The sequence below is a fragment of the Liolophura sinensis genome, chromosome 1 (genome assembly GCF_032854445.1).
Source record: "Liolophura sinensis isolate JHLJ2023 chromosome 1, CUHK_Ljap_v2, whole genome shotgun sequence".
In the NCBI taxonomy this organism is placed as follows: Eukaryota; Metazoa; Mollusca; class Polyplacophora; order Chitonida; family Chitonidae; genus Liolophura; species Liolophura sinensis.
The window spans coordinates 65903841-66011803 of record NC_088295.1 but is presented as its reverse complement, the minus strand read 5'-3'; the positions used below and the strand labels follow the sequence as shown (position 1 = coordinate 66011803).

The following is a 107963-nucleotide window of genomic DNA, read 5'->3' as shown; positions in this document are numbered from 1 at the left end:
CTAGGTTTATCAAATATTACCTATCCTGACGACAAACGTTAAAACTCAGCTTTGTCACCGATTTTCCTGCATTTATTTTGGTCTTTTAATGGAACCGCCGAACCATTTGATTAAATAGAAAAAACATGCAAAACACACCTTAAAATCCTTTAACTAAATACAGGTCAATTTATAAAACCAACGTATGAACTTTTCTGATTAGAAAGAAAAATTCTTCGGTTAATTTAATGCATTATGTGCCTCTCAAAGTAAAAATCGAAACCATACCTGACTAAAGAAATTCGAACCAGAGTTGTGTAATCTGCTGTTCATTCCTGCCTTAATTTGTGATAACACTTTATTAGCACACTAGTTATTACGTAGGCCTACATACATAGTACTGGTGCATTACAACAGAACAAAGGTCAGTACAGCTTGGACCCGAGTCGCCATTGCGCGGGAAAGGTACACTGCCAGAAGGATTTGGTTGCTCTGATCAAATAAATATTGGTCGCCCACTGACTGATCAAGAAAAAAACGGCCAAACGAAAAAAAGCTGATCACACCACCTTTGACCATAATTGTCGACCCAGAAAACGTTGGCTATTTTTCTGACCAAACATTTCTTGGTCAGCAAAATCAGGAGAATTTAAGCCTGTGAAAGATATTTCTGCACGAGTATGTACTCATATGTATGCGTGTCTTAATGCTAGGCACGCTGTTTTGTATAGGATTATGTAACCATGCACACTATCGTCAGCATGATATAGTATATGCGAGGTCAGTTTTTGCAACTAAAGGTTTAAGATCTGCGTGAATCTTCATGGAGATTAAGAGCTAAACATCCATGAAACGTTTACGAAATGCATCCGAGTATTACATTTGTACACAAATATGCTTCAAGCATATATGCCTAAAATTAATTTGTATAATCTGTAATGTTTATTGCTGTGTTCGTTATTTATACTCTCAAAATATCATCAGTATATACATAGTGAATGTATAGCCTGTGTATATACAGCTTCACGGGCTCTACATTACAGCATCCACTGTAATGTGCATTACAACTTACACTTTACTGAGCATTACAGCTTACACTGTGATGTGCATTACAGCTTACACTGTACTGTATATGTAATGTATGCTTCCTCGCTATTTCTGAAAGTTAAGCTGGAACCTTAATGAAACAACTCTCAGATCTTGTGTACATGTATAGTATAGGCATAGTGACAATAGATTCAAGGTCGTCTCGCCATGCTCACAGTTTGCTCCCACGTGCGTTATTTCTAAATGTTAAGTTGCTGAATTTGTAAAACACATATCTCAAATGTACATGTAATATAGCCATATTGTAAAGACATAGTCGATTGGCGATCGGTAATTGTAAGTTTGTAATTAATCAATAATGGTCGATTGAAATACAATTATATAGCGAAAGCTGATTCACAAGTCTGGTGGCTGATTACCATACAAAGTGTAATCAGCAAAAGCATCTGTCTGCTTGTTCAATTAAACGTCTGCCCAAGCACCCTGTAAAATCAGACGTGTTAATTTACATTTGTCCATCGTGATTACTGTTGGAAGATTCACAGACGTGCTTGGCTTTATATGCAGTAAATGAAGTCTATACGTATACATAGGCTTGGTTACACATGCAGTTCTTACGCATATGTATACACAATCTATCTAGTGTTTCTGCCATTGGTATCTCTTGTAAATTTGAACTGACGATTGTACGTGTATAAGTGATCAGTTTCCACGCATGCAATACAGCTGTAGCTCGTTCAGTATGCAATATTGTGTGAGTTTCTTTTTTTTTACTTTATAAGTGTTCATGTGTATAATTAAAGTCAAAAATCAAGATCTGTATCATGATATTAAATATGCAGTATTTACTTGATTTGAAATTGTGTATAGTATTATGTTATATACAGGCATACCTACAGAAATGAATTGCATATATACACGCATATATAAATACAGGCTGAAGTAATTCTTTATGCATGGTGCCTGCAAGTTGAAATACTGGTCAGTATACAGTATATTTATATGTTTTTAATTGGAAAGAATTGCACTAGAATAAATGTGACATGATGCATATCCGCTCCTCATTTAGTATTACTGGACCATATAACTTAAATTAGTTAATAAGTGTTTTTTAAAAATTGCAGTTCCTCGCGTATCAGAACATGAAATTTTGAGACTGTTCGTTATACTTGAATTAATCATAAAACAAACACGACATACATCAAAACAGTCGGTTTAACTGCATCTATGTACCCAGTGAATCCTTTCTAAATCTTGCTTTCTTCCTGAAGTGAATACATAATTAATCTATACATGTACAATGATTAAAACATGATGAATTTTCAAAGAGGCAGTCTGTCAGAATTTTGGATTAACACTAGATCCACACGCGTGACAAAAGGTGTGTGTAGTGTGAGATGTCAGAAAGTATGACTGAGTCTTTAATTTACAGAATAAGCCCATGGTTTCCTTCCCTCTAATTGCACGCTGTTTGTACAAATGACATTCAGTTCCAGTTATAAAACGTCACATGGGGCAAACTGCATGAAATCACACCTGATGTCATCGCAGTTCTCAAGGTGTACATAAGGCTTCTGTTGGCAGGTCCTTTAAGTACATAATAGCAGTATGGGATGTGCATGAGTGTATGTGTATACATAATATTATATGCAAGCTGATTGGATTATATACGCATGTAATGTATTAGCATGAAAATATGCAGGAGGTTCTTTCATGTACACTGAATTTTGACTTTCATAGTGATTACACTTGCAAAAGCTATAACGGCTTATGTGTTCCTTTTTCTCAATTATGTGTACAATGTAAAATATTGTATGTAAAATACAATCAATGTCGACATGTATACAAGTAAGGATTGTGCTTATAGGCCTATACATTGTCTATAGCCTACATGGTTGAATTTATTCGCATATATCCGCTCAATGATTATTACTTTGTATCTGTTCAAATGTCATCTGTATCTACAAGTCTTTAAAATTTGTTTTCGATTACGGTATAAAATATATATGTATTATATAAATTGGTTTTTTTTCTTTCTCTTTTACACTAGTTAAGTATATAATATAGGAGAACTTATTCTTCTGTTTGAATATAGAGTTGAAATTTAATTGACTGCTGTTATACGATCAATAGAGCAAATGCCGCAACGTGTCTTAGTGACAGTTATAAGGTTTGTGTACAAGTACACTCGTAGGCCAAAATAGCCTATATGCAAGTGGGCTTATCTATATGCGTAATGCCATGTGTCATGCGTTTTCAATCCGGTCAGTTTCTGATTAGCCAAAGTCATAATTGTGCTTACATGTAGACCTATGTGGCGATCCGCTTTAGCACCCTCACTTAATTTCGTTGGAGACCAATTGTAATAATATTTACGTCCACCAGACAATGTAGCATGCAAGTCAATCTGTACAGTTACTTGCCGAAGGTTGATAGATTACCCCAGACACTTTGTCTTTTTTTTGTCGGTGGATCGTGCATAGGCCCTATACATATCGATAGATATGTGTTTAAGTGAAATTTATTTTTAAAGCACACTCAAATAAACAAATTAAACGCCTTCGTGTTAATGACGGTTGTTTTTGTTTTAGGCATTAGAAAACAAATTTTTACAGACGTTTCAGGCTACATGTATATGCAGTGTAGGCCTATCGCTTTCAGATGCGCGTACATGTACAGTCTATGCAAGTTTCGCCGTGTTTTCAGCAATGGTTGAAGAGGAAACAAGAGGAAAATGTGTCTACCATCGAAGCTGCCGGTCTTTTGTTTGTAATGAGTAACCGGAAACTCCTGACTGTGGAATGTACGATAGCAGAAGCAAGGCTTCCTCACTGCCGCACCTCAAATCAAGCCGGATTTGGTGCAGTCAACCGCGACCTCTGCCCTATGACCCTTTGGCATTTAGATATTCGTACGCCAGTTACTCACGGTAAAGAGTTCTCTATACTATGACACCTTGCAGGCAAATATAGACATGATTGGGGTTTGTGTTTTGGGTTTTGCCCATTTAATGCTTGTGTTATACATTTTTATACTTTTTCCTCGTTTATGCGAAACTATAGAATGGTAGCGTAGTCGAATTCCCGCCATTTTGTTTTCATTCATAGGGTTCACGGGCGTTGTGCCGTGGGTGTGAGAAATGGGTCTCGCGTTGATAGATGGCCGTGTATGCAACACTTGGATTTAGGTAGGTGAAAAGTTAGGGGGAATATGAAACAAAAGAACATATTTGTGTATGTATTGACGAAGTCTTCGTTGCATACAGCGATCTCAAACATCACCGATTCGATGTAGACGACTGTGGGATTGCCTAGTTTCTAAAAATAGCGCCGACGCCAGCTGGTAACAAATGGCGGAATTCCGACTGACCACGAGGCAATGTTTACAGTCGACGGGCAAGTCCGGACACGAACAGGGCGGATGACCGTCTGCTGCCTGAAAACCAGACCCCCTCCCCCTCCCCCTTCCTCCCCCAACAATGAAAATTGGGTGTGAATTGCTTCCTCAAACTTATTTTGAATACAATCAGCTCTACCCAGCATGTGCTCGTCCAATTTGTCTGAAAATAAAAACGAGGCGGATATGGTGCCTTCATCAGACGTGGCTCGTCCACCTGTCCTGGAAAAACAGAGCAATATTTGTCACAGTTATATATCACTGCAGCAGGACCTCTAGACCATCAATCGCTCGCCGACCGGCTTATGAGGTGGAGAGGCCATATGTTGTTGCGGCATATCTATATTTGCCCATTGACCTAATCAGTTATTGTATGGGCACAGACTTGAATGTGCTGATCGCAGGTCGAGCACATGGTAGGCTAGGGATAGAAATTGATCGAACTTGGAACACAGCCCAGCGTTTTCTGTAGGTGTCGCGACTTGCTCCTGATCGAACTGCTGGTTTGATATTTTCGCTCTCGCGATGTCTGTGCACGTTGGACTGAGATATTTCTAACAACATACGTAGTTTCCTCAGAAGTACTGCTGGTGGCATACGGAATCACTGTCGAATTTGATGTGGTCAGAAATCGCATCCACAATCGTTTTGACAGCCTGTGGAATGCAAGCAAGTTGTCAGTGATACATATTATTTAAAAGGTTTTTTTTTTTCAAAATTATCGTCCAAAAATTATTTTGGTAAATCCTCATCATTGCAAGATGAAGTTGCAAGGTAAGGGAATTATTTTTTATTCTAACTATTGTGTTTCATTTTATTTAGGAGCAGTAGCATTTTATTGATGCTGTGTATTTCTTTTCATTTTATTTTTTTCTCAAAAACCCTTAATTATGGGTTTAATTCATATTTGTTTGAGTAAGATATTCTTTCCATATATATATTTATATACGTATTCCTTGGCATTTACTTCCTTTGCATTTCCTTATGGGAGAATATTGTTTCCTTTTGTCTTATATGTTTAAAATACCCTTTTTCAAACTGATCAAAGTTGGTAGAAACAGTGTCTTGAGCATGCATTATGCTTACCATGGCTTTAGGTTAAGTGCCATAGTCAGTTTATATGGCAATCATGAAAGAAATTGCTTTTTGCAGTTTTGTTTAAAAAATTCATTTCACAGGGGAAATGCATTGAATATATGTTTTTGCCTTTTTAATGGGTCAGATTGAAATTCAAGAGCTGTTAGGAGCAGAATAGCTCGATTGCATCAACATTTAAAATAAGTCTTATGCCTTGCTTAAATTCCCGCCCTTTCCTTTTGTAGGGTACATGTATTTATTGAAGAATTCGTTCGATTCTCCAATCAGAAAGTCGTATCTGTGTAAATGTAATCTAAAAAAGTATTTGGTTGCATCTTTAGACTGAGGTTGTTAACTTTTTCAAAGTTTAACCGTCATTTCTGAAGCATTTGAACCCAATCACTCCAGGGGAATCACTGTATAATGCAGAGTGCTAAACTTTGCATTTATTGTCCTGCAACACGGCAGTGCTAGTAATTTCCTAAGCACAGTGCTGTTAGATGTTTCTTGTTTGATTGGAGTTGAACGTCACTTTCAAAAATATTTTGAGCAGATCACAGGAGAACAAGATAATAATTATCGTGTGTTTCTCCGATAAATGCAGTGTGACCGAGTACTGCAACTGAGTAGAGGTTTGTTTAATGCCTTGTTGAAACACCCTGAACACAATTTTCTTTAAGACTTAGGTTTAATAATTCTCCTACAGCTTTCTCAGAGAACATTGCAATGATGTTGGTTGCATTTTGAGACACCAGTAGGCTGAGAGTAAATGTTTGGGACCAAAAAAACAAGATTTCTTATTGTTTTCTTTGATATCTGAAAACTAGCTCATAGGTCTGAAGTTTTTCATTCAGTTGTTGAGTGGGTTCATTATACAAGTTACAGAACTGACTTCAGAAAGCAGCATTCATGAAGGAGTGTGACAGTGTTAGGTGGCCAGTTTTATGCCTGACCTGTATTGGTCTGCTATAGTTTATGACCCTGTTCTCTATAGACTTGGTAAGTAACCCTCCTTGTTTTCTCTCTCCCCAGGCTGGTATACCTGTCCTGTTATGTCAGGAGAGCACCCAGAGGATGCAAGTCGATTCCCCAGGTTAAAGACTGACCCCCGCTCATGCGTGTCTCAGGTAATTATCATCATTTCATCACACGTTTGATTTTTTTTTTTTTCACATCAAAGTCAAGTGTGCTTCTTTCAGGTCAGGGTTTACAGTAATATGACTTCTCCCCTATCAAGACGTAGGAGATGATTGGATTTAAACCTGCAGTGAAAGTGATGTATTACATTCATAAAACAGTGTAAAAGTATTGCATGGGAATTGTGAAATATAAACATAACTGTCGCGTGTTACGCATTTATTTAAATAGGCTATATTAGACATTTTTTGCAAAAAGTCATTCTGTGCAAATTCAGTCAAATTTTGGAGGTTATTTTGGAATGCCCCATATAATTACATTTCACAAAATATCAGCCACGATCATCTGCTCAAGTATTGCCATTCAAAATTGGTAATTAAGTTTCTAAAATTTATAAAGCAGGTAGCATTAAAATGTTTTCAAACTTTAGAGCCATTTTAATACTATAAATAGTGCAGGAAAGAATTGGATATTTAGTGAAAGGCAGTAATTTTAGATACTTTCAGTACATACAGAAATATTTGATATGAATTTTGTTTTTCAAAAAAATAGCCTCTTTAATGTTAAATTATTTAAAATTGAGGAGAAATGAATTTTGGAAAGTTAAAAGTTTTTTTTTAGTTTCCATAATTGGTGATTTGGAATCGATCTCTAATACATGTGATGCTAGCACACATTGAAAGTTTGTAATTATTTAAGAGATTGTGTTTTTTTTAGGATCAATTTCAGTATAAATGGAAAAGAAAGAGAATTGAGCACAATGGTTATGGATCGAGGCTGGCTTCTTGTTAGCCTGAAAAGTTTCTGCACCACTTTCTTGTGGGGAGATATTAAAAATCTTTTTGATTATTATCCTGCACAGTAGTTTCTTTAGAATATAGTATATCTTAAATGTTTAATCTGGTGGTACATGTATTATTGTTTCAGTGTTGGTCTTGACTCTCCAGATTTTCACTTAGAAACACCCAGTGTTTCGATACTTTTTTTACATTTCTCATTAACTCTTTATCATTTTATGGCACCTTAAAAGGCTCAGTGCACCGCTCATTGGCAGATGTTTTATGTATTGCTGTAGCTTACAGGGTTGTAATGGAATAATCAATTCTAACAGAGAGTCTCAGCTAGTATTTTGGATACCAAACTGTAAACAGACTCAATGTTGCCCAGACTTGCCGGCACTACAGACCTTATGTAAATTTATAGTTCACTTGGCCAAGTCGAAGACAATGCCGTGCCCACCTTTTATTTCTAAAATATTCATCATTTACTAGTTCAGACAGGATTCAGCATTGATTTTTTTTTTCTCACAATGTCATCTCTGGTGAAACTGCTGGAACAAAGACCTTTCTACATGTAGCTACATCATCAGATCTCCACAGTTTTCCCTCCAGAGATATACATATGCTATATATTACTTTGCTACGAAACAGAAGTCCAGTTATCCATTTTCATTTTGTGTTGTCTTGATTTTTGTTTTTCTTGGTTCGGTAATTAGCTGTTACTTGATACTGTGTACACATGTATATATTTATGGCAATCATAAATGCATGGAGAACACACATAAATGTTTCCATATAAAGCTATGTACGAGATGTGGTTAGAACTGGCTTTATTGTAAAGCTTGTCATAAATATTAAATGCATTGGTGTGTAGAAAGTCCTGGCTGTGCAAGGGTGAAGGGGGACAGGCCTAGCCTGTGTCATAACTTGTCTCAGACATGATCCGTATAAATGATTGTCCATTGAATATCTTCTCTTACTCTCCGCTGAAATCTGGCCAAATCGCTAACACTGGACTCAGACATGTCGAGTACAACGTTTAATCTTTCTTAATTATCTTTAAACATGTACATAGTTGCGTGGATTCAATACACAGAATTTCAGATTAGAATCAAAATAATTTTTGCACTTTTAATAGTGTATGGAAAATATTCGTGAATAATAAATATTAATGAATAGTATTGTGTTAAATAATAAATTTTAATATTTACAGTAAGTTACAAAAAAAATGTAGGTGAAAAGAATTTCTGTTCATTGCCAGCTAGGACATATTTACAAACATTATTTCCAACAAACTCCCTTATTCAAGCTTATAGGATTGGGCATAGTAAACATGCTTCACACTAATGCATTTGTGAAGAGATGTCCTGTCCGTTCATTTTAGCATAATTACATTCAAGTTAACTCACTTAAAGTCAAGAAATATAAGACAGACGTAAAACAAGTTAATCTTGTAACATTTAGGCAAAACCTCCTAACGAGTCCATCTCAAAATGCAGATTTTACACTTCAAAATTAATGTACTTCTTGATTTACAACGTCTGACGAATTTCTCTCCTGCTCCAATTAGCTACATGTTCTGGTGAAAAATGACATGGCTATGTTTATAGCTTGACCTCTTTGATTGACAGCTTTATTGAAGTGAAGTCAAATCTCCATGTGTAACAAATTATTTATAGGTTAAATCTAAGGACTAATATACCCTGTTATTTACAGTTAATCATTTAATATATTTACCTATGATTTTAGTATGTCATTTAACTGTGTTCTTTATGTGACATGCCAAATAATGCAGGTTACATTATCTGACATGTCAAATAATGCAGGTTACATTATCTGACATGTCAAATAATGCAGATTACATTATCTGACATGTCAAAAAATGCAGGTTGCATACTTACTTCAATCGGTGATTATTTTCAGAAATGTGAAGATAATGTTGTAACGACAACAACTGACACCGTGCCAAATGCTGCTGTACCACAACTGAGCCAGTCTACTGTTGTACAAGAATACACAGTCAATGTGCCTTTGGTAAGTGGAAACATTTCATCATGCAAGCTTTTGTTACAACATAAATTAATAAGTTTAGAGTAGCATATCCATCTGCTGAAAAGCTACCTGACCAAAGAAAATTAGTTTAAGGATTAAATCTGCTCTTAGGCAGAGACTCTTCAGTAAATTGCCTCCAGACTAAGTTTAACATGCAATACCCTTAGAATCCATTCTTCAGAAGAAAAAGAAAATAAAATATAAAAAAGAAAAAAACTTATCCTATCCACTCAAAATTAAAAAACTGATCTTGTTACATCGAACAAACAACTTGTTTAGTGTGGCCTGACATGTATACACATGTTGTTACTGTGGTAAATGTAGGGACTGGAACACTACCTCTCTCATTTGGGCTTGACTATTATTTCTAATAATACTACTTTGTTGAGATTTTTTTTCTTTGAGATTTTTTTTTAATTTAGATTTAAATCTAAATTTAAATTCCACAGTTCTATGACAAATACACCAATCAAATAAATAAAGAAATATAACCACAGTCCCACATTGAAAGTAACAGACTTGTTCAGAATAACTCCATCTTGTTTAACAGTTCACATGCACACTTATTTGGACAGAGCTGAACTAAAATTTCATGTCATTGAGTGTTGAGTTGTAAGTTTGAACCGCATATTAGGTTTGGATATTTCTGAGCATGCAGTACAGACACTGGCATTCCTCTGAAATAGACTTTTTATTACTTATTGTAATGATTTTTTTTCTCTCACTGGCCCTCTTTCATAGTCTTTTGGACTTTGAAAATTTCAAACACAAGAATGTTTTTCAATAATAATACATGTACAAAGGTACACTGCTCACAAAGAACTGGGCTTTTTGCCATATTGATAACTCAAATGTAGTTTATTTCTAGTCCTGTAAAATATAGTAATATCTGACAGTAGGTCATTATCTAGATAGTGTGTAGGCCCTCTGTCTGTTACATTGTAAATATTGTAGTCAGGGTTTTCGTGGAGAGGGTTTGTACACAAACATCGGAGCTGGCAGATTTCCCAAGGGCAGCTAACTCTGGTACACGTCAGTACTTGCCTGTATCATGTCTTGACAGCGTCACTTGAAGGCGTCAGTCCTACCCACGTAGTTGAACCCAACATGCGCGAGTGTAATTTTATGGATCTGAATTTTCGTGTTCAAACAATGAAAGTATTTTAATTGGCTAGATTTATTTGTACCATGCTAAAGTGTGTTTGTTTTCCATATAGCTTAGCCTTTAATGGGAGTTTGGCAACAAAATTGGCTGGTTTCCATTTTGATTTTGACATCGAGAGTAAAGTATGTTTCACTCAAAATTTCATGTCATTTTGATGCTTAATATCATGTTTAAATTTATTTATTTTTGCATGCCAAATATGTTACTCTAAATTAAGGTACACAAACATTACGGAAACATTTGTTTGTAAAATTATCATGTTCTGCAGGATACAGCTACATGTGAACAAAAAAAAAAAGACAACAAAATTAATGCAGTTCTTTTGAAGTTGTGTGTAGTGAGGATTTAAATAACATGTAAATTTGAAACCTTTGCTGCAAGAAAGGCTTGAGTATGAAAAGGGTTAAGTAAGTAAATACTGTGTATGTGCCAGCAGCTATCTTGTACATAACCTCTTCAAAATATCTCAGTATTCATATTTATGGGACCGTCCTAATGACACACATATCACAGGTTGTGCTGAACCAGGTGATACATCACAGAAAACTTGTGTGGGCCTGTGAGCTTTTGTTGAAGGCATGTGAAGTGTTTCTAAGATAAAGGATTTCAGGTGATGAATGTTTTGTTTAAACTCAATAAACTTTTGCACCTTTTATCACCATTACTACATCTATGTTATTGAAAGGTTAATTTCAGTGGCTCTGTAGACTTTTGTGTTTGAGACTTCACAGTGGACACATCATGTTCATTTTACAGATATACACATACATGTATAAAATTATGTCATGTTCTTTATCTACAGTATAACATTCATATTTTTTCTTTTCAAGGTCAAGCAATTTCATTAAAGTACATTCTTTTCTTTATGTCCTCTAGGTTCGGCCAAAACCTGAGTTCCTGAGAATTTTGCAGATTGTAGGCGCTAAGGGCGAGGTCTTCACCAAAAAAGAGGTAGGTTATTATATAACTGAGTCACATGTGAAAAAAAAAAAGGCATAGTGTATAGTTAGAATATTACAGATGTCAACGGGACAGCCATTGTTTGCTTTACCAGTGCATTCGTGATATATTCATGGTGTTATTAATTGAGATAAGCAGTTAAGCCCAGCTTGGTGTTGTCCCTGGGTTTTTATCAGCTGGAAGTGACATTGACATGATGTTATTATCACACCTCAGGTAGACTCAGATAGAGTCAGTGATAAGTGATAAACCAGCTGGCCTGACTCCCAGTATAGTGGAGCAGGTAGTGCTTCACTAGTCAGTTGCATCATGGCTGAAAATACCCCCCACCCCAACCTTCATTATTGTGCTATCCTGTTATGGTCAGAGCAACAAAGGAAGTATGCCCTAGCTCTCTCATTGACACTAATTAATGAATGGTCCTTCCATTCATGTGCATTTAACAACCGGTTGAGACTCAAGCTGTGATTTCTTCAAACTCTGCCCTTCAAACTAAAAAAGTGGATTAATTCTCCCACCTGGCTTAAACATACATGAAGATAACAGCTCTGTAATAAAATATATGCTTAGGTAGTTAATTGTCAACTTTATCTGCTTAACAAACCATGTATTGCAGAGTAGGTAGGGTGTTCCTGTGTTTTATTCACATTGATATGGGACTGTATAAATACACGGTCGTTTCTGAAGTCAAACATCATATTTATTCAGATGTGTTTGTAGAGGTTAACTTAAAGCTTATGTTATCAACTGAAAACAAATGAATTGGCTTTCTACCTACTACTTGAATTTTACACATCAATTTTAGTCAATTGTATGACAATTGTACTGGTGTTGTGTGGGCGGTTGAGTGTTAACTATTGTGAGATGTTTCACTCTTTAATTCAAGTCACACTAGTTCAGTATGATCTGATACTGCATTTAATCAGATTATGCCTTCAATGAAAACATGATACATACCATCACCCTGTCCAGAATTAAAGTAGTTTGCGCCTTTCTCGCTAACCCAAGGTGTAAAGGCATCTTATTTTCTCTCTTCTCCACCCCACTCTCCCCCCCCCCCTTCCCGGCCTTCCCTTCCGCATTTTACAACCCACACAGAGTGTTAGTTGGTGGGAGGGGGCACTGGACAGTTCTATGTTCATCCGTAGGGGTCCCAAGAATACCTTTCTCCGCCTTACCTGTAGTAATCCCGTAGGAGAGTGTCTCTACATAAATAAAGATAAGCATCCTAGTGGACACTCTGTGAGGTCAGCATTGTGAAATTCAACACCTCTTCAGAGAACTAATCACAGGTATTAACCGGTGGGTGAGAACTTCCTCCGGCTCCAGCAGACAGGGTTTAAGAACATAAACATTTAAATATGTACATGCCATTGTACTAATTTGATGCAGGCACAGGTTCCCACTGTCTCATGAGAAGTTTGGCAGCTACACATACACTTTGTTTATATTATCTGTCACTAAAGCAGATTAATGCATGCTGAGATCAAGTAGATGGGGGCAATGTTGATACACATTGTAGTAATGTGTGAGGAATGGTGTTTGAAAAAAAAAAAGAGCAACAATAAAATGCATATTTAATGATCACATATATGTAGATAAGATATAAGACTCAGAAATAGTATAAAAGTGTAGATTATTGATAGAAAAATTTTGAGAAAAAAGAATATGATGCATCATGTTTTATGCTCATATGATATGTTCATGTAGGCCATGTAGTGGATAATGAAGGATGTTAAAGCCAAATTTGGAGATTGCTGCTTGAATCTTGTAAGCTTATTATAGCAAAATGTTGTTCATTATATTTGCAAGGAAGAAATTTTCATTTGTTATTCTCACACTGTTCACACATGAACAAGTAAGTCTCAATATGCATTACTGTTTATGTGTTTAACTTAACTTTTGCCTCCTTTTGTTCTCCTCTTTCCTTTTCTGCAAAATGTTAAAGGTTAATGTAAATTCTTGCAATTCGTGCAACAGTCAAGATATTGTTCAAATATGAGTAACCTTGTGGTCAAGTGGTGTAGACATAACCTCAGCCATGTTGAGGTGACTTTTATCCAAATCGAACAGCACTTTTCATAAGCCATAGGAGTCTAATTAGCCTGAAATGTTTGTCTCGCTAACTATTTGAGGTTGGACTGAGCCCGAGGCTTTTGACAAGCCCCCACCCCCTTCCCCACCACTATAACCACCAACATGCCTTTCTTATACAAGTTTGGTCATGCAACGGGACAGTTTGGAAATGACCCAAGAAAATGGAAATTGACCCGAATATGAAAACTGCGAGCAGTGTTTGGACATTGTCCCGATTGTTTCTGTCCCCCCTGGGTCATGGAGAAGCCAATCAGGGGTGTCTTGTTTAGACCTGTATTACCTGGACAGCTATACTTCACCTTTGGCTGAACCTTCACTTTGCCTCTCCAACATAAACCCTCATTCTCACCTGACGTCTAACCTCAGATATATATTTAGATACACCACGAACAAAAGCTGATTGTCACCAGCATGTATTGATGAACTACATGTTTGAAAGTTAAAAGCATTTCTGGCGCAGGATAATTTGGGGTGAATAGAAAAAAGTATTAGAAAAGTAGGTTTTGTATGGATTATTAAATGTAGGCACATGTTCATTAATGTCAAAAAATCAATACAGCAACATGCACATGCATGCATCGACAGGCAGAGCAGAATATGCGCTAGTGGACAAATCAGTCTAGTAGGGTTCTTCCTTTTTTTTTCTTTTTTGGGGTTTGGTTGGGTTTTTTTTTTTTTAACAGAACTCATTTTATTAATATAGAAGATGCCATTTTATTTATCTAGAAAATTCATAATTATGCACATTTTGACATAGTTGTTTTAATCAATAAATATGTACTGCCCCTCTTATCATGTCAGTATGTTTAAGTTCTCAAAACATGGTATGTGTCATGAATCAAAATGTACTGAGGGCCTAATGGATGCCCCTGCCTTATGACCACTTGAGTACAGCAGGGCATTGTTAGGACTGTTATACTTCATGAAGAGAGCATGTCCAGTCAGTGGCCTTGACAATACAGGCAGGTGATGGTAGAGGGAACTTTAGCCGTCAGCTGAATATACGTCTTGACAATAGATTAGCAGCCTCAGAGCGTTTACCATTATTTGACGCTGTTCATTTAAAGGACACAACAATTAGACTGTGGTATATAATTATGTTCAAGATGAAGTGACCTGGTAGTAATATGCCTTGTCAGTTTATGAATGTATGACTTAAAGTGAATGTTCATGAGTTTGTAAAAGATCATGAAGTGCATGTGACAGTATGAGTTGTCTAAACTAGTTATTGTTTTGTGCACACACATAAAGTTCGAAAAAAGCAAAGATAACTGTATTTTGCCCTAAAGCCTCTCCCCCCCCCCCCCCCCCCCGCCAAGTGTATTTTTATTAGCAAGTAACATTTTTCATTGGAATATCATCCTAATTGCACCTTTAAGGTAAACCTAAAACATCTTCCTAAGATCAGTCTCAGCATCAAGAAAAATGAGTAACTTGATGGACAAAATTTCAGTCAAATAGAGTACTTTAGCCTTACCTAGTTTTTAATTGCTGTGTAAATTTAATATATTAAAATGTATTTTTTTTTTGTAGTGTATTTTTTTTTATGTAGTTTTTAATGTAGTGTGTATTAATTATTTTTCATTTTGTTTTCAGATCTGTTTTTACCTAAAAGAGTACATTGGTTCACGCCTCCTGTATGATCCAAACGACCCCCGCATTGTGCACTGCCAGAACGATCCATTAGGCCAGGTGTTTGAACTCGACAGCTTTACCATCAATGATGTTTTGTAAGTACCAGTCAAATATTGAGTCGTGTACATTAGCTCTTTGTCAGGTAGTTTTTCAACTCTCTGTGATTTTGAGGTAAGATGATGATTTAGAGGAACAGTGACTGGATGGATGGTGATGCTCGTTCTTTCATGAAGCCATTTTCTGTTTGCTTGAATTAAAGTTTCTTGTTATTGAGTTAAAATTTCGCATCATTTGGGAATTTATAGTTTATAGGTCTTTGGCATTAAGAGCTTGACTAGTATTCACAGGCTCATATGCAAATAATGATTGTTCAAGTGTACATTTTGTGTTATAAAACTTACAGACATTTTATTTAGTGTAAAAGCGATAACTGTACACCCACATTTGTGAGCTGGAGATATCTCACAGCTGCTAAAACAGTTTAAAATTAAAACACATGTGAAGCAATTCATACTGTGAACAGTCCATAATAAAATAGGCCACCCTAAAAAGTTTGTCTTCAGTTGACAGATAATATACTAACCGAAATTAAGAAATTTACGGTACTCAGGAACTGCAAACATCATTGATCAAAGGGTCCATTTGGAAATGCTTAGTGCTCTGCACAATGAAACTACTCTATAGGCTGTATGACTAGTGTGAATAGTGTACAGTATCAAGGAGATTCTTCAATAGCTTTCCGTTTTTTCTTTTTTGCAAGTAAAGCCTCTGGTACATAGCCACAAAATATTCATTCCTATACTTACCTTTAATATTGTACACTCTATTCATGATGTACAGATATGTAGTTGTATGGTATGAGAACTATGTAGCCTCTGCTTGTACTGAAATGGACCGGTGCAATTTAATCTCGTGGCAGAGACCCATAAAGAACAGAACATTCAGTCGTATTTTAGGAGTATATGGCTATTTTTATTTTCACATTTTCTCTGTAATGCCAATGCATACTGATCCATGTTCAGTGAGATCAGATCAGTGCAATATTACATACCTCCACATTGTCTTATAAATTTGTTAAACATTACTTTCTAATATCAAAAGTGCTTTTTACCAAATCAGCATGACATAGTTATGGACATGTTTTGTGTGAAAAATATTACATTTCTGCTTCTATGTGCCTAGGAGAATGAGATATGTATCGTATTTTAAAGGTCATTTGCTGTGAAGAGCAGACATAATTATATTTCACTAGATGGCATGAGGTCACATCGTATTTATATCTACATCAAGTTTTCCCATGTTGTCGTTGTTGTGGTTTGCAATGGTACTGATACTTCAAAATTTAATATCAGATGTTCATGCTTGAATACTAGAATTTGTATTTGTTTGTTTGTTTGTAGCGGGTTGTTAGCTAAACACTGCACGGCCATGCCAGACTCGTGTATCAAGCGTAGACGCCATGTCCTTTCCCCAGCCACACAGCATCAGAACCGTCAGCTGCTCTTCAGAGCTCAGCAAGGAACTGCGGTAAGCATGGGAGACACATCTATTCAAGATAGAGCCTTGTTTAGTGCTACTCCCCCTTCAGTGGTTACAACACTGTGATTTGAATTATTTCAAGAAGATTTGTTTTTACACAAGGAGACTTTTTTAGTGGGGTGGTTCTGTTTTACCCTAATTCCTCAGCCTCTTTGCATATGAATTTAATATTAATATTTTTGCATATTTAATTTGATTTTGGAGACAAAACTACATTGGTTGGGTTGGCCAATATCAGGGCTTCACAAATAGGATAATGTTATCAGTGTACACAGAACAATGGCTTCAGAATGTGCTTGAATAAACACCTTGCAAACATGCAAAACTTTGAAGAATTACAGTAATTTTACTTTAATGATTAAAATGTTCTCAATTAAATCCATTTTAAGCGAACATTGAGGTTTATGTATGAAGTTATGGTCAGTTATTTTTCTTCTTCAGTGAACATACATGTAATGTATACATTACATAAAAATGTTACGTTATTGTTGTGATATCCATTGAAGTGAAGCTGTATTTTAATAACTGATAACATTCCTGTTGTAGTTCAAAGTTTTGAGAACAGCCTCTTGAAGTATGATAATTAAGACACAAAGTTTTTTCAGATCCATCCTGTGTTTTCTGATATACTTTAGTATTTTAGAGCAAAGATACATCAACAACAGAGTTTTCATTCGTATTACATTTGACTTTATTTTACCTCACAGTCTGAGAGTTACCTCTCTGGTCCAGCCACGGGCGTGGCACTCAGTATCTCTGTACGATCTCAATCTCCTATCAGCAGTACAACAACAACAACAGAGGCAGTGCCAAGTTCTGCTGCACCAAACTCCAGTGCTGCGTCATCAACACCCAATGTGTCTCGCACATCTGCAACTGGTGCAGAACGCACGTCCAGGAAGCGGTCTCGTGGTAAGATTCATATTTATTTAGTTCAGATGTATTTTGCTTACGTTTTAGTGTCATTTAAGGCCTGGTCATGGGATTCCCCATGGCTCTACCCAGTTTCCCCCCAACATAATGTTGACTGCCATTAGATAAGTGAAATATTCTTGAGTACGACATAAAACTCCAGTTAAATAAATAAATAAATAATATAAATAGTTCAGGTTATTTGTATGAAATGAAATCCTAATTAATCCAAATTATCTTCTTGTGTTTTGTTGACTTGTTTCGAGTTTGAATAATTATCATTGGCCAGGTGTCAAAAATCTGACAATTAAGGCAAACTGATAACTGATGGCAGGGTTTCTGTAATTGAAGACAGCGTTGTCTGTAAGCAGACAAAGTTGATATATTTGCTGGTTTTCTGTTTGTTTTTTGTGTGTATATTGGATATAACTTATTTATTTTGTCTTATTGAAGGATATTACATTCCATGTTTTTACTGTTTCTCCATTCCTCCATTTTACTGCTTTAATCATGTACATTGTATATGCAAAACAGTTATTGTGGGCTATTCATGGGAGAGGTGGGGGTAGAAGATACATACAGGTAGATTGTGTCAGATATACATCATACATTGATGGATTTTTTTAGCTGTCATGAACCTAGTATGAGTAGGTTTACATTTCTGAACCAGGGCATGTCAAGAAGTATACGTGTTCACATAGCTCTGACTCAGTACCAACTCTGAGGGAAAAGCCCATATATCTGGCTGAGTGCCAATTCAGTATTGATAAGTGTCAAATGCTTGGAAATCTGGAATGTGATATATGTGAAAATCGGCCGGTGAAATCCCATCAATTAATCAATAAGCAGACTCTACCTTTCAGGAAGAGTGTAAATGTACAGAACCTTGGGATGTTTCAAATTTTCAAATACGGGGAAAAAAATGCAAGTTACTGGCCATGTGCCAACAATATTGATGTGTTGTATTGGAAATCAGAACCATGTCGAGACAAGTCTGAGAAACTTGAAAATGATTTATCGGAGGCAGGGGGTAAGTTCGAGGTAATCAAGATGGTAATTATCTCTGGCAGTGTCTTTGATGGTGAGCGGAACTCGGCCTGCATTTTTATGTGTCATGGGTCATTACCAGAGCCTGCTAGGAATATAATGCAGGGTTTTATAGGGATAATATGAAAGTTCCCTGTGTGTTGCTCTCACCTTGCTCTTGGATACTGTTGGCAACTTTGCCCAACAAGTTCCAACTTGTTCCCTTTCCCAGACCTGATCTCAACCGAAACTGTGTTCTCGAATGATTCAACATCCTGAACAGATTTGTTGTCATGGACGGTTGTCGTGGTAACAGAAAAACAGCCTCTAAACATGTCTCTCTTTTTGTTTTGTTTTTTTCTGGATCACGAATCTGCTGTTGTCATCCTTGGGTGTAATCCACTCCCCTCTCTATCCCCTACCCTGCCCAAGACATGATAACTATGAGGCAGACACGCTGTGTCAATGTTTTACCACAATCCACTTTTTTTCTTTTTTTTCTTTTTTTTTTTGCTTTTGATGCACAAGATGTCTACGAAAAGATAGAATCAAAAATAACCGCTATTATACCCTGTGCAAACATTCAGCCAGCATGGATCAGGGTGGCTGGGATATTATGCTAGGAGTTATACATTTATTAGCTGAATGTTCAAGTCATGCCCAATCTTGAATGCTTCAACATGTCCCTCTTTGTGCATCAATGTATGGGCATTAAATGTTGATCATTTGATTTAGGCTAGCTAGGATATTAATATTTAAGAGACCAATCTATGTCTTTAGGTAAATTAATTTTGTTAGTGAGAACAGATAAGATTTTGAGAAAATTTAGACAACTTAGAGAAAAAACAACTCTATATACAGGTATGTATCGAAGCGGTGGAAGTTTAATTAATGTATTGTTGTTGTTGTTTTTTTAAATTATTTTGTGGTAGATAAACAGGCTTGGAAACGTGGAGGCAATCTTTCTGTTTCGGTACAGATTTCATAGTACATTATATTATAATGCTTTCCTAATTCCCAGTTTCCTAATGCTTCGCATATTATGTGGAAAATATTTGTGACGGGAGTAAAATTCAACAAACAACCTTGAATAAGGATTAGATACTGTAGCCCAAGTAAAGTTTGAAACATTTCTGAATTGATGATTCTTAATAGATCCTTGGATCACCCTTCTCGCCCTGCTGTGGCCTTCTTCCTCCATTATTTATGGTCAGCTTGGAGTCTGTGAGAGGCTCTAAGGTCATTGGCATGTGTAACAGGAAAAATGTCTCAGAGAGATTTTTGTAAACGCTAATTCAGTACCCTTTAGACAGACTGTTGGCAGCATTGAGATTGCTTCCAACTCCTTTAATGTCAAAGGTGGCTTAGCTGAATGGTGTGATTTGTCTCATCAGTGCTGCTAATGAGGCCTGTGCGCAGAGATGGCGTGCAATCACGAGTGCCATGGATCCAGGCAGTGAGCGCACCGCGGAGTGCTGGGCAGATCACAGCATTCCCTCTATCATCACTGCCCATTGATTAACCCCAGCCCACCCTTAAATGTTGCATGACTATCAATGGGAGACGCCTATTGAATCCATCCCTGATCCAAGTCAGGGCAAAGGAAAACTTGTTGGTACTTGTCTGGTATTAATTGGTAGCAAACAAAATGGAGTTTTGCTGTCGTCTGTGATTACAATCTGGCCTACTAGAGCTTCGCTACTTTTTTTTTTTACCTTCCCTTTGGACACAATCAATACTTTACAATAGTAACACCCAACACCTGGCATTTTCTGTTTTATGATATTATTATCTCAACCTTTAGGATTTTAATAATGCATAACAAATAATATTTTTAATATCCTTCAGATATTTTTTGAGGAAAAGTGGAGGTCCTAGGTTGCAGAGTGTTTTTGAGGAAGATTTTCAAGCAGAAGGTGTGCATATGTGATCATTTGTTTTATGATTCACATCACCTTTGGCTGTTGATATAAATGTTCTGTTCACAAGAAGTATACATTGAGTACATTTGTTTCCTTCCATTTTAAATACAGCATGCTTCTTAGCACCAAAAGTGGCCCTGTTTGGTCCAGGAAAGTCAATTCAGCTCGCATTCTTGTCATAATGCTGTTGAGTGTGTTATTTTGGGCTGTTATGGAAGTGGTGCCTATTTAGATTAAACAGTTGCGATTAGGATGTGTGTGTGTGCGTCGGAAAAATTGTATTGATTTAGTTGAGTAACGTTATGTTATATACGTGGTGATGTGTGATGTACCTGATAAAAAGTTGTCAATTAGTGGCCAAGACACATAACACTTTGCTGCATCAATGTGGCTGGCTGTTTGTTTGGGCGTGCAGCATTTGTGAAAGTCAATATTGCGTGAATTAAGCCAAGCGATAACATTAATATTGTGAAATAAGATGGTGGTAAATGTGACATCCTGAACACGAACCATGTTGACTTGGCCATTTACTTCAGTACTCGTCAGTTTGAGATCCGCTTGGAATGAACATGGTGGCATAGCCGCTTTCAGATTTTAGTTACCAAGGCAACCCGTTAGACTCTTCAGTCCATTGCTTATATGGAGCATAATAAGAATCATTAGTTTGTGCACACAGACTCTCCTGGTTTCTTTGACAACATGCATTTAACTGATCAGTTGCAGCATTAATGAGTGAGGAAAGCATAAAGCAGAAGCAAACAAAGGAGATTTACTTGACGGATTAGTGGTTTTTGTACCAGGCCCTTGAGTATTGAAAAATTGCCGAAATGAAATATTTCTATGACGCGAGAGGACACTTGACCTAAGCTGGAAGTTTTTTTTTTTTTTTTGCCATGATTTATCTCTTTACAATAGGACTCTGATTAAAGGTAGTGATTGTGTGGAGAGCACTATCATGTTTCTGCTTGCCCGTCTCTTGTTTTCTGCCTCAGTTTGCGCTGTTACCAGGGGATCAGCGGCTGTGTTAACCCCAGGCAGTTCACTACCATTTGAATTATGCAAACACAAAGGGTTTCACCTGATCCCGCAGACTGTAAGGTGTGCTGACTTGCCTGTACAAGTTTCCACACCCCTAGTGTAATGATAGCACAACTCATTAAACTAGCCTGCTTTTGATTAGTCCATAACTGTCGATACTGACTCATGCCTCAATTCATGCAACATTCACAACTTTGACCAGGAGATTGGTTTTAATAAATGTTGAAATGAATTCACAAGATTTGTAGATTTGTATTTTAACCCAATGCATATCTTGCACACGTTGGCTGTCATAAATGTTAAAATCAATTCTCCATGAGGAAGATTAGTATTTGAACCATATGGGTGTTTACACTGTATTCATTCAATCAAGATGCTTACATGGTAAGGGCTTCAAGAAAACGTTCTGTACCTCTAATTTATTGGCATGCGGTGTAGTGAAAATATTACACGACATTACACAACAAGTAATGAAATCCAAGAAATACTGTTTGAAAATGAAAGATTAGTATCATATCATTTGGGAAACAGCATAAAGTATGACCTTAATTACAGGAAACTTAATTGCTGCCATCTTCATGTAACAGGTAACAGTGGTACAATGACCCAGGAGCATATTCCCAGAGCAGTAGCTGTGAGATCAAGTCCAGCTCATGCTAGCTTCCTCTGCGGTTGTATGTGGGAAGGTCTGTCAGCACTTTACAGATGATCATGGGTTCCCCCCACCCTACCCCACCCCACACCCTACCCCCCCCACCCTACCCCCCCACACCCACACCCTACCCCACCCTACCCCACCCCCCACCGGACCAATTTATGACGCAGGTATTCCCAATGGCTGTTATCAACCACTATAAATGTGTAAATGTAAAGATGGCCATGCTTTATTTAGCCTTAACCCTCTTGCATTACAGGGAAATCTTCGAGCGAGTCAGAAGGGAGACAATCCAAACGGAGGGCATCCTTGACCATCCAGAATGACACAGAGTCGTCCGGCTACCCATGGTACTTCACTGTCAAAATGGAGACTTCAGATGACAGTGAAGTTCTGAGTGTACAGGTTGGTTGCGTTTATGTGTATTGTATATTATATTTGCAAAAACCTTTCTGTAACCAGTGCAATAGATTTCTTGCTATGCAGGATTTATACTAAAGATGCATTTTGTGTTTGAAATAAACCTACTTTTTCTTTACTTTTTTATGATATTAATAAAGATTGAGATAAGTCAATTATTAAGGTAGCAGTATTTTATACACTTAGCTCTTGTGATGTTTTCTGTTGATATATATATATATATATATATATATATATCAGTCAGCTCTTGTGATGTTTTTTGTTGATTGATATATATATATATACATGTATATATCGATTTTTCGATTGGTGTTTTTTCCCCACTTTTGCAAAACTTTTCTTTAATAAATTTACTCTTGAATCTTTATGTTCATGAATGACATTATAATACAGGCACTGGCATTCATGAGACAGGTCAACTTACTGACGTTATGTTTCTCTTCTTTTTGCCATACAGGGTAAGGAGACAGTTCGTGTGAAGGACTCCTCGGATGATCTCTGGTTTGTGGAGGAAGATCAGATCTCTGTCCACATAGATACAGACGATACTTTCTCTGTAGAGTATGAGGTTGAGTCTGACAGGGAGAGTGATTTCATTACTGAGCTCAGCGAGGGCAGCTCAGATGGGTCTGAGGTCAGTATTGATAACCCCAAAATTTATTTTTCATATTTTCCACCATATCCCGTTCAGCATCTTTTTTAGATTACTGCCATCTCCCAATAAATAAATATTAATATTGACTGTTTACATAAATTCTATTAATATTTTTTTGTCGCAGAAATTCGTAATTTGAGATTCATTCCTGGTTCTTATATATTCTCATCTTAACAAAATATTAAAATACAGTATGATGACGTGTTTGTGTAAAGCTGTAATCATTCATTTAGAATTTGGGCACATTTAAGAGGGATGAATTGACAAATCTGTTCTTTTTCCCATTTCCAGGATGTGCTGGTTGTATGTGAGGACAGTGACGTTGAATTCTGGGCTGATTCTAGTGCGTCCAGCTCATCAGATTCTGATGAGGAGTTGAGCGAAGCCGACAAGTGGAGGTGTGGAGAGTGTGACAATGTCAACACCCCTGTTCAGAGATTCTGCGACCGATGCTGGAAGTTACGGCCAGGATGGCTTCCAGAGTTTCGGAACCAGAGTTATTTTAAGCGATCTCTCTCCGCCCCAAGTGGCCTGTCCTCTTCGGATAGTGAACGGGCGCGAAAGCGACGACGTGTGCGCCAGAAGACCTCACGAGGCGTCAGGCCATCACCAGGAGCATCTAGAGATGTTTCACGTCCGTCCAATTCTCTTCACTCACCTATATCATCATCATCATCCTCTTCTTCATCCCATAATCCAGCCTCGGTGAGATTATCCCCTCCGCAGTCATCTTCCCCTGCTCGTCCGTCCACTGCAGCCTCCCCAAAACTAGGGAATGCCTGGACGCCCACAAAACTGTCACGTTATGACTCTGGGATAGGAATGGGGCCAGCCACATCTAGTCAGGGCAGTCAGAAGTCCATGAGTTCCAGGAGCCCCTTACAGAGCCCCACGAAGAAAACAACCCCCAATTGCAAGAGCAAACATGCCAAAGAAGACGGCATGGAAGTCAGAACGACTTTGTCTAACTACCAGTCATCCCTTAGTGAACAGTTCAAGGACTTATGTATGATTTGTCTTTCAAAGCCAAAAAATTCTTGCATAATACATGGGAAAACTTCGCACCAGGTTTGCTGTTATGGCTGCGCCAAAACACTGAAGAAGCGTGGACGCTCCTGCCCCGTGTGTCGTCGTCCCATCTCTCACGTGACGAAGAACTATCTCATGTAATTTTGCACACTCCTGTTTGTATTTTAACAGAAGAGCCCCACTTGTGATATTTTATTGAAGATACTTTTGAAGTTGTCTCATCATGTTTATAGCAGTACTTGAAGCTTTGAACTACAGCAAAACAAAATGGATGTGCTAATATGGATGCTCTGAGTTTATATAGTGCCAGGTGTTTTAAATACCATGACAGGAAGAACTATGTTAATTAGAATGTTTAAAACTGTTTGTTGAGAAATGATTCATTAGTTGTGCTACATTCTTTTATTTTTTTTTAAATGATAAAAACAATGTTTATTGTATGAATTGTTCAGTTTTTGATTTAATCATGGATTGTTAAAAATGTTTCCCAGTCACTTGCATTTTGTGGAAGGGATTTCTGATACGCTTTAGGTTAACAACTGCCCAAAGGGCTTTTTCTCGAGGTTGTGTATGTATGATGTTTAGCAGTATTAACTCTTGTTTTGTTAGAGGCAGCATTTAGCTTATCATTATGTGAAGAGATGTTCCATGTATTTATGTGAGCTGGCATTTGAAAATAATATTCTGATGTGTAAAGCTTTCTACATTACAAAAGGAGAGCATGCTTGTTCACGTATACATAACCATCAGAAATGTTACTAAAAAACACTAATGCCGAATAAAGAATTGACAAAGCCTAATTCGGTCTGACTGTCATGGTTTCCGGTGAAGCGTCACAAACATCAGTGCTATGGCCTGCAGTGTAAAGCATTCCCCTGTCTGCAGGCCTGGAACAGGGGAGATAACTAGGGACTCGCAACTGGACAATCGCGTGTCCAGTTGTCGTTCTTATTTATTTATTTATTTTCTTTTCTTCAAAGAAAAATTTTCCTCCCTATTACCTCAGTAGTTATCATAATCATCACCATTGTGATGGTGTTGATAATTATGAAACTAATCATTCATGGGAAGTTCTGCCAGCAACCCGCGAATCCACCCGGTTTCATGCACAATATAATGTCTGCCGTGGTGTGAGTGAATTATTCTTGAGTTCGAGGTAAAAGTCTTCTTGTTTTTTGTTTTCTTTTTTGTATACTGTAGTGGTAAGCTTTGGTGCTCTGCAAAAATGATAACCACGCCCTGGTCCCTTTGCATTGTTTTAATGTGATTGTATGCTAAATTTGATGACAACAGGGCATTTTTAGTAATTCTAGACCTGTGACGTCTAATAAATCACAATTAACATCATGGCCATTTTTTGTACCTAATTTTGCTTAAGCCATGGTGATATTGGGAGTGTAAATTTCTGCTATTTATGCATTTACATGAACACATAGAAAAAAACCCTGACTGAGGTAAACTGACCAGAGGCCGTATTTCACGGGTTACGTGTGACCATTCGCCAGCGTTTTACTCTTTATGCAGCACGTCTTTAATTATGTTATATATGTAGCCTCTGATGGGTTGTATTTCCACCATCTTTATGTATGTACTGCAGTGGTAAACCTTTGTCCTCACTGATGAACTTTACACTATTTGACTCTAATAGTAAACCCTGTCGTTGTCTTACAGTGTTCCTCAGCTGTTTAGCACTCGCTGAAAGAAGTTTGCAGCTATCAGTTGTATAATAAAACCCAAAGCTGCGTGCCACCCGGGAGGAACATGGAGCTGTGGTCCTGTCAATCACGTCCGTCACAGAAACCGCGCATTTCTTCCAAAACATTAGCGAAATCCTGCCACTTCCTGCTGAAACTCCTCGTCGCCATTTTCAACTTCGTTCTGAAGTTTCCCAAAAAAGTGCGTATATATCCTGTAAATAGATATCGCCCATTTGGAGTGTTTGTATGCCAGATCGTCGCGGGAGAGCACTGGCGAGTCGTTTTCTTCTTTGTGGATAATATCCCCAAACGACCAGTACAATATCCTATTCATCGTGATCAGCGACTCGTCTATCCACTCCAGGATCAAGACAGCCGCGAATTCTCTCCCTATCCAAGAGCAAAGTGATGCTACTGACCCTTCATCTTGCAGCAGCGATCAGTTATGACCGAAGCTAACCACGACGGGGTTGTTGGTAAAAGAAAACCTTGCCGATGGCGGCTAGTAACTCTCTGGGTCGGACAGGTATTCTATCACTTTCTTGTCCCCAGGCAAGCCTTTGAGGGTGTGAGTGCAATTGTTATGCAAGTGATGCCTCAGTAGAGCGATATTCGCTCAGTTACTCAGAAGGCAGTGGCAGTTGTCGATGGGATCGTAAATCACCGGGATGGCTTTAAGGCAATAGATGGGTGAGACGTCTTCATGAAAATGTGACCCTGTTTTGTCTTACATCTGTTCTTTGTCAGAGTTAGGTAAGAGGACATTGACGTGGTGCTGGATAGCTAATCGACAGTTACCGTCTCACCCATTCCTGGCACTGAGAGAGAAAATACGTTAGTAACGTCGGGCTACGGTTATGTTCCCCGTGCAATCTTATCATTTGTACTTAATCATGTGATCAGAAAAGAGCTTAAGTGTCTGTAAAATCTCTATGAAATCATTTTCTGGGCCCATATTTATCAAGCGCCTTAAGACTGAGTCAGGATTTTTAAACACTTGTAATTTATGGAGCACACGATTTGACATACACTGAATTTAACGTTTGTGGGCAGAACTATGCGAACTATGAACAACGGCCATGCAATAACAATTAGTACGCATTTTTAAGACAGTAGCATATTTCTTTAATTGGACGTTAGTTGTACTGATACTGTTGATAAAAAGCTGGCGGCAGTTCCCCCTAGGATTGGAACAAGAGACCTCAGTGTCAAACATCTAGTTTCCAGTATGAAATGTGAACTGTGGGTCCCCCCCAGGGACTGTTGCCGCTGTCGTATAAGTGAAATATTCTAGAGTAGGCCTACCAGGGTAAAACAGCAAATAATAAGTCAATACATGAACAAATGTTAACCGTATAACCTTTTTCCTACCACATAGTATATAATTATGCTACCAGTGTAGTATGTTGAAAACCTGCGGATTTTCGTGCGTTTTTCCCCAGGCTCTGCTCGGTTTCCTCCCACCATAATGCTGGCCGCCGTCGTATAAGTGAAATATTCTAGGGTACATCGTAAAACATCAGTCAAACATAAATAAATACATTGTATATTGAACACATATATTTATGTCAGAGGTATTCTGTCCCTCTTTCACCTTAATACGCCATTGTGTGGCTCTTAAATCAGCTCATATTTACTCGTATTGATTACAACAGCGCAAGAATTTCTATCATTAACAAATAGTGTGGTACATCTAAGCACTAATGCCTGAAATATATAAATCGTTACGGGAGCTACTTTGATAAATTTACGCACTCTATTAGCTCTAGGACTTGTAGCCATGAAATAACGACACCATACAACCATCGTAAAATGTACAATGGAATCAGCCATTGACCGTAGGCCCAGTTTTTAATGTTTAGCAGCTGTACAGCTTACTAGTTCTCCCGAGTCATAATATTCCTCCAGAAAGCACAAATCGATTCCTCATACTGTCAGTGCAGCTGACACAGGGTAAACTTTAACCAGCAGTGGCCCGAGGACATTATACTACCGCTGGCAAACATGAAGAAATTCCGATTAGTTTTCATCTGGGTATGTAATATAACATGTTTTGCGATCAAGGAGTGCTAATGTGCATTTCTTGCACTCCATGTCACTTACAACAACACAAGCAAGTTGATGTTGGCTGTGATAAGTGCTGCGTGTGGACGAATTTAAATAATGTTCCATGCTATTTATTACACCACTTGACAAGAGGTAAGCTTAAGAATTTTGCCCGGCTACAGCTCTAACCTCACAACACTGGTCACAGTGGAAGACATAGTTCTTGTAGGCATATTTTAGTGCAAATATTGATATAGCTTACGAGTGGTATAAAGCACTAAAGATTCAAAAATTACGCCTACAACGTCGACATTTTGTCATCAAGATTTTGGCTCGGTTTTGTTCGCATCTGTAAAACTCTGAATACTCTGACAATTCCTTTATTTTACTATCTGTGCGAGATCCTGACTCAAAGCTCACAGTAATTGCTCTAACTAAACAAATGTTTAGTTTGCAGTCTACATGAGATCGTAACCTTAAGCTCACAGTTAAGTGTTCTTACAGTTTGCTGACTTGGCAGTCCGCATGAGATCCTGACCCAAAGCTCATAGTTTCATTTTGTTTATTTATTTTGCCGTCGGTTTTAGATGCTGACCCACAGCTCACAGATAAATGTTCTTACAATTTGTTCATTTTGCAGTCTACGTAAGATTCTGACCCAAAGTTCACAGTTAAGTGTTCTTGAAAATCGTTTACTTTGCAGTCTGCGTAAGATCCTGACCCACAGCTCACAGTTAAGTGTTCTTACAAATCGTTCATTTTGCAGTCTGCATGAGATCCTGACCCAAAGCTTCTAGTTAAGTGCTGTTACAAATCGTTCATTTTGCAGTCTGCATGAGATCCTGATCCAAAACTTATAGTTAAGTGTTCTTACAAATCGTTCATTTTGCAGTCTGCATGAGATCCTGACCCAAAGCTTCTAGTTAAGTGCTGTTACAAATCGTTCATTTTGCAGTCTGCATGAGATCCTGATCCAAAACTTATAGTTAAGTGCTGTTACAAATCGTTTACTTTGCAGTCTGCGTAAGATCCTGACCCACAGCTCACAGTTAAGTGTTCTTGAAAATCGTTTACTTTGCAGTCTGCGTAAGATCCTGACCCACAGCTCACAGTTAAGTGCTGTTACAAATCGTTCATTTTGCAGTCTGCATGAGATCCTGACCCAAAGCTTCTAGTTAAGTGCTGTTACAAATCGTTCATTTTGCAGTCTGCATGAGATCCTGATCCAAAACTTATAGTTAAGTGCTGTTACAAATCGTTTACTTTGCAGTCTGCGTAAGATCCTGACCCACAGCTCACAGTTAAGTGTTCTTGAAAATCGTTTACTTTGCAGTCTGCGTAAGATCCTGACCCACAGCTCACAGTTAAGTGCTGTTACAAATCGTTCATTTTGCAGTCTGCATGAGATCCTGACCCAAAGCTTATAGTTAAGTGCTGTTACAAATCGTTCATTTTGCAGTCTGCATGAGATCCTGATCCAAAACTTATAGTTAAGTGTTCTTGCAAATCGTTCATTTTGCCGTCTGCGTAAGATCCTGACCCACAGCTCACAGTTAAATGTTCTTACAAATCGTTCATTTTGCAGTCTGCATGAGATCTTGATCCAAAGCTCATAGTTAAGTGTTCTTACTTCTTTTTTAGCATGGACGATATCATTGCCCTTCATGAGAAATTTCCACCTGGCACAGAATAATGTTCTGACGCTACATAATGAAGCACGGTATTCGGTGAGACATCCTAGTGCTGTACATGTGCACATCTTTAATAAAACTTCAGTGTCATATTAAAACCTTGCATAATCCGCTCGTGTATTTGTTTCTTTCATCGTGAAGAATCAAATTTTCACCCTAACCGTCGAATAAAATACATCATTTTAGTATTGTTTAATAATTTTGTTGGCAATTTTCGATGCATTAAAGTTTTCGTGTTTCAGAATAGACAAGTGTCCGTGTTGTACAAAATACCATAATATCAATACTCAGACAATACATTTGATCTAAGTTAAGTTACAAACTTAACCAAACTTAATCCACTGATGACATCGTAAGTTCAAACCCAGTTCTCGTTCCAGTTCTTTGGCTGCTGCATTAGGTCAGGAGATTTATCATGATCTTCGTGAGCTAAAGGAAATGTCCTTGCTAAAAGCGCAAAACACCAATCAAATAGATAAACAATAAAGTTGTGTGCCTTCCGTTGAAAGCTGCAGTATGTGTGAATCAAAAGACCTGATGCGGTAAAGCGGGGAATCGGCCCCAGAGAGGTACGATAAGAAATTTCTAAATCCCACCACGATTCTGTAAATTTCCAAATCAGAAATATAAAGATATATCAGAAGATATATGGCCATATGACAGATGGTTGCTCAGTAACAACCCTCCAAAAATGCTCTCTCGATCAAAAACACCAATTTTTCGTTCAAACAAAAACGAAAACCAAATGTTTTTAATTTGCAGTTTAAAGATTAATATTAACCAGCAAAATATCTTTATTGAAACTTTCATATGTCTATTTCTTCGTGCTTATGAAGATTCGTTTTGGTGAACTTTTTTCTTCAATTGTAGAACATAAACTTTATAATGTGATCAGCTTTGTCATATTTTGTCAAATGAAAAACCCGTGTTTCTGTCAAAGTATCTCAGGCACCCTCCATAGTACAGTGGGCTGACGAAGTCCGTGTTGAGAACATGTTGCACCCCGGGAGGACTTCCAATTTTTGCTCCTCTTTCTTTTTATTTGAAAAAAAAATACTTTTGCGTGAGTAAAGATACAGACCGTCTCCCATGAAATAAATATTATCATGAATTACAATGGATAAGCTATGGTATTACGTAACATTTGGTAACTATAGCGACATCCTACGTGAATCCTTGTTGAGAGCACATGTGGTTCTCTAGCTGTCATTAACATTATAATGCACAACACTACAGTGTCTAATGCAAAAAAAAACAACCTATATATCGCTTAAGTGTATGTTTGGAGATTTAAAAGCCGCATCCTTACCATATAACAGAAGAGTAAAACAGAACTGAGAAAAATGCCTTACGACTGTGTCAAAAGCTGCCACTCACAGCTATAGTCTGTTTAGCTGCTGGAGGTGCTTGGTTCTTGCATCAGGTCGTTTCCAAGTCTATTCCGATTCTTCTGCAAATGTATCTATTTATTTGAGTATCTGAATGTTTCTTAACGCCGTTCTCTAGAAATGTTCACTAATACGATGGCAGTCAATTTATGGGTAGAGGAAACTATAGTGCCCGATCACTTAACGCCATCAAGGTCCCTCAAGTAGGGAGAGCGCGACAAATTTACGAAAGGCGGGTTTAAACCAATACCTCGTGTGTTTCAGCGATTGAACGAATAAAGGAATGAATGCTTGGGGTTTAACATCTTACTTAATTTCTCCGGTCGCTGTGAGCCCATGCTGGCTTTCTCTCCGGTCGTATTTGGGATGCTCTCAGCAACCTGCGGATGGTCGTGGGATTCCCCGGGCCCTTGCCCGGTTTCCACCCACCATAATGCTGGCCGCCGTCGTAAAGTGAAATATTCATGAAATAAATAAATAAATAATTTTCAGTTATATGACGACGAGGAATCATTAGGCGTGTGTACACAAAGTGTAACTTCTTGTGGCAGGATGAGGCCATGCCGCCAAAATGATGCCTCACTGAAGTATCATGCCGAAGACACCAGACATGATACCCCCACCTAGTTACATTATACTGACACCGGGCCAACCAGTCCTGTTTCCTTGCTCTCAATGCTGAGCGCAATTCTCAGCGAATGAAAGTCTACTTAAGCCAATAAACCACATAAATGTACATGCATGTATCCCTCCAGATATGTATAATTCAACTATAACTCAAAAACGATTCCATCAGTACAAAATGACAGACTGAGATTGACGAAAACGGTGCTTACTTTGTAATTAACGTAATTATGACACTGTAAAATTTGTCATCATACGCAAAATTTATACAAATGACATTAAACATGGACAGGAATGCGTGTGAGAACTGAATCATTATATTTACTAAGCATATTCCAAATAAACAAGTTCCATTGATAAACCTCAAAGTATGTGCACGATGGAGTAATCAATGGGTGGTGGTATCAGCGGTCAGTGTAATACCGTGTGACAGACGCTCTATGGCGCATAAATTCTGGGGTACTTCGCTGTATTCAAAATTACAAATTTAAGACGTTCAACTTAATGTTATTTGATTGTAATTTCGATCGCTTGCACAGAGGTGAAAGAGTCTGTTACGAATAACTTCACAGACATTTAAAACGAGTCGAGGAAGACAATCTTTTTTAATGTGAAATAGCGGTTTGCTAATCAACGGAGACAAGTCATTATTTCTATAAATTATGTATTGCGCTATACCTACATTATTACTGCACCTACCCGACATCATACTTGGTACATTAATGACACCTAATACCGGCTATCACGTGATGCCAATAATTTCCGATTCTGACACCAGGGGACGCTTCTGTGGATAGCAGTCTGGCCCATATATCCATTATTACTGCACCTACCGATATCATTCCTGGTACATTAATGACACATAATGCGGGTTATCACGTGATGCCAATAATTCCCGATTCTGACACCAGGGGGCGTTTCTTTGAATAGCAGTCTGGAAGTTTCCATTTCGCATGCGTTGTTTAGAGTCTGCCTGTGTGGATAAAGCAAAGCTTTCAGATATGTAAATATAGTTTTACACATTCAGGCATATGCAAAAGAAGTGGACATGCGTACTATCCATTTGTACCTATGTTAAATTTAGACAATAAATTCCGAACAGGCTAGTCTTATAGATTCGCCATATTTCAAAACGTGACTCCTGTCAGTTGTCAAACATTGCAGTGCATATAGACGCATAAAAAAGAGGGGTTACACTGCTGGTGGTTAAGGTCAACACTGATTGCTAAATGTCTTTTTACATGAATTTTTCATTCAAGTTTCATCCCTTGTCTTTTTCTGATAATATTCCGTAAATCTATGGCACTTGTGAATAAAAGCGTGCAGTTCTCAGACGTGTAGGTAAATGGATCATAGAAAGCGCCACCTGGTAGGTTTATATAGCTGCCAGCCTCGCGCCCAGAGCTGTCACAAAATGTATGAATGTCTTTTAGAACTGATTTGAATTCTGACACTTCTAACTGAAAGTCTTTTCCTCCATTTTCAATATAATTTTGCAATTTTTTCACAAAGTGGTTATATATCTTATAGTCTGCCACAGCCCATTTCTCGTGTTTTTCTTGAACGCTCTTGTCCAGTAAAATCTGGGGTTTTGCCCTGTTAACATTTTCCACTGTGTATATGATGTCCTCAAACCTCCAGCATAGTGTCCTCTTCATCATGATCAAAGATTCATCCATTCTTTCCAAAATTAACACAGCGGTAAAATCCTTCTCAGCTCTTGCAAGCACAGCTGCGATGGATACAGGATTATGCAGTGACCTCTTGTCTAGGCCAAAATAGAAGGCATATGGGTTGTTCGTTAATGATATACCGAAATTCCATTTGCTTTCATACTTCATCGGGTTCAGCAGATATTCTTTAACTTTGTCGCTTTGCGACAGCCTCTGGAGATAGTCGTGGCCGTGGTAGTGGATGACCGACGATAGATGTTTCAAAGGGTGTCTTAACTGAGCAATGTACGCCGTGTCATTAGGCAAGAACCGAGCAAAGTTTACTGGGTTGTAAATCAGCTGATTGGCCACAATCTCGTACGGTGGAGAATTGACCTCGTGGAGGTTGGGTTCAATTCCAGAGTAGGTTTCTTCCTTATCGGGCTTTGGTAACAGCACCGAGACATTGTGACGAATGGCATAACGCCAGAAAATGAAAGTACTTGTGCTGGTGCCCGTTTTGGGTACGCGTAAAAAGAACACGTGGGTTTTGGGTTTCCCACAAAGGTCCACTTGTCGCGTCGAGCTCAGTGTAACCCTGGTGACGAGTAAGATTGTTCCAAACGTACCAAGGAAAATAATCGTACAAAAATAATGCTCCAGTTTTATCCATCTCCTGGGAAAACAAAACAAATCTTTGATGTGATGAACTGTCAACATCGATAATATAATTAAGATGTACACCATACAAAGAAAACCCAGAGCGGCGATTACAGTTTGGTCAAATGCTGACAAATGGTCACAGCACAGTGAAAATACAGCACTTGTCCATTCTGTCAATATCTTACCACTGCTCTCCAAAGGGGTCTCTCACTACACATTCCTCTCATCAGACGTATTTCTAGTTTCACACTGGCCTCACCAGACGTATCTCTCAGTACGCACTCTCACCAAATGTATCACTCACTACGCACTATCTCTAACATCAAACGCCTCTCAACAGACGTATACTTTACTTCACATTCCTCTCAACAGGCTTATCCCTTTTACTTAACACTCCTCTCACCAGACGTATCTCTTACTACGCACTACTCTCATCAGGCGTATCACTCACTTCACTCTTCTCACCAGACGTATCTCTCACTTCACACACCTCTCACCAGATGTATCTCTCACTTTACACTCCTCTCACAGACGTATCATTCACTTCACACTCCTCTCACCAGACACATCTTTCGCTACACACACCGCTCACAAGACGTATCTCTAACTTCACACTCCTCAAACCACACGTATCCCTTACTTCACTCTCCTTCCACCAGACGTATCCCTTACTCCACACACCTTCCACCAGGCGTATCCCTTACTTCACAGTCCTCCCACCATACGTATCCCTTACTTCACACTCCTCCCACAAGACATATCCCTTATTTTACATTCCTCTCACCAGGCTTATCCCTTGCTCCACACTCCTTCCACCAGACGTATCACTCACTTCACACTACTTTCACAAGGGATATCCCTCATTACACACTGCTCTCAACAGATATATTTCTAACTTCATACTCCTCCCACCAGAAGCATCCCTTACATCAAACTCCTCTCACCAAACATCCCTTACTTCACACTCCTCCTACCAGATGTAATCCTCACTTCACACTCCTCTCACCAGACGTATCTCTCACTTCATGTTCCTCTCACCAGACGTATTCCTCACTAAACACACCTCTCACTAGACGTATCCCTCATTTCCCACCCCTGTTACCAGATGTATTTTTCACTTCACACTCCTCTCACCAGGCGTATTTCTCACTAAACACTCCTCTCACCAGATGTATCTCTCATTAGACACACCTCACAGCAGATGTATCTCTCATTAAACACACCCCTCACCAGACCCCTTACTTCACACTCCTCTGACTAGAGGTACTCCTCACTTCACACTCCTCTCACCAGACGCATCTCTCACTACACATACCTCTCACCCAGAAGTATTTCTCACTTCACACACCTCTCACCAGAGGCATCCCTTACTTCACACACCTCTTACCAGGCCTATCCCTTACTTCATCCTCCTCCTACCAGACGTATCTTTTACTTCACACTTCTCTCACCAGACAGATCATTCACTTCACACTCCTCCCACCAGACGTATACCTTACTTCACACTCCTCTTACGAGGCTTATCCCTTATTTCACACTCCTCCCACCAGATGTATTTCACATTTCACACATCTCCCACCGGGCGTATCCCTTACATCCCACTCCTCTCACCAGACGTGTATATCACTTCACACGCCTCTCATAAGACATAACCTTTAATTCACACTCCTCTCATCAAACTTATCCCTTACTTCACACTCCTCTCACCAGACGTGTATATCACTTCACACGCCTCTCATAAGACATAACCTTTAATTCACACTCCTCTCATCAAACTTATCCCTTACTTCACACTCCTCTCACCAGACGTGTATATCACTTCACACACCTCTCTCCAGACGCATCCCTCACATCACACACCTCTAAACAGACGTATCCCTTACTTCACACTCCTCTCACCAGGCTCTTCCCTTACCACACACTCCTCCACGTATTCCTCACTGCACATATGAAGTAGAGTAGCATTTGTCATTACAATTCCCAATTATTCATTTCAGTACTCTGTTTGCATAAGTGACGTCATAGAGGAATCTGGACTACTATAGCATATATATGACCTGTATATGGGCTTACTTCCTTCTCTGCTGTTCTTCCCATAAAGTCCATGAGTTTTCAGTGTGTTTTAAAGGAAACCAGTAACCATTGGCAAGCAAGTGTCAAATTTCCCCAGATGTAATGAACAGAATTCCGTGAAGTTCCGTGAATTTCATTGATCCCATCAATTAGACATACGAGAAGCAGGTTTAAATCTGACCTTGGACTGATGATTCCCCTTCTCTTACTTTTCTTGTGACTTTGGTGTCAAAAAGCGGCGACCATGGTGATTGTGGTAGTCTAACGTTCTTCGAAGATCATGTGTCTACCACCGACATGGTGTACATATCTGTGCACCATCGTGTGGCAGAGCAATTCTTAATCAATGATCAAATAAAATACATAAGTATAATATATTTCTTACCCAATGGCCATTATGCTATGTGACTTTGACACTCAGTCAGCAGGCCTACATCTGTGCTTTAAATTGTCCAACATCTAACGGTGCCTGGTGTTACCTGTACAATATGAAAACCTGTTGTATTCACATCATCTTCAACATTTATTTATTTATTTATTTATTTATTTATTTATTTGGAGTTTTATCGCGTACTCAAGAATATTTCACTTACCGGTACATATATATGACTGCGGTCGACATTATTGTGGGAGAGAACCATGCAGAGCCAGGGGGAAACCTATGACAATCCGCAGGTTGCCGTGAGACCTTTCCACATAGGAGCGGAAAAAAGCCAGCATGATCAGGGCTTGAACTCACGAGGACGATACCATCGTCAGCTGTGTAGCACTGCAGCGAGATGAAATTAACGACAGGCGAGTAGAAATGCTGCACCCGAAATACACCTGTATCAAAATCCGCCCATAATATACATGTTAATAGGGACGGTGAATGGTGAAAAATGTTCAGATTTTCAATCGTCTATGTCATTCCTCCACTCTAAATTACATTGTATGTACTGTTTTCAAACGCCATGTTATAGTGAATGTAATCAAAAATAGTTGCCCAACATTTTTGACAGGTCACATGACACAGCGTGAACTGTCAGCGTATTGTCACTTAGGCCCCACAGAATGTTAGAACGGGGGAAACAGAGCAAATTCCTTGGTCACGGCTGAAAGATTTCAACTGACTATGATTAACTTTTATTATTATTATTATTTATTTATTTAATTGATGTTTTACGCCGCAGACTATACGACGGCGGAAAGCATTATGGTGGGGGAAACCGGACAGAGCCCGGGGAAAACCCACAACCATCTGCAGGTTGTTGGAAGACCCTCCCAACCACGGCCGGAGAGGAAGCCATCATGAACTGGACTTGAACTCACAGCAGACTATGTTTAAATATATTTAACTAAATATGTTAGTTTGCTAAAGGGTATATACATGTGGCTTTAGGCTGCCTTACCTGAGTATCATGTAATTACAGGATAGCAGCGTTATCTCCCGCGGTAGCGTCCGTGTACTGACTAGAATCTTGTGATACTAATGCACCTGTTACCTGAGTTATTGCTACCATATTGGGTGCATCGCAAAGTAGGGTTGTGCACTCAGTGGGCTAGTGTACAGAAACTCTGCTCAAATCCTATCTGCGCAGGTAACGTGGACCTTGAGTTCGACATGGGCAATCCGCGCTTTGTATCTTGTCAGTGTTACAGCTATCGACGTTAGATGGACGGTCTATAACATCAAATCGATATAAGCACATGTCTCCCATATCAAATGTTATTGATATTTATTCATAACACGTGTCCACCACTAGAATCTGTATGGCTGCAGACAGACCTAATGTCCGATCTATATCGCAGGCTTTCTAGAATTGTTGGCAGTTATTTTAAGAACAGGAATAGATTATTAGCGCTTAACGCCACGCTAGCAATATCTTAGATATACAGAGACGATTTAAAGGGTGTGGATAAGCTTAGGTGCATGAAGAGTCGCGGTACGACAATCGCAAATTTATTAATATTAATATTCTTGGCACAAACAGATATAATGGTACGTTCAATAATTCATTTATTTATTTATTTGATTGGTGTTTTACGCCTTACTCAAGAATATTTCACTTATACGACGGTGGCCAGCATTATGGTTTGAGGACACCGCGCAGAGTCCGAAGGAAACCCACGACCATCCTCAGGTTCGTATCTACCTTCCAGTCTTACCATATCTGATTTGCCCATATCATTTCCACATATGCAATTTAATGATTTGGAACTGGACATTTCATCAGATGCAGAGGCGAATTTCTTACGCCTAGACAGAGACAGAAACTCTAGTGGTGAATATATTCATTAACCCCACAAGGTCGATTTGTTTAGGGTCATAGGGTCTTGTGTGTAGTGGTCTAACAGAATTGCAACATATATTTAGTGCTGCCTCACTGGGTCACCATTCTGGGAACACTAAACTCAACAGCTATTTTGCTTTGGGTTTCTTGAAGACAGTACATTTCTGTCGGATGAAAACAGCATATTCGTCGCTCGTGACTGGTCTATATCTTAGCCATTAGGGCGTCAAATATGCATATATAAATATAGGCATATATAGTTTTGTAAAGACGCCCAGTGGCAAGTTTCATGTCACTTTGTTAAGTAAACCCTTAATTATACCATGGCAACTGACAGACGCCTTTATAATGATCGATTAGTATAGCCCGAAATACGGCCAGGTTGTTCGGCTCTATCACCCACCTTACGTACAGCTTAGTGCTCCCCCCCCCCCCCCCCCCCCATACCACCAGCTGTCATACCCATAGTAAATGAAGTCTGACCACAGGTTGAGCAGCCAAGCGAGTCCACGTGTTCCCTGCCTGACAAAGAAACATTCGTTAGAATTTACACCACCTGTTGCCTTTCTCGCGTATTTTCAAAACTTTCGACCTAAATTCTACCCACACAATAGCTATACTTATTCTGTCTGGTTTCAAAGGAAAGAAAAATATTGGCCGAAGTCACAAGACTGTTACGCTACACGGTTGTCGTTATATACACAATGCTTACCTCAAATCATGTTGATATACTTAAAGTGCTACATTAGTCCTAAGAGAAGCTACGCGGAAATAATAAAATGATACTGAAGGATACCTCAGGGAACAGAGCTGACACCAGGGTTCAAAAAGATTTACGACGAATAGCACTAATTAACTCGTATGAAAGAAGAGTCCTCATAAAAAAATCTTCGACAGTTTCCTCACAATTTTCCTGATGTGACGGGATAATGTTCCTTATGACGATTAGTCAAGTAGATGTGGCGTCGAGTCAGGCAGTTATGCTGGAACGACGTTTGAAAGTGCGACGTCATTTGTTGCTAAACGTCAGGGATGGATGATGCCAAGTGATCTTCAGACGTCAGACCAGGCAGAAAGCTTTTGTTTCCGTACTATCCTCTGAAACTAGTGACAGCGGTTTTAATACATTGCTATTTTTTAACTATTTAGGAGAGCAATTCAGACTATCTCAATCCTTATCATTTAACCTCCTTTTAAGACATCCAGGTCTTCACACTGCATGTAGTAGCTCTTTAATATACAGAACATTGTTACATATATATGCTATTTAACACGACCACCTAATACGTTGTGATTATTCCTCTTCAATAATTAGGCTAGTTAATTGAGTTTATATTCAAACATCTAATACTGAGTATTAAGATACCCACGATTGCATCGATATGTCTGAAGCACTGTCAATGTGGCACTTAACTGTAACCATTCATTCATTTGTAAGAGCTTACTCAAAGTTAAACACTCCCATAATCACCTTACTCTACTATGTTTTACATTATGACGTTGACAGCATTCATTTCGTGTACACGTGTATATGAAGAATAACAGGTTATTTCTAACCTGGCCTATATAGATAAGGCGACAATGTCCGTACCTGTATGACGTTTGTCAGCCCATCTGGTTACACGTATTTAGTTATACGAGTTTAAGGGCAAATATTCAGAATTTTAGTTGCTAATTAGAAAATGATCAATTGTCAGAACATAGACATGAGGCCATGGACGACATACAGATATTGCATGAAATTCTAGGCGTGTACTGACTTAAGGGTATTTCGTTATGCACCTAGCGTTTTACATTTCGTTAATCGCTGTACATGTATGTGTAAAAGGGAAATCTGCTGTTTGATGGTTTATTTGCATTTTTTACCTGCCGGGAGGATGGGCTCTTTAGTAAAAATTACTGATGCTGGCTTTGGTATTGCGCATGCTAACAAACCATGTCTCCACAGCCTTCCTTTATCGACAATATATTTACCTATTTACACTGGTTCACAGTTCGTTAAGCACAAGGCAAATATATACATATTATTGTATAAGTCTGTATGTATAAAAGTACGATTTTTTTCATGTGGAGAAATGGTATAATAAAGTACAAATGTGCTTTTTCAACTTTTTCTACATCTTTTTATTCCGACTGCAGTTTCGAACATCTTCTTCTGAAGTATAAAAAAAACTTCCAAACTTAAAATTAAAATTCTACTTGCCAACAGGCAGTGGCTTAATCTGGGCACTCCAGTGTTCATTCACAATAAACCTGATCGCCATTATAGAAGTGCATTATTCTTGTGTATACAGCGTCACAAAACACCCATCACATTTAATTAAACAAATACAGAAATGATTACACAAACCTCTGCATGCTGCGACTCCAGTGACGACAGTCCCCTGAAGGATTACGTTCACAACTCAGCTTAATGCATCTTTCAATCCTAGTCCTTCTTGTATATGCGTGTATATCAGATTGCCAAGCTTACGTCCTATACCTATACAGTCGACCTTTCATTTTAACAGATGATATGTATTATACAGATTTAACTTGACACCTGGGGGCCAGTGGAGGCAATAGCCTCCGGAGGGTGAGAATTTTTAGGTAGGCAGAGATAAAATGATAGGCTTGAAGAAGCAGAGAAAGCATACTTAAAAAACGCTGTGAGTATCATTTAGCTCAGACAAATACCCACGCAGGCTTGACATATGTCACATATGAGTTTCGCACAATCATTAAAAACCTAACTTAATGTCATGCGTGAATGTATTCTAATTTCGGATGATTTATTCATGAACAGATAGTTAATATATAGGCTACGCAATTCTTTCATTATGTGGCTAGAAAAAATCCAGGTAAAAAAAATTCAGGCGCATGTACCTGAAAAATATAAGATTAAAAACTATGATAACCTCTTGGGCGAAGACCTTGTATGAATTTTTGCATGAATGCAACTTCCATTCGACTGTCGTAGTGAAGACATCGTATCGGTATAAGTTTATCCATTCCAAAGACAACGAACTGTAGGAATAATTTTTTAAAAAATTATTTGGCATAAAAGGTGTTCCACAAACACCTGTCATCCAGTTAATGGTTAGCTAGAGTATATGTACAACAATTTAACGTATAGCAAATACAACAGGGTGGTATATAGTTGTAGCACCGTCTCAGGTACGTTACAGGACAGACAAGTGCTCTGGTGGAGCACGGGGCTCTGCTGACCTGACATAAAGTGTCCCAAAGAACACGGGGCTCTGACAGAGCAGATATAAAGGTGTCCCTAGGAAACACGAGGCTCTCAGATGGAACAGACAAAGACGAGCTCACGGTGGAGCAGACAAATTGACAAACAAGTGGCCTAAATGTATATGCTAAGATTTGAAGTTATAGAATGAAAGCATTATTTTCACAATTGGAAAAGAGAAGTTGGATACTAACTTAACTTAATGCAGTATAAGGTATAAAGAATAAGCGTATATGTAGAATGTAGTGCTATCCCGTTTCCCGATGATCCCGTATACCTGATTGTGCGGCTGAAGTGGCTGCTCCTATACGAAATAAATGCCCAGAGTATAGTTCATTACGAAGACCAATGCGGCCTAAAATTAGTTTAAGATGACTCAAAAATGCATCTCGAGACAAAACATAGCCTTCTTCGTTCATAAACAATGGGGTGTTAGATAATTCCGTCTCTACACTGCGATTTCTGATGGCTACATTAGGGAAGTAACAGGACAGACATATGCATACGTTCTACATAAAGTAGTGTGAGTACCTTCTCGTTTGGGGTCTATTTTTGGACACTTTAATGTTAAAACAAAACAATCATTGTTTGATGATCACATAACATCAGAATAACACAAGTGAACAGGTGGATTAAATGAGCTTTGTACAGTAAATTCGCCACATCTTAAAAACCCAAAGAACGCTACTGTACAGACAGCCTGCAGTAGTGTAGCCTGTAAACACACAAGTTTGTTGGACACTGTGAATGCGGCTTAAGATGGAATAAGTAATAGGTAACCTTTGCGTAGATGTACTGAGTTACTTAGAGATAGCGTTACGAATCAACTGTCAGCGCTCAAAACCGGATGAGATGGGATCCCCAAAACCAGCAGTAATGTACCAGTATCTAATCCCTGCCAAATATGAGATGATATATGTGTCCTTTAAACCCAGGTTGTGATAGCAGTGAGTGACAAATAACATGAGCCTCTTAACTGATAAGGTAGTCAAATTGATTGGTGACCATGTGACACCATTCACAGCAAGAAAACTGATAAGAGTATTTAGCCCAGACTGGTAGTCTTAAAGTGTTCGGTTTAACAGCATGACCGAGTAGATGCTGGAGAGTGTTGTTTAGTTCAGTATCACTTCTGAGTGGGGTGGCACAATGTTGCGATCGACTGGGCCCCTTGTGCTAACAATCTAAAACTCTTCATCTAAAAACGAGACAAAGAGTGTGCAATATCATTCTCACACCCTGCATACAATACAAAATTATTCACTATCTGACGCCATGTGAGACGTCTCATTAAGCTTATAATTACTGGCGATTTATATCTTTCTCTCTCTATGATGTGAACTGCAGCCATGTTATCACAGTGGAATAATAAAGGTTTTCGTACCCACGTTTGTCCCCAAAGCACGGCAGCTACCACGACGGGATAAAACCATCGACAGAAACCTGTTCCAAATGGTAACAACCTCTTTTTGGCCCCACTTTGACTGAAACCAGTTTCTTTGATAATAGCCAGCAAATCCTACTTTCGATGCGGCGTCTGTAAATAACTCAGGATTAGCTATAGTTTTGTTCTCAAAAACATACTTTTACCGTTCCATTGCTTAAGAAGCACCAACCACATTGCCATATCTTTCGGAGCGACTGCTGTTAAATTCACACAGTAATGAAGTTCATGCACCTTGGACACCAGATCTAGTAGATAAGAAATAAACGATCTATTGGCAGGAATGATTCTGCTGGCAAAATCCAGATGTCATAGTAAGCATAACATGTCTAGTTTTGTGACAACTCGTTCAGATATAAAACTCTCTATGACACTTTGTCTAATGGGAACCTTGATTGCATTTGCACCATGTAAAGTTCGATACCAATGTATTCCAGGACATTGCTGGGGCCGAATGTTTTGTGTGTAGCTGTAGATATGCTTTATGCGTTGAATAACAGTGATAACAGTACCCGGGTGCGTTCTGCTGTATTATCTGGTATGTCGACGATTAAAAAATAATGTAAAAGATGAAAAAAAACATTCAGTATTGTATTTATTACTAGCTATCCTATAACATAGCGCCTGGGATAGTGTTCCGAAAGTTTTGGGACTCGATCTAGATCCAAAGGGAAGACGAACGAAGTGATAATACTGGCTTTCCCATTTATAACAATAAAGATACCAAATAGGCGGATCTGTTGGAATCAGTTTAAATGCATCTGTTACGTCTGCTTTGCACAACCAAGCACCAACACCTCGTTCTATAATGGCTGCGATAGCTTCATCTATCTTGACACATTTCAGAGGAAATTCGTTTTTATTAATGAGACTGTTAATGCTATCATATCCAGTGTTGTTATGAGGTGATGATAAATCAACTATTAGCCTTTTCTTCCCTGAATATTTACCTACAGCTTTACCTACTGGACTGACTCTATAGTTTATGAAAGGCGGTGTACAGAATGGTCCCAATAAATAACCTTTCTTTACTTCTTCATTTCACAGTGAGGTTCTGTCTTGATCTTGCCTAGCAGATTGCAAATGGTTACACTCAAAAGACTTCCAGGGTGGGTCATGGACGCCAGTGTCAAAACCACATCTTAATCCTTACTAACTCTTGATCGGGATAGTCAATAAGATCTTCCTCTAAACGCACTACGTTTATTGGTGTTGTAGCTACCGGGGAAACTGATTGTCACGTTCTTCTTGTGTTTGACTTATTGTTCTCTATAATTTTTTCTGTTGCATTGTGCCTCATTGTAGGACTGACGTTAGCTGAATGAGGCCCTGTACACTTCCTACAAACATGGGCTAACTTACAGTCTGGCCTTGTGCAACCCCTATCGTTAAAATTATTGCAAATTTCCACCCCCTGGAACCATATTCTTCCCTGTCGTGCTCATCGGTGGTAGATTTATCCCTGATGTGTATATTTTGAGGATTCATCCCAGATTCAGTTGTAATTTGCGGACAAAAATGGGACATCCCTTTGCATGTATCGCATGCATTAATTTCCAGACCAGCAAATAATGTTGTGAACAACTTGTCTCTTACTGACCAATCAACGTTAATATTACAACATAGCAGTGAGGCAGCATTAGCTGAAAATGCTTAATGATACTCGTGAAAAGTAGTATACCGACAAACTTCGTGACCATTTCGATAATAAGACGTAAATACAAACCTGGTTCGTTCATTCTGAATGGATAAGCTTCACACACAATACTTTTGTAGATTGCGAAAGCCTGAATAAATTCTCCTAATGACAAGTTACGTTGTAGTCTACGGTCATTTTTCATCGGAAAGATTCATCGTTGCTAGTTACCATCACGCGACGTTGGTCAAGTCCGGACATAAGTAGTGAGGCCAAGTTGATATCTTTCTTTAGTACAATGTTCTTTCTTAGCACCAAAGACATCTTTATCATATCAGGCATACTATCCGAAGGAACACCACGATAGTCCATGGACTTACCAGTTGTCTGGCTGGATTGGAAATGATTGAATCTTATTTTACTGTCCGATGAATGAAACGTCATAGAGTCATCGGTTCCTCTGCCAGGATATAAATGACTTGCATATACCGATTCTAATACTCTCTCTGTCGCTCGGACTCCATCAAACTATGGCACAAAGACATATGTACAATCCACAGGGCTCTGCACGTATCGGCTCTGATATCCACAAATAGTGCTCCGTAACTCCCGTAACTCCTTCACAACATCCGCCACATGACACTTTCTCTCAACGCTGGTGCGCCCAAAACCCTTTCGAGCCAAGAGTGCTCTGTGACATCGTGGTGAGGCCCTACTCAGAAGTCGCCTCTACCCAAACTTGTGGTGCATGCGCTGTTGTTGGACTCCGCTGCCCTCGTTTCGACGACGGGCGTCTACTGGGCGGGCGGGCAAGTCGAACCTCTTCGGTTTGCTTTAAAGAAAGCCACAAACTAGGTTTTGCTAAATCCCGAGTGTGGAATGGTGAAACCCAGTTGTTTCAGAGTCCATTTGGCAGGATCTGCTCTTTCGCCTCTGTCATCAGTAATGGTGTTTAGTACGCCATGGTCAGGTTCGGTTGACACCACGTCATGCCTGTAATGGAGTTGAGTAGACCAGCTGCTGCTCGAACGATTAAATGGTCATGATACATAATAGGTTGATTGCCAAATGAAAATTTGCACACAAAAGTTGAAATACAACTTCAGCACTGTTACCTCGTTGCAGGTTAAGTTCCAACTGAATCAACCTCGTCGCTAACAAACAGAGTTATATTAGTTTGCTGTTGAATGGTAGAATTTGGCGGTAAACCGTTAACACGCGCTGTGACGTGTACAGTGTGCGTGAAGATGCCCTGCATTTTGGATTGTACAAACTACACTCAAGCAACCGATTGAGTTTCTGTGAAATATTCTTGAGTACGGCGTAAAACACCAATCAAATAAAATGAAGAAATATATTTTAACTAAGTACAAAATAACATAACAGACATTGATGGTGTGTCAACGATGATGTCTGTGTGGCAGTATTATCCAATCAGAGCTTCTTAACTCTTCACTTCGGAGGCAAATCGTGTGCCAGACACCTTACAGCGGTTGTGTCGCTTTCTACATGAATTACCCCCGAGTTTCCTCCCACCATAATAATGACCGCCTTCGTATAACTCTTGAAAAATATTCTTGAGTACGGCGTAAAACACCAATCACAGCAAAAATCAAAATATGTTTTGTTAATCAAGTTTTCGTAGCAATCACGTTTCGTAGGTTTAAGCTCACCAGTCACGTGGCCTGAGTTTAAGCGAATGAGTTTATCAATTCCGTGTCCAGGCTATAGGTGTGAACCCAAAGGTTCTGTGTCCCAGCGACTGAAAACGAGCTTTTGAGAACCAATGACCCAACCGCTCCTCACCAATGCGGTCGCTTCGAGTTCAAGTCCAATTCGTGCTGGCTTCCTCTTCCGCCGTACGTGGGAAGATCTGTCTGCAACCTGCGGATGACCGTGGGACTCTCCCTGGTTTCCACCCAAAATAATGCTGGCCTCTGTCATATAAGTGAAATATTCTTGAGTAAGGCGTAAAACACCAATCAAATAAATAAATAATCTGTGTATTTTCTTCTGATAATAATGTGAAATAAACGTGGGCTGTTTCCTTGCATTTCATTATATGATTTACCACAGGATATTTCATGAAAGTTGTAGATGTTTGGAGTACATATAAAACTGGGTATGTTATCCATGGGAGCCACCCATGCCCATATTGCAAGGACCTTCGGCTGCTCTCGTGTAACTAAGTCAAACTTAATGCAACGTTACAGACAGACAGGGAAGACATCGGACAGGCCAAAAACAGGCAGGCCTAGGGCAACTACGCCAGAGAAGGCGGGTACCTGCACACCTTAAACCTGAGAGACCGCTTCCCGACAGTGACGTCATCGTCAATCAATGCCTTAGGTCACCGGGTCATTCGGCAGACCGTGTCCAGAAGACTCATGGCTCACGGAATTAGGGCCTATCGACCATTCATAGGGCAGTTGTTCGACACTTCGAGTTTACCGTCGAAGAGGCGAACGAACGGCTGTATCATGCGTCCAGGAGGTGGTACCGTTTGGTGGTGGCAGGGTGATGGTGTGGGGTGAGATTTGTGGAAAGGAACGGACACCACTAGTCATCAGCTACGGGAACCTAACAGCTCAACGGTACGTGGATGAAATTCTACGTCCTGTTCTTCTACCATTCTTTCAACAGCAGCCACGTGGTGTCCTACCAGCATGAAAACGCCAGACCCCATACAGCTCGAGTTGTGCAGAATGTCCTGGACGCCAAAGACGTCAGCGTCTTGCCGTAGCCCACACTTTCCCCAGATATGTCCCCCATAGAACACCTTTGGGAAACCATGGGAATCCCACGTCATCTCATCACACGTCTGACTTTTTCTATGCGTCGGAGAGTTGTGCATGCATTGAAGCAAGGGGTGGCCACACGCAATATTGATTGGTTTTGACACTGACTGATTTTAAAAATAGTCAACTTTTTATATACTCTGCCCATTGTTAATTAACATGGAATGACTATTTTTCAACCCCTGTTCTGTTTGTTCACTTGTAAAATGATTTGAGGGCTGCTTTGTCCGTTCTTACTCAAGACTTTCAATATCTAAAGTCACTGGTCTTTTCAATATATTAAACTTGAGTCATCCTTTCTTTTGCTTTGGCAAAATAAATTGATTTGAGCTCTTTGTAAAGTTTATTTTGCCCGTCAGTTTACATGCATGTTAATTATAATTGTTTATGTTTGTGTTAAGAAATGGTGTGTCGTACAAACAGATCTATAAAATTAAAGGGCGGTATCCCTTTGATCTACGTTACCGTGTTATGTAGATAAACATATTAATGTAAACCAGTTGAAATGAATAAGTTTTGTAAATACTTAAACCGATCCATCAAGTTTTTTGGTAAGGCGTTTGTTGATATTCTCAGAAATTGCTTTTCTCAAGAATTGTGGATCTGATCCGAAAGTGTAATGTTGACTCATATCGGGAGAGTACTGGCTAGCAGCTGGGGATTTCCCTAACACCTCTGCCACGACCCGAATGTAATGAGAGGCATTGCCGCAACACAGGCCAACATATTGGATGCCGATCTCCTGTGCAGCCCTCGCGAACTCTGCCACTTCCCGTCGGCTGCATGCCAGAGCAGGCAAGTCTATTGGAAACACCTTGGAGCCTGAAAGCAGACGATAAGTAGAAAATGACCTCTTGACTATGAGCTCTGCCATCAATCAAGGCCCAGTTGATCAAAACTGTTTTAACACTTAATACCATATTTAAATTTAAGGTAAGTCTTTAATTTAGAACTTAGCTCAAAAATAATTGCATAAGAGTATGTTATATATGAATCATTAGTCTGCTGCTCTTATACTTTGACTTTGGACAACTGAATTAGTCCCTGAATTTGGCTATAATTTAAATATAAAAAAGTTACTTAATACAAGTATTAGTTAATAACACTTTCGAACAAATCCGATCTAGTTTGTACATCAATTTTCTTCCTAGGCGAACTAATCTCTCGTGATTTCTATAGGCATATGTACCCATAACTTTCACTTCCAGATCAGCTACGTTTTGTCTGTTGACTTGCACCTTGACAGTAATAACTCTCTGACATCTTGAACTCATTTAATCGAAATGGTTTTAATACCTGAGCAAGGTGCAAGAACAAGGAAACTCGTGTTGGATAAATTCCTTTTCAATTGTCTTGGACACAAAATGTCGGGAGCTGAATACTTGCAGAAACGTCATTAGAGGAAGAAGAAGCCGAACATCCCCAAAACTGGGCTCCTCGGTTCAAAGAAGGCAGTAGAGATTTTTCTACATTACGGATGTCCTTATTTTTCTTATCTGTTCAAAAACCGAACACTATAATATTATTGCCAAACCATCTAAATTTATCTCAAACACCATATTCACGGTATACTGGTGTGTAAATGATCGTTGAAAAATAGAAATCCAAATTTGAAAAACTGGGGCACCGATCCGTTATATGAAAATATTTATGGTAACATCAGGCTTTGTTGCATCAGCTTTCTTTATACACTACGTGTGCATTGATTCGCAATATATTAATCTGCGGTAAACTGACTCAAAGACTTGTCTGCTCAGCTGGGCTTGGCCAAACATTTTACTTTAAGATTGGATAAGCTCTTCATCACGTTTTCATCTCTTGCTGGGCAGTCAGTCTGTCCTCGGAGACCAGGGATCAGAGACTCATCGTGGACTAATAACGTCATCATTAGCCATTCCACTGCAAATTATTATTCACGTTGAATCTGTTGATTTGAAGGCTTGAAGCATTAACGCGCATTTGACAGTCTGACTGTTTCTTACAGTTGTGAGTTTAATCCTTACGAGATAAAGAGCCAAACCACGCTTATAAAATAAGAGATACTGACCCCAGATACTCCTATAAGATATGAAGCCTAGCTACTTCTACAAGATATATACAGCCAAGTTAATTCTATTACAAAGAGCCACGCTACTCCCATGAGTTGCTAAGTTATACGGCAAAGTTACTCATATGAGATATACAGCCAATTAGCTAAGATATACAGCCAATAGCTAAGTATACGGCTGTAAGATAGAACCAAACTACTTACATGAGATATAGAGCCCATTACTCCAGTGAAATTTAAATCCAAACTAACCCTATGGAACATATAACGTACCATGTAATTTGTGTTTTGAACTGATTTCGACTAGCATGCACATTACCATTGGCATTAACGTGATACCACAATAATTCTGTACCACTATACATGTGTATACTAACCAGTGTCTGGATCGACCAGTGACTGCATGGTAGGGTGACTGGGGCGAGTACGGTAAACGACCGGTAGGGCAGCAATCGGACCCTAAGAAAGAGAGCAGAAACGATGTTTTTCTGTACATCGTACATAACGACCGTTGGATGTATGGGTGGAGGAACCCGAGTGCCCTCAGTAAGTAACTGTCCATCGCCAGTTATACTTAATAAAACTCCTGGCTGAAGGTCGCAGATGATACAGCCATGGCTAGATTCGAACACGCGATGTCAAGGGCCTGATAATCGTGGCGCGTCAGTGCCTCTGAGCCAGCGAGGCATCGGGTTATGTCCCTTGTGGGACGGAGATAGGGTATAGGCGTTGAAGGACAAACAGCAAAACCTGGCAAAGACTTATAAATAATTAAACGGCTTTTCAATCCGTACAAGCGATCTTATGTATTAACACAATAAAATGTAGACTGTATAGAGATGGCTGGCTACAAATAATGAGCAGAGGCCATTGTTAGGCTACTGTGTGAGCTGACATTTTTTTGCTTATTGACTCGAATCGAAATTTAACAGAACAATTTTTTCGACAAAATTCGATTTTTATAAGCCTCGAGTTATTCTATGCTTTCCCCCGGTAGTAAAAATGCTCGTAGTACCCATATCTTGACAGTTTTACGACCACGTAAAGGCATGATGTATAGCTTTACTTTTGAGTCTGTGGTTTTAGATGTTAATCCCATTTATTACATAGATCACTTAAGATAAACTGGGACGTTGCATAACAATTAATCACTGGTATACAGTTGAACGAGATATATGATTTCTGTAACATTCTGCAAATGCGTGTAATAACTGAACAATTGAATCTACAATAATAAAATGCCTTATACTTTCAAAATGGTCTACTGCCGAACATGATGTGAGTTACCCACTTTACAAGCCTGGCGGATTTTCCTCAGGGTCGGCAGCATGGTTTCTGGTCCTCGACAGCAGTTCAGCCCCACCACAGCGGCCCCCTCCTCCTCCAGCCTCTGGCAGGCCTCCACCAGGTCCACATCGTCATCAGTCACGTCCTCCGCCCGGGGTACCAGGGTTATTACTGCGGGCAATCCTGAGGACAGACGGAGAACACGTTCTCTTAAATAATTAAGTAAAGTCTTCCTTTAAAAAACAGCCCAAAATTATTTATCCTTAGTTATTCAAGGAGCGGGGTGGGAACTATATGGCCATCCAGTGTTTCATAAATAAGTTGGAGATAAACGTCGTCTAATAGTCTTCCACAGTTACAGGGGAAGAATTCCTTAAAACCCGTGGACATGAGGGTAGAACAAAGACAAGAATTCTTACATAGAATATAGGTGTGTCCAAGACCACAGAACACCGTGAAGTTGTCTTACATAGTTACAGGTGAGGCGTTCCCGGGTGGATATCCCTGAGCATAGAACACCGTGAAGTTGTCTTACATAGATACGGGTGAAGTGTTCCTGAGTGGATATCCCTGACCATAGAACACCGTGAAGTTGTCTTACATAGTTACAGGTGAAGTGTTCCTAGGTGGATATCCCTGAGCATAGAACACCGTGAAGTTGCCTTACATAGTTACACGTGAGGTGTTCTTGGGTGGGTATCCCTGAGCATAGAACACCGTGAAGTTGCCTTACATAATTACAGGTGTAGCCTTTCTGAGTGGATATCCCTGAGCATAGAACACCGTCAGTTGCCCTACACAGTTACAGGTGAAGGGTTCCCGAGTGGTTATCTCTGAGCATACAACCCCGTGGAGTTGTCTTACATAGTTACAGGTGAAGTGTTCCTGAGTGGATATCCCTGAGCATAGAACACCGTGAAGTTGTCTTACATATTTACAGGTGAAGTGTTCCTAAGTGGATATCCCTGAGCATAGAACACCGTGAAGTTGCCTTACATAGTTACAATTGAGGTGTTTTTGGGTGGGTATCCCTGAGCAGAGAACACCGTGAAGTTGCCTTACATAGTTACAGGTAAAGTGTTCCTGGGTAGGTATCCCTGAGCATAGAACACCGTGAAGTTGTCTTACATATTGTAATGGCGCAAGTCTCTCACCAATACGGTTGCTGTGAGTTCAAGTCCAGTTCATGCTGGCTTCCTCTCCGGCCGTACGTGGGAAGGTCTGCTAGCAACCTGCGGATGGTCGTGTGTTTCCCCCGGGTTGTGCCCGCTTTTCACTCACCATGGTGCTGGCCGCCGCCGTATAAGTGAAATATTCTTGAGTACGACATAAAACACCATTTAAATAAAATCAAATATTACATAGTTACAGGTCAAGTGTTCCTGAGTCGGTAGGCCTGAGTATAGAACACCGTGAAGTTGTCTTACATAAACTAGTGCTCAAAAGAAAGTATACACCAAAACAAATACATAAAAATTACCCGTGTAAACGCCGATCCATCCAGGGAACAAACTGGCTCAACAAAGCAAGATTTGCCTAAACTTAGCATAAAATCGAAAAATGGCCCTTCCACGTGTAACACGACATGAACATGCATTTTGGCGGTATAAATGAGTCGACGGGAAACGTTAGGTCGTCAGAAAAACACCAGAGGTATGCCACGTTTGAGCCAAGTTGAACGAGAGAGAGCTGTCGGCATGGCCCAGCAAGGAGCGACCAACGCCGCCATTGCCAGAACCTTTGGTTGCACAAGAGCAACTATCGTCAGACTTATGCAGCGACTCCGGCAGACAGGCGTTACATCCGACAGGCCTAGGAGCGGTCGACCACGCGTCCAGTTGTATCTTCCTCGCTTGGCGTTCAGCATGAAGGGGATAGTGCAACGACTGGTTGACCCGTATCAGTATAATGGCTCGGGCGGGGCGGCTTACTTGCCTTCGGTAAGTCGTCTCAGTGAAGCAGCACTAAATAAAAGAGCGGTGGAAATCCGTCCTGCAACAAGGAGGCACATTACACGTACATTCACCCTAATGATTCCTTCGTCGTCATATGACTGAAAAATTGTTGAGTACGACGTTAAACCCCAAGCACTCGCTCACTCACTCTACCCTGTCTTTCAAAAACGTCTTTTTTCACATCTTTTTCCCAGCACCACGATTACCAGGTGTTCACCTACACAGTATATAAGTTTTATGAATTTTTCACATTTATAGAACACTATGTTTGGTTATATATAAATATATATGTAAACCAATTAATGGTGGTTATCTTACATGTACAGAAAAGACGTAACTCTATAAAGTGTGTTGAGTGTGTTTGATATCCAAGTGGATAATTAATTTAATGTGAAAATAAATAAATTGATATTATGTCCTATTCCGTGAACTGAAAATGGTAAAAATCTTTCTTCACTTATTTCTCATTTCAATCCTTTGTTAAGTCTTTATACACCTAACAGCTCAAGGGACAGTTAAGTGAACTTTGTTTTAAAATATAACATCCGGACCATTCACCTCCGCAATCGGAACGTAACGGCAACGTCAACGGCGGCGACGGCACTAGGGCACCCGATTAGTCGACACACAGTCTACCGTCGACTACGTCAACACGGTATTAGGGCACGTCGACCGTATTGTGGAGTTTATCCGACGCCTCAAAATCAACGTCGTCGGCTGATATGGGCCAGGTGCGTTCTACGCTGGCAGAGGCGTGAATGGGCACGGGTAATGTTCTCCGACGAGAGCAGGTTTTGCGTGTACAAAAATGATGGTCGGGCTAGGGTATACAGGCGTGTAGGAGAACGGTTGGTGTCAAATTGCGTTCAGCAAGTTCGAGCGTTTGGAGGTGGTAGTGTGATGGTGTGGGGAGGCATCTGCGGCGATCTGAAGACGAGACTGGTGGTGATTCATGGGAACCTCAATGCTCGCAGATACACGGATGAAGTTTTACGACCGGTTGTAGTGCCATTCATCCACCAACAGCAAAGAGGAATTTTGTACCAGCATGATAATGCAAGACCTCATACTGCAAGATTGACGAACAACTTTCTACAGAACGCCAACATCGATCTCTTACCATGGCCGGCATGTTCACCCGACCTCAGTCCAATTGAGCACTTGTGGGACCACCTGGGCAGACAAGTCAAAAAGACTGCCAGTGCCACCTGTGACCGTTCAACAGCTGGAAGAGTGTCTCCAACAAGAATGGCAACGAATCACACCTAACGTCATTCGACGCCTGACGTCATCAATGCGGCGACGTGTTGTGGCCTGCATCAATGCCAATGGAGGCCACACTCGCTACTGAGCATGATTTGAAAGACATTTCCAGAGGGAAAAATGCTTCATTTGAATTTTGCAAATGTGTAAACGTTCTGTTGACACCACATGTCTTTGACTGACCATCAAACCAAACCTTCACCATTTAATGAACTGTATGTATGGACGTTTCAGGTGAAATGGAATATTCTTATAGAACTAAAAATAATTTCAAATATATTTCTTTCCGTTTTTATTTGATGTCTGATCAAACAGCTGTATGCTTTCTTTTGAGCACTAGTTTAGTTACACGTGAAGTGTTCCTGAGTCGGTAGGCCTAAGCACAGAACACCGTGAAGTAGGCTTACATAGTTACAGGTGAGGTGTTCCTTAGTCGGTAGGCCTGAGCATAGAACACCGTGAAGTTATGTGACATAGTTACAGATGAGGTGTTCCTGAGTCGGTAGGCATGAGCATAGATGTGTAACGCCGTGAAGTTGTTCCTCTTGTAAAGACACGCGAACTGTTTCTTAACGCTACCATTAGACCCGATAAGAGAACTGGACTGGAGAATTCAGGACAGTTTCCTTTTCAGTTAACCGCTCCTTGAGGTTGTTATATTTTAAAACAAAGTTCACTTAACTGTCCCTTGAGCTGTTAGGTGTATAAAGACTTAACAAAGGATTGAAATGAGAAATAAGTGAAGAAAGATTTTTACCATTTTCAGTTCACGGAATAGGACATAATATCAATTTATTTATTTTCACATTAAATTAATTATCCACTTGGATATCAAACACACTCAACACACTTTATAGAGTTACGTCTTTTCTGTACATGTAAGATAACCACCATTAATTGGTTTACATATATATTTATATATAACCAAACATAGTGTTCTATAAATGTGAAAAATTCACAAAACTTATATACTGTGTAGGTGAACACCTGGTAATCGTGGTGCTGGGAAAAAGATGTGAAAAAAGACGTTTTTGAAAGACAGGGTAGAGTGAGTGAGCGAGTGCTTGGGGTTTAACGTCGTACTCAACAATTTTTCAGTCATATGACGACGAAGGAATCATTAGGGTGAATGTACGTGTAATGTGCCTCCTTGTTGCAGGACGGATTTCCACCGCTCTTTTATTTAGTGCTGCTTCACTGAGACGACTTACCGAAGGCAAGTAAGCCGCCCCGCCCGAGCCATTATACTGATACGGGTCAACCAGTCGTTGCACTATCCCCTTCATGCTGAACGCCAAGCGAGGAAGATACAACTTCCTCTTTTAAAGAGGTAGGTGTGACTCGATCAAGGATTGATCCTGGATCTACCGGTCCTGAAGTGGACGCTCTACCAACTGTGCTATCCGGGCCGGTCCAAGATAGGGTAGAGATTAGGAGCCAAGTGCTCAACGCCGGTTGAGTGAGTTGGGATTGAAATTGAAAATCAATACAACTGAATCTTAAAGGGTTTGATGGTCAGTAAAATGGACTTAGTAGTGTTTGTAGATGGAAAGCAGTGTGTAAAATGGAGGTAAGAAAATACGTATTTATTTTATTGATTTTTTTTCTCTCAAGAATATTTTACTTATACGACGGTGGCCAGCATTATGGCGGAAGAAAATAGGGCAGGGCTCGGGGAGTTGAGAAAATAAATTCGAGGTCAGGATAAATGATCTGTGCGGAGATTGTTTGTAGTTTTGGGCATCGATGAGATCCCACGGGATATTTCTATCTAACGTTTCGTGTTCATCTGTTAACGGAATTCTTGTGAACGTCAATCATTGTGTAACATGTCCTTATTGATATCAGACCGATGACTGATGGTGACTAATTTATTTTCATGATCTTTCTTTGAACGTTTCAAATGTTTAGTTTGCAGATATACATGCAGTTTATAGCCTCATTTGAAATAAACAAATAAATGTTGGTGGCAAATTCACTATTGTATATTCGTCAGTAATCTTACCGTTTCCATATTTTTTAATGGCCTCCAGGGCAAGCATTGCTTCTCCAAGCGTCCCAAACGTCTCTCCGACAATGAAATCAGCTTTCTCCTGTGCTGCCCACTCCACTTGTTCCTGGAAATGTCATTTCAAACGTATATATTGATAAGTTCACTACTTTATTGCCGAAACTCTCCGGCCGTACGTGGAAAGATCTGTCAGCAACCTGCGCATTGTCGTGGATCTGCCCAGTTTCCTCCCACCATAATGCTGGCCGCCGTCATATAAGTGAAATATTCTTGAGTACGGCGTAAAACTCCAATCAAATAAATAAATAAATAAATAAATATTTTCGAAACCACCGCTCACGTAACGATCTCCTTACGGATTTCATACAAGTAGACTTATTATTAATTACGCAATCCACCGAAAATTATCAACTGACAAGAATAAAAAAAATCGGCATGCGAAATGTCTTATCTGGTTTGTGTAATTGCTGTAGAGCATAACCGTTTCCAAGAGTTACGTATTTTCCATAGTAACGATGTTAGTAAACTGTGCCATGTAGGATGCCTGGCAGACTATTGCAGACATACGGATTTTAAGCTTGCCATGATATGAAAAAAATGTTTTGCATATAAACTTTGACAGTATGCAGAAATACATGCATGAAAATTTCAGTAAAAATATTTTTTCTGGTTATCGTCGATCTTCATACAGTGAACTAAAAACACAGTGCCTTGTTTGTGAACAAAAAACTGTATATCGAGAGTGCATATTGTTTAGGTCTGCGGGCTTAGCATAATGACATACAACCGACGACCGAATACTGCAACACATACGACTTTAACTGACTCGTGTACTCGCCACTACATCGAGTGCGCTTGGGTCACAATGAAACTGTGGATCTAGATCATGCACATCGACATATCCATAACATCTCCCTTTTCCTAAAGAAAAGTTCAAATTAACTCATAAATCTTTGTGTTTTGCTTTAAGTTGCAATGATCATCAAATAAATCACTGTCCATGTGATAAACAAATAAACTGTTCGCATATCAATAAGCAAACCTTGCCTTAAAGTCATTGACAATAAACATGAAGCCTTACATGTAACTTCAACTCAATTTTAAACCAAAAAATATAGCTTCATGCAGCCAAGGTTAACTGTCTGATTCAGATTGTCAAATCACATTACAAAGTCCTGGTATTTCACCGGTAGAACACACTGACGCCCACTCCTGGTTCTTGTGGAACTGTCACGTGGTACACTTGGTTGTACTGATGCACGAGGGTTTTCTCGCTGGCTGACCACATTTGAATCCTGGCTGTTAGTTATTTCTGCATCTGGCAAATCCGAAGGCACTTCCAACAGACTTGAATCTGGCTGTGGACATCCACTCTGATCATAACGTATGAACTTCCTGTTACGTCTAAACAAGTTTCCATGTTCGGATTCCACTATGTACGAACGGTTTCCAATCTTAGCGACACAAGAGCCTTTTTCCCAGGGACCCTTAGAGTTGATTGGCTGTAATCGAACAGGGTCTCCAATCTGGAGTTCTGGAAGAGATTTAGCATGTCCATCATATGACGCTTTAGCTTTCTGTCGTTTCAACTGTATACTGCCATCAACACCTGTGACAACTTGTGGCGATAGTAGTCCTTCAGCTGTTGGAACAATTGACCTAGTTCTACGCGACATGAGCTTCTGAACTGGACTGTAACCATCTTCGCCAGGCGTGTTTCTCCATTCCAGTAGTGCTAGCTGTAAATCCTGATTGTCCCGTTTACACTTCTTCACAAGTTTCTTCGCTATCTTCACAGCTGATTCAGCCTTACCATTGCTTTGACTGCGGTGGGGGGAACTGGTGGAGTGTTTGAATTCCCACTGACGTAAAAAGTCCTGAAACTCAGTACTAATATACTGCGGTCCGTTGTCTGTGACCATGTCTGCAATACCATGCCTTGAGAAGTGAACTTTGGTAGCGCAGATGACTGATGCTGCTGTTGTATCCTGAAGCTGATCCAACTCAAAATAATCACTACAGTAGTCAACTGTCACAAGATAGTTTTCTCCATAAAGACTGAATAGATCTTGACCAACCTTAGACCAAGGTAGAGACGGTATTTTGTGAGTCATCAGTGGCTCTTTAGCCTGCTTGGCTAGAAAGTCACAGCATACTGTACACGATTTCACTTTATCCTTAATTTCTCCTGCCATTCCTGGCCAGTACAAAACATCTCTCGCTCTACGAATACAGGCATCTGGACCTAAGTGGCTTGAGTGTACTCGAGCGATCATCTGTGCCTTCATGGCTGTAGGTACAATAACTTTCATACCTTTGTACAAAACACTATCCTGAGCTGTAAGTTCATCACGGAAATTCCAGTATTCCCGAATTGAAACTGGTACCTCATCTCGAGATTCTGGTCATCCTGTCATGACTGTAGTCATGAGAGTCTGTAATGTTGCATCCGAGTTAGTGCAGGACTTGATCTGCTGATGAGTGTCGGCTGACAATCTCATATGATCAAGTTGGTTGATGCTTGTGACGTCATCAAATAACTGTTTCTCCTGTTTCATGTGAAAGATCTGAAAATCTGGTATATCCTTTCCAGTGGAATAATTGCATGATTCGTGAGCTCTGCTCAGCATATCTGCAATGTACATCTGTGTGCCAGGTAAGTACTTCACCTACAAGTTGTACTTTTGCAGTCGTAGCAACATGCGCTGCAATCTCTTGGGCGCTGAATGAATTGGTTTCAGAAATATTGAGACCAGTGGCTTGTGGTCTGACTGCACTGATATCAGATCACGTCCATGCAGATACTGATCGAATCGTACACATGCAAACAGTATCGCCAAGCACTCCTTCTCTATTTGTGCATAGCGACGTTCAGCAGGGGTAAGGGATCTGGAGGCGAATGCTACAGGCTGTCCATTCTGTAACAATGTAGCACCTAGTCCTGTTTCTGATGCATCACACTGAATAGTAGCTTCACTGTTCACATCATAATATCTAAGCAGTGGTGCAGAGCTAATCAGTTCTTTTACTTTTACAAATGCATTTGATTGTTCCGACTCCCAAACAAAGATTGCTTGCTTCTTTGTAAGTCTTCGGAGTGGTTCACACACATCAGATAATCTAGGCAGGAATCTCGACAAATAGTTCACACAACCTAGCAGGCGCTGAACTGCTTTTTTGTCCTCTGGGGCTGGCATCTTCAAAATTGCTGATATTTTTGACGGATCAGGCTTTAATCCCTCACTGGTCAACACTTGACCCATGTATGGTAGTTCTTCCTGTCTGAGTCTGAACTTCTTCCTATTAAACTTCAGATTCTGTTCCCGAGCTCTTTGTAGAAGTTTTATGAGATTTCTATCAAGATCCTGATTTGCTCTTTCAACACTATCCCCACATCCATAGCATAGTATGTCGTCTACAACAACATCAACGCCATCGAGACCATTCAGAGCTTCAATCTGTCTACGCTGAAACTTTTCTGGAGCACTACTTATACCTTGAGGCATTCTCAGGTACCTATATCTTCCAAAAGGTGTCTTTCTTCATCTAGTTTCACCTGAAAGAAGCCATCTTTAGCATCAAGAAAAGTGAAAACTTTCGCTTTAGAGAGCTTTGGCAATATCTCATCTACTGTTGGCATTTGGTACTTCGGTCTCTTTATTGCTTTGTTCAAGTCTCTAGGATCTATGCACATTCTCAGTTTATCTGGCTTGTGGACTGCGACTAAACTGCTTATCCAATCAGTTGGAGTTGAAACCTTTGTGATTATACCCTGCCTTTCCATTTCATCTATTTTATTTTTCAAGGGCATTTTGAGATGTACTGGGATGCGTCGAGGTGCATGTTGTACTGGATGTACTGTCGGATCTGTTTCAATGTGATATTCACCTGGTAGGCAACCTAATCCAGTGAATACATCATCAAAAGATTGGAAAATTTCATCCTTTGTGAGGGGTGTGTGTGTACTGGCTTTTTGATTCATATTGACTGCTTTATCAATACACAAATGTATCCATCCATTCTGTACACATGTCATTCCATCTATGATAGGCCAAGGAGCATTAGCAATAATGTCAAATGTAATGTTACGCTTTGGTCTGCCATTGAGACTTATGCATAATTTGTATGTTCCTAGTGGTGTTATCGTACTACCATCATGCAACTTAATTTTGCCTTTTGGCTTGTCTAATTTTACTTTGCGGTGATGCACAATTTTCAGCAAATCTTGGTGTGACATAGCACTACATGTGGCACCTGAATCTAGCTGAACTTTCATTGTGCATGGGTAATCTGTGTGAAATGTCATTGGAACCATGAAACCTGAGTGTCTGTTCATATCGGTCACATCTGTGACTGCACCTATACTCTGTATAGCTAACAACAGATCGTCAGAATCAGTGTCTGCCTCATCATAGTGAGCACTAGCTTGATGCAATTTCTTCCTTGAGTAGGTCTTTAACTTGCAAACAGAAGAAAAATGGTGCAATTTTCCACATTTCTCACAGGTCTTGCCAGAAGCTGGGCAATTATCTTTGCCTTTGACATGATTTTGACCACAATAGCGGCAAACAATGTGTGCTGTGTGCTTGTTTGAACCTGATGAGTTTGTGTTCTTCGTGTGTGTCTTGTGATCTGGTTTTTTGTTCCGAGTTCTCTCCTTTCTGGGTTGCTTAGATGTTGCATGTACCATACTTTGTGGATCACTAACAGTTGTTGTTGCACTGCGTAGTTGTTCTTTGTGAGCTTTTGACAATTCACATGCACGTAAAGCCTCAATGCAACGATTTAAGTCTGGAACTGGCCGTTCTCGAAGTAATCTATCTCTAGTTGAGCTATCATGAGTACCCATCACTAACCGGTCTCTAATCAAACTTTCACACAATGTCTCAAATTCACAGGTTTCCGCTAACTATCTCAGTCTAACCACATATTGATCAACGGACTCTTGATCAGTCTGATTTGCATAACCAAATTTCACTCGTTCGAACAGTAAATGTTTCTGTGGCATAAAATGATCTCCAAGTGCCTTTAGAATACGACCTGGCACTTGTTTATCTTCATTTGACAATGTCACAAAACTGTTCCATCACTTTTACGCATTCCATACCCATCACACTGCATAGAATTGCGGCTTGAACTGATTCATCCTTCTCAGTGAGTTCGGCAGCTTTGGCATAATAGTCCCACGATGTTCTAAAATTCTTCCAGTTGTCCGAGACATCGCCTTTCACAGACATCGGCTGTGGCGCTGGTATCTGATACGTAGCCATTTCCTCGATGGTCCTTTCACGCGTAAATTGTAATTCACAGAGTCTGTAAATGCTTGAATTCATCGTAAAAGTTGTCAAAGTCTTATTGGTAATATTCTTTCTTTCACCAAAATGACAAATACACGTCGTATGTCAAGCGAAAAGTTCATCAAGGAAACTTCTGATGTCGAAACCCAATATGGCGGAATCCACTGTAAACAGCGTTACAGGGCGATCGCATGAAATTCAATAACAATGCCAAATAGCTCGGTCCTGTGAGCTGCGATAAATTTCTGCCATGTGCTACAATCAGTCACTTCACTTCTGACACCATGTTTAAGTCTGCGGGCTTAGCATAATGACATACAACCGACGACCGAATACTGCAACACATACGACTTTAATTGACTCGTGTACTCGCCACTACATCGAGTGCGCTTGGGTCACAATGAAACTGTGGATCTAGATCATGCACATCGACATATCCATAACACATATTTGGCGGGTTATTGCCAAGCAACCATCTGTTCTAGGGTTACATAAATTTTATGGGCACCTTGACCAAGTTTTATACTTCTGATTCGGAAATTCAGAGAATTATGGTGATTTTGAAATTGGCACTTTCTTCTCGTACCTCTCTGGGACCGATTCTCCGTCTTTCCGTACCAGGTCCTTTGCCTTTCTTTAATGATACGTAACAATCCAAGCTCTACACACTGACATGTTGGACGCCCATAATATTGCAACGAAAATGCAGTTAGAATACTTTTTCTAATGTTAAACTTCATGAGTCTTGTTTCGACACCAATAATTCATTGCCTCCGGGGGTGAAGTTATAATTATTCAAAAACAAGTGGCATGCTGGACAATGGACGTGGGGAGTAATTTGTAGTCGAAAAAAGTTGAACGTAACGCATTCGCCCTAGTAAATACTAAGCTCACCTTGAAGATATTCGCAGCTTGTGCGACTGTTTCCGGAATGGATCTGTCATACACAGTCGTGTTGCAGATGTTTCCCGCCATCAACGTTCCGGTGTCGTCTGCCACTTCACGCGCCAGCGTCAAAGCTGTTCTGTTTATTTTTTCCAGGTCATTTTCCTTTCCAACTAAACGCAGCTTTTCTCTATGAGCATAATACTGAAAGTAGATACGTTGGAATATAGTTGTTTTAAAGGGAATATGGTTCTTGAAAATGTAAGAAGAACTACGAGTTGTCAACTTGAACATGTAGATGGAGTTAGGCCTATGCATGCCTGCTTTTTGACTGAAGCCTTCATTAATATTCAAAACATCTCTGAGAAGCAAAACTGCTAAGTTCTTAGGACTCGATTCTCATAGTTAAACCCACACATTAATGACTTCTGTGTTTCTGTACTAAATTAGGCTTGATCCGTCGTATTTACAAAATCTCTCGCCTTGTACATTTATTCAAAAATCATGAGATGTATTAAATTGGAAGTTTTAAGGATGGACTATAACGCGACATCCGTCCATAACTTTTTCCACAGTGTTAACTGCTGACACACATTTTAGAACAGCGAAGAATCGCCTGAAAATTTACTGGATCCGTATTTAGGTCCCGATCTGCCAAGGTTAAGATGTTCAAAAAGTTTCAGAAAAGAATTCATACTTTATTACTTTTCAACATTTAAAGTAATGATGAAAGTCATAACATTTGAGTCATCTGTATGACGATGTGTATGTACATGCAACCCATTTTGAACTTTAATTCCCATGAATTAATGTTCCGTGTAAATAAGTCGGTCTAGAAAAGGAATGGAAGATTTTAAGCCCATGTTTACTCACAGTGAATGCTAGAACGACATCACTTCCGGCGTACACAAACTCCTCATACAGAGACTTCACGAGGTCTGGACGGTGTACGGACACGTCCGGAACAAAAGCACCTGCCTTCAGTCTACAACGTCGCTCGAACTCGAACAGGTATCCTTCAGCGACGACCAAGTTCTCTCCCTTTGACAATTTGTCCAACAGACCTGTTTTAAGCCACAGAGTCCATAAATATGTATCTATTCAATGCATGTACAAGCTTTACGGTAGCAAAATTGGTAGACTTCGAGCTACACGTCTAGTCTGCTTAATTCCAGGAAGATATTGGACGTTGTTTGCATTGCTTAGACAGGCAGATTTAACAAACAGAATGTGCGTACAAGAATTTCAGAAACTTTTCAGTGAGAAAATCAGTGCTTCATGTTCATTGTAGAGAGAACCGTGCTGGATTAATGAAAGAGCAAAACCCTCCTGTCACGAAAGCCGGACTTCAGTGTTGCTCCATGTGAAAACATGCATAGCTTCTTTACGACATCTGACAATAGTAAAGAATCGTTCAGAAAATCCGTGTATCCGGATCCAGATACCGATCAGTACCTAACTGTTACATTCAAAAAATCAATCTGTTGATTTTAACAGAAAGACTGTTGTTTGAATAATGCTAAAATGCACTCTGTTATTGCCGCAGATTATTCTGTTAAATGCAGCGGAAATATTCTGTTAATGTACATAAGGATTCTACTTGACTAACAGGATATTATGCTGAATATAACGCAGTATTATGTTAGAATAACAAAATTCTCCATTAACAGAATACATTCAAGCACCACTCAGACAAAAGACTTCCTATTAAAATGAACACATACTTTTTCTGAGATTAGTACACAAGGTTTTATTCAGATTGTCTATGACGTTTTCCGCAGCATCTGACAATGGTAAAGAATAGTTAAAACGACTTCTTTAATCTGAATCCACATCCGCATAACCACCAAAATAAAATGAATTATCGATTGGCCATTGACCAAGCTGTGTACCAGATCTGACCCAAATCTGTTTATAACTTTTTTTCGTTACCGACATTTTGTACAATAGACAATGGTAAAAAAAAATTCTGAATCCGGATCCAGTTGCGCATCAGTATCAAAACTGTATGGATTATTGCTTAAAAATAACACAGGCAAAAACAAAACTTCCTTTTTAATGTAAGAATAGCCAAAGCATGTAAGAGATATACCACTACTGCACCCAACATCAGTGCTAGAACAAGTTAGTTTCAGATCGATCTACATTTAGAACCCTTTTGTGGTCTTAGGAGCTCAGGATATAGTAACTTAGTGATTGAGTAACTTAGTGATTAACAGAAATTATCACGAGAAAGATTTGTCACTGATCAATAATGAGGGAGACTTCACAACATTCCTTTATATATGCAAGTGGCGACCTATCTGTCGGTACGTGTATGGCACGATATCACGAGATTGCGCCGACCTCGCTTTTTATATGTCAGTCTGATAGCAAGTGCTATGCATGACCCTGTTCGGTCTCATGGGCTTATTTTTACTCCCGTCTTCCACGGAGACTACAAAGACAAGAAAGACAACTCACCCATGTCTTCTTATAAATGACCAAATAACGGTAAATTTGGTGTGTCTTAAGCCTGTAGTCACCTCACTATCAGCAAATGATATATGTTCGTCCCAAGTCACACATGGCGTATAGCCTTATGCGTAACTAGGGCTAGTTGCAGTTATATAGTTTAGGTCATGTGACTAGAGGCTCACGTCATAGGCTTTTGTGTCACTGGGTTTTTTTTAAGCCACAATCATGTTTTTTTAAAACTACAATCAAAATTCTATAAACAGAATGTCTGGCTCACACAGAAGATGAGGCATGCGGAAGCCTATGGTGCCACGATAAATAAAAAAATGCGTCCAACCAATTCATTAAAAGTGACTACTTTTGCGTTTTATCGCGATAACGCGATCTTATTACCCGTTAAAACGATATTATTGTCATGGACAATAATAATTAAATGTCATTAAATGTCATGGACATGAGTGAGGAACAACAGAATATCCGAATAGTACATCTTTATGCACTATTTCTTTAAATATTGTTTAAAGGTTTTCTTTACCTCATGCAATTGAACATGTTGTCGTTATAAAGAATAGCAATCAGTAACAGTAATCCATTAAAATAAAAAGTAATCCATTCAAGCGGAATAGTAATCCGGTTTGCTACTGCGCTATAACAGTAGTAAACTGTATAACATAGTAATTCGCTAAAACGGAATATTTATCCGTTTTAACGAATTTGCTGGATACATTTTTTATTGACTGTGGCACCAATAGGCTTCCGTATTACTGTACTGAGATTTATTTATTTTTGGCAGGGCCCGGGGTTAACTCACGACCACCCGCACGTTGTTGGGCGTTTTCTGCCCGATTTTCTCCCACCATAATGCTGGTATAAGTGAAATATTCTTAAGTGCGGCGTAAAACACATATCAAATAAATAAATACTGCCAGTGCAGGAGTCTTTTACATTGATTCTCCGCTTATAAACTAAGAATTCCCGATGCCAGTCGCCCGTTTCACAAAACTTCGGTAACCGTCTAATGTCTGCTAGTCGGCTAAGGCGTAATCTAACCCACTATCGTAAGCAGGCAATGAAAAAAATTGACTAGATCCTTTTAGCACACTGTCTAGCTGGCTTACAATAGCGGGTTATGTGACCCATCTCCAGTGCTTTAACAGTTTGATTTCGCACCCCCCCCCCCCCACCAACCCCACCAAACAAAAAAATATTCACAAAATAAGAAAATGAACTTAAAAAGCCAAAGCTCGAGAGAGAAGGAACTATTAGGAAACTATCACTGACAATAGACACTACGAGGAAACTACCAGTGACACAGAGGAGGCGCTACGAGGAAACTACCAGTGACAAATAGGAGGCACTACGAGAAAACAACCAGTGACGATGAGGTGGCACTACGAGGAAACCATCACTGAGACAGTGGAAGCACTACGAATAAACCACCAGTGATAAAGAGGAGGCACTACGAGGCAACCATCAGTGACACTGAGGAGGCATTGCGAGGTAATACAGGGGAGGCACTACGAGGAAACCACTACCGACAGAGATGAGGCACACATTTCGAGCTATTCTTGGCAATGACACACAGGCACTAACAAGAATCTCCTGTACAAAATCTGCAAGAGCTGGAAGCAGAATTGGCCGAGGTTGCGACAATAGCCAAGGGGGTGTGCTTAGTTTGTTTGTACGCAACGCTGCACTGTGGCATTTTTCGTAACGAAATCATGTCAGGCAAAGTTTAAGTGGAATATTTATCGAGTCTGTGACCTTGCTGGCCATGGTAAACTTAATACCTCTACCTTGAGTCTGAACATAAGACAGCGAATGTATGGATTGCATCTATTGACCGTGTAACAGTTTTCTCAGTACTCCGGTAAACCTTCTGACTTCAGTGTTATCATGACTGGGTTTCAAAACTCTTGTCAGTTTATCATCATGACGTGTTTTGACATATATCAGTGAGATCGCAATCCGTAGAGGTCAAGGATACAGCAGGATCTTCTTTATAAAGCAGTCGTAGTATGCGGTGGTCTTAACGCCCATGACAACACATCTAACTATAGTACACAGGTGACATAGTTCACAAACGATAATAAATATGAAACAACCACAACCGACGTTTATTTTTTATATATAGATATTTATAACAAGCATATCCCGTTTCCAGAAATATTACATTGTTACGTATCTTAATTAATTTACATAGATTATTTGCATTTCTTTTCCACCAGTTTAGTGCCGAGGCAGTCAATGCACGTGTCTTAGCAGGAAAGAAAAACAAGACTCAAGCAATTTTATGTAGAAAGTCCATTAAAAACTGAAAATGCCTTCACTTAATATTTAGATTTTTTCACTGAGTTAAATGCAGTCATTTACTGGTTTGTGTTTTAAGGTGGGTTTTGGAGACAATAGTGATAACGTGTATTGTCAATGGCGTCATACCAACTTTTCTCTGACCCTAAAATAGGCGTTGCACGCCATGTTCCAGTAAAGGTTACAAGAATTTCATTTAGAACTAAATATAAAAATGGAGACAGCATTTTATTAATGGGCCCGTGGCCTCTCACCAATGCGGCCGCTGTGAGTTCAAGTCCAGCTCATGCTATGAAGGCCTGGCAGCAACCTGTTCTGCCCGGTTTCCTCACACCAAAATACTCGCCCCCGCCGTATATTGAAATATTTTTAGTGTAGCGTAACGCACCAACCAAATAAATAAACAAAATCTACAAAAGTTAGTCAAAGTATTTTCAGATACAGTTTTAGTGGACTTTCTCGTGATTCTTACTTCATCTATTTTATGTTTTCTTTACTAAGGCTATCAGTTTCGCATTTAGTTTTTAGTGTGCTCAATGAAGCTACAATTTTCTTAACCTAGAGGCAAGAGAAATTTGAAGCCGTCAAATGCCGTCGTGAGGATATATTAATGGGAAAGACCTCTAAAAATCGGAATTAGGCATCATTAAATAGGCCACTTAAAACCATCAATAAATATATTTTAATTAAGTTTTTAGATTTTTGTGAAAAGAGTTAAAGGCGCTCAAACACTTGTATTCTTGAATTCTATGGTGTGCATTATGGACCATACTATCAGATGTCAGGAACTCTGACGTCACAGGTTTATCTAACCCTAAAGACGACTCTGAAAGTGGGAATAACTCTTTTTGCCTATGATTACTGAAATAATGTTCCTAAAAATTCCTTCCTTCTTGTGAACATTAGGAAAAAAAGGGTAATATGACGTCAGAGTTCCTAGATATCGTCAGTAATGGCTCATGAAGCCCACCATACTATTTAAATATTTGAATGCCTTTCAACATTTTTATAAAAAAAATCTGAAAAAATAGATGAAAATACTTTTACGTGCAGTTTTCAGTTGTCTGTATGATGAACTTTACTTCATATTTTAGCTTTCTTTTACTTTAATTCAACCAACTTGACTTTTAAGACTTTCAGTATAGTACGCGTCAAAGCCTTTCTTAGAACCGTAAATGAAATGTTCTGACATGTCCGGAGAATATTTGCTCGCTGGCGGTGTACGGCCATATTCCTCCGCCAAAGCTCGCAAATAATGAGAAGCGTTTCCACAACAAAGTCCTACATATTGAATTCCCAGCTGCTTGGCCTCTCGTGCAAACTTAATGATATCACTTCTCCCGCATGAATGTGCCGGTAAATCCACCGGAAACGCCCGCTCACCTGGTTCAAGAAAAAAAAACATGGGACATGTAAATTAGTTTCAGCTTTCGATCATATCGCGATGGCATCTCCTTGCAGCATGCCGGTTTAAATTCTTCTTTGCTCCATAAATTTAATCAAATGTGTGATGATATTTTTGGGAAATGTTCAAATCCATCAATCTTACTATTACTACTACTACTGCAAAAAGCCTGAACCCTGCCAAGTAAATACTTTCGTGACGTCACACAGTTCCAGGGAAATTACCTCACCCGTTACAAGTGCCAGTACAAATCAACTAACGTTTTTCCCGTAAACCAACTCCCCTGTATACCATATCTGTGTTTTTCTGTGTCTATATCTCATTGCAAGAATGGAAATTTACAAGCACACAATTGTGAATGTGTATCTGAATCCTCTTATTCTGAATATAGAATACTGGTCATAGACACTCCCCCTTTTCTCTAGCCATATCGTACCTATCATTCACTAGTATACAAACGTGCAGATGATGGTCAGCATGAACAGTATGTGATTCGAATATGCTATCCTTTCTTTTTGATCGATATTGTACCTATAACACACTAAAACGGGCGGAAAACAGAGAAATATGCGTTCGGTTATCAGTAAACATAAGAGTACCTGTGACAGGATCTGTCAAAGACTGGAATGTTTTCTGTACTGCTGTGGTTTTATATGGGACTGGAAGAGCAGCGATTGGCCCCTGGAAAAAATAAACAGAAAAATTACCCTACTTTCAGACCATTTTCGAATAGCTCAAAACTAGATGTGTACTTGGCCTAGCCAGCATTCCTGTATGAACATCTCACTTCCACTCATATAGCTTACACTCCCACTCAGACAGCTTACACTCCCTTCAGACAGTCTACAATCATCTTCAGATATCTTACACTCCCCCTTAGATAGTTTACACTTCCCCTCAGATACCTTACACTCCCGTTCAGATAGCTTAACTCTCCCTAAGATATTCTACATTCCTCATCCGACAGCTTACATTCCCATTCAGATAGCTTATATTCCCCCTCAGATACCTCACACTTCCTCTCAGATAGTTTACAATTATCTTCAGATAGTTTAACTCCTCCTTGGATAGCATATATTCCTCCTCGAATAGCTTAACTCTTCCTCGGATAGCATATATTCCTCCGAAGATAGCTTAACTCCCCTCAGATAGCTTACACTCCCCATCAGATACAGTCCTCCGAAGATAGCTTACACTCCCCTCATTCAGATAGCTTATATTCCCCCTCAGATACCTCACACTTCCTCTCAGATAGTTTACAATTATCTTCAGATAGTTTAACTCCCCCTCACATACCCTATATTCCTCCTCGAATAGCTTAACTCCTCCTCGGATAGCATGTATTCCTCCTCGGATAACTTAACTCCCCTCAGATAGCTTACACTCCCCTCAGAACGCTTACACTTCCCATCAGATACAGTCCTCCTAAGATAGCTTACACTCCCCTCAGATAGCCTATATTCCTCCTCACATAGCTTACACTAACTCTCAGATAGATTACACTCCCCCTCAGATACATCCCTCCTAAGGTAGCTTACACTCTACCTCTGATAGCTTACAGTCCTCATCAGATACCTTCAACACAACTCGGATAGCCCACCCAAAACCAACCCACCCACCCACCCACTCCCCTCAGATGCCTTACACTCCCACTCAGAAAGCTTACACTCCTCATCAGATTACTTATACTTTCCTCAGATAACTTACACTCCCACTCAGATAACTTACACTCTTCATTACATATCTTACACTCTCACTCAGATAGCTTACACTCGCCTCAGATAGCCTACATTCCTCCCCGATAGTTTATACTCCTCCTCAGATAGCTTACAGTCTTTCTCGGATGGCTAACACTCCTCATCACATACATTACACTCCTCCTAAGATAGCTTACACTCCACTCAGATAGCTTCCACTCCTCATCAGATAGCTTATACCTCTCCTAAGATAACTTACACTCCCACTCAGTTAACTTACACTCTTCATCACATATCTTACACTCTCACTCAGATAACCTACACTCTTCATCACATAGCTTACACTCTCAATCAGACAGCTTACACTTCCACTCAGATAAACATTGTGTTTAACTGATGGTTAAAAGTCGATCTCATGCTGGTTCCAGGCTACATTCCTCTCCGATAGTTTACTCTCCCACTCAATTAGCTTACACTTCTCCTCAGATAGCTTACTCTCCTCCTCAGATAACTTACACTCCTCCTCGGATGGCTAACACTCCTCATCACATACCTTACACTCCTCCTAAGATAGCTTACACTCCACTCAGATAGCTTCCACTCCCACTCAGATAGATTACACTCCTCCTCAGATAGCTTACACTCCTCCTCAAATAGCTTAAACTCCTCCTAAGATAGCTTACACTGCTCCTCAACTAGCTACATTCCTCCTAAGATAGCTTACACTTCTCCTCAAATAGCTTACACTCCAGCACAAGTAGCTTACACTTTTACGTGCACACCTTACGCTCCAATACACGAATACTCTTACACACAATCTACACATCTCCATTCAAAGTCTACACAGACCGCTTCGATGGTTAGAGCGCCCGTCTCAAAGTTGGGAGACTCCGGGATCAAACGCAGGTCGGGTGATACCACAGGCTTTAAAAATGGCACTACCTGCTGTCCCACTTGGCGCGCAGCATTGAGACGTTAGAGCAAGGCGTCTGCATGGCTGGTGTCTTCGGCATGATACTTCATTGTCAGCAGCACTTTGGCATAGACTCGGCCTGCCACAAGACGACACAGTATATGTACACACACCTCGTGGTCATATGACTGAAAAATTGTTAAGTACGACTTTCAACCCCAAACATGCATAGGTGCATAGTATACACCTTCCTACATTCATAGTCTACACTCCTACACTCCTAGTCTACACTCCTACACTCCTAGTCTACGCTCATACACTCCTAGTTTACTCTTCTACACTCATCATCTACACTCACATACTCATTCTACACTCCTAAATACATGTTCCTAAACACGTAGCTTACATGTAAACAGTTAAGGTTGTTGATTTATGCATACATTCACACCTTTAAGCTAAAATGACATACGGATAATTGTTGTGTTGTTTATGACACTGGGTCATATTTCTGCCACTGATAGTTCAACAGCTACATTTATTTATGCTATTAGCGTTTAACGCCGTATTCAAGGCATTTCAGTTATACGGGTCACGATAATGGGAGGTAGAAACGGGAGTGCCCGGAGGAAGCAACTGCCCTTCATGTACCTGCTGGACATACTGGCCTAAAACCAGCACGAGATCGATTCTTAACCATCAGTTAAACACAATGTTTTCGTTTATCTTTTAATTATGCTCTAAGCTGTTAGGCTGTTTCTCTTTTATGGCGAAGGTGAGGCAGATGACCGGAAACTGGGCATAGCCCGGGGCGACCCTCTACACACTGGTGCAGGTACCTGTCGAATTCCTTACACTAAAGCACCATGAGCTGAATTCGATATTGTGACCTTGTTGGTCAGGTGCTTTTGGTGTGAAATCCGGCGATTTACATCATGAACTTGACCAGTCGGTTTCGCAATCGGACAACAAAAAAAATGTTCTAAAAATATTTGTTTTCTTCATTCCCCTGAATTTCAGCGTTGTATCATATATATATATACCTTGCAGGCGTGCTTTATTTCACGTATTAGAGGCATGAGAGTCTCTGGTCCCCTGCCGCAGTTCAGCCCAACCACGGCGGCCCCCGCGTTCTCCAACCGCTTGCAGGCCTCGGAGAAGGTTACCCCGTCCGTGGTCTTGTCAGGTACGTGTGATATCATCGTTATTACTGCCGGTAAACCTGAGCACACAAATATGTACAGAAGATGAAGCGCTTCACTGCCAGATGACACGAACTATTTCACACCGTGATGTCCACGTTGAATGGGAGCATACAGTTACAGAACCTACAGACAGTTACTAGCTATGTCCATTTGTGCTGTTGTAGACAAAATTGTATACACAGAGGTACTCTTTTTCGCAACAGAAGTAGGCTATACAAGTAAAAATACTGCAAAAGACAGTCTGATATATAGATGTAGCGTTTTGATGTCTGCATTGGATACTCTTTCAAGAAAAACGTTCTTTTACCTGAAGAAAAGTTCTGCTATATATATAAGTAAGCTCTGTTATTAATTATAGCACATCCAGTATGTGGAAAAGGGCAGTAAAAATGATCCTCTGGTGCTATTTATTGGATTAGTGTTTTACGCCATGACCGGGTTTTGGAACGGAAAAATGTGTGCGTCAGGGGCTTGACTCGAATTCACGACCTCAAGATCAAAAACTCATGCCTTGAATTGAATTGAATTGATTTGATTTGTGTTTTTACGCCATATTCAAAAATATTTCACAACGGTGGACACCATTATGGGTGGGAAGAAACCAAGCAAAGCCCGGGGTAATCCGCAGGTTACTGGCAGACCTTCCGACGAACGACCGGAGAGGAAGCCAGCATGAGCTGGACTTCAACTCATTCAAGACAAGAACGTACATATATACTTTAAACCAAGTTAATGTTTAACAAATAGGTGAATAACTTGTTTAGGAAAACTGAGAACAATTTTGATCTGGATGTATCTGATGAAGTTTGTCCTGATAGGCAAGACATGGGTCACAATGGTATCTAAAAACGTGTTCATACGGTGTGATTGCCAGCCCAATCCGCCCGGCTTCTTCCCACCTTAATGCTGGCCGTTGAATACGATGTAAAACAATAATTCAAAAGTGAATATTTATACGCCATCTTAAACTTACAATGAGAATACGGAATCACAGCGCAGTTTATATATAATACGTTCATTATGCAAATCAAATGACCCCATTACTCCAGGTCTTCTTATGTTACGCAGCTTAACACTGACTAGCTGAAATAAAATCTAAATCCTACACAGCAAATAAACTGTGTAATACGTGTTAAAATAAAAAAAAAAGGCTATTTGGCCACTCTAGAAGACATGTCACATGTTTTCTCTTAAACACCAATCTTTTGAAGAAAAGTTGGAAATGATTCATTGAAAACGTCGATGTCATAAAAAGGATGCCAGCCATGTTATAACAAAAATACGTGCGTGAATAGTCCCACCATATACATGTAACGCGTTTATGGATAAGGCATTTGCATTCAAATAAAAAGAGCAAAGAGTTTGCACATTAATGCATGTGCTTTTATAGATATATGTTATACGTCGTTAATATTTGCAGTGTATGATGTGCTGAATCCACCGCGCACATCGCTAAACACTCCGCGTGCATTGGTGAATTCACCACGCACATTGCTAAACACTTCGTGTCCACTGGTGAATTCCCCGCGCACATTGCTGAACACTCCGCGTCCATTGGTGAATTCACCGAACATATCGCTAAACACTCCGCGTCCATTGGTGAATTCATCGCGCACATCGCTAAACACTCCGCACACATTGCTGAATCCACCGCGCGCATTGCTTCCTCCTCCGCGCACATTTCTAAAACCACTGCGCTTGAGAAGTACACGACAACTGTCTTAATGTATTAGCAATGAAGCAATGAAAAGTTTGTGATTCACAGCCAAGACCCAGGGTGATGAGGATGATCGAATACTTCACTAAAAATCTCTACACAGCCTTCCTGCTTAAGCAGGTATTCAGCAAACATCGTAAGATTACTAACCATGTATTGTGACAGATAATTTGAATAAGTAGCTTCAATTGAATGCGGTGCAACAAAATTGACAAAAAGGGAGACAGTATTATACAAGACGTCATCGGGTGTTCCATCTTCTCTGATATTCACATACTCTATATTCATCGACTGCTGACAAAGAGACGTGTACAAACCTACACGTGCATGTGTTAAATTCCCTAACACGTAACCAACATCTGATCCTGTATTATATCTTACCGTTTCCATACTCTGATTATCTCCAAGGCTAGTATTTCCTCTCCCAGCTCCCTGTTATCCCCACCCTCACCTCACTCCCATCCCCACCCACACCCCCCACCTCCCATTGTACAGGCTACTCACCATTTTCATTCGCTTTGATTGCTTTCCGGAAAGATTGTCTCTGCCAGCTCGCTGTAACCCCTCACACTCAACTCACCTCACCCCCACCCCACCCCCACCTCTCACTCTGTAGACTACTAAACCATTTTCATACTCTTTGATCATTTCCAGCGCTTCCCCCACACTCAACTCACCTCACCCCTACCCTATCCCCACCTCACACTATGTATACTCACCATTTCCATACTCTTTGATCGTTTCCAGCGCTAACATTGCCTCTCCCAGCTCGCTGTAAGTTTCCCCTAATATATAATCAGCTCCTTCTTCCACGGCCCACAGGATTTGTTCCTGGGGATAACAAAGAGACAATTGGTTTTATTCTCCAGTTTATCCCTCGGCTACAGCGGATCCATGTAGATCTCTAATCACATATAAGTATCCCATTAGCTCAGCATCTTCCTCAGATCTCTTTCAACTGCCTTAACAAATTAGGCAATCACTGTGACAACATGTTGAAATTAACAAATACAACAGTAGGCCTACATTAGCACATGTAAATAACACATGAAAGTGTTAATGATAAACCGTATTTATTCTTTTTGTTTTCTTCTGTTTTTTGTTGTTGTTGTTGTTTTGTTTTTGTTTTGTTTTTTTTTTTGTTGTTGTTGTTTTGTTTTTGTTTTTTTTTTGCGGGGGGGGGGGAGCTTTTTAAGGTGATTTGTTTTGTGTGACCTGCTCTGTGTTGTTAGTGTTCACTGTCCACGTCTTCATGGATCCCGCTACACGTCTGTCCCTGCATGATGTTTGGCGAAACTTAACTAAGTGAAGGAAATAAATTTATAAGGAGTATAATGAATATTATACGAGGTGAGTTTCCCACCTTGAATATGGCCTTTGTTTTTTCCTGCGCCACCTTGTTGTCTCTCTTATACACGGTACTGTTACAGATGTTGCCCGCCATCAATGTTCCAGTTTCATTTGCCACCTGGCGGGCGATTCTTAAAGCAGATCTGTTCAGCGCTTCCAGGTCATCTTCTCGGTTGATAACCTGGAGCTTCTTACGATGACCATAATACTGTGAACAATAGAAAACAGCCACAATAATGTGAACCACAAAACACAGCCACAATACGGTGAATCATGGAAAACAACCACACTACTGTGAACCACACAAAACAACCACAATACGGTGAATCATGGAAAACAACCACAACACTGTGAACGACACAAAACAATCACAATGGTGAATCATGGAAAACAACCACAACACTGTGAACCACACAAAACAGCCACAATACGGTGAATCATGGAAAACAACCACAATACTGTGAACCACACAAAACAGCCACAATACGGTGAATCATGGAAAACAACCACAACACTGTGAACCACACAAAACAGCCACAATACGGTGAATCATGGAAAACAACCACAACACTGTGAACCACACAAAACAGCCACAATACGGTGAATCATGGAAAACACTGTGAACCACACAAAACAGCCACAACACGTTGAATCATGGAAAACTACTACAACACTGTGAACCACACAAAACAGCCACAATTCGGTGAATCATGGAAAACAACCACAATACAGTGAACCACACAAAACAACCACAATACGGTGAATCATGGAAAACAATTACAACACTATGAACCACACAAAACAACCACAATACGGTGAATCATGGAAAACAACCACAATACTGTGAACCACACAAAACAGCCACAATACGGTCAATCATGGAAAACAACCACAACACTGTGAACCACAAAAACAGTCATAATACAACGAACTTGTCACAATTGTCACAATGAATCGTGGAAAGCAACAAAAATGTTGTGAACAAATGAAAACAACTATACCGTGAAGAAAAGAAAACAACCACAAAACTGTGAACAAGAGAATATAACCATAATACTGCGACCAAAAGAATATGACCACGATTCTAGCTGTTAAGAAAAGAATATATCCTCAATACTTCGCATTATGGCCATAACACTGATAAGAGAATACACTGAACGTAACATTAAGGACAAAATATACCAGTAAATGATTATGGCTTAATGGCCTCTTCGATAATATTGCAACCATCTCGTGGCGACATAAATATAAATCATAAAGCCCAGAATTTTTATTGAAATGCTCTTTTTCATTTTTATTTTTTATTTTTTCATTCAAATGCTACTTCTGAGTGTTATGATCAAGAACAAGTTGACGTCATCATGCTGATAAGGTATCATAATAGTTCATAGAATTAAAGTATAGCGTGTGTTGCACAGAACGTCGTACTCACCGTGAACGCTAGTACTACGTCACTTCCGGCATGAACAAACTCCTCGTGCAGGCCTTTCACCAGGTCCGGTCTTTCGATGACAACTTCGGGTACAAATGCGCCGGCTTTGAGGTATCCTCGCCGTTCGAACTCGAACACATAACCCTCGGCCACGATGATGTTCTCGCCATTCCCTAAACGTTCCAGTAAACCTTGCAAAAAAAAAAGAGCATAACAATCAAACTGATTACTATGGGGACCATTACAATACAAATCTTGGGAATCCAGCCCTGGGAATTATCCTTAGGCCATAAACGTTTAATGTGTGTACTTCAAATGATAGATCAAAACCGTAAGATTTTTCTGTATCACGCTCTATCCATTTTTTGCATTGCATTAACATTTGTCGTTATTTATTTATTTTACGCCGTGCTAAAGAATGTTTCACCTACATATCTGTCAGGATGCTTCGATGTTGTCACCATTGGCGCCATGTTGGATTCTACTCAAGGAATATAACTCTTGTGTCATTTCATACTCGTGTGCATATAACCTGGGATTATGACAGACGTCTGTCTTAATCCCATATATAACATATGGTGTCTATATTCGTACCAATAGTGTTGAGTATGTTTTAATCGGTATGAAAACTGAATAAAAATTTCATAATACAGTTATTTATGGGGGTACATATCACACAGTATGAGTAATCCATCAAGCTATTTTAGTCTTTCTGTTTTATGAATATTTAAACCATGTACATGTATATTATGCAACTTAAGAATATCTTAATGTGCAATTATGTTTTATGCCAATTCGCCATTCATGACTGTTGTCGGAGTAAAGCCATAACCATTTCTACTCCAAATCACCACTTAGCTTTGTCTTTGATATTTGAATCTGCATGATATAGTCGTTTATTTTACTTCACATTATAACTTGTTGTTCAACATCATATGCGTATTACCTGGTCCGGATGTTTATGGTATAACTGCGAGCTATTAAGACAATAGATTTTATATTGAACAACGATTTCAAGGGCAGGTCTAGTCTCAAGGTATCTTCTATAATAAAAACTGTCAGTCATCGAAGGCGTTCGCTTATTTCGATAAATGTACATTTCGGTCCTCTATGTGACAGTGATTTTAGAATAAACTCAAAGATATTACCATTTATATAGAAACATCAATTTTCGTAATGCATATATATGTTACCGAGCGAATTATAAATTTTAAATTCTTTTTTTTAAACAATATGATCATGCTGACTGACCTGATAATGTTCCCAAACCAAACAAGTCTTATTTCAGGGGATATTCATTCTGTATATTTTCTAATTATGTTTTAATGAGATAGTTTCTGTTTGCTTGAGGATGTGAATGTACAAATGCGGCAAAAGGAATATCACTGATGGGATTTAACATGTAGAATTTCTTTTGCTCGTCAGTGTGTATGCACTGAACACAGGTATAACAAATGAAACTTAATATTAACAAAGCCATCAGTAAAACGCATAATTCATCACTTAGAACGGCAAAGAATTCCATTTAATGCAGAATTAAGCATAATCATCGAATATGGCGCCTGTATATGAACAGGCACCATAAAGATATGACCTAAAGATGTCCGTAAGTGAATCTGGGTCGATGACCTGTATAGATAATCGTAGATTACACATTTAAATGCGGGTTGAATTGCAAAAATTAGCCTGGTTGATTGCTTGGGGTTTAACGTCATAATCTCATCATAATTTAGCGTGTCAAATTAGGTTTCACCACACCATTAAAACTTTATGAATGACACCTATGTGAACATAATACGATGATTAGTTTCACGCATGATCAGAGTGTACTAATTTAACGTTAATATATCAGCATGCTGTGTGTCATTTACATGTAGAATACCTAAATCGTTGTATTTTATGGGATAACTGTTTCTTGTCTAAGAGTGCTTGATAATGAAACTGGCCAGCCGAAACGTAAGTAAGTGTTTAGTGTAAATTACCAATGCACCTGTATACAGAACACTTGATTATCTGAAACATCGCCTCATGTATGCACCAAAATTTCACTTACCCTTGCTAGGCATGGCTGTTCCTGATCTTAAAACGTTGTCCCTACACTGAAAAGTACCTCTCAGGTCACTTTTGTTGATACATATAATAGGCTGTTCACGCGGTCGTCGCTGAGTTGGTTTTAACTCACTTTTACCACACGTTTTATCTGCAGTGTATATATTGTCTGTTCGCCTCATGTAGGGTAGATGAGAGGGATCCTTATGCTAATATAGTTTTCTGTAGAGGACTAATACATGTCAACACAAATAGGGGTGATTTAGAATTTCAAATCATCCACACGTAGCCTAGAATGTTAACAAAAAGTTACGTCTCGCACGTACAGCGTAGTGTTAGAGATCCAGTGTCAGTGTGTGGCATCAGTCCGGAAAGCAGCTATCACGGCGAGGAGATATGCCATAAATACGGCCACACTAAATTACAAATGGCGTTTTTACAGTAAAATTTGCTGGCAGAACCGTGTATTTTCGGTGCAGTTTTCTACTCAGACAAACATATTTCTTAATGTAAATTCACTGACAACTACGTAGTAGCATAAGCAAAGTGCTGTAAAAACTTCAACATCGTCTCTATTTTTTCGCTATCCTTATAGGTAACGTTGTAAGCTATGTAATCCTACCCTCTAATATAAAGCTACAGCCCAAAACGAGTTTGCGTAATTCAGTGGTAAGTCAATTCCGTAAACATAGGCGCACATGTAGGTACTTGTACTTTCACAGGGTTTTTTCTGTTTAACGTCAACTCCCTATTTTTTGTAAGCCGCTTCGGTGGCCACCTCGAAGTCGGGGGATCTGGAATCCCGGGGTCGGGTCATATCAAAGACGTTAAAAATTATACTTGCTGCTTCGCTTGGCGCTCAGCACAGAGAGGTTGGAACAAGGAAACATGACTGTTTGGCCTGAGTATAATGTGACTGGGTGGGGTGCTATCTCTACAATGAAACGATGTGCCTGCATGATGTGAAGCCATACATGTGATGCAACTTAACTATTTAATTCTGTACAAACAAATTGTGTAGCTGGTGTTAGGTTCTTCAGAAGTATGCATAGCGGAATGCATGTGTACAAATATATAGTGTTACCGTGCGAGACCGAGTAGGCCCGGTGAACAGAATGAATGAACATGATTTAGAACAGAAAGTTGTTCTCGATGCCAACGTACGCGTTTCGCGTTACATTTAACATAGCCTTGCTTGCGATGTTGTAGTTAGACATTTAAAAGATATTTTAAGGTTACACATTTAAATGTACAGTTAAGAACTATATTCAAAAAGATTTATGTTTAATGTGTGTGATTTCTAATTTTAACTATGTTTGATAATTTTTGCTGGTTTGAAATAAACACCTGTTTCCTATTTCTTCGGATATTGAATGTCATCATTTTCAAGTCGAAAGACAACTGTTTGCTAGTTCCAACACGTTATCGCGAAGACACGGCTGAAATACTGTGGAGTTAAACCCTGGTCATTCATTCGATCATTCGAGCACTGGTATTTTATTGATTATTTGTTTGCTTTTAACGCTATACTTTCGGCGGCGTTCAGTTCAGTGGGTCGAGGAAACGGCTGTGCTCCGTATAAGCCATCGACCTTTGGTAAGTTATTGACGAACTTTCCAACTTCTGACCTACTGATCTGCTCACTATTTTGGTGGAGAAGAAGTAGTCTTCAACAAACGGCAACAAGAGTTTACTGTCACCAAAGGTCCGATAGAGTGAAAGAGCGTGTGAATTCACTATACTATCACACCTTGAAAAATGCAAAACAGAAAATTGTGACAATTTTATATAATTCAGGCAAAAAAGAAACATTGAGACAAAGATAACATTTGTGTGTGCTGAAGACGTATTCTGGATGGAATGATAAACTTTTTTTTTCCTTTAATAGTTAAAGCCTCTCAGCTCCAGTGGTGTCTGTAAGTTTGTGTTTGAGTATATTTATTTCATTGCCACTCAAGAATAGTTCACTTACACCACGACGGTCATCGTTGTGGCGGGAGAAACCAGACAGCGCCCGAGGGAAAGCAACGATCATCCGCGGGCTGGAGACTAGAATGAGGTGGACCTGAACTCAAAGAGACAGCAGTGGTGAGTCGTTCTGCGCTAGCGCGCTAACAATTTGGCCAATGACGTCCCTCCCAAGAATCTCCTGAAGTGGTATGATGTAACTGTACAAGCAATTATCAATAAAGGGTAGTTAAGTACAACAACGTCATAGTTGAGTTTAATACTTAAGAAAAGGCAAGAAGCACAGTCGTCTAAATTCGTCGACAGAAATTATGACATAGTCACAATGGTCTTCCATACTTTTCTCATATCGTGACTTATTTCATGAACTTTTTTGACAACTCTGTCGATAGAGATCACTAAGCCGATGTAACGCCTTTGTTCACGTTTACGGAGTTAGCATATTTCTGTTTAGCGACCACTTCAGTAAGTATTGAGACGATGTGGTGGGTTGTATCCATGGCAGCACGTGATCATACCACACCAATCTTTGTGGATCAGGAAGTGCAAATCAAGCCAGACATGTGGACATCACGAGCCGAGACACACCTACTTGGCTCTGTGACTGACAGTATCTGGAACGGGTCATGACCTCAGTAGTGAACACTTGGCTATCTTCGGGTTAGCCGGTCGCTTATTTTCACACGGACAACGGGAAAGGCCGAGTCGATAACCTGTATCAATCAAATCGATATCTTTGCAATACATCTTGATTTCCCTCGAATCTATCGCTGGGTCACGTTTAAAGCGGTGCTCTCGTTGCAGATCATGCTCCTGACCAATCAGGAAGCCAGCACGTCAGCTCTGCCTGATTCGGCTGAGGATTCGCATCAGGGGGTTGACCAGAAGCCTGACGATAGGCAGTGACTTCTCCTCCCATATACCTAACAGATTCATAGAAATAAATCAGTGAAATATTTGATACAAGCTTAACAAGATTGAAGAATTTGAACAGTACTGACTATCCATATACTGTATCGCCTTTTTTTACTCCTTATATGGCTCCGATTCCTCTAGCACGTGGAGTCATAGAGAGTGACTTAGAGTGTAGCGAGTTTTATAAATGTGAAAAAAGGGAAGTTTAATGACCTGATCAGCCATCGCAGAACACGTGGACACGTGATGGATAGGAGAGATGTCATTGGTGCATTCATGTAATGGAACGTCCAATCAGGTACCGTTTCCGGTTCAGTATGGCGATTATTTATTTATTTATTTGATTGGTGTTTTACGCCGTACTCAAGAATATTTCACTTATACGACGGCGGCCAGCATTATGGTGGGAGGTAAACGGGTAGAGCCCGGGGGAAACCCACGACCATCCGCAGGTTGCTGGTAGACCTTCCCACGTACGGCCGGAGAGGAAGCCAGCATGAGCTGGACTTGAACTCACAGCGACCGCATTGGTGATAGACTCCTGGGTCATTGCGCTGCGCTAGCGCGCTAACCAACTGAGCCACGGAGGCCCCCAGTATGGCGATTAAGGTCCAAGTTGTAAAGAATTATGAACAGGAATGAGCAACGCACTCAGTGACCAGGACGCCACATAATCCTCGCTGCTACAGAGTACTGACACCATGCGTTGGACAGGTTTTGGTTTAGGGTTCCTTTCAGCTGAGCGCCATGCAACGCAGGAAGTAAGTTTAAATCAGGAAATTTAACCAGCAGTTCTTCATCTCAACAAGTATGACATTCCGGAAACACTTGACTGTGGCATGCCAAAGAAAAGCGAAACTTTAAAATTCTACCAGATAAAACTTCCACTTGGATTAGTTTTAAGCTAGAAAGACGACTCTTCATTACCTCAAGTTGTCTAAACTGTGGACGTCTTTGATATACCGCCTGTCCATGGAGGATATCACTAGGCTTGCTCTGAATCACCTCCCTTATTACACAACAGCTACTATGACGTAATGCTGGGGCCTCCGTGTCTCAGTTGATTAGCGCGCCGCATATTGTTTATCCTTGACTTCCAAACAGGTTTACAACATTAAATGTTGTCTGAAAGCTAGGTCTTCAACTAGCTTATGCCGCTTTAACTTCGCTTACTACCCATTATCTAATTTCTGAGGTCCCACCTAACCACAGTTAAGTCCTAGTCCAGTACCTAGACCATTGTTACCTCCCCTGATCTGACAACATAGGGTCCACTACTAACTGCCTCCATTGCGCAACTTGCCGCTGTTTACTTGACTGAGATATTCTCAGGGGAGTGGCGCTGAATTCAAAAGTAAGAACCGCTATGGAGAGCGTGATCGCTTGAGAATTCTCCTGACAAAAGGTTTACTGCGCTATAATACCACCTCTGCTGGGAGAGTGCTTCTCGTTTCCAAAGTGAGGAAGTCTCTTCTTCGTTTGACAAAGGTTAAGGATATGTATCCCTACGTAAACACAACCATGGCAACCCCACGAAAAGCATCTGAGGCAGTTTTACCTTCCTCAGGTCGGACCGAATTATTTCAAAAATGAGAGATTTTCCGTATCCCGGCCGTATGACTCAATGTTATCCAAACACACCTTCAGACAATCCGCCCTGTGGGTTGAAGGAAATTAAATTCTGCGTTTCTTACTTTGTTAAAGCACGACAGATTTATTTTAGTGTTCGCACAGATGTTGGGTCACGGGTGGATGGTCTAATAACGATGCAACCGATACTAGCTGTACGCCGTGTGTCCATGTCAGTGAGGGATTCCCAAAGCCTTGATCCGTAAATGGCTGACCCGTTTGCGAAAACGAGGCTGCCATGATTTAAAGGTGGGGAAAACATAAAAATGACATAAAGTTCAGATGAAAGAGTGGGAAAAGTTATTTCTAAACGTGGTCTTCAGTATTTTTTTCGATTTTTTTCCAAGGAGAAAAAGATACTTGAAAGTAATGTTTGTATGGTGGGTACTTGGGACCACCTTTTGGCATTTATAGTCTTTGTTTAATAATGTCATAAATAAGGACGTACACAGGTGTAATAAATATTTTTGCACGAGAATTTGTTCTTTTCACCTAACAAATGTATTAAAACTCAATTTGGATCATATTTTTATTTCTAATATGTTCATAAATATTATAATAATTTAAGTTAAATGCATATGTTTCGATATAATCAACAAATTTACATTTAAATAAATTTATTGGACAAGCATCACATCCTTATTTAGAACATTATTATGCAACAACGATAAATACCAAAAGTTGGTCCAAAATACATACCACACAAAAATATTTTCAAATACCCTTTTCTCTTGAAAAAAAATCCAAAAAATATTAAAGATCATATCTGCAAATAAGTTTTGACGCTCTTTCATCTGATTTTGGCATCATTTTTATGCTTTCTTCTCCTTTAAGGAGAGATTTGCGAACAGCCAGCCAGAAAGCTACCTCCGAAGCAATGGTGGTGATGTGTACTTCACCCTACCTACATGTCAATCGAGTCAAACGTCTGGACCAAGCTTACTCCTATAATCGCACCTCTTAAATGGGAGACTGAACTCAGGGGAGGTAATTCCGTGCTGCCCTATTACACTCTAACTTTTAAAGCTACATGTCATGGGTGAAGTGTCATGTTTGGTGTCTTGGGCATGGTGTGAAGATAATGTCGCAAATACAAGTATGTCAGCACTGGCATCGAGAATTAATAAATGATCAACCAATTTATTTGATTTTATTTGATTGGTGTTTTACGCCGTATTAAAGAATATTTCACTTATACAACGGCGGCCAACATTATGGTGGGAGGAAACCGAGCAGAGCCCGGGGGAAACTCACGACCATCCGCAGAGACCGCATTGGTGAGAGGCTCCTGGGTCATTACGCTGCGCCAATGTGCTAACCAGCTGAGCCATGGAGGCCCCGACGAACCAACGACAACAGATGTCACTATCACAGATATCGACCAAAATCTTCGTTTCGACAAGCCCTACTTTCCTATACACGCGTGCATACCTCTTTAAGTAATACTGTTTATATACAAATGTCTATATAATTAGAGTTTTGGCTGTTTTGCTGCGACTTGAAGTCGGGACTTTCTACATGTTGTTGGTCAATAACGTTCACTGTAACAGGTAGCCTCTGATCTGTCTCAGCTCCTTGTCTTCCGAGATTTTATGTATTGATTAAACATTAAAGTTATAGCTCAGAAAGTTTTGACATCAAAACTGTATAGCTTGAAAATAAAATTAAATAAAAATGATTAAATGCAATACAAGCCTATCGGCCCAATATTGGCCGTCCACAACATATTGGTCCGCAATGGTGTGCCATTTGTGCCGCACTAAGAAGCATTTATATCAACTCCCAAAACTAGACGCAACCTATTGTACAGGTGTGCAGGAAACGCATTGCTGTCGTTCGTGACGTCGCAAACATTGTGAGCCAGATAAATCATTTGTGAGTAAAATATGACTACGAAGTGTTACGCAGCAGAACAGAACACTGACCTTGTTTGGGGCTGGTATATCATTAGGATAATGTTAAAATATGATAACGGAAGAATGCTCAGACAAATGTGCGATGTACTTGAAGCTTATGCTATGTGAAAAAAAAGCTCATAAACAGATGTGTACGCCACATAAGTTACACTGAAAAGAAGAACACATTGCCGAAATCTGGTCACAGTGGACATTTCCGAAAACTGGTTTGGAAACATTTTAAAGAAATGACAAACAAACAGGCAGGTATATGCTTTCAAGCTTTATTAAGTTAAACATAATTTTACGCTTTACATAATACAGTGAACAGAACAGAATATGTTTTTATAAATGCATAACATGATTTTTGGCAATATACATATACAAGACAGCTAGAGTGGACGATATATACTTTTGGTTAAATTCCCTGAATCAGTGTCCATTTGGATAAGATTATCAACAGGATTTTCTGTTGGTCCTAACTTTTATGTGTTTTATTCGTGTGATTATGTGATTCGTGGCGAATAATTTCACAAAGACTTTGTATTTGTAACATGTGGAACAAGAAATACTCAAAATGAAAACCTGAAAGTAGAACTCCTATTCCTTTACGTATGATGTCCTTTCGGTAGGAAGTTTCTGTCAGTGATCTTATTTGGGGAAAACAATATGGCTATTTACAACAGAGAGTGGTAGATTCGGTTCTATTCTAAAATGGCATTACGAATGACATTATACACGTAATGTGGTATACCGACAACTTGTATAAGCCAATCTTCCCCACTGTAGTCAGTGAGACGATTCAGGTAGTTCCAACCAAATCTTTCATCAGCCCTTCGGTATAGTACGGGTCAAACTTATCCTTGGAACCAAAACAAAAATGCTGCGACATATCCGGGGAATATTTACTAGCGGCGGGAGTGCGGCCATATTCCTCCGCCAGCACACGTAAGTAGTGCGAGGCGTTCCCACAGCAAAGACCGATAAACTGGACACCTATCTGTTTGGCTTCTCGTGCGAACATAGCTATGTCGTGACGACTACACGCATGCGCCGGTAGGTCAACTGGAAACGATCGCTCACCTGAAAAAAAGAGATCAAACAAATTTTATAATTTCTACTTTTTATCACTTTTAACTGTTGCTCTGTCAGAATTGCCACCAAAATTACGATTACAAAGGTGTTGATCAGTACTCATGGGTAACCAGGTAATGCTGACTTTGGAAAACAGAGGTATTTAAATACGGTACCTGTTTATTGTAATATAGTACGTACATATCGAATTATTCCTGTTATTTCATGCGATTGTGTACAGCATTCGACAAATCGTCTGAAGGCGGCATTCTAAAACAGACTTTTCTGTTTTCATTCAACGATTGGATATCACAAATACGTGAACGTGGCTTTAGTTAAACTTAGCGCCTACCAAATAAGCATCTTCAATCAAGAATTCGCACATAAACATTTTCAAATGCAAGACCAATATGAAAAGAAGTTTGTCATTTCACATTACGCAGTTGTATATGTGAAATAGTTTGGAGTATGGCGTTAAACACCAATAAAATAAAATAAATAAATAAATCAAATATGTAAAAAATACTTCCCATAAGTCTGCTTGGGTAAATGTTCAATCCCAAAATTATTTACATACAGTCAAGCTTTAATACCATCGCCAAGTTCACATAAGGCACAGTAACGCATGGAGTTTCACAACAAACGTCATACAGGTACACAAAGGCAGCTTATGATTATGGGGAAAAAGTCCTGCCGCCAATTGAGCCTGACCTGCCAATCGAGAAGAGGTTTTACCATTGGCCCGTGATTGGTCGACTTCAGCTGACAACCTCGACCTTGTCAGCAAATTGTAAACGCCCATACCAGATATATACTACATCATATAAAACATTCGAGCCTGTCAAACCTGTCACGGCATCCTTGAGAGACTGAAAGTTCTTCCTGTCGTAGTATGTGCGGTAAGGAACGGGCAGAGCGGCTATGGGGCCCTGTATACAACAGACAAAACCACCCTAAAAGACTAAAGGAAGAATCAAACAAACGTAACTGACAATTCAGTATTCGTGTGTGTGTGTGTGCTATGTTATATGCGCGGTAAGGAACGGACAGAGTGACTATGGGGCCCTGTATACAACAGACAAAACCATGCTAAAAGACTTAAGGAAGAAACAAACAGACGTAACTGACAATTCAGTATTCGTGTGTGTGTGTGTGCTATATTACATGTGCGGTAAGGAACGGGCAGAGTGGCTATGGGGCCATGTATTCGACAGACGAAACCATGCTAAAAGACTACACGAAGAATCAAACAGACGTAACTGACAATTCAAAATTCATGAGCGTGTGCTGTATTATAGGTGCGGCAAGGATAAGTGACCATTCAGAAGTTATACGTAAGTGCTTTACAGGCCTATAGATCGGCTATGGCAGCCAGTAGCCTTTATGACGGAAAAATCATCACACTGTTATTTTGAGAGCAGTGAATCAAACATGATGGCGTAGGCCTGCCGGTATATTGAGGCTGTTGCAGTGGAAATGCCTGGAAACATTGCGAGGGATGATGTTCGTTTTTGGCTAGTTTAGATTGACACACACAGTGGTAGGCCATGCAATATTTCAGTTCCACGTCCAGTTTCAGTTCTTACCTTACAGGCCTCTTTGATTTCCTTCAACAGTGGTAACATGGTACATGGCCCTCTGCCGCAGTTCAACCCAACCACAGCAGCCCCAGCCTCCTCCAGACGGCGACACGCCTGGCCGTAGGGTACCCCGTCTAAAGTATGGTCAGGCATATGGCTGATGAACGTGATGACTGCTGGCAAACCTAAGCATAATTGAAATACACGGGAAAGTGTTAATCGCACGCGGAAGAAATCTACATGAATCATATAATCCAAGTCTTGGTCAGCATGCATACATAGCATGCAACCCAGCGTCCAGTATGGCGTTTTTGTTCAACAAGATATGTGCTTACAAGTCCATGAAGTCATTACAATATGTGCCAGTAAAAATTCTGCGAAACAAAAATTGATATATCTATGGATTGTTTAGAGAGAAATTGCTCAGTAGCAGAATGTTGTATTATTGCATTACCGGAACTTATGCGGGCATATATATATATAACCCGTGCAACTTATTTCCCGTTCGTTTTATTTGTTTGTTGCTTGCTTTGAGGTTACACCACCGTTGTCATCACAATACAATATGGCTGTTTGTATAATGTCCCTCTATGTTAATTACACCTGCCTCACTGGAACTCAAGGTATAAGCCACTGGACATGACGTCCGAACGTGTCAAAGTGTAAGGACACTGAGACGGCCAATACTTGGCTTAAACCTTTAATTTGGCCCTGGGAATTTGACCCACCAGTGCAAAGATTGCCAGTTTTAAACTTTATGGTTTCTTTGACTCTGCTTGACTTCAATACAGTTTGTCCATTTGTCAAGTTACGTATGAATTCAAGATACCCCAGGGGTTTCTTCTGTTTTTACCAGCCGGATTCATTACCTCTGCCAAGAAGATTATACATGTACTTTTGACGGTGCTCATTTGTCTGTCTGTCAGCAGCTTCATTAAGAAAGTCACGCACAGACTTCAAAGACATATTTTTATGCACAGGTTGGTTCGAGCACCAGTTAAATAACATTTCTGCGGTGATCCGTATTCTGAATCCATTATACGAGTGCATATTTTTTATTTAGCATGTTATAGTGTCTAGCAGAGTAATGTACCTGTTTGGAACTCTCCATGCGTTTTTGGTACATTTACAAGAGGATGAGGATTTCAGCATAATGGAGAGCCCTCTAGTTAAGAAATTGCGTACCTTTCCCATACTCCTTTATTGTCTCTAAGGCCAACAAAGCTTCTGCGAGCTCGCTGTATGTCTCACCGATGATAAAATCAGCTCCTTCCTCAACGGCCCATTCTATTTGCTCCTGTAGGCAACCAGTATCAGAATTAAACCAGAGTAATGGACTAAACTCAAATGCAGACATGCGCAATACTCCTCACGAATGTAAGAATTATTGTAGTGTACTATCAGTGAAGATGTCTGAAAGAGTGTATTTAAAATTATATTATACCGTTGTGTTCATAAGCAATCATGTCTTTCTAGCGTTTGACGAGACAGGAGCAACGTAATCGGGTGTGGTGTTGCCACAAGTCTTTTAAGCGTGCAAATGGTAACAGGTTATATTTGTTCACTCACTCGTCTGCGCTTACATGCTTTCATGAAATTCGATTGAAAAAATTTTCCAGGCACGAGCATGGCATACACCTTGGGCTCGTTCAGCTGAGGACAAGCTACATAGGCTATACCTATGGGTCACCATGAAACGCCTCTCAGATCCGTGCCAAAGGCCGCTGGTTTATTCCAGGTTCTCCGATTTCCTCCAATACTAAAACTGACCACAATCGAAGAAGTGAAATGTTCTTGAGTATTGCACAATACACCAACCCATTGAATAAGGAAATATATAAATAATTCGCCACTCTGATGAACAGACTTTGTGATACAAACCAACAGTGTAAATTACATGTCTTGCAATAAATGCTATTATCATTAACTTGTTTAATTTGTTCCAAGGGGCCTCCGAGGCGGAGAGGTTGGCGTGCTAACGTAGCACAGTGACGATGGAGCCTCTCACCATTGCTGTCGCGGTGAATTTTTTTTTTTTTTTTTTTTTTGATTGGTGTTTTACGCCGTACTCAAGAATATTTCACTTATACGACGGCGGCCAGCATTATGGTGGGTGGAAACCGGGCAGAGCCCGGGGGAAACCCACGACCATCCGCAGGTTGCTGACAGACCTTCTCACGTACGGCCGGAGAGGAAGCCAGCATGAGCTGGACTTGAACTCACAGCGACCGCATTGGTGAGAGACTCCTGGGTCATTACGCTGCGCTAGCGCTTTAACCGACTGAGCCACGGAGGCCCCGGTTAATTTAAGTTAAGCTCATGCTGACTTCCTCTCCAGTTGCGTGTGTAGGTGGGGAGGTGAAACCTGCGGATCATGGATTTCCTCCGGGTTTGTATGCGGTCAAGTATCCCTAGGACGTAAAATATCATCCAAATAAATAAATAACTTATTTAGTAGCAGACAACGTCACACATACCTTGAAGATAGCTTTTGCTGCTTCTTGTGATTTCCTGTCGTCTCTCTTGAACACAGTACTGTTACAAATGTTGCCCGCCATCAGAGTTCCGGTGTCGTTCGCCACTTGGCGGGCGATTTTTAAAGCTGTTCTGTTCAATTTTTCCAGATCATTTTCTCTGCCTATTACCCTCAGCTTTTCCCGGTGACCATAATACTGGTGACATCAAAGGAAAATCTTACATCAGTGAAAAATCGATCACATTTTTTGCTCGCTTGTTTGATTATTTAGCTGCATTTAAAATAGTATTTCGTTCATAAGTTTAGCCATTTTATATTTAGTCTCGGATCAGACGGATGTGGGCCTGTGTTGTCTTACAATGGTGGCCATCTTGGTCACACGTTTTTGATACTAGGAATGCTCAGGGCCTTACACCTATACTGGTAGATTTGTTTGGAGATGATGTAGAATGAGAAAACGAGAAAGGTATTACGAAAAATAGGAACTATAGTCTATTTCTTTTAGAGAGTCGCCTTTTTTCAGCTGTCGGTAGTCATACTCGCTACCAAAATTGCCTTTAGTCAGTGATACGTAACAACACAGGCTCTACACATTGATATGTTTGAAGTTCACATTATTACAAGGAAAATGAAGTTAGAACACTCTTTCTAATTCATAATGTTAAAGTCACTAAGTTCGGCCTCGGTGACAAGAACCCATTGCCTCGAGTGACGTCATAATTATTCAATTAGTCAGCGAGTGTTCATCCACTAGGATCGTTCCATGCAATGTCATACTAATATTCATTGATTTAGAATGAGGTTACTTAGTTAAATCTTAGTTCAATCCCTATTCAGTTACTTTCTTGTAAATATGTCTATATGAATGCACACATGCCGCTTATCAGACCGGTATCTACGCTGTGTAAATATTGAGAGCTTAAGAGAAGAAACTTCAAGTACTATTCTTGAATAGTCTTGGATATACGACTCATCCTACAAACTCCTACCTGACCATATTCAGCTTTTTCTTCCTAGGATAAGAAGAATTATAGGAACGCATAAAAGTAAGGAAAATTGTATTTACAAAAATTGTACTTACTGTAAAAGCTAGAACAACGTCACTTCCAGCATGTACAAACTCCTCGTGAAGACTTTTCACCAGGTCCGGATGTTCTATAACAACTTCCGGGGCATAAGCCCCTGCCTTGAGATAACCTCTACGCTCGAACTCAAACAAATATCCCTCCGCAATGATGACATTTTCCCCTGCAGCTAACCGCTCCACAAGTCCTGTACAGACAAAATAATGTACTGTACTGTTCAAATCAAACCATGAAATAAACTTTAAATGTAAAAAAATAAATTATTTAGCATATTCCCAAAGAACTGGCATGTGGACAGTTTTGCTTTAGGACCAAGGGTAACCCGTAATCTTAAGTTTTACAACAAAAACTTCACAGACTATACCTTTGACTGGCATCGTCGTATCTTAAAGTCGCTCTCCCTTGTTAACTCTACTGTCGACTGTCGACTGTCGACTGAAACCTCACAGGACGCTTATATATGCATGATGCTTAATTCTAGACCAACACGTAGGTCGTTTTGTCAAGATAACTTGTACCTTGGTAGGTTTGAATGACACAGAGAGTGCATGTCATCTTTGATAAAGCGCCGTTGAGTGTCATTGTACGGATGACACAACTGGGTTTATCGGTAGCTTTTGCGCCCTGTTGTAGGGTGATGTGTGTTTTCCTTGTGTCAGTAGTATTCACCAATAGATGTCTCCATCTGCTAATTTATGGGATGTTGAGAGTAAGAATACACTTTGGTCATAGTTATGCTTTTTTGGCTTGAACAGGTCTTTATAACGTGAATTTATAATTGGACTATCCAAAACTTTTAAATGTGTACCAGAAACACCTTGAATATATTATATATTTATTGCTTATCTCATCATCGAATCTTGTTGCCCGTGGCCTGTGTGATACTGTCGTGTAGAGAGTTGCTTTAATGATTAAACGGTCGGCCTAAATCCCTGCCTCTTTGAAACGTCTTTTCCATGGGTTTGCATTTTGCCATCTTCTCGCTTCTCACATGCATTTAGATCAAAAAGTCGCTCTGTCTGCTGGTCAATCGATCTGTTAGTGGGTGAAAGTTTTGATATCCTATCTTTTAACATGGTCCTTAGAGCAGGACGACATCGTCTTTTGGCGGAACATTGGCGGATCGCGAATTTAAGCTTGTTGCTTTGTTCACTTTATTTATTTAGTGAATCTGTTAATGAACTGCTCATTCTCTCTTCGCTTTCATATGGTGTTCTTACATTCAATATTCAGGGTCGAGTCACACCTAAGACTTTAAAAGAAGTTGTAACTTCCTCGCTTGGCGTTCAGCTTGAAGAGGATAGTGCAACGACTGGTTCACCCGTATCAGTATAATGGCTCGGGCGGGGCGTCTTACTTGCCTTCGGTAAGACGTCTCAGTGAAGCAGCGGTGGAAATCCGTCCTGCAACAAGGAGGTACATTACATACACCCTAAGGATTCCTTCGTCGTCATATGACTGAAAAATTGTTGAGCACGACGTTAAACCCCAAGCACTTACTCACACACTCATTCACTTTGTAGCCTCGCCTACTTAATTATCAGATAATATAACACGTGGGGCAGTTGGCACGCAGGTTTCAGCCGGTAGCTTACTGGTTTCTCCGTCAAGCCGAGTGCATTCGCTCCGGGAAACCTCGTGATTCTCAGACTATAGATTATCACTAAGCATTACACATCCCTACATTCAACCATGAGTTGTCAAGTGGTGCTGCGACCGTGGGTGTTATCTGCTAGCCTCGTGTCATCAGAACCTTCGATGTTATCCAGTTCGGCTGGTTAAAGCCGGTTCTAACTGGAGTTAACCACTTCCATGAGGTGATAACAGGTACCGTTATAGATTATGTGGAACCTTTCATTTTTAGAGGGAATACACACCTAACCGCGATACATTTTCTGCATTTTCAAGCTCAGCTTCACCATGAGCGGGACCACTTCGGTGGCCTATCGGTTAGAGCGTCCGCTTCTAAGTTTGGAGACGCGGGATCAAACCCTGGCCGGGTCAATGCAAAGACTTCAAAAATGGTGCTTGTTTTTGCATTGCTAGACTTAGGGGTTAGAGCAAGGAGGCAGCACCGGTGGGCCCGGTGTCAGTGTAACGTGGCTGGGTGGGTTGTCATGTCTGGTGTCTTCAGCATGATGCTTCAGTGGTGACAGCACTCGCCACGCACAAGAAGGCAAATTATATGTACATACACCTAATGAATCTTCGTGACTGAAAATTGCTAAGTACGACTTAAAACCCCAAGCATTCATGAATTCACGATGACCAGCCTTTAAATCTGTCGTCTGTGGAGGTCCTACCATGGAGAAATTACTGGTAAAAAAAAACATCTAGATGGTGTAAGAGGGTTTAATTTTTAATTTTATGAGTTTTATGAGTTAGAGTCTCACTAACACAACTGACAGAAGGTGTCAACTCGACAACGATGACCCCAAAGTTTCCCCCACAGCTTGAATTTTAGGGTGGGTTCTATGTACTATACATTCAGTATTCAAGAGCGCGGGCGATACAGGGAGATTTTCCAAACACGACATTGAATGTTGAAATATCCATTTCTACACTATGATTAAAAGATGATTAATTAATCGTTCCAAAAATTCAGTCTCTCTGATGAACATAAGGAAAAAAGGTTATGTGGCGTCAGACTTCCTAAACAACCTCAGTATGACAGGTTAGGCACACCGTGTAATTAAAACATTTGGATGTCTTTAACACATGATATCGTTATAAAGTGATTGTCGTAATATACATTACCAGCCTGATGAACACAGGTAACACAACTTAATGATTTGAACATATGTAATAATAATATGATGATATATCTTTATTTTAGACAAACATCCACTGTAAAATAGGTAGATAATATGGTGATTTGGCATGCACGTCAATCATTTTAATTTTCAAGCGCGTACAAGAATTGTCACATGAACACTGTTAGACAGAATGGTTATTTCTGTGGTATACTACTTTATAAATAAAGGTATTATACCGTTATATCTAAAATACGGTAGAATGTTGTCACGTGGTGAGTAATTAGGGTTGTCGTTCCTGAAATAGATTTCGTAACAGTTTGGCTCTATTTTATTTAAAACTGCAGTCAAAATATCTTCTTCCGACATCAACATTTCAGAAAATTATGAAAAAAATTCAAAACGTCAGTGACATGGGACAAGAATATTATCACACTGCCATAGTTGCAAATCTGAAAGAAACAGATCTTTGCCTGAAAATCGGAAAGGGATAGTTACAGATGTGATGAAATGTGATCTCATGAAAGTCTGTAACACTGGCCCATTGCGAAGTTACCAGACTAGGAAGACATTTTTTGACAAAAGTTTTTCTTATGTGGAACCAAAGGAATTTTTTCTAGGCATGGATGAGTATCAGAGAGCTCGATCTTTTCTCTATATTCCAATACTTGACTCCTTGAAGGCATTATTAGAAACGACCTCTGAATACATTGTGTTTCAAAATAAGCCTGATCATCAAGATGTTCTTAGTGATGTTTCTAACGGTTTTATTCATCAAACATGTGAACTCCTGCAATATGTGTCAGAATCTCTTCGTCTTATTTTGTATCAAGATGCTTTTGAAGTAGTCAATTCCCTTTGGTTCAGCAAAGTCAAAACATAAACTCATTAGAGCTTACTATACACTAGGAAATTTTCCATCTCATCTAATGTCAAATGCTAATCATCTACAATTAGCTGTGCTTTGCAAAGAGAAAGACTTCAAGCCGATGGGCAGGAAAAATTATTTAAGCATCTCATTGATGATGTTGAAGAGTTAAAAGCTAAAGGCATTGAATTGGCAAATGGCTCTGCCATTCATGGAACAGTGACTAGTATCTCTGGAGATAATCTGGGTTAACATGCTATTGGTGGATTTCTGGAAAGTTTTTCTGCAAATTATTTTTATTGATATTGCATGTCGTCAAAACAGGACTTTGTTTCTGGCATTCCTTATGCTCTTGGTCATCACCGAACTTCCCAAAACTTTGATCAGATGGTAGAAAATTTAAATAAAGAGGGCGAAGAATGTAGGGGAATAAAATCTGATTCTCATTTAAATTCTCCCCAACATTTTCATGTCTGTAATCCTGGGCTACCTCGGTGCCTTCGTCATGATCTTTTTGATAGGGTAGTATCGTACGACATGGCATTAATTATGAAGCATTTAGTGAAAGTAGCCAGTGATTTACATATGACCAGTTGAACAAAAGAGTAACAAGTTTCAAATATCTTGGTGTGGATTCAAAAAACAAACCCAGTGAAATGAATTATAAAAAAAACTCAAACTTCGTGCCCATGCTGTTAAAAACTTTTCATTTTTGAGAGCATTTTCCCTTCTTGTAGGAAAGTATGTCTCTGATGTTAGTGATCAAGTTTGGCAACTGCATCTTAAATTGAAAAATATAGTTGAACTTGCCTATACCTGATTTGATCTTCAGAATTGATGAATACCCAGCTGAATGTAAAAATCTTTTTGAAGACGTGCCCCTTCGTCCAAAGCATCATAACCTGGTCCACTCTCCACAATTATTTTGACTTTTAGCCCTCTGATTAGAGTCTGGACTATGCGTTTTGAATCCAAACACTTATTTTAAGCGTTGTGCAAGACAGTTTCAAAATTTCAAACACATGGATAAAACACTACCACAGAGAAAGCATTGCTTCAAGCATATGTGAGAATTCAACTGATCTCTGTTCAATCCTGTGCTGCACAGAGTATTGACTGTACCAATATGGGTCTTCTCCATGGAATATGCCAGAAGGAACAGAATATAGTAACGCAGTCTAGTAAACCCATACAAAGTAAATCTACCGTGACTTTCAAAAACACTGCCTTATCTTGAATTTTACGGTGGATATTAGCGTATACGGTATACTGTAATTTCAACAGCGATGGACCTTCAATAATACGGTCACCGTAAATTTCATTAAACCTTTCACCATTTTTTTTTTACGGTACATTGTTGTCAGCCCAAGCTGCCAGTATATTACCGTAAAATTTACGGGAAATCGCTAACAGTGAATCAAGTTGTTAATTTTGTATATTTTGTAATAATTCGTCAAACGATTTACACTGTTTTCAGCAAACATGTGTACATTTTAGCTTGCATAACAATCCCTGTGACAACCCATGATCTTTAAATGCATTGTCATAAGCAACACTTTCCAAACCGACAGAATCGCATCTCCTTTTTTATTTAACTTTTATGGTCAACTTCGCCAAAGTGGCCCGATGGGTCAAGTTTATTAACAATGATGGTTTACCTGTCAACTACCTCTTTTTTCTAGAGGGAAGAACTTAAGCCGTGATGTCTGAACTGCGATGGTTACTGATGTCAACCAGTAGACCACATCCCATGTACAGTAACATTTATTTCTTTATTTATTTGATTGGCTTTAAACGCCGTTCTCAAGAATATTTGACTTACGGGACGCTTGTCGGATAGGTGGAAAAAACACCCGAGGTTGGTGAGCCTGTGCCATGTACCGGCCCAGCTTTGATAAGAAGTATACCGCATTTGGCATATAGAGTAAAAGTCTCTTTCCGACATTTCTTTTTATTCGCTCACATAGCTCTAGCCTGCACACAAAATCAAAAACAGCCACAAGAGCTTAATAAAACTTCTGATAACAACCCGACATAAAGCAGTTTTCCAACAAACACGAGGCGGTTAGGCCTACAATAAACTTGCGTCCCCCAAACCACAATTCATTTGAAAGAAAGCGAGCAAAGCAAAAAGGAGTCTAGTCTTAATTCTTACGGAAATCGCATTCTTAAAGATAGTATACTATCTATTTGGGTTGTGCTTTCAACATTTTGCGTAAATCATCTGAGTAGCTTTTCTTGAACTCAGCATCTTCCCCCCAGATAAAATGCTGCCTCATGTTCGGAGAATACCGACAGGCGCCGGGGTGCCTTCCGTAAGCCTCCGCCACTTCCCGGAGATAATGCGATGCATTGCCACAGCACAATCCGACATACTGGACGCCGAGCTCCTTACATTTCCGGCCAAACTCGGCTATCTCTTTCCGTGAGCAAGCAAGAGCAGGTAACTCTGTTGGAAACGCAAAATCGCCTGCAGAGAAAAGGCGCAGGAAATCGTTAGTACATTGGTTGAATGATCAGCAGTTATTTGTGTTACACAAGTGAAATGAGCTCTATAGGGCGTGGTGAGTAGTGTGTAGAGACAGATAATGAAAACGCTTGTATACAAATCATCTCTTTTTAAAAAGTAAATAGTCCCTTGAAATGCCGAGGTTAGAAAATATATATCTTTAAATTCACATCGCGAGATCACGCCGTCTATACTGACAGATTCGAAGCTAAAATAGCGCTTACATCTAAGTGAGCGTCTAACTATCTACCTTTCATTGGAAATAGCTGTCATTCTATATCTCAGGCTGAAAACCATTTTCTTTTAATTTGTGCCGGTTTCTGCGGCCTAGTGGTTAGCTTGCTAGCGCCGCGCGACCCGGAGCCTCTCACCAGTACAATGCTGGACTTCTCTCCAGTTGAACGTGGGAAGGTTTGTCAGGATTTGGATGTGGGTTTTCCCCAAGCTCCTCCCAGGCTCCTAACAACAATAATGCTGGCCGCCGTCGTATGTGAAATATTCTTGAGTAGGGCCTAAAACACCAATCAAATAAATAATCAAAATACAAGGGCTTGAAAGTTTGAACAACCAAAATCATTTGAGAACCGTTCCCAAAGAGGTTAATAAAACAGTACCGTTGTAGTGGTCACAAAATATATCTTTCAAATGGGAATCAAACCATTCTCGCCTGATGTACTTCGAGCTTATGCTGTGTAGTCTATTGTTCACTCCTGTGCTTGCAATGACGTATTGTGAGAAAACTATTGAGGTATTACTCAAGCTTCGTAAGAGGACAATGTTCTATGCAGCTTGGACCCGAGTCAGCACTGCGCGTGAAACGTTCCCCTTTCATCCAAGAGCGCGTTATTCAAATTCCTAAGAAACATGTCCATGAAAACAGCGATTTGTTACCTGTATCTGGGTCGTTTAAGGCAAGGAAGTTAACACATTGTTCTGTGGTTCTGTACACTACTGGAAGAGCAGCAATCGGAACCTGCAAACGATGAGGTATCCATATAAAAACATAAACATGTATAGGGTTGAAGATAGTTTTCCAATTGGCGCAATTGTATATGGTAAAACTGAATAAGATCCTCACAACTTATTTAGATCGTCACTATGCAGGTGATCTGTCCAAATGCCCACAGTGTGCCTCTGGTATTCTTATAATAGTGTTAGCTATCTTGAAATATTAAAAATTGTCTTGAATAAGCGGTTAATTGTCGCGTAGCAAAAACTGAGTTACAAAATGTCCTCATTAAATATTAAGAGCAATTGCTAATAATGACGTCATTTCGGTTAGTATGTCGGTAAGATTAAAGACAATTATCAGACACGAAACAATATAATATTACAACAGATTTGTCTGTTCACAGTGAACTACATGCTTTCAAAGTAGGATAAGACAGAACGAGAGAAAAGAGAGGGGGCACATTTCAAGGATGAGTTTGAAATATCGACCAAAATAGCATCACTATTCGGAGTTACTTTGGGTTTATTTGGATTCTTAAATATTAGCTTTTCTTAAATATTAGTTTTTCTGAAATTTTGTAATGAGAACAACAGATTGCATGTGTACCGTGCTAAACTACCCTGAAATATATGCAGTTATAAATAATATAACAAAATGATAGATAGATGAAGATATAACCTTGCAGGCCGCCTTAGCTTCGGCTATAAGAGGAAGCATCGTTCTAGGCCCCCGTGTACAGTTGAGTCCTACAACATCAGCCCCTGCCTCCTCTAGCTTTTTAAGCGCCTCTAGGTAGGGCACTCCGCAGAATGTCCTATTGTCGAACGAAGCAATGCCCAAAGTAATCACAGCAGGCAACCCTGGATATCAAAACATACAAAGAGGTCAAAGGTTATAGAGAATATCCAATCACAAAGAATTCATACAGACTATCCGTAAAGTAGACAATTCAAACTGGTCCATTTCTTTCTAGGGAATAATAAACTGGGGATAAAATTGAAAAATCTAACAAGTTAGGGTAAATGTTTAAAACTTAACCAGGCATAAATTTTTAGTAGATTAATCCAAGAAGACATACTAAATAAGTAAAAAGCAAATCCCTGTAGCCGCCCATATGTTTTGTCTATGCATGGGCGCAACATTTATGTGCAGCTCAGACTAGTTCGGCTGCTGATTTCTTTTTTCTTTTTTTTTTAGTTGGCATTATTTTCTTTATTTCCCCCATAGCCGTAAAATTTGATTTAGAGTGACGTTTCATAAATTGTTCAAGTCAGTGGTTTGACAGGTGATTTGTGAATATTTCTTAGTTTTTTTTAAACAAGGTTCATACATCTGATGACAAATCATAATGAACCACTAATATACACGAAGTTACACATAAATCAATAGATTTGGTCCTTTCCGGTCGTACATAGGAATCGGACAACACAGTCCGTCAGCAAAGTGCGGATGATCGTGGGTTTCCCTCATGCTCTGCCCTGTTTCCTCCCACCAGAATGTAGACCACTGGCGTAAAAGTGAAATATTCTTGAGCAAACTCTAATCAAATAATCTTTAAAAAAATTTCGTCCCTGGTATGGTTACTTTACACAAGTTTTACTCTGCGGTATGCATCTAATGTTGTTGTAGCGATGACAGTAATCCAGTGATAACCTTTCCCGTGTATTTTGATTGCTTCCAATGCAAGCAAAGCCTCGCCTAACTCCCCGAACGTCTCTCCCACTATAAAGTCCGCCTTCTCCTCCACTGCCCATTCTACCTGTTCCTGTTAAACGGAATACATGTACATGTTTTTATACACAACTGATTTCCTTCACAAAATTTCGTCGCCAAACCATTATCGTTACATTTTGTAACTGTTATTTTGGACTGAAGGCTCTTTAACTTGTGCGCTGCCATGGCGGTCAATTGTATGGATGGAGTGCCCAAGGTAAAACGTCAGTTTGGAACATTTTGAAGAGCTTTCTCACGTGAGACGTATAAGTGTACATGTCATATTGCTCGTAGACCGGTTATTGTCACCAAATTGTGGGAATTTGTATACTGGTATAGATTCCTGGTGTAACCAGGCCATGGTTTCAACCTACACCTCATGTGTCCTGGTGATTGGAAGTTAGGTATCTTAACCACTCGTTCACAGCCCATTGTCCCGCCTTTTGCTTTGTGGCAAAGGCAATCCAGTTACGAAATTTTGATGTGAAAGGCATTCAGTGAAACAAGGACACTTTAACAATGGAGATTATAGCACATGGATATTTTAATCATGGACATTATAACACACGGATACTTTAACCATGGGAATTATATAATAACGATACTTTAACCATGGATATTATAGCACACGGATATTTTAACCAGTTCATATTATAGTAAAAGTATACTTTAACCATGGATATTATAGCACACAGATATTTTAACCAGTTCATATTATAGTAAAAGTATACTTTAACCATGGAGATTATAGAACAAGGATATTTTTAACCATTGAGATTTTAACACAAGAACACTTTAGAACAATAAGAAGCAATTTAGAACAATGGTATCAACATTACTAGATTAAACGCTAATCTATCTATTATTTCATGCAAAACAAAGCAATATCAGCGTATGTTTTATAGAAAGATATGCCTATATAATGTACTTTGAATATTTGCCTGGTCTCGGCCGCCGTTTCTGGGTTCTTATGGTTGTAGACTGTGGTGTTACAGATGTTCCCTGCCATCAACGTGCCCGTCCGATTAGCCACATCACGAGCCAGCCTCAGGGCCTGACGATTGATCTTCTCCAGGTCACCCTCTCGTCCTATCACCCTCATCTTCTCCCGGTGACAGTAATACTGTCACCATTAATGATACACGTCATTACAAGTAATGGTACACTGTGTATCTAGTACAACATCTACTGCATTACAATAACGGCATACTTTAATGCCCTCTGTATAATGTGGTTTCTTCAATTTTAAAATAATGATAAAAAATATAATTCCAACTGTGTATCTGGGTTATCGTCTACTGTATTAAAGTTATGGTACAGCGTGATTTTAACACTACTTTATCATCTTTTCTTTAATATTTCGCGAGAGGACGCGAAAGCGATATGGAATGCAAACGTGCAAAATCATGCATATTAGGAACTTACTGTGAAGGCTAGAACGACGTCACTTCCGGCGTGAACGAATTCCTCATGGAGAGCTGTGACAGCCTCGGGTTTCTCAATGACCACTTCCGGTACAAAGGCGCCTGCTCTTAAATAACCTCGTCTTTCCAATTCAAACACATATCCTTCCGCCACTATCACATCCTCGCCATCCCTTAAACGCTCCAGTAACCCTAAAATAATTTCACAAAGATTAGCCTATACACGTCGTCCCTTTATTTAATTTATTTATTCCTTTTTTTATTTTACACCGTACATTGGTTCTGATTAAGTGCTTTCAGCCAATCGCATGTTTCAATTCTCTGAAAAATCAAAAAAAAAATAAAGATGTGTTGGGTGGATCAGGTGTAAAGTGTTGGATATATACATTCATTCACAGACTGGCTGTCAATTCACTGTCCAGTCAGAAGACAAGAACCAATCAGTCGTCTTAATCAGATATACAGTTCCGGCTCAATGTGAAAGCCTTCGCGATTACTTGTTCATGAACCTTATGTTATACTAAACAGTTTAACGTAATACATGTGTAGTTTAACTCCAAAAAAAGAAAGGCTCACTGAGCCTTATGTTTTTTGGAGTTGCACTAATCGCGTATTACGGTGTTCAAACATGCAAGATTTTTTCTGACATCAGCCTTCCTCATCGGTAAGTATTAGGCCCCTAGGGCCTACTTGTTCTGTTTTCATCTCACATCCGATGAAATACTCATATCTTCGTTGGACAGAAACAATGAAATTGAGGGACTTGCATATTACACGGCTAAAACTGTAAATTCAATGATAAATGCCTCTGGTTTGTGAGCTGTGAATATAGGCCACACTCTAGAAGAGGCTATATAACAGTGTTTATCAACTCATATATAGGTCACTTGGGCTTTGTTTTTAGCGATATCTTCCAGTGAACTGGTCATATCTGGTTAACAAGATTATAACCGATTTATACTAAACTATTTCAGTGTTTTCATATTCAAAAACAAGGTCATCATATGTAGCCTATAAGGGATGTTGTCACTTGTAGGTGCATAGGCCTATGTTCTTGTTTATTATGTTTGTGACGCTAGTCCGTAACGTCGAACTTAGTTAGGTCCAGCTCTTTGAAAGTTGTAATTTTTTTATTTCTGCATATGAGGTGCAAATAGAGTTCTTCACTTGAAGGAAGTCTGTGTTCATGTGATTAATGGAAGACTGTAAATTTTAGGACAAAGTTCTTTGCGGTTTACTGCCTATAAGATAACTTGGTTGATGTACCCATGATTCAATTGCTCAGTGTCCGCCATTTATCATCAACTTGACAAGGCGAGACACTTATGTAAGTGTCAATTATTCAAACAAAGATTAACAGGTGAATCATGTCATAAGTTTTCACCAAGCTTCGTTGCATGAACAATGATAGTTTTATCGTGTGTAATCTAAGAAGTTATGTAATGTTTACGTGTACTCGAACAGCTGATCGATAGTGCAGGATCACAACTTCAAGTCTAGACTGTTTGCACTGTATAAGTTACCTCCCTTGGCTTGAAACTCAGTTTTTGACAATGACGTACCAGTTTGATCATATGAGTACATGTATAATTTAAAATAAGAAAACTATAATTTACTATGGTTTGTAGTGTTGGCCATTAATACTGATTACTGTCAGTGTAATGCAGACCTGTGCACTTTGATAAATAATTAATATAACATGATGTTTGACTTTCTTTCGTATGACACCTGTAGTAGGTTATGATATAGGGACAACCTTAGGAGACATCCCAGTAGGGTCCTGTCAGCAACTATAGGCAGCACTTGCGGTAAGATGGTCACAATGTCTGATTGTAATCATGAACCATCGAGGTTTATTAGGACCTGTGTGTAGTAGTACATGTGTGGCAGTGTTTTTAAACAGCCTTGTGCATACATTTTCATGCTGGGATTTTGTTATCCTGTTAGTTTGTTTTTTTTTTATCATAACTCATTCACATGTTGTTATGATGCTGTATAAAAACACAGTACTTGAACCGCCCTATTAGATAATGGTGATATAGCTAACTGACAACGTCATTTGGAACGTCAGTCCCAAATGAGTTTTGGAGTCCTTTTATTCCACGTGTTTTACATATCTTTATGTATTAACGCCATATGGAACATAACGGCTTCACATATACACGATGATCTTCATGCAAATCCAGACAAAGTGCATACTTTTGCCTATTAGAGCAATGTTATCTGATCAGCATGGCCATGGGTGTGTTGTAATCTCTCTACCACCACGTATATAGGTCATATATTTCAGTCTTCAGAATATTATGACTTATGTTCACATTGCATTATACCTATATTTCCAACCTGCGGATGGTCGTGGGTTTCCCCCGGGCTCTGACCGATTCTTCCCGCCATAATGATGGCCACCGCTGTATAAGTGAAAGTTAGTGCGGCTTACATTTGAACACGTGCATAACTTTGTGAAAAATGAATAAATTAAACTTCAGATTTCAGATCAACATTTCATCACTGTTTTGATTTTCATAAATTAATGCAAATTAACTCCCAGTCTTTCGTTTCTGGCGGGAAGATCCAGTCTTAATTGCACGTGACATTTATGAGTTTTGTTTTAAAGAATACAACACAAATTTCAGTGTTACGAACTGAACCCATTTAACGATTGCATTTAGATGTCACGCTTCTCAATATGTGGGAGAAAGGCACTGGACTATGAACTCTCACATGACCATCAGGGCCGAAAGAACTGAACCTGACGGAAGTAGTTTTCATTTCCACAACTCGGTGCGTGATGAAAAGATTAAGTAAATATTCATATACAGACTTAAACCTAGCTTCTGATATTCCCCATGCTCCAAAATAACGGTCATTATATCAGATCTAAAAAGTCTCAATTTTGATGAAAGCACTGTTGTCAACTTACCCTTCACCCCCATTTTTTGTGGCTGTTTCTCCGTCTCTTGTGCAAGGTAATGACAGTGGCGTTTGACTGGCACTTCGAGGTGTTTCCGACTTATATATGCTCCAGTCACCTACATTTCACATATATCTCTATATCAAGCAAACGCCGAAAGCAGGTGACCACTGTACGTATTTATTTATTTGATTGGTGTTTTACACCGTACTCAAGAATATTTCACTTATACGACGGCGGCCAGTTGTTCTTGCACTTTATGTGACAGTAATGATGTTAACCTAATGCTCTTTAGAAGCGCTTTCTGTGGTAACTATTACTTCTGTTACTAATTGTTTATACAATTTTTTTGAGGTCGTGCATGCTTGCCAGTGAGTCTTGACACGTTTGTGTCTACACTGGAAAGTAGATTGGGACCAAAAGTGTTCTGCATTGACCGAGTTGGTAAAGCGTCTGTCGTGGGTTCAGTCGTGGATCGTATCGTACCTTAAGTTTGCAGTCTTCGTAATGCCTCAGTTGCCACTATTCATTATAGCAGACAGTCGTATAATAGACGTTCACCTGACACCGGCGACAATGGATGTTTACCTGACACCGGCGATAATGGACGTTCACAAGACCAATTTCAAAAACTTACGTTGCACATAAGCCATATATTAGGACGGATTTACAGTCACGAGTTTTCAGTAATGACGGAAAGAGGCAATAAATGTCCTACGCAAATGAATTAAACCTTTATACAAAAAAATGAATTGCGTTAATCGCATTTCCTGACAACGCATTGCATTTTCGTCAATTGTCTAACGTATCAATCCGTTATTGTTTAAAGGACGAATATGCATAATCATCGCTCAGAGATTGTATTTCACGGAAAAGTTTTTTAGCTTATCAAAATTTTTTACCATGTTAGCTCATAAGTCGTTTATCAAAATAGGCGTCATGGTAACGCCATGAATGTAATATACTGGTGAAAGACAAGAGGTCTTCGACGATCGTTAGTATGCGCAAACTGTCACACGAGCGTTGTATGTATGCTTGGGGTTTTACAATGTACTTAACAACTTAACGTCGTATGACGACGAGGAGTCATAAGATGTGTGTACACATACTGTGTCTTCTTGTGGTAGAGAGAATCCCTGCCGCCAATGTGCTTCCGCCACTGAAGAATGATGCCACCCACCCAGTCACATGATACTGACACTAGGCCAACCAGTCATGTTTCCTTGCCCAAACCCCTCAGTGCTAAGCGCCAAGCGAAGCAGCAACGAGTACCATTTTCAAAGTCTTTGGTATGACCCATACCGGGTTTGATCCCGCATTCCCGCATTTTCCGAACCAGTAGGCCACGGAAGCTGTCCGAGCGTCGTCGATAAGGTCACATTAGGTGTGGGAGCGGAGAAAGAAGCGAATTTAAATTTACATACATTTTTGTCAGGCGCGTTACAAGAAGATATTTTGTTTCTGTATACGATAAATGATTGCAACACAGCCATGTATTGTCTGCGTATAGAAGTAAACGGAGGAGGGCTGATAAACAAGAGAGACATGACTGATATAAAGTATAGGAACAGGAGGCCTCCGCGGCCTGGTGGTCGTGGGTCTTACCCGAACTCTGCAAGGTTTCCTTCCACCATAGTGTTGGTCACCTTCGTGTAAGTGAAATTTATTTATTCATATGATTGATGTTTCATGCCGTACTCAGGAATATCGTGTAAGTGAAAGTTTCTTGAGTACGGCGTAAAACGCCAGTCCGATGAATAATTCAAATAAACAAAGTACGAACAAAACAGGTTCCAGGATAGAGCCTTGTGGAACAACCCACTGCAGATTCAAATGAGGACCAAGATCTAAAACCACACTATTCAAGATTACGCAAGAGTTCATTAATAATTTATGTATAGCTTTCGTATTTATTTCGTATTTATACCCCATTATTATAATCCACCTCGACCCGCGTATTTCGATAGTATTCCTCACAACTGTATGTTTGATGTGAAACACCTTGCAGTTATTTATGCGTATAGTTCTAGGTGAGTAAGGCCGGTGTGCTCTAGACATGCCATCGATGTTACCCACCTGTCATAATCAACCGATCCGTGTTAAAAGCGAATGACCTTACAGTTATTATACCCTTCCACTCTATACGCGTCTCAGCCGGGCACTGACAACGTCTTTTTTTTACGGAGACTTGTCCCGACTGTAAATAGTGTTTATGTCACACCAATTCTTCTTTACTTAACAAATAATTCGAGATTCGCCCTTCGGTTCCGAGCTAATGACCAATCAACAGCGCTCATATACTACAACTGCCTCCAGGCATAAAATACTTCAGATGCCGATATCCGTACATCCGGGGCCTATAACTGCTCCTGTCTCATTATATCAGGGGGAAACACCAGATGTATATATATGCGTATGCACATGTATGTATAAAATATACGTACAGTGGCCGTAAGCTGGTGGCTCTCTCGTCTAAGGTGTGAACCCCGCTGGAGCAGGTTTTTGTTCAATGTGGTAACATGTTCAAATCCATCTCTTGTTGGTTTGACTATGGCTTTACCTCATTATCTTTGCCGGTGAAGGGCAAGGTTTCCACTGATCTAGAAGGTTATCTCCACTCATAAAACTTACAGCGGTATAAATGCTTATTCTTATGTACCGGTCTGACTTAAAAGTGGACACACTGCCGATATGTATCCCGAGCTGGCTGTTGAGTTAACTCCCCATAACTCGTGGTATACACTCAGGAAAATCATTAGACAATACAACCGGTCTATAGATTGTTTTTTGTTTACTGACAACATTCGCCCATCTGACAAGCGGGTGCAGATATCAAAACTGTCAAAAACTTGAGTTCTCCGTTGTCTTTTAAATAAACAAGCAAATTTTACCTTCTTTTCCCACATTCTTAATAACGAATCAATTTTTTGCTCTGTTCGACCCTCATACACAGAAAATCTTAAATCGTTTTATATTTAATTCCGTAACCACTTTTACTGGAACCCTGTTATTTTGACCGGACCATTCTCCGATCTTATCAAGTGAGTGGCACCACCCGGGCCAATATACTGGTACGCCCCAACCAGTCATTACACTATCCCCTTAATGCTGATCGCCAAGCGAGGAAGCCACAACTTCTTCTTTTAACGTCTTAGGTGTGACATGTGCCAGTATTGACCCAGAATGTACCAACTGTGCCA

General features: G+C 39.7%; 6 protein-coding genes across 9 annotated transcripts; 1 reads left to right on the top strand and 5 right to left on the bottom strand.

Moving 5' to 3' along the window:
* The first annotated feature begins 4165 nt into the window (after window positions 1-4165).
* Window positions 4166-25312, top strand: LOC135478173 (E3 ubiquitin-protein ligase Mdm2-like). Of its 2 annotated transcripts, none has more exons than XM_064758446.1 (10): window positions 4166-4213; window positions 6532-6626; window positions 9339-9449; window positions 11509-11583; window positions 15286-15419; window positions 16725-16851; window positions 17571-17775; window positions 22676-22821; window positions 23294-23470; window positions 23783-25312. In XM_064758446.1, exons 1-10 carry the CDS (start codon window positions 4195-4197, stop codon window positions 24659-24661), a joined length of 1968 nt encoding a protein of 655 aa, XP_064614516.1. In that variant the 5' UTR covers window positions 4166-4194; the 3' UTR covers window positions 24662-25312. The 2 variants fall into 2 exon arrangements, with proteins under 2 accessions (XP_064614516.1, XP_064614524.1); XM_064758454.1 differs by lacking the exon at window positions 4166-4213 and adding an exon at window positions 5037-5196.
* Window positions 25313-33216: 7904 nt separating this feature from the next.
* LOC135463428 (galactose-3-O-sulfotransferase 2-like) lies at window positions 33217-34338 on the bottom strand. Its single transcript, XM_064740691.1, has one exon. The coding sequence runs from the start codon at window positions 34336-34338 to the stop codon at window positions 33217-33219; it is 1122 nt and encodes a 373-aa protein (XP_064596761.1).
* A 13730-nt stretch (window positions 34339-48068) lies between these two features.
* Window positions 48069-65063, bottom strand: LOC135481780 (betaine--homocysteine S-methyltransferase 1-like). 3 transcript variants are annotated; one of them, XM_064761483.1, is made up of 8 exons: window positions 64943-65063; window positions 63353-63543; window positions 62489-62683; window positions 56292-56403; window positions 51073-51251; window positions 50159-50240; window positions 49031-49230; window positions 48450-48556 (listed from the first exon to the last, which is right to left on the bottom strand). In XM_064761483.1, exons 1-7 carry the CDS (start codon window positions 64944-64946, stop codon window positions 49079-49081), a joined length of 915 nt encoding a protein of 304 aa, XP_064617553.1. In that variant the 5' UTR covers window positions 64947-65063; the 3' UTR covers window positions 48450-48556; window positions 49031-49078. The 3 variants fall into 3 exon arrangements, with proteins under 3 accessions (XP_064617550.1, XP_064617553.1, XP_064617551.1); XM_064761480.1 differs by lacking the exon at window positions 49031-49230 and having other exon boundaries at window positions 48069-48556; XM_064761481.1 differs by lacking the exon at window positions 48450-48556 and having other exon boundaries at window positions 48629-49230.
* Window positions 65064-67095: 2032 nt separating this feature from the next.
* Window positions 67096-79175, bottom strand: LOC135481872 (betaine--homocysteine S-methyltransferase 1-like). Its single transcript, XM_064761623.1, has 7 exons — window positions 79016-79175; window positions 76963-77153; window positions 75544-75738; window positions 74900-75011; window positions 72302-72480; window positions 69251-69332; window positions 67096-68629 (listed from the first exon to the last, which is right to left on the bottom strand). Exons 1-7 carry the CDS (start codon window positions 79026-79028, stop codon window positions 68358-68360), a joined length of 1044 nt encoding a protein of 347 aa, XP_064617693.1. The 5' UTR covers window positions 79029-79175; the 3' UTR covers window positions 67096-68357.
* A 6522-nt stretch (window positions 79176-85697) lies between these two features.
* On the bottom strand, window positions 85698-92069 carry LOC135479334 (betaine--homocysteine S-methyltransferase 1-like). Its single transcript, XM_064759161.1, has 7 exons — window positions 91998-92069; window positions 91630-91820; window positions 90550-90744; window positions 89258-89369; window positions 88079-88257; window positions 87340-87421; window positions 85698-86501 (listed from the first exon to the last, which is right to left on the bottom strand). The coding sequence occupies exons 1-7, from the start codon at window positions 92008-92010 to the stop codon at window positions 86221-86223; spliced, it is 1053 nt and encodes a 350-aa protein (XP_064615231.1). The 5' UTR covers window positions 92011-92069; the 3' UTR covers window positions 85698-86220.
* A 4622-nt stretch (window positions 92070-96691) lies between these two features.
* LOC135470514 (betaine--homocysteine S-methyltransferase 1-like) lies at window positions 96692-104822 on the bottom strand. The gene is made up of 7 exons (XM_064749504.1): window positions 104773-104822; window positions 101854-102044; window positions 101357-101551; window positions 100369-100480; window positions 99394-99575; window positions 98655-98736; window positions 96692-97724 (listed from the first exon to the last, which is right to left on the bottom strand). Exons 1-7 carry the CDS (start codon window positions 104783-104785, stop codon window positions 97441-97443), a joined length of 1059 nt encoding a protein of 352 aa, XP_064605574.1. The 5' UTR covers window positions 104786-104822; the 3' UTR covers window positions 96692-97440.
* Between the last annotated feature and the right edge of the window lie 3141 nt (window positions 104823-107963).

What these genes read in the sequence shown, in the direction of transcription:
- LOC135478173 (XM_064758446.1), top strand. An exon ending in ACACAGTCAATGTGCCTTTG is followed by an intron (nt 9,450 to 11,508) that starts GTAAGTGGAAAC and finishes TATGTCCTCTAG; the next exon opens with GTTCGGCCAAAACCTGAGTT. An exon ending in GCAGCTCAGATGGGTCTGAG is followed by an intron (nt 23,471 to 23,782) that starts GTCAGTATTGAT and finishes TCCCATTTCCAG; the next exon opens with GATGTGCTGGTTGTATGTGA.
- LOC135463428 (XM_064740691.1), bottom strand. Translation starts at nt 34,338, where the DNA reads ATGTTGACAGTTCATCACATCAAAGATTTGTTTTGTTTTCCCAGGAGA.
- LOC135481780 (XM_064761480.1), bottom strand. An exon ending in CATTAAAAAATATGGAAACG is followed by an intron (nt 51,252 to 56,291) that starts GTAAGATTACTG and finishes GTCTGTCCTCAG; the next exon opens with GATTGCCCGCAGTAATAACC. An exon ending in AAATCCGCCAGGCTTGTAAA is followed by an intron (nt 50,241 to 51,072) that starts GTGGGTAACTCA and finishes TCTCTTTCTTAG; the next exon opens with GGTCCGATTGCTGCCCTACC.
- LOC135481872 (XM_064761623.1), bottom strand. An exon ending in GATCAAAGAGTATGGAAATG is followed by an intron (nt 72,481 to 74,899) that starts GTGAGTATACAT and finishes TTGTGTGCTCAG; the next exon opens with GTTTACCGGCAGTAATAACG. An exon ending in AAATAAAGCACGCCTGCAAG is followed by an intron (nt 69,333 to 72,301) that starts GTATATATATAT and finishes TATTTTTTCCAG; the next exon opens with GGGCCAATCGCTGCTCTTCC.
- LOC135479334 (XM_064759161.1), bottom strand. An exon ending in CAGCAAAAGCTATCTTCAAG is followed by an intron (nt 89,370 to 90,549) that starts GTATGTGTGACG and finishes GGTTGCCTACAG; the next exon opens with GAGCAAATAGAATGGGCCGT. An exon ending in TCTCAAGGATGCCGTGACAG is followed by an intron (nt 86,502 to 87,339) that starts GTTTGACAGGCT and finishes TCTTTTTTTCAG; the next exon opens with GTGAGCGATCGTTTCCAGTT.
- LOC135470514 (XM_064749504.1), bottom strand. An exon ending in AGACCAGGCAAATATTCAAA is followed by an intron (nt 100,481 to 101,356) that starts GTACATTATATA and finishes TCCGTTTAACAG; the next exon opens with GAACAGGTAGAATGGGCAGT. An exon ending in AATCAAAATACACGGGAAAG is followed by an intron (nt 99,576 to 100,368) that starts GTTATCACTGGA and finishes TTTGATATCCAG; the next exon opens with GGTTGCCTGCTGTGATTACT.